Source organism: Taurulus bubalis (assembly GCF_910589615.1).
Source record: "Taurulus bubalis genome assembly, chromosome: 3".
Classification (NCBI taxonomy): domain Eukaryota; kingdom Metazoa; phylum Chordata; class Actinopteri; order Perciformes; family Cottidae; genus Taurulus; species Taurulus bubalis.
Window position 1 is genome coordinate 7,029,663 of NC_136591.1, and position 143,399 is coordinate 7,173,061.

General features: G+C 43.5%; 8 protein-coding genes across 9 annotated transcripts; 2 read left to right on the forward strand and 6 right to left on the reverse strand.

Moving 5' to 3' along the window:
- Positions 1-8,109: 8,109 nt before the first annotated feature.
- On the reverse strand, positions 8,110-45,521 carry LOC306734605 (insulin receptor substrate 1-B; the record flags this gene model as incomplete). The annotated part of the gene is made up of 4 exons (XM_079215966.1): positions 8,110-8,340; positions 31,123-34,309; positions 35,167-35,468; positions 45,170-45,521. 4 exons carry the CDS (start codon positions 45,519-45,521, stop codon positions 8,333-8,335), a joined length of 3,849 nt encoding a protein of 1,282 aa, XP_079072092.1. The 3' UTR covers positions 8,110-8,332.
- A 2,252-nt stretch (positions 45,522-47,773) lies between these two features.
- agfg2 (ArfGAP with FG repeats 2) lies at positions 47,774-58,730 on the reverse strand. 2 transcript variants are annotated; one of them, XM_079214675.1, is made up of 14 exons: positions 58,518-58,730; positions 57,493-57,586; positions 56,133-56,248; positions 54,981-55,125; positions 54,488-54,608; positions 54,287-54,391; positions 53,987-54,019; positions 52,349-52,600; positions 51,241-51,313; positions 51,044-51,087; positions 50,765-50,851; positions 49,874-49,993; positions 48,844-48,914; positions 47,774-48,714 (listed from the first exon to the last, which is right to left on the reverse strand). In XM_079214675.1, the coding sequence occupies exons 1-14, from the start codon at positions 58,682-58,684 to the stop codon at positions 48,667-48,669; spliced, it is 1,476 nt and encodes a 491-aa protein (XP_079070801.1). In that variant the 5' UTR covers positions 58,685-58,730; the 3' UTR covers positions 47,774-48,666. The 2 variants fall into 2 exon arrangements, with proteins under 2 accessions (XP_079070801.1, XP_079070802.1); XM_079214676.1 differs by lacking the exon at positions 53,987-54,019.
- A 3,943-nt stretch (positions 58,731-62,673) lies between these two features.
- On the forward strand, positions 62,674-79,734 carry acap1 (ArfGAP with coiled-coil, ankyrin repeat and PH domains 1). Its single transcript, XM_079214814.1, has 23 exons — positions 62,674-62,810; positions 65,041-65,098; positions 67,207-67,326; positions 67,552-67,605; positions 67,743-67,801; positions 68,305-68,488; positions 69,014-69,058; positions 69,156-69,251; positions 71,161-71,235; positions 71,366-71,478; positions 71,724-71,775; positions 71,896-71,996; positions 72,139-72,250; positions 72,485-72,696; positions 72,776-72,845; positions 72,995-73,089; positions 74,841-75,034; positions 75,293-75,337; positions 75,449-75,624; positions 75,857-75,966; positions 77,387-77,497; positions 77,594-77,655; positions 79,098-79,734. The coding sequence occupies exons 1-23, from the start codon at positions 62,758-62,760 to the stop codon at positions 79,193-79,195; spliced, it is 2,295 nt and encodes a 764-aa protein (XP_079070940.1). The 5' UTR covers positions 62,674-62,757; the 3' UTR covers positions 79,196-79,734.
- Positions 79,735-79,977: 243 nt separating this feature from the next.
- Positions 79,978-86,288, reverse strand: slc16a13 (solute carrier family 16 member 13). The gene is made up of 6 exons (XM_079215394.1): positions 86,205-86,288; positions 84,076-84,318; positions 83,231-83,374; positions 82,791-83,047; positions 81,969-82,500; positions 79,978-81,252 (listed from the first exon to the last, which is right to left on the reverse strand). The coding sequence occupies exons 2-6, from the start codon at positions 84,299-84,301 to the stop codon at positions 80,993-80,995; spliced, it is 1,419 nt and encodes a 472-aa protein (XP_079071520.1). The 5' UTR covers positions 84,302-84,318; positions 86,205-86,288; the 3' UTR covers positions 79,978-80,992.
- A 3,823-nt stretch (positions 86,289-90,111) lies between these two features.
- On the reverse strand, positions 90,112-94,693 carry bcl6b (BCL6B transcription repressor). Its single transcript, XM_079214747.1, has 12 exons — positions 94,578-94,693; positions 94,173-94,247; positions 93,844-94,061; positions 93,247-93,495; positions 92,976-93,110; positions 92,618-92,807; positions 92,288-92,496; positions 91,971-92,077; positions 91,731-91,865; positions 91,516-91,646; positions 91,162-91,299; positions 90,112-91,064 (listed from the first exon to the last, which is right to left on the reverse strand). Exons 3-12 carry the CDS (start codon positions 94,053-94,055, stop codon positions 90,924-90,926), a joined length of 1,647 nt encoding a protein of 548 aa, XP_079070873.1. The 5' UTR covers positions 94,056-94,061; positions 94,173-94,247; positions 94,578-94,693; the 3' UTR covers positions 90,112-90,923.
- A 5,801-nt stretch (positions 94,694-100,494) lies between these two features.
- trip6 (thyroid hormone receptor interactor 6) lies at positions 100,495-106,081 on the forward strand (the record flags this gene model as incomplete). The annotated part of the gene is made up of 10 exons (XM_079215481.1): positions 100,495-100,720; positions 101,239-101,342; positions 101,450-101,563; positions 101,664-101,830; positions 101,975-102,413; positions 102,796-102,892; positions 102,985-103,154; positions 103,265-103,443; positions 103,535-103,655; positions 104,101-106,081. 10 exons carry the CDS (start codon positions 100,495-100,497, stop codon positions 104,230-104,232), a joined length of 1,749 nt encoding a protein of 582 aa, XP_079071607.1. The 3' UTR covers positions 104,233-106,081.
- Positions 106,082-106,565: 484 nt separating this feature from the next.
- On the reverse strand, positions 106,566-106,961 carry sst5 (somatostatin 5; the record flags this gene model as incomplete). Its single annotated transcript, XM_079216097.1, has 2 exons — positions 106,566-106,760; positions 106,839-106,961. The coding sequence occupies 2 exons, from the start codon at positions 106,959-106,961 to the stop codon at positions 106,566-106,568; spliced, it is 318 nt and encodes a 105-aa protein (XP_079072223.1).
- Positions 106,962-123,287: 16,326 nt separating this feature from the next.
- Positions 123,288-134,774, reverse strand: arhgef15b (Rho guanine nucleotide exchange factor 15b; the record flags this gene model as incomplete). Its single annotated transcript, XM_079216215.1, has 15 exons — positions 123,288-125,761; positions 126,223-126,327; positions 126,412-126,497; positions 126,600-126,767; positions 127,233-127,387; positions 127,487-127,579; positions 127,926-128,000; positions 128,783-128,912; positions 129,095-129,247; positions 129,478-129,638; positions 130,110-130,396; positions 130,577-130,644; positions 131,177-131,225; positions 131,332-132,312; positions 134,345-134,774. 15 exons carry the CDS (start codon positions 134,772-134,774, stop codon positions 125,592-125,594), a joined length of 3,111 nt encoding a protein of 1,036 aa, XP_079072341.1. The 3' UTR covers positions 123,288-125,591.
- Positions 134,775-143,399: the final 8,625 nt, after the last annotated feature.

Below are 143,399 nucleotides of genomic sequence, written 5' to 3' on the forward strand. Positions count from 1 at the left end.
TCTTTTACTTGGAGACTTACCGATGGCTGTGACACAAGAAGCAACATCCAGGATCTGCTTGGCGACAAAGAAGATGAGGAGGAGGAGGAAGGACCACAGGACCAGCACCACCTCAATACCAGTTCTACGCTTGAACTCAATCTGCAGCTCAAAGGGGCCCCAAAGAGAGGGTGGGAGGGTTCGAGGGACCTGTCAGTCAAAGTTAAACACATTGTACATTGGATTAACACCTCCCCCACCCCGCTTACCAATACCCGTGGAAAGTGGACCATCCACTTTCCCATAGGGCTGAGAGGTATTAAAGTGATATGATGTTATTTGAGAATGAAAGGAGGACCACAGGACCAGGTAAAAAGGATGGAGGACCACAGGACCAGGTGGAGAGCGGCGTCATCCCGTCATCCCGTCATCCCAGGAAGACCCAGACCCAGCAGACCACTGAGGACGTTGTTTGTCTCTCTCTCTCTCTCTCTCACACACACACACACACACACACACACACACACACACACACACACACACACACACACACACACACACACACACACACAGGAAGCAACTGTTTGCATCTGCTCACAAATCCAGGAGACAGACTCTCCAGGCTGAACAATACTTAATTATTCTAAAAGCTTTAAAGTATTTTACTTGTCACATAGAATACAGTATGTTCATGTAAACTGTGTACAGTATTTATAATGTTTATCTCCTGAGGTTTAATGCAATAAATGTACAGCAAACTTTCAAAAAAATATTTTTATTATTAAAAACTACTGGGTCAGCGAACACAGCGTTATGATCTTCATATTGGGTTATAAATACAAAATGTAATAGTTGATACTTTTTATACAGCATTGATCCATAATAATCATCATTTTGACTCAAATATTTCTGCTGCTTTTAACCAAAAAGTGTTGTTAGTTTTTACGCCAGTGCTCTCTTTGCTCATCTTTGCCGTTCTTCATAACGGGCTGAAAAAATTAAACAAGATAAAAAATTATCTTGTTGAACTTTTCTAGTTTTCTGTTTTGGCAAAATAAGTTCAAGTTTCAAATTTAAAAAGACAATTCCAACTTAAAGGAGAAAAAGGTCAAAGGGTCAGTGGTACTTCATGGGCAGAGGGTCAAATGAAGCCTTTGATAAACAAATGATCTTACCAGGAAGACAGGAGTCATGGTTTGTTCCGCGGGACACAGTCTCAGAGTTGCCAATCAAAAACCCTCTGAGTTTACAGGAAGTCATGTTCAATTAATAACCTGGGCTGGAATTTCATATAATGCATTGTGTTAGTGCACAACCAGAGACAGCAAATATGTTTATAAAGCACTATTTGTATTTATCTTATTAAAGTTGATGAATCATTAGAAGAGATATCTATTCTCTTGTTCTTGGCAAGAAATAGAATAAAGTACAAATGTATTCAGGGATTCGTTTGGTGCAATATTTCAATACGTTATTTAAAATAATGTATGCAAAATATATTTGCACTGTTAAAAACTAGTATAAAAATGTATAGAAACTGCTGGTTACATTTATTTTGTTAAGTATGATGAAAATATGTTAGAAAAGTAAAAATAAAAAAGTTAATATTACAAAATATTGTCCTTTCTTGTCAGACCCTCCTGTGAGATGACAATACCAGCAGTGGCCCCAAGCCCAGTTGAGTTTGAGACCCCTGCAGCCAGGGCAGATGTAAGATGTGCCACTAGATGGCGGTACTCATCCATTTTATTGACCACACGTGGCATCAAGTACCTGGTGGAGTTCTCATGCTGCATGTCCTTTTAGCTGTACTTAGAAGCAAAACGACTTTGAAGAGGATCAGATAAATTGCAGAATTACTGTTATGGATTTTGTCTTTCTAAGCTTAAAAAAAGCTTACAATTAAGAACAAAATTGATATTTTTGCTTCTACCTTTATCAATCAGCTGACCAAGCCTTCAGTTTAAAGGGCATTGGGTCCGCACTTGGCTCACGTCACAGATCCTAACAGGTCCATTCACGACACTTGACCCTTCACCTTTTCCCCAATCAGCCAGCACCGCCTCAATACCAGTTCTACGCTTGAACTCAATCTACAGCTCAAAGGGGCCCCAAACAGAGGGTGGGAGGGTGGGAGGGTTCGAGGGACCTGTCAGTCAAAGTTAAATACATTGTACATTGGATTAACACCCCCCCCCCCCCCCCCCCCCCCGCCCCCCCACCCTCCCTACCAATACCCGTGGAAAGCGGGACCATCCACTTTCTCATAGGGCTGAGAGGTATTAAGGTGATATGATGTTATGTTGTCAAGGCGTTGGCCTGCCGGCTCCTTCAAAGTTCCCCTCTTTCTGTGCAGCCGAGTGTTTCTGGTTCACACACTCCCTATCGTTCAGAGTGTGTGTCCTGGCCTACAATATTCCCTGTGTGTGTGTGTGTGTGTATTTATCACAGACCGTGTGTGTGTGTGTGTGTGTGTGTGTGTGTGTGTGTGTGTGTGTGTGTGTGTGTGTGTGTGTGTGTGTGTCTATGTCCCCGTCCCCCCCTTCCTACTGTGAGGGGAATTCTGTACCATGTGTCTGTGGTTTTCAGGGAGCTTTTCAAGAAAAAAAAAGAAAAAAAACAGTACAGAGGCCTCACAGTCCCCCCCACCACCACTCCTCCACAACACCGCCCTCACCTCCTCCTCCCCTTCTCATTTTCCCTCACTCCATGTGGCACTTTTTTGTAGTTTAAACCTCCCTTTTTTTCTCAGACAAGCTCCGGAGTGACAGAGCTAATTTTGCATGCAGCCTGTAATGGAGACACATCCATAATCATGGCAAACATTCTCTTATGAGGCGAGAGAGAGCGGGAGGGTGAGCGTCGGTTGCTGGGGGGCTGAGGGGAGAGAAAGGAAGGGGAGGGAGGGAAAGACAGAGAAAGGCTTTTTGTTTGGCTAAGTACACTATGTGAAAGAGGGGGCGGTGAGGAAAGAGAGCTGGAAATACATTAGAAAAATGGTTGCATGCGCTTTGGTATTTGTGGCTCAAATTACCTCACATGCCATGCAGCGGATGGACCCAACCACCAGATCTTCTTGGTGACTGTGTGTGTGTAAACTAACTTTATTGAGTCTGCAGTGATTAACTTTGCTCTAAAACCCATAAGAACGGACTGCAGAGGGGGAAAGAAGAGGGAAAGTTTGGAGGATTAGCAGAGGCAGTTTGCAGAACACTGACTATAATCCAGGGCTTCTTTGGCTCAGTCAACATACAGTCGGTTTACCTAAGATAAAACACGATTACTGAGGCTGTTTATTATGGCAACGTGAAGGGGAAAACGGAAGAAAAAACCCAAAATATGGCCCTTCACACACCTCAAATTCTGTAGAAACACTTTCTGTATCTTCACTCACGTCCAACCTGTGCTATATATTTGAAAAACTGTTTGACTGATGGGAAGGAAGCAATTTAGGAGCATGGAATATCGCCGGCATTAACATTCCCACATCTGCTATGGGAGCTAAAGCTATTTCCGTGTCTCACATCCAGCGAGTTTCCTGTGGCCTGCGCCGTGGAGGAAGTCATAAAGACAGGAAGACTTCCTGTATTGTTGCCAACATGGAGCAGTACGGATTGTTCATGCTTCGTAAGGCCGGGGACCAAAGGTGTAAACGCCGTAAAAAAAAGAAAGCACTCTCAGCCCCATCAAAGAGGCCAAGTCCTCCTTTTATACCAGTTGTTTTCACAGTTGTTTTACTGGGCTCAGCAGACGCGTAAAGGATCCCCCCCCATAAAATAAAATAAACCGTGATGACAAACACAAGTGGTATCTGTGTGCTCGATACAATCTCAGATCGTTGCATGTTTTCACATCACTGCATCTCATGCCGTGCACCGTACCTTCATTTAAATTGTCTTTAAATTGTACCAATTTAACTCTGTGCTATTCTTTTCAGGTTGTGGGTATCACAGGTCGAGGGGAGCGTTCAAATAAAGGAGGTGTGACGCTGTATATGAGCCCGTACAAGTATTCCTGTGTCTAGCCTGCGGTATACAAACAAGTCAGGCTATAGAGTCCATGTCTGTTGCTGTGTGCCAATGGCTGCACGTAGATACAGTATCACACACACTCACAACGAGGAGATGAAACGCCCGCCCGCTCAGACACAACCGGCCCACCTGTTGGCCTCCATCCAGCACACCTCACTGCGACTGAACTCTGTGTCCTCTCCCTTTGGCCCACAGCCAGTATCCACACCCCCCTCCTCCTCCTCCTCCTGCTCCTCCTCCTCCTCCTCGCTCTCTTTCACTCCATCTTCTTGACCGGAGATGGTGCCACCGCGGCCGAGGCAGGCATTGTCGCGGCCCGTCGCCACGACAACCAGATGGCAGCTGCGCCCATTCGCCCGGTCCTCCATTCTCCATTCAGAGCGGGGATGTGAATTGAGGTTATTTGACTTCTCACGTCGACCCAAAGTTGCTCCACTGCATCCCAAGGAAAAGAGTGGACGTGAGCGGCTCGTTCATTCAGAAAAAAAAACATTTTCTTGAGAAAAACCTGGGGGTTAAAAGTCAGACACTGAATCAGCAGCACTGCTTGTGCAAGTACATTGAGGGAAAAGGGAAATGTCTCTTTTAAAGGGCTCGGAAACCCCCCCGGGACTCACTGTGTTTAGGATGTGAGTGTAAAGAGTGTAGGTTTCAGTAACCCTTCTGGTGAGTGTGTGTGGGGGCTGCTTCTTCTCTCATACAGGTGCTTCCAAGCTAACCTTAATTTCTCTCAACAAGGTAAGTGAGAGGATCTGCAGGTGCAGGCCTGATCTCTGTTTGGGTGTGTGTTCTCATTTATATTAATTCCTACGGTGCCTCTGTCTGGGTTGAGTTACTTGGCCATCTGTGGACGAGGACGATACAAGATTGCATACATGTTAACAAGGAGAGAAAGAAGCACAGATTTGCCATGCTTAAAAACACTGATTTAATTAAACCAAGCGCTGAGTGAGAGCGCCGGTGTCAAATAAAGACACGAGAGGGAGCTCACCCAGCAAACGCCACATTGGGCAAATTACCAGTAAGACGAGTGATTAACTCCGCTGGCAACCCGCCAACTTGGACTGCAAAAGATCTTATCAATGGGAGTGGTGAATGTGACTAACGCAACTAAAGAGGCTGTGTGGATAACAATCAGGCTGTTTTATTTTCCACATTACAGTGTGACATCTGCCGCGGTCCAAAGCCTCTTCCAGCGCCTGTGTGTTGAGTCAAAGACGGCGAGTGCATGAGCCCGCAAGTGCAGATGTTCACACTTGCCTCAGGCCGTAAATTGTAGCGTCTTCCGCCCCGCTTAGTCAGTAGCACTGTTGTTTTTCTGTCTTGTTTTTCTGTCTTTTTTTCTGCCACTTTCTAACAATCATCCCTGTTACATCACTCAAAAAGGATGCCAGTCACAGAAACAAAAGAAACCACAAGTCGTTTTGTTGTTTGATTTTTCTTTTTTTTTTCTAAAGCAACAGAAGTTAAACTGTCTACATCAATGGCAAATCTCACAATATTCCCACACAGTATCATCCCTCTGGAGATAAAACAATTTAGAACAGCAGCAGCACTTTCCTGCACATTTTATGAACATCTCGCTAACCAATGCGATGAATGAAATCATACAGCCACTTAAACTATTGAGCGCTCCCATAGGAACTTTACGCCGTGATATGTGGCTGTGACCATCAAGGACTTCACCGCTGGCAGTCAAAGGAAACATCTCCAGACTGCAGGTAGTTTGACAAAATAAAAATAAAAACCTTCATTCAAAAGTTCATGAGATGCTCAGAGCTCAAAGTGGGCTCTAAATGGCAGGATGATAATGTCCACTTGTCAGGACTGAAAGCCTGTTTTTCGCACTCCCTCCCTAAACTAAAGTACCCTCGAGCATTTGGCGGAAAACTGCTGAGTTTCAATATGAGAACATCTCCAAAAGACATTAGAAATATATCAAGATGTGTTTTGCCTGCATGAAAGTCTGGGATTTATGTGTTGAATCTGATTTGAAGTCCAATTGTTTTTTTCCTCCCACTTCTACATTAGTAACCACTATTAGAGCCAATTCCAACCCCAGATCCCAATCTGCTCATAATGCAGCTGCATTGTTATGCTCTAGGCCCCCAGAGTCATGTGACCAGAGTGAGTGAGTTCATGAACTTCCCGAGAGAGGCAGACAAACACTCGGGTACAAGTTGGAGCTACGTAGATGCACATATATTCGTTTTTTTTGGGGGGCGGGGGTGCTTTTTCTTTCTCTTCATGGATTTAATTTTCATCCTCTGGTCAAAGTTGGAGGCAAATTCAAGGTTAAAGCGTGCGCAAGTCCACACAATGACCGTTATCTCCAAGTGTCACATAAGCAGACCGCGAGGCCGGATATGTCACAGTCCTCCCCCTCGCTGCAGAAAACAACACAGGGGAACACAAAAAGTTACACATTTTTTAAACAAAACAAAGCAATACGTCCAGTCTTGAGAGCTGAAGGTTGCTTCTTGAGGTGCTGTTGGAGCTTTTTCTTTTTGTTGTTGTTGTGTTTTGGCACTGATGGCCTTGCGACAATTAAGTCCTCCATTACCGGCAAAGAGAAACAGTCCAAATCTCCTCTGATTAGAGCCATGGCTTTCAGTCAAGTCATCTGACAGATCATTGTCTCACACCGAACAAACATAAACAAGTAATGTCATGAGAACTGTACAGCCAAAAGAGACAAAAATAGACACAAAAATAGACTTAATAATATATTCTGCTAGGACAGCCCTATTAGTACTAGCTGCTAAGAAGGGGTAGAGAGACAGACAGATAAAAGGGACAGACAGGCACTTAAGTGCTGATGCATAGCGGAGATTAAAGTAAGAGCCAAGCAAAAGACAGAAAGGAGGGAAGGAGATAGAAACGGAGTCTTAAAGAAGGATTTAAGGTCTTTTTAAGGTCTTTCACTTTCAACTCGACCAGTTTAAAAATGTAAAAGTGTATACTCTGAAACAGTTTGGTACCTTAATGTACAAAATAACTGAGAAAAAATGTGTTATTTCGTACGGACAGAATTGAAAATGAAAAGACCCCTTTTCCTCTGCTAAAAGCTGTGTGCTGACCGCTACAAAGCTAGCATTAGTATGGCTATTGATAGGGTCTCCGCTGTTTGTACCTAAAGTTATTTCGCATCCTGAGACAAAGTGGATTAAATGAGACACAAGTGTCTGGAGCTAATAGCACTAATTGGATACCGTGGCTTTGTATCAGGGGTCTCAACCTGAGCTGTGGTCAGCAGGATGCTGGCAAGATGCGTATATGTTAATTTGACCTCGCTGGCTTAAGCTAACTAGCAAGCTACTATATCCCCTGCTGCGAGTGCCTTTTGTGTTTAATACTTTAGGTGTATGGCTTTGTTTAAAAAGGTAACAGAGAGATAAAAAGACAGAAGAAGAGCAGCACAGGTCACAACGAGCCGAATGCTAACACAGGCTATGCTAATATTTCTCACAGTAGACGGGAAGGCCAGCAGATTGGCTCGTACCATTATCATTATTAATGTTAGCCAAAATGCTGCATTCATGTCGTATCAGTATTGTATCGTATTGTGTTTTCCAGTTTCCGACTTCACCCAAGTCGTACTTATGAATGTTAAACCCATTGACACAGAGGTACATTTTACAGATATAGTGTTATATTGACCATGCACAGTAGTTTTAGCCCTCGCAGGACCAACTCTTCAACTGGTGCTCGCAAGTTGTAAACACCAGAATCAAACCATATGGCATGAACGCAGCAAAAGCTCACACCAACGCTACCCCTCCTTTTATCTTTATCTTCTGCTGCATTATTTTGTAACTACATCAAATCAAGCACAACCCCTCCCCCCCGCCCCCAAAAAAACCTCAAAGCTTCAGTTAGTCGCGGCTAAATTGAAGTTTTTTGTAAAATGGCTACAATCTGAAAACGAGGCACTTTTTGAGCAGATATATAATTTTATTAATTTTCTTATTGATAAACTAAATATCCACCTTAATTATTAGAATTTTTCTTAAAAAAAAAAAAAAAAAAAGAAAACCCACCAATCTCCATTTTTTTGTACCTTCTCTGATTGACTTTCACTCAAGGAATGAGAGCAGCAAATAGCTTTTTTCAAGAATGTCATTTGGCACAAATGTCTCTGTTGGTTTCCACAACCAACAAGATAAAAGCAAAGAAAAAGTTGTCCATCAGTCAAAATGCTTCAGGGGCGTGTCCGGTCCAACTGCTCCCTCAACGTGATTGGTCGTCACAGAAGGAACAGGCAAAGCTTTGAAGCTCTCTTAGTGGCACCAGATTGTTTCCCAAAGGACGACGCACTGACATCAGCACTCTGAAGAAAAAAAGAAAAGAAAATTGTTTGGTTAGAAGCAGAATAAACAATAACCCAGATATGAAGAAGAAATACATATTATGACATGTACAGTACATACAGTGTCTCTTGCTTATCAAGGTAATTCTAATATTGAATGTGAGTTATCAGTGTCCGCATATCATCCTAGGAACACAGTGACCCTAAAACGAACAACGGGAATAAACAATGAATCCAAACAAGCTGGAAAAAGACTCTCAGATTTACAAAGGAAGAAAGCAATCAAAGGGAACAGCGGGGAAGGAGAAAGTGAGGACACCGATTGCTGCAGGCGTTAGCGAGGGGAAACAGACCCAGAAATTTCAGATCCTCACATCACATCGGACATGTGAGCACACAGGTGTGCATTGCCGGGAAAAATGTCATTATTGTGTGCCTCCAGCAAATAAGAGTCTTTCCTTGTTTGCACAGTTGAATAGGATTAGCGGGAATGCAGACTTAATGATAATTCTGCTCCAGAGTAGAGAGAGCAGACGAATCACATGGCGGCGGGCAGCCATCTGCTTCTTTTTTTTAACGGCGTGATTTGGGTGAGGTCCCCGGCGAAAGTAGATAATTGTGAGAGAAACCTGGTGAAATCTAATTGGTGGCCCTGTGAGACACGACCAGCTGATTATAGGGGTCAACGTGCTTTAAATGCTTTAGCAATTTGAGCCAGCCCTAAAAGCCCCCATCAACTGTGCTATTTTGGGGAAAACAAAGTTTCCAATAGTCAGTGAATCGCTGTGAAATCTTTGGTCTTCAATTCAAAATAATGGCGCTAGATTGCATTCTGATCATATGACATAATATTTCCAGACACAACAGGCGCGTGGGAACCCACACCACACTTGCATGTCAAGAGTTTTTTGTTTTGCCACATGATGTTTAACAACTAGGACGTTAAGTGATATCAATTAATAGCCTCTGTTCGCGTCTTCCACAAACGACTATAAACATGGCAAAGCACAAGACTGATGACGATGTTGGTGGTGACACCTCCATCTCAATCACCTATGACGGAGGACAAGCTAGGATTGGACCCATGTGCAGGGGGCCATGAGTCACACCGAGGATTAACGATTCGGTGTTTCTACGACCTGACCGACCAATCAGAATACAGAATTAAATTATGCAAAATAAACTGGCTGACACACATTTTGTTAGACCTATTTTTGTGACATGCAATAAACCTGCAAGATGGGTGGCCATTGATAATGTTTAGGATAGGATAGCATACGTACTTTATTCATCCCCAAGGGGAAATTTGGTTGTGGCAGCAGCAATCAGAGTTACATAAGACATTCAAGAAAATTAAATAATAAAAGTACAAATAAATATATTATATACAGTGAAAGCAGTGCTAGGGTTATTGATGTTGATGAGGATCTGGCCAGAGGTGATTTATTATACACACACGCTTTATGTTACATTTACGTAATTAATGTTGTTTTTCTGGTTGGGGCATGGTTAATAACGATTATTGCACAGAGTGTAATTGCTTTGTCATGACTGTTAAGTCATATCTTGTACATTACAATAATTAAAAAAAGCAAAATAGTAGAGTTCATCTAGAGTTTGCAGGATCATGACTCTGGCTATAAAGATTAGTCGGTGCCCTTTAAAATGGGTTACACTCTGTCAGATGTGATGATGACTCACACCAAAGGCACTCAGGCCGCCTGCAGCCAAAATAACCAATGCACGAGAGCTAGTAAAGAGAACAGGTTGAGAGAGTTCCCTGTGTCTCCTGCCCCAAAATTTCCCAGCAGCGCTTGACTCTCTAATTGCATGAGGGTACTCTATATTTATGCCCCTCCCTCTCTCTCTCTCTCCAGTTGGTCCTCTTCCTGGTGCAGTGAGCTATATTTAGCCCCCCTCGGCACAGACGGTGCCCGCCAGCCGGCCAAGCCATGACGGCCCAAACCAGAGCGGAGCGGAGCAGCTCCCTCGTTCCGTCGACAAGCGGCTTCGAAAACAGCAACACAAACAATCAAGCCAGCCAACCAGAGGGACCAGAGGAGACAGCCTGGACACGCACTCATGCAGTGCCATGGACACACACACATGAAACAACGCACACAAAAGGACACAAGAGCAAGAGACTATAATTATGCGGATGACATTCACTTAATGATGACCTTTCACCAAACCCAGACATGGGAAATTATACAGGGAAACAACTCTCCCATGCCTCATCCTAATGCACATGCGCCCTCTTATATGAAACTACAAATGTTTCCACTTTAATCAAATATTGCCTTCTTATTTTCCCTGCTTCCCCTTCTTCGAGTCTGACCCTCCCGTGGTGGTTTGTCTGTCGATCTCGTTCATTTCCTTGCATCGTTTCTCCATCTGCGGGCCGATCGATGTAATAATGACCGCGGCGAGGATCGTGTATGTGTGCTTCTCTTTCCCTTCTCTCTGCCAGACTGTTTAAATCAAGAGTTTAGACAGGGCTATCTGCCTCCGCAGTCTGCGTCTAGCCAATAACTGTTCTCTAGCCGCCTGTGACTGTGTGTGACTGTGTGTGTGTGTGTGTGTGTGTAATTAGGAGAGTCTAGGTCTATGTGATGTCTCAATCGAGTACAGTCTAAAATTGAAAGCCACTCTGTTCTCTGGTCGTAAATCGAGTGTCAGTCTGTCATTTTCATGCCGCCCCGGCTCCCACAAGACACGGAGCTGGTCTTCGCGATATGATGTGAGTCACTGAGTCCACTGGTCCCTCAGTTCGTTTGAGTTAAATCATTTTTTATTTTAAAAGAGACAGACACTACATGTATTAGATTCATCAGTTACAGTAAATGGAAACAGAAGCTGCAGAGAGAACAAAAACAGTAGTATACTCAATCAACCGGCATGGTTTTACTTGGCCTCACATAGGAAGAGATGAATGATTGGAAATCCCCACTGTGTTTATCACTACATCTCCTCTTTTTGCTACTGCTTAGACACATCAATCCATGAGAGCCGCCGTCTAACCTGCGGAGACGTCTTTGTGCAAGATACTAGGGGTGGGAATCACTAGAGGTCCCACGATTCGATTTTATCACGATACTTGGGTCCCGATTCGATACTATCACGATACTGTGATTTATTGAGTATTGGGTTTTATTCCCTTTTTTCCACCGCAAATTGTCCCCAAAGGAAAACGTTGTCAACATTTTGTATCTAAGAAGATACCGTTTTCAGTCTGTTCACCTCACTTTTATTGTAGCAAAATGTGATTGTCAAGCAGACAAACTGACTAACATGTCATAGATGTTGTTAAAATATCGCGATACTATGCTGAATCGATTTTTCCCTCCACCCCTACAAGATACCAAATTCCTCCCGGCGCCGAGGCTGCAGCTCTGATTATTATGTCATCTGAGCTGTCACTCAGATGACAGACTTTTTTGGGGGAGAAGAGTGCAAGTGTTCACATTTTCTCCTTTTGATTGTCAAGGATGCTGATTCAGAGAGAAAACATTCAACCAGTTTGATGGACTTCCACTGATGCCATGGAAGATCTGAAGACAGCTGATGAAAGCAAAACATATTCAGGAGAACATAGCAACTTAGTGGGCCATCTCACATTAAGAATGCATGTTTTGTCGTTTCAATAATCAGTGGCAAATTTGCAAAGAATTCCTTGTAGGCTGCGTTTCCACTGTCTCTACACACCAATGCCGAGTCAACCTATAATTAAGTGGATCTGTGACAGAAACGTTAACATTTTCTACACTCGCTGGCCCTCGCCTGACATGGATCAGACGCGTCTTTCCAGGGAAACAGGAAGCCCTTATTTTGTTTTCGCAGAAACACCAGCAGCAGTTTGTTTGGAATACAATTGTACGCATTAACAGAAAATCAAAAGGGAAAAGAGCTTCGCGGTGCTGCCCACCGTGCTGGACTGACAAGTGATTTCTGGGAAGCGGAAGGGACATTAGCAACGACGAAGCATTCACATGTTGTGCCCAGTAGCTCCCATTCATTTTGATACATTTATGTTTTAATTTGTTGTCTTTTCGTCTTTATTACTGGAGCACTTACGGCATATGACTGAATACGCTCAACAACATTGGAGAAAGCAGCGTGGGGATTGGATTCATTTGGAGGGGACCTTTAGATGATAACTGACCGACCACTTAGCCAGATGCGCCGGACTAAACGCCACTGAAAGCAGAGTCGAGAGGGAGGAGAGCTGAGATGGAAGCTTAACCAACCCGGATCTATTCCACCACCCAGTCTGGCTAATGTACAGTTGCAGAAAAAAAAAAATAGACAAGCATTTTGTCTATTGTGTCAAATTTGTAATCTTAAGATGTCGGCCATATTGCATAGATAATTGTTTTAATGATTCCTCCTGATGCAAGTTTTAAAAAAAATGCACAGGACTGCACTGCTGATTTTTGTTTAGTTGTTCGGTGTGTTTTTACTTGCGTCGCGAGCGGACTACAGATGCATTCGTTGTGCAACCCGTGTTGCATAATGACAATGCATTATTCTTGAATCTTTGAACATGCTCGCTTTGATAATGTTATCCTTTACGGAAAATTACAGCGACAACAACAATCCCTTAATACCACCAATGAATTGTCCGACGGGAAGCTTTTCATTGTTTCAAATGCCCCCATTATGAGAACCGTGAACGCAGCACATTTTCCCTTTATGCCGAGCGGTTCCATACATTACACTAAGCAGTTGGCAGCGGAGACCCGGCTGTGTGTGAGCTTAATGCACATTCACACACACACACACTCTATCCCGCCTTCAACGCTGCTGCTGTCAATCACACTCGCTGCAGCCACAACCGCTCCACAACAACCTGTTTTCCAGGTGTGTGCCCCGCACGTGCGAGTGTGTAAATTCATTTAGACATACAACGGTGTGTGGTTGCAAGTTTAGATAGAAGAGACCATGACAAGGTGTTATGATATCTTAAGACCAAGGTGGAAAAAGTCAGGGAGATAGACGAACGCAAAAGCAATTTTTGCACGACATATTCCAACGCTTTAACTCATTAAATGTTGTAATTTCTGTCTGTGGTTTATCTGATTTTTTTTGCATGATTGTATAATTATACCGAATGAGGAAAAAAAAAGGCAAGGGGCTTTCAGGCTAGTTTCATTATGCAGCGACACAGTGGGAGAGACTGAGTGGGTGTGTTATGGCACACAGAGGAGCTGGAATGTGTGGGGACAGGAAGAGACAGACAGAGGCAGCGCAGCAGTGCTGAGTGGGGGAAAAAGGGGGGGAAAGAGCACATATGTGGGAGAACCACGTTCACTGCCCACGTGCAGCCGCACGTCCCAGTATTTTTAGATCATCCTCGGACGAAGTTCTTAACATGCAGTTTGCATTCTTAATCCTAGCGAAGCATGTCAGGCTTTACATACCTGACCATGACAGCCAGAAGACTTTTGTGATTTTAAGAACAAACAAAAGCTGCTGCAGAGTTTGCTGAACACTACATTGGCCCCTGTGTGTGTGTGTGTGTGTGTGTGTGTGTGTGTGTGTGTGTGTGTGTGTGTGTGTTTTGTCTCCAGGTACTACACTATTTATTAGGGCTGAAATGATTAGTCACTGTCATGAAAATGTATTTCCAACTATTTTGATATGTGATTGATTGTTGATGTCAAATACACCAAATATTCAGGTTTATTGAATTGTCACACACACACACACATCTGTATGAAAATGAATTTAGCACAACGTGGAAATTGTGTCACCTGCATTCAGGTTTATGAAACAAAAGTCAGTTGCCTCTTTGCTGCATATTAACCTAAATATACCTCAGATAGGAGAGCAATTGGGTTGAAAGTGCCAGTAAAAACATTAAATGCCCATTACAGTTCTGCAAACGACTCAAAAGCGAGTGTCTTAAGCAAAATATTTCTAATGACGGTCCAAAAGTCAAACAAGCACCTCGAGGTTGAAAAGATAAATTGACACGGGTGCAAACTATTTTAAAAAAAGAACATTGCAATTGTGTAAAAGTTGAGCCTCGTTTGAGAAGAGAATTCCTTCAGTGGTTGTAAATATAGCGTATCAAACGTGGGCGACCTTGTGCCACAGAAACTGGCTACTGTACTGAAATCTGACATGGGACGTCCTGTCCCCGGACAGGACACACGGAGCTAACGCCAAGAGGGCGGAAGGGTTTTGGGGAATGTTATCTCATTCAATCTCTGTCTCTGTCACATGCACCACATTTTCAGTGTTTGCCGATTCAGGCCACTGATTTCTCTTTTCGCCTCCGTGTGTCGTGTCGCTCCACCAGTTCTGCCACTTTCTCCCAATGTGGAAGGCTCTCCAGTAAACACACACACACACGTAGGCGGCGTCTCGAGTGAAGTGATACACAGTATAGAGTAATAGCATAAGCAGGTGGGCTCCTCAGTTCTGAGTAAGGCTTTTTCCAGAGTGTCAGTTCGCTCCGGCTCTCTGACGGACAAACAGACTGAAACAAGAAGCTGTTGCACCATCTTTAGGAAAGCCAGTTGAGCGACAGAGCTGCTGTTGAGACATTTTGTTTCTCGTCTTGCTTCACCAGGTGCATAATTCAAATAACAGTCAGTGGAACAATTCTTTTGTTTCTTATCGGACTTTTTTGAAAGTTGAAAATTGTAAAACTTTTAGTTCAAGCGAGACAAAACGGCGAAGAAGCCTTCAGTTAAGAGGCACATGGTTTCAATCCTGGAAATTCCTCACAAATCAAATGTCAACGCCTTCAAATACACCCTCGTTAAAGTAACACGGTTTCCTCATGTTTAAGATGGATAGATATCTTTATCTTCGTGTCATGTGCGTAACGTGCCCAACCCTCATGGGTTTATGAGACACCAAAAACACAGCTGCAGTGGACACACGTTTCAATAAGTTTCATTCATTTACAAAATTACAGGTTACTTCACCGCTCGATCTTAAACGAAACAGTCTGCCTTCTCTCCCAGGCCGGGCAAATAAAATCTGCTTCAAAAAAAGGTTCCTTTCCTTAAGCAAAACAACTTTTTCATAATCATCCAGTCAAAAGAAATCAGATTCTGTCCTCCTCTAAAGTAAAATTAAACCTCCTGGTCTCTGGAGTTAATGGCAATGTTCCTGAGCATAACTGCAAATAGAGATCTTTGTATTCTGTTTAAATTATACTTAACATAAAGTTCTGCACTATAGTCAGAAAGCCACATTTCTAAGATGTATATATTTTTAAAATCAACCTCTGGATACCATTTACAGGCAACATGTTTTCTGAAGCAGAGATACATTGTATTTACGTTATACTGTAATTAACTCTCTATATAGCATTCACTGTTTACTGTTCACTCTCCTACAGCAAATCATATCCAACAGAAACCCATTGATATCCAATGCAATATTATATTATACTACTTATAACTAATAGTCAGTTATTAATAACTATGAGCTTGAAACAATCATTCAATATGATCACATCATTTGTAAAATGATCACAAAATGATATCTCATTTATTTATTTTATTCGTAATGTAATGCTAAACATAAATGTTACCATTTGATATATCGTATGAGAGTTAGCTTGAAGCTAATTTCCCCTTCATATTTTTACCATCTGCTTCCACCTAACAACATCATATACCACTATGTTTAATAATGCATTTTTTATGGTCCTGTTGTCGTTTCAGAGTTATTATTAATTAAAAACTCCACAAACTCTAAACAAAAGTAGATTACAGTCACATCTGCTTCATGCGTATATCGGCTCAGTCGTCTCAGAGTCTTTCACAAGATCAATTAAAAGCTTCCTCCTTCGGATAAGACATGACGGTAAATAATACATATGGTCGTCACTTACCTACTAAATCAAATTCGCCCTGTTTTGCAGCATCAGAGGGTACAAAGAGCGACCGACAAACCTCTGGATCATTAAAACGAAGAGGGGTCGACGGTGGGGAATCTAGTTTGCATTTGGAAATCTTTTCCCGTGTGTTTACAAACTGATGCCAATCTGTGTCTCACAGTGCCTCTGTGTGCGTGCATGTCCTCGTGCCAGCTTCTGGCCTCTGCTCCAGTCTGATGATACATTGTGTAATTATTAATAGAGACACCTCTGCCCCTTCATACCGCAACCGCAAACACACACAGAATCAGAATCTTCCATATTAGTTTTAAGTCGCTATATTATGGGCAGTAATTGTGACTATGTGTGTTTTAACACTATATCTATCCGACTACGATGAGTGTAGGTGTGGATGGGTGTCTGTGTGTGTGCATAAGTCAATGTGTGGCTGACTGGTTCGACTGCCAGACTAGGCCAACATGCACCGCAAATATTTATCTACGGACCTTCTGGAGGCTCCCCTAGCGAAGCTTCTCTCTCTCACTTCATCTCCACAGGAAAAAACATTTAACAAGAGTCCTCTCCTTCTTAGTCTTTATCGCCATCCTGTTTTTAGCCTCCTCGCCATGCTCGATCCCTTTTCTTCATCTACTAGATTTAGTTTGAAGTTTGCCCGAAAGTGTTTATTACAGGACCTTTCAGACCCGTGATGAATCTTTTGTCCTTTTTTCTCCCTTCTTTACTCTAAAATGATGATTTGCAAAATGTTCCACTGCGTTAGTGCATGTGATTTGTAGCAAATGTGCTCCTTTAAGATCGGCTCTGTATATGTGGCTGGTTTTCTAACAGAATGAAGACGGCTGGGAACAAGAAAATAACATCAGATAAAAAAAAAGAGCAGTTAAAGTGACGTGGATGGAGTGTCAGATAGCACAATAACAGGACAAAAGCAAAACAGGCGCATGAACGCACACAAGTATTTTTTCACTGTTTCCATCCAAGTAAGAACCCACGTAGATACGACGTCCCCGCGGCACATAAATGAGCAGCATGATGACGCAGGGCCGATCTGTGTGTGTGTGTGTGTGTGTGTGTGTGTGTGTGTTTTTGGACAGGAGGTGATGATTCATATTCATATTCTGTTGGACTCCAAAAAGCCCTCATCATCATCAGCTCAAAGAGGAATACGCCGTCCCAGAACGACCAACACGTGCTGATGTCACACACACACACACACACACACACCTATTCCCACACAACTGGGGAACATGTGCAAGCAAAAACTCATGTTTCTTTCAGCTGCTCAGGATCACAACTGGTCATGAATACAAACAATTTCATTAACAACAAATGAAATTCAGCGGGGAGCTGAGGAGTAAACACAGAGGACGCATGCACAGACGCCACCCCTCCCCGAACCGCATGTTATTTTTGACTTGTTTGTTCTCGACCGTGTACGACTAATAAGCAGGCAGGAGAGTTGGGCGCATTTCATTTCCTCTCTCCGCTGATTCGGGGCTTTTAATGCTCTGGTTGGGCGCTGTGACGCCTGCAGCGCAGAAGAACATCGTGTTAACGGCTGTGGAGAGGTGCAGTCAGTGTGGGGGCTGTAATTGCAGATTCCAGAGATGCTGTCTATCAGACAACTGAAACAGAACACACAGTTTCCGTGAAGCATAACAAATAAATTGGCCTTACTAATGATAATAATACAACCAGAGACAAGGGGTTAGTTCACAAGTTGCTGCCATTGGTATTTATTCTCATCCGCCACAGAATCAGTCGCACTTCCGGAACATTTTAATCGCAGCTGCCGGCACTCAGCACGAGCAGTTTAACTGGAACTAGCTGTAAACGGTGTGTGTGGGTCTCTAATAAAAAGTCTTTTAAGTGTTTAGAGGGTGCTGTTTTAGGCCTTACCAAAACACAAAAGAAAATGTAAGGAGTGCATTCTACCACATATTTGTCTATTTTAACATTAGCTATAAACGCTAGCATGCCTTTGCTAACTAACTGCAGTGACCTAGCTTTACTTCCAGAGACAGGGGCGTGTCATAAGAGAACTACAATATTGTGTTCGGTTAAAGGTTCAATTAGAAAAATACTTGTTTAACACTGGAACGTCCACCCTGCTAATATTTTGAGTATCAATAGCTGAAAACAACGTTTTCAATGAAGTGAAAAGGATTTAGCGTTAGCATCTGCTAACATTAGCGACTGCCGTCACGTTTCACCGTCAACTGCCGGAAATGAGAATCCTGCTTTTGTTCACTTTTGTGTAAAATTAATAAGCAAACCACCAATTATCCTGTCAAGTATTGAATACTTTAATACTTATTCAGTCTCTACCAACGCAAACACAAATGAACTATTGACTAAATGTGCTACTGGCAAAACAAGGTACAAACGTGTCTCCTAATGCAATGAATCAATTAACTCCCAAAAAAAACATTTCCAGTGAGAAAACCCATGTGCTTGTGTGTAACCCACTCCCCACAATGTAGTCAATTCAATAAGGAAAGCCCTGCTAAGCACAGGAAGCTGTTAGTTCTGCCACTGAGGCCCGGAGAAGGGTGCTGACGCCGAGGTGACGTCGAGGTGAGGCAGCGCTCTAAAGGTTAACGACCGTTCTCAGGCCAATAATGGCAGCAGCGAGCAAACATCGCAGCTCCTTCATCCGATCTGCACTGATGAGTACCATAAGGCGGGTCGAGGAGCTGTTTGTTCTTTCTCTCAATCGCCACATAGACGATGTCCATGATCTTGACTGTGGAAGGTGTCCTGAGCTGGGGCTGCATGCTGAGTTTGCATGTAGACGGCCAGAGGACGTGTGCGTGAGGGGAACAGTCGGGGGTTCATCTGAAATCTCTCTGTCCACGTGTCTGGATTGGAAAATGTTCTGTAGTGAAATGAAATTCTTGACTCTTTGTCAATTTGGCTTTCTGATCACGCTGAACAGAGCTGCAGAGAACGTGGACCCTGGTCGATGTGTCAGGATTAGGTAACTGAAATGTGGGCTGTGTGTGTGTTTAGGCTACAGTCTCCCTCCAGGCAGTCAGAGTTGAGCAATCCATATGTTAAACGATGTCCTCATGATCCGCAGTATTTAAGTAGAAACACCCAATTTATAAACTCAACTTCTACTTTGCACAAAGTCCTCAGAGTCCCATGCTGCAAGATCTGTTGGCTAACGCTACGAAAAAGGTTCAGTTTGCATTTTTACTTCTTACTTCACACTTGAATAAATAAAGGAACTGCATGTTGACACCAGATTATTGCCATCATAAACTCAAAACCTTTGACTCTTTGAACTTCAACCAATATGACTGATAATTATGAACATCTGCAAGCAAACTAAGCGGTTTCAAAATCTGGTCCGATTGGTCAGCATTCTTGTTGGTTATAATACCATTTTACTTCTTCTTTTCCACACATTTTAAATCGGCTAAAGAGTTGATTTTGTGAGCCGCGACCTACAACTGTCATTAGCAAATGTAATCCCCTGCAGCAAATAAATAAATCGGGTTGGTGTTCTGTCTGCAAGCTTTACGAGTTACACTCGAGGAGAATGTGAAGCAGTAAACATGTAAAAGTAGAAATAGTACATATCAGAAGTGCATACTACAGTATTTTGTAGGGAAGGTACCGGTAGTTTAGTGTTTGGGGGTTCCAGCGCTGGGCTGTAGGGTAATTGGGCGGAAGCCATGAATAATATACTAATAATTCATCAAAATAACACCAGTAATACTCACACAAACAAAATTAAGTAAAAGCAGCAGATGACAATATTTGGAGTGTCGGCCCAAACTGACACTTTGGAGTTTGACTTGGTACAGCCCTGCTATTTTGTGACCTTTCTTTATTTCATTGCAAAGTGCCAGCCTCGTCCCAAAAAGCGGGGGTTCATTAAACAACAGTCGTCTGGTCCAAAATGGCTAACGGGCACAATTCAAACAACCGAATAAGAGCAGGGCTTTGCAGGCAAAAGCCCCTGTGGGAAAGAAAGAGATTTCATGGCCGCTCCTCTGAGAATAACTTGACCTCTCTGCAGGAGTCTTAACTGTATTCTCACACAGTTGCCCCCGTCAGCACCTCGGCTGACCCCGGGATCAACTATGACCTCCAGTCATCGCCTGAACCTCCTCCACCTGAACCATCTGGCCTCCGCACAGCTCAAGATGCAGCGCGCACTAACAGTTACTGAAACCACACGCAGTCACACAAACAAACAAGAGAAAGGACAAGCGCGCACACACACACACACACACTCACTCACACACAGCCTCCATGTGAGAAGTGGCTCGTTAGTAGACGGTAATCAGCTTAGGGCTCACCTACGCCCACCGGCGCTAAGCTCTTTACAGACAAACCCAGTTAGAGAGGTAGCAGCTGAGCGATGCCATGGCCCCGAATCCAATGAAACACACACAGTCAGACGCACACAGATTATGGTGGAGACGTGGGGAGAAACACTTTGGCGGTGTCAAGACAATCACCTGAGACAGCACAGAAGAGGGGGGGAAAGAACAAAGTGAATGTATAGGGCCGACAGACGGAGAAGAAAAAGAGGCCGGGAAACAAACAGGGAGCCAGAAGAACGGCAAGCAAAAAGAGAAACTTGGATGTTTTCCAGGGAGAGAGTGTGTGAGGAAGGAGGAGGAGGGGGAAAAAACGGACAAATAAGAAGGAGTGTGTGCGAAAAACTCCCTCCTCCTCTGTGGCCTCAGTAACCCCAGTAGGTTGGTGGGTGGCTGCTCAGTTCTTTTAGGCAGCGCCCGACGCTCTCCAAACCCAGCATACATCCCATACCACAGCGCACAATCAGCGCTCTGTAGCCAGGATCACACTCGCACAGGGAGCTGGCACGCTGCCAAGCTAACACACACATATACCCACACACACACACACACTCAGAGGCATGCACATTCCAACACACTCACACTCACAGAGAAGAATACGTACAGTAAAGTGAGTTCATGTCGATGTAACCCGTCGGTCCAGACTGAAACATCCGAACAACTGCTGAATGGATTGCCAGGAGATTTGGCAGCGATATCCATGGCAACCAGAGGATGAATCCTACCGACTTTGATGATCAACTCACGTCGCCCCCTTTGCGACAACATGAGATTCAGTTTTGTGATTTTGAGTGAATCCCTTTAGAGAAAATGTTGGATGAACGCCAATGAAATGTGGGAACCTACATATTCCGCTTCAGGAATGTACGGGTGGTTTCGATGCGCGGGACTATTTCAGACATGAGAGTGGAATCAATCGTTTCGTGTCTCGACAAGAAATTAATTGAGTCTGTTTTCCAAAAATGTCAAACTATTCCTTTGGGAGCTACTTCAAAAATGCACCGACACATTAACAAATTGTCAAAGCAATACATCCATCACTCAAACTCTGATAAGTACACAGAGTGTTAATTATACAATGCAGAAATGAGAGCTGCGTCCCGGCTTCAGAAGGTGAACCTGGATGTTGGAGACACAGATTTAAAAAAACATGGCAGTCATCTCTAAATGCAGTCGTCCCCTGTATGTTATCTAAGACTTTCATTCATTCATTCATTCATTCATTCATTCATTCAGGCAGAAAACCTCTTGTACACAAAAACCCGGCTCACATGACCAGCTGAAAGCTCCTTAATTTGTGGAACGTGATTATGAGAGGAAAAGAAAAGGTCTGGTGTGAAAGTAGAGAGGAGCGAACAAAAAGTCTGCAGAGAGAGAGAGAGAGAGAAAAGACAGGAAGAGGAGGAGAAGAAAGAGAAGTTTGGAGAGCGGAGGAGAGAGAGACATGGCGGGGCAGAGGGGCTTTGTTCAAAACAGAAAGAGCAAAACAGTGTTGACAAAAGGGACAGGAGGGGTGTGTGTGTGTGTGTGTGTCTGTCTGTGGCCATGGTAGGCCAGAGCCAGGTCGGTGAAGGTAACTTTGGACATTAGTTAAGGGGCTTTTGGCTGATCCCTGCTTCCTGAAAGATGATTGGCTTGGATGATCTGTCTCAGCTTTTCTTATTTAGAGCAGCACAGCTTCGAGACTGTTGTGTGTGTGTGTGTGTGTGTGTGTGTTCATGTACATTAATCACTTTGTAATGTAACTAAAGAGAGCAGACTTGAAATGCAAGCGTGCACAGGTAATCAAACGCTTTTCTGTCACATCTAATGACAAGTCCAATGGCTGCAGTCTTCAAGGCGCGCACACACACACACACACACACATTCAGCCCGACGGCGCCTCATTGCCTGACCAAGCTGCCAATACAGTTCATTCTCCTGACGCTGTGTGAGTGTGGTTGTGTGTTTGCCAAATGCATATAAATAAGGCACTAGTCAGTCAAAACATGACTAGAGTACTGAGTCATTAGCCGCAGCTTTACTACTTAATTACCATTCGCTCAGCCGGGGGCGGCTCACCAGGAACGCGCACGCACACGCGCGCACGCACACACACACACACTTGAGAAGCCCTTGAGCAAGGTGCTTAAACCCTTACTAGGCTGATGGGTAAGTGAGTGATTTATTGGTGAAAAAGAGCCCTTAATCTGTGAATAAATTAACCAAAGATCATACAAAACTACTCCAATTAAGATTTTGTATTCATTTTATAAAGTAGACGAAAGAAAATCTACGGCTGACAGGAATTTGAAAAAGAAGACAAGAATTCGGGTACATTTTGTCACGTGCTGGTCAATCTTCTTATGATTTGTTAGTCTGACATATTAGTCATATATATAGTCAGATATTTCTGAGGGGATGTTTCCCCCAAAAGCAGCTCAAATGTCTTCACAGTAACATGTTATTCCTGTTCGCCTGTAGAAAATGCCCCAAAATACATAACATCGTTGTAATAAATCTCAGTCTCAGACAGACAGTATTATACTGGAGGAGGTACACTATATATGATATATATATATATATATATATATATATATATATATATATATATATATATATATATATATATATATATATATATTATACTGTGTAATATTATATAGTTCTATTTTTTAAGTTTTATATTAGTCTAATTTTTCCTTGTCACAACTTAAGTATATTTCTATTGTTTGTGCTTTGTGATAGTTATTTACCTTCCAGGGAAATATGCTGTTGCATTTGCTGCTCATGCTAATTTAGTTTTTTTAATCTGTATAACAAATACAAAAAGTAAAGTGTAAAGTATGCACTTTAGGCAAAAGTCTAATATTCAAATATAAGTGAACCTAATCAATAATGTGTGTTTTTGTGTACATTTAGCCATGATGTGTTGTTTGAGCAGAAATGTCAAACATCTGCCTGTTTTTTTCAGATTGTATTTTTGGGTTTAGGACAAAAAAAAGCAATCTGAAGACATTGCCTTCACAGACCAAACAACAAGTCGGAGCAACCGATAACATAATCAGCAGATTAACCCCTTAAACCTTTAAAACGTATATTGTTATCAGTCTTAAAACTCCATTATGGGCCGGGCTCAAAGAGCAGTGGTTATCTTTATCCTTGTGGTGGCTTTCTTCGAAGTAACTCCAGTTCCTTGTTTTTCAGTCAGATGACGCCTCACCGTCAAATACCTTGTTGTGTCCGTCTGTGTTTAAGTTTTAGTTTGAACACAGCAAGTGATAAAACATTGATGGAGCAGGTAAGTGTGTATGTGGATGTAAGTGATACTGTGGAGTGGAGCATGTGTCTGTTACATTACCGGAAACAAGATCTGATCCCCATTGGCCGTGTGGAATTACTGGAAAACACACACACACACACACACTAACCTATTTAATATATCAAACACCTCCGCGTTTAACTAAGCTTTTATTCAGGCTTTTTTTTATACCTTAATTCAAAAGAATCATTACCGACACCCTTATCTTCTCCACTTTACCTCAAATGTAGCTCACCTGGCTTCGCTCTCCCCAATGACTCATCACTTTGCTCCATAAACAGCAGTGAAAAGCATTCTCCTCCATTATCTGTGCTTTCCGGCATGTCCAGCTTCAAAGTTTGAGTGTCAACAAGGCTTCATGAAAAGGCCCTTTGATGCGTGTAATGAGGCAAATAGTTACAGTATGTCGGTAAATATATGCAGGAGGGATGATAAATATTACGCAATCTGAAAAGAGAGAAAGATTTCATTCAAATATGGAAGACAGTGAGATATAGACGGTTTAGTTCAACTATAGATGGTGTAGGAAGGTTCAACAAGTGCACAAGACTACATGAACACACACACACACACACACACACACACACACACACACACACACACACACACACACCTCTATTCATTGTGCAGAACAAAACCACCAATTTCCTGTTCCCCCTTAGTCAATGAAAGATGATGTCTGTGGCAGAGTGGACCTCAGGCAATATCTGCAACAAAACACACACACACACACACACACACACACACACACACACACACACACACACACACACAGACAAGTCCCAACGTCCCTCCCCTATGAAGGAACAAGTCAGTTACTACTTTTCCTTTAAATGACAGCATTGACTCCACTGTTACTGTTGAGTTCTTGAGTTTGGATTTCCCCGAACAGACAAGTCTACCGCAGTGAAAGATAGTAATACTAAATATAACACTGGTCCGTCTTAAAATATGCAGCTTCTGTCAGTAAACTGATATTCCCCCGAAGACACACCCGATCGATTTTGTGTTATAGGCTGCGGTTGTGTCGTCCATCACTGAGAGAAGTGAATGTAAACTGATTTTTGTGCCGACCGCATGAATCAACGCAACCTTTTCATTCACTTCAATGATGCGCTGATACAGAGGACTCTGGGGAAATCAAGTTCGGGCAAAAGCATGCAAGTGCACATTTCAGGTAGATGACTTTATAGCGGCCGTAGATCCGGTCTTCATCTGAGGAATGAATGCCATTGTAACAAAGTGCCTCACTGTAACATAAACCGCCGTGCGCCTCCGAATTCATTAACATAGTACTCAAACCAGTCCTCCTCGGACTTAATTCACTGTTTCACTGGCACCTGAAGTAATATTGCCACACCAATGTAGCCGCTTGCACTGCAAGATCAGCAGCAGTCGTGGGAAGCGGGCGCATGATTTCAGAGGAGATGCTTCTGTGCACTTTATAGGCTTTCACTAAAATCAATCTGTTCCATAAAAATGTTACCTAAACAAAACAGAAACATTTGGACCTGTTTACAGCACCTTTTATATATTAAGCACGTTGTTTTGCCGCAGCAAAACTCTCCAGCGGATCTCCATGATGGCGCCAGCAAAGAGATTTGTGGTGCCGTTAGCGGCTCTGCATGCAGCTGAGAGCAGAATGAAGAGTGGAACCAGGACTTTGACAGCTCCTAGGCTGTCCCGTTAGCGGCGTGTGCGACGGCTCGATCAACCGTCACAAATCTGTGTGGATATGTGTGTGTGTATGTCAGCGTTCAACTCCGATTACTCCTCCAGTCCTCAGTTTCGCCTAATTGCACAGAGGCGAGGGCCGGTAATGAGTCGATGCTGCCGCCGCCGCCGCGCACGCAGATGACCTCATCACGCGGCCTGTGCTTGAAGTGAGAGGGAAAAAACGTCTCAGCTTGCGTGCCCTATAATAAAATTGTGTGTGTGTGTGTGTGTGTGGTGACAGACACACAACCTTCAACACTCCCGAAAAACCCAAACAGAGAGTTGTTGCTATGTGCGGCGGGAGTTCCGTGACTCCCTGAACAGACCACCCAAACAAAGCAGACCGGACTTTAGAGAACTAAACGTCCTTGACTTTAACAGAAACAAACTAGCCTTAAAAAGAAAAAAAGAAAAAAAGAGGCCGTCCTCCATTTTGTGATATTTTCCAAATCTAAATGTGAGGGGAAAATATTAAACAAGCACAGAAATATGGCTTTTGTTTACTCAAAAGGAGGAGCTGGATCCAGACTTCTCTGCTGTCCTGGAGTAAACTCGCAGGTTGTCCTGCAGCTTGCCCTGTGGAGAGTTGTGTAACGCTATAATTATGCTAATGATGCGGAGAAATTTGAGCTAATTTCCATCGTCAAATGGATTATATAATCATAAGGAAATGGGGTGTACCTCTCATCTTGTCCTGTTTTTCATATCCATACAGTTGAAGTCTGGGAGGCGAATAACTGGTTAAAATATGATATTATGAATTTGCTTTTATCTCGCCTTAACTAAATGCATTGCTGTTGGTCTCCCTTAATCTCAAAGCGGTCACACTGGATGCTAAATTGGAGAAAATGCCGGATGGTTTCGTCCTCCCAAATTTCCCTCCTGCTGCTCCACATCTGTGTGCATTTACACTCTGCATGAATATAAGCAGAGCTGTGCGTCGCTCAGTCTGATTCCTGCACAAACCAGGTTAAAACAGCACATTCACACACATTCACACACTCTGCCCTGAGCCTCACCCTGTTGGGGGTCATGTCCCATCCACGTGGTTGTGTTTTACATAACACTACGAGTGTTGTTAGTCTAACCTAGCGTTGCCCTGGATTACACACCCAACAATAAAAATCTGTCACCTGCATAAAGAAAACGGTGTGTGTGTTTTGTTACAACATGTACTCAGTCTACATATAGTCAGTTTAATGATTACATTATCAAATACAAATCATTTCTATTGGGTATAATTAATTCACAATTCAGGTTCATTGCTGAGATGTTGTAATGTTTGTCAGATTGAAACTTATTTGGAGGTAGAAAATAAAAGGTGAAGTCTATCTTTTGGCATAAACTTTTAACTACTATGGGCAGCACATCATTATTGAAGAATCCAGCACACTCAAATTCAGTTTTAACACAAATTCAGTGGTTTAGAGAGACACCTTGGCCTCTTTACAACTGGTCGGATCATCTGACGGCTTCTTTTCCTGTTGATAATTACTTTAGTTGAGTACTTTGGTGAGTACAATGTTAAATGATACCAAGGCCCAGTTGTAATAAGCCTGAATTATCCTTTACATTTTTCAATCTTTATAATTCTATTTCCAACATTCACAGAGAAGCGCTCCCTCAGACAGACAGACGGGGCGAATGGGAGTGAATTACACGCCACTTTTAATGCCTATGGCGGACAGGACTTGGTTGCTAAAAGGACTTGGCTGTGTGTGTGAGTTCCACATTGCTCCACTGAATGACTTTAAGTATGTTTACCTCTTCCTGGCACACATGACCTCTCTGTAGCAACCAGCTGCCAAGCAGGCCAATAAAACTACATGTTGCTGGCAGGTTCAACGTCAGTATAGATTCATCTCGGTGTTGGAAAAGTTCAATTTCAGTTGTCATTTTGGTATTATTGGGAGTTCTTGTATTTTGTATACATATATTTTGAAAGAGCTTTGGAATTGTAGTATTATCAATTTATATATATTACACTATTTTTTTAATCACTATACAAAAGTTACTTCATCTTTTTTTCAAAGGATTAGCAAAAAAACAAAACATTTCATCCGGTTACTTTATCTCTAAAACGGTTTCTTAAACGGACAAATGATTCATATCTAAATATAAACCACTGTGCGTATATAGAATATACACCGTAAGAGAAGATTTGATTTACATCGCCTCACTAATTGACAATTTATTCCTCAGAATGTTTGACATTTTTCCTAAAAGACATTGCATTGAACTCCAAAAAGAATCTATGAAAAATCTATTCATAAACGTTCATCCGTATAGCATCATTACAAGTGATGAAAACTAAGAAAACGCTTATGTACACTCTAGATACTGTAGAGCCATTTGGTCAGTTATGCATGACTTTGTCCAATTAGCAAACTGTAAACAAATGTCAACATTCCCACTTCTGTGAACAACAACAATGTTTCCAAATGGATCGAGGCTAAATTTGACACAATGAATATTCATGAGTCTCCCCATTAGAAGCTCATTCCTCGATGTAGTGTGTCCCAGGGAAGGAATTTTAAAAAGAGCTACAGGTTATTTTGAGTCTGGCACACACATCCTCCTCCAGATGGTAAAGACATAGAGTTCAGGGACAGCTGGAAGCGTGGATAATAAACTTTTCTCACATGATTTCTCTGGAGGAGTTTGTGGGAGTGGTGGCTGATTTAATCTAATTAACATTTTGTCCCGAAAAATCCTTTCCACTTCATAAACTAATGTTTCCCCTCCGTTCTGCTGAAGGTCACGACGACCCACATTATGTGGGAAACACTTACACGCACTCAAAGATCTACACCGCTAAGTGAAATGCCCACATCACAGTCCCTCGCGCTTTGGCTGGGCGTCATAAAAAGCAGTCACATCAACACAGACGCTTGTATTTTCTTCCCAAAGGCTCGACATGTTTGCCGCAGGGCAAGGAAGCACACGCACGTCACATTTGTTGCATTCATTTTGATTTCCTAAAAGATGCTACTTAGAGTGAAATAGATCACCCTGCGCTTCCTCATTATTGAAATCATGTGAGGATATTTTTACACATTACATAACCGGTGTCAAATAGGAGTGTTTTTGGCACATGTCTCACTACTGATGTTCAAATTTAGCCTTCGGCCCTTTGTGCCAAAAGTATGCAGACCTGAGACACACACGCAGTCTTTTTCTATTCAAGCTGGTTCCTGTTGGGGAAAAAGATCCTTGTTATTATAGCAGATCAGAACTCTTTCTTTTTTAAAGCACACAGGATGCATGCAGACAAGATAATTAATTGTTTCTAAACTGTATTTAGTTTGTAGTAACGGATAGATTGTTTTGCTTTTTGTTTTTGTCTGTGTCTTTCTCTGGTCGCTGTCTGCTCTTCAGCAAAAGGAAAATGTCTCAGTGCGACACTAAAATCTATTTTTAAGTGTCTCTGCAAGCGTTTAAAGGACGGAGGGAAACACAATGTGAAAAGGAAGGAGGACGAAAGGCGTTATGGTGAAAAAAAATTTAACAACAGTGTGTGTAGTGAACAGAAGGGAGGGAAGGAATTTAAAAAATCTGTCAGAGTGGATGTCGGATGAGGACGCAGATTGTAGTACAATGACTAAGTGCCAGGGTAGTTAAAAAACAAAAAGGCAGTAATAAAGAGCAAAGTAGGTTAAGAAAGGAATCACGAAAGCAAGATGGAAAGACCACAAATTCTGTCCGACTGGGGAAAACTCTTTCAGGAGAGTCCACTAGTCTTGGGGCTGAGGCCTGCCAGCCCACCGCGGCAAAAACACCCGAACAAAAGGATCATTTATTGGAGGAGGAAAGAGGGGGAGGCGGAATGGAGGGATGAAAGGAGGGGAGGGGAGGGGGGGTCACTGTACAGAGGCATTTGAGAGCTGTGTGAGTGAAACACTGGCCCCATCTCAACATTCACAGCCAATGTGCAACATTGTCCCCCACGCTACCCCGCTGACACACTCAGCAGCCAGAGCCCATATGGTCCCACAGTGGTAGTCTGCTCACATATATATTTAAAGTACACCCAACAATACCGTCTGCGTCCACCAACATGGCCTCCCATTCCCAATAAAAATCAAAACGGGTATGGATGCAGACTGATGGTTAATTTCCTTGTGTGGAATGTAAAAAAAACAACCGTGGAGCTCAGCCGTGCTGCACTCACCACAAGATCCCCCCGATGAATTTTTGCTAATGCCTCAAATTCTTTATTAAATCCAACTCTGGAGCCGGGCTATGAAATGTTAACCACAGAACCCCATGAGGTTTAAGTCTGACACAACCGTCGGTACAAATCAAGTGGAAGCTAGCAGGGCTACATAAACAACAAGGCTTGGCAGGATGCATTCATCACAAGAGCCCCACTGTGGAAAGCTAAGTGAGACTACTGAGTGTTTTACTGATGCATATAAATCCACATCTCCATTTAAATGCCTCTCTATCTGCAGGCGTCTATTTCTTAACGGGCCAATTTAGTGCAGACAGTGGCTCAAAGAGAATGTTTTTCTATGAGGAAACGTCTCACAGTGACCTAGTTGAGGCATTGTTTAGCTGTGGTGGAACCCCACCGCTAGAGAACTACCCCACACAGTAGGATTTTTTTTTTAAATACAATGAAAATTCATCATCTGGCCTTATTGACCTCCATTCCTGACAAAAAAGTAGATTTCTGTGGATGCTTTCTAATAAGAGAACACAGAAAAGGAAAGCCCCGTAGGTGGTCACACTGAACAATCACAGCCGTCTGCTTGGATTAAGCGATGTTCAAATGATAGAAAGCTATTTTCTTATAGTCACGTCTAGAAACCTGGCTATCCCTCTTCAACTTGCATACTATTCTTCATGACATCATCATAATGTCAGAGATTTAGGGTTCTGGGAACTAAAAATAACATGAAATCTGAATTGTGAATCATGGAACAATCAGTTTTCTCCTCCATTGGTTTCCTATACTCATGTCACAATGGAGGTTATCGGGTCAACTAAAACTGGGCCAGAGTTCAACTTTATTCAACTTGAAGGAGAATGCTACAATGGTATGCCAAAATGGTTTCCTTTGATTCGAGTGCGCTGCTCTTCTCCTTGGAAAGTAATGTCTCTCATGGAGCAGAAGGATTCTGCCGCTTGTCAAACGTCTATAACGAACGTCCCCTGAATCTGCCCCCAAACATCAGAAGGAAGCCTTGAGGGGATCAATAGTAATTTCAAGAAAATCGATATTCATTGTTATTCCAATAAATTGTCTGGCCTTTAGCACCTTAGATAATCACATAAGGTAAAAAGTATGCATATGCCTTTCGAAGAAATCTACTTATGACTCATCAGAGCAGACGATCTATATCTCATATTGTGGATCACGCAGACAGTCATACAAATCAAATTTGTGTCTACATGGCGCCAGGTGAAGTTTGATAACAAGCATAGGTGGAAAGATAATAATTTAGTGTGCCTCACTAGATTATCTTGCACGCATATTCTTCTTTTCTATCTGAATGATGTCACAGAGCGCAAGTGAGAAAAGAAAGGAGAGAGAGACCTGATGTTAAACAAATGTGTTTCAAAAGAATAATGGCAACTCGTACCTGTTCCCTCCTTGTTTCCATTCTGATGCGTCCGCAGTTCCTCTGATTTGTAGAAGTCGATGCTGGCGTAAGTGTTGAGTGTTGAGCTGCTGCTGCCGACTGCTGCGCCCACTCCCACGACCCCAGACCCTCCACCCAGTACAGAGAAGAGGCGAGAGGGGGCCTGGCTACCTGAGGGTCCATCCAGGCCCAAATGGGGGCCCTCTTTGTTGGCCAAGTCCAAGTCTATGTAGTTAAGGCCTTGCTCTGTGGACGAAGTCTGAGAGTTTGTGGGAAGGGACTGCTGTCCAGAGAGGGCGAACTGAGTGGGGTTGTCCGTCACAGCACCGTTCCCCCACAGCATGCTTTCGAAGCCCAGCCGGCGGGCCACAGCTTGGGGGTGTTCTGGAAAGAGGGAGGCAGTGGAGGAAGAGGAAGTAGAGGTAGCGGTAGGGAGGGAAGGCGAGGCAAGGAAGGTTTCTGAGCAGTGCCGTCTGCGTCCTTGGGGGTCGGGCCGGATAACTTTAGCCCCGTGGTCTGGGTTGGGTCCGGCTTTGGCTAGGGGGAAATCTAAACCCCGTGATAGCCCTGGAACAGAGGGATCAGTCCGGGTGGGGGAAAGGGCTTTGGGGGAGACACTGGATGATGACATAGGGACGGTGTTGCAATTCAAGCTGAAGACCATATCTGTGTAGTCGCCACAGGATGACGGGGATAAAGACTCAGACACCGATGGGACACTTTCTCTGCTTTTCCTAAGTGGGGCTTCAAGCACTTCGGCCCCCTCTTCACGAGGGCTAGCAGTACCCGCATCGCAGGATTTGGGCGCATGAGCAAGAGTTGGTGGCGTTGGAGGGGTGTGGAAGGAGGGGAAAATGAGAGGAGTAAGGGAGAGGGGTGAGGGGGACGGAGAAGGACCCAAGTCCATGTTGACATACTCAGAGGCAGCTGGAGGGGTGATGGGGGCAGAGGGGCTACGGGAAAGGGGGATGAAGTTCCCTAAGCAAGAAGTTGGCCTGTGTTGATGATGCTTGCTGCTTGAGCCATGAGGCAGTGATAAGCCATGCCTGAGACCCCGGCCGCGCCCTCCTCCAACCCCAGTCTGGCTGCTCTTCTCCCCCTTAAACTCAATGCTTACATACTCCCCAGGGCTCTTAGGTTCTGGGGGCAGGGGGTTCTCACGGACCCTAGGAAGGGTGTTAGCCTTGGATACATCAACAAACAGGCTCACTGGTCTGTTCCTACTATGGCTACCCTGCTTGGACAATCCACCAGAGCCCCGTCTCTGCTGGAGCTTACTCCCATCTTTGGACTGAGTTCCCCCAGCCATGGTGCTCGCTGCCTGGGCAGCTCGTTCCTCGCTGTCCCCGAGGCTCTCGCTGCTGGCTGAGCTGGAGGAATACGAGGATGAGGAGAGTGACAGGTGGCGTCCAACCGCTGAATTGCCTGCTGCTGTTGGCTCCTGACGCCCTCCCACAGTCCTACCTCCACCCATTCCCCGAGTAAAACTCCCATTGGACCTTCTGCCTCGTCCGGGCCCATCGTCAAAGTGTCCGGGAGAGGGGTTGTGTTTGTATGAGCGGGGAAGAGAATAGTACGAATAGACCATCTTGGGGGCTTGCTGTTGAGAACTGGTCTCCAAATGACTGTTGTGTTCAGGTGGTGGGGGGCTGCCATTTACAGAACGTGCACTGATTGGAGACATGTTCATATAGTCACTGCCTGCCCTGCTGTCTGCACTACCACTGCCGACCCAAGCTCCTCCAGAGAGGAGACCCCCACGCTGGTCAGGGGAGCAGCTGCTATTGGGCGACATTATCATATAGCCATCAGAAGCTGGTGGAGGCCGGATCTGCTGTGGCGGGGACACGCTGTTGTTAGGGGTCATGGCCATGTAGTCGTCAGCAGGTTTGGAATCAGAGTCTGGGACAGATACAGCCACCGACTGGGACAGGGATACCGGAGGCTGACTGACACCAGGCAGCATGGACATGTACCCATTGTCCACACTTATGTCTACATTAACAATTGCTTCTCCACCAACTTCACTTTTGAACTCACCCGCCACATCCAAGTACCCTCCTCCTCCCCCTGCTGACCCAACACCCATGACCGATTCCCTCTGTGGGGTAGAGGAGGTGGACGCAAAGGACTCGCGGCTGGTGCTCCTGGACATGACGGCATAATCGGCCGAATCTTCATCTGCGGGCTCCTCAGCTCTGCGCTGACGTGGGACCAGCCTCTCCAGGGCCATCGGAGGTAATGAAGCCCGCTTGCTCAGCAGCCTACGTTCAGCTTCACATTCACGACTGGAGGAGCGGCGCAGAACTCTTCTGGCCTGTGGCTGGGAGCCACAGGCTGGTGTTACTGGTGCTGGCAGGGAACTGGATGTCAAGCCCCCCTGGTTGCCATTGCTCCCACCACCACTACGTTGGCCCATCAGGATATAGTTGGCTCCCTCGTCGCCAAGGGACTGGCTGCCAGCACTACTAACAGAGCTTCCGGGTAAGCTCGGGGAGGGGAGGACAGCGTGATCCCCGGGACTCGAACCATACTCGTCTGAGGAGCCATAGTCACTGGGTGAGCCCGAGACAGAGGCGCGATGGGAGGGGACACGACTGTAGGCACCAGACCCTGGACCAGCACCTGCAGATGTCGCGACTCCAAACTCAGAGCCATGCCCTGAGCTAGAGGAGAGGCTTGGGGCTGGGGAGGGCGTTGGCGTGGAGACGGAACGCATCAACCCAAGAGGAGCTTTAGCAGCTGTGGTGGCAGCTGAACGGACAGATTTTGACCTGAGGATCGGGGTGGTAGAGCACGAGCCATTGGTGGAAGGGCTGGAGCAAGTCCCTTGGAGCGGTGTGGTCCCTCCTAGCCCATCCTCACCTTTCCCCCCATCACTTGCAGTGCGAGACCTCGGGAAGCTATGCCGTGGGGTGGGAGAAGCATTGGCACTGCTGACCCCTGCTCCACCGTTAGCTCCTCCTGGGGGCTCCGTTCGGGGCCGGCGGGTGAAGCCCACCTGGCTGGGAGGAGGGTTTGGGTGATGGCGGCGGGAGGGAACACTGATAGGGTTAGAAGCAGTAGCACCTCCTCCAGGACCGGAGTTGGACTGAGACTTGCTGCGTTGGCGGAACTCTTCGCTCAGTGCCTTCATGGCCTCCAGTAAGGTTTCATGCATGTTCTGGGCCACCACAGAGTCATCCACCTAATCCAGGACACAAAAAAAACTCTCAAACAGTGATTTCAAACCATAATTATTACAAATCAAACCCACTGAGAGAATTTTAACTGAATATTCGTTAAAACATGTATTTGATTTATTCTCATCAAAAATCATGTTTGAATTTCAATTAAATTTGTATTTAAGGCTTATTAGCTCAAAACTGGAGGCCCTCTCTTTTTCTTTCTTTTGAATGCCTTCTGAGATTCATTTCACTACCGTTTAGTGTTGTAAAGTAGGTTTAAGATTGTGTTTTAAGATCTGAAGACTTCAAGTTTAGGTATGAAAACAATACCAGGGATGGAAACAGTTAACCACCAAGAAAAGGGGTTGTTCATGTAAGACGTTCAGCAGTGAGCTTTGGTGTGTGTGACACAGCTGGACACACACACACAGCTGTGTCACACAAATACCCGAGCGAAACATTAAAATTTCAGCACCTCTAATTAGATAGGGCTTCGAAATTCGGCACTTTAGATCACTGAAACTGGACTAGAAGGAAAGCACCTGTTGTATTTCAAGCGATTTTGCATTTTTTCTTTAAAGTTAACCGGTTAGTTACAGGGTATTCGGTGTTGGGCTATTGAAAGCCAAATTAATGGAAAATTACATCCCTAAACAGCACAAAAGCATAATGTATCCACCGCTTATAATTTCCACCTTAAATTACAGTCAAGCAACAACCCTTATGGATTGAACCATAAGGAGGGGTTACATAGGCTTTAACCATAATGCTGTGTAACTTTATAGTTTTTCTGACTGTTGATTATAGGCTCTTTACGTATAGATGGGATTGGCGGGTGCAACTCTCAACATTATGGGACTGCAGATTATAGGCTCACCTGCATCCAGAACTCGCCCGGGCCTGTCACGGCAGAGCGCCCCACCTCCACAAAGAAGAAGTTTTCTGAATGGCCGCAGCGTCGGACGTTCATCAGCTGCAGCACTACGGCAGCAGCATCAGAGTTGAGCTTGACAAAGTTGACTGTCTTGTCAGTCAGGCAAAGGCGATAGACGCCCACCAAGTTCTTGGCTTGACCCAGTCCTTTAGGCCACACCTTCACCTGCCACACCTCTTTGAACGCAGGCCCAGGATTGGGTATTCCATAGTCCCCCCCTTCCTCGGCGTCTGTGAGGCTCTTACCTACAGGGACAGACCAGAAGCAGAAGGAGATTAAAAAGGTTGTTGAAGTAGAAAAGAGGAGGATATGACTGGATAGGAAAAAACAGAGAGGTGATTAAAGTGTGGTGAGGAGGATTTAGGAAGAGCACTGGTTACAACAAAGCACTGACATGACCTTCAAGCACCTGTGAACCAAGGGAACACCAGGTGAAACCACCACTATTTACCTGTTAGTAGAGGGCAAGGTGCCTCTATTATGTAAACTATGCTGAAATTGAGCTTTTCACAGATTTTTAAACCAGATCTGAGAGTTCAAACGGAGCATGCAGGAGCATGTGAGACTTGCTCAATGCACCTGCAAGCTTCATACCTGGGGGCTCATTTGTCAACCACACACAGAAATCCTGACACTCACACAAGCATACGTACCAGTTTGGAACTGTGAAACCATTGACAACTGAAGCCCCGCATAAGAATGATGACTTTGAAAGAAAAGCAACCGTTGTGGAAAAAAATGCAAGCGAACCAACTTGGAAAATGCTTAACAAGTGAATCTTCTCCAAAACCAAAGCAAACAATGCCAATAGATGGTCAGAAACCGAAGAGCAAAGCACTTAATAAGCTCTAAGAGCCCTTTTCTGGAGCTGCTCTACTGACAATAAACTGGCTTTGTAAACTAATAACATCTAGTGTCTTTTAGCGAGAGTACAGCCAGTCCATTCACCCTTTGTGTTTCTTTATTCAAACAGTAGAGAATTACTGAGGCAAACAAAGACAGGAGTGAAAGTTCTTGGAGAGATTTGATCCTGGGCTGGTTTGGGCACACAAAGGCCCGGGACTTACTTAATACAACATTTAGCGGGATGTTTGGTGTTTTAAGTCACCATATTGTTCACAGATCTGAAGCAGGAACCGAGAAAATGACCTTAATTCTACCATGCTGTGCCACTCATTGTCGACAGCCACTGACACTGAATATTCAACAGATTTACCTCTAAGCTCCTTAACTTGCAGGCACAAGGGACCTCATATCTGTTGACTAAAAAGCCCAGGATTATAGAAATACCATGATGTGACTCATGTTTTAGGGTGGATTCTTCTTCCTTTTCAGGGAACCACCCTTAAGTGTTCCTAAACCATGGATCCTTTCCTCACATGCACCATATTTAATGAGTTATCTCTGTCACACTGCCAGGTTGCTTATGTCTGAGCATGCTAACTACAACAACAAAAAAATCAACACTGAAGAAACAAACCTCCACAGGGACGCTACCTGTTGTGGGAACAAGATGTTCTTTGTACGATAATGAGCACCTACCTTATTAAGACTATCACATCTAGAGTGTTGAAGATCTTTTTGACAAGTCACTTAGTGGCACATCATAGTTCCACAACGTTTGTGTGGTATTCTACTTTAAGCAATGATTTTGGCCCAATCCAGCTAATCACAGTGCACCCTGAACACAGAATTACAAATATATGATTGTATGTCTGCATGCATGCGCTTGTTCTCCCTTTCCCATGACTCTCTGCTGCAAAATCTACAATGACAACCACATGTAGACAAGAAGCCTCAGCATGCACAGTGGACGCCATATTAGCCGAGTTTCCGTTACAACAAACATTTCCCCAAAGATCCTCTTCCCAAAACATTTGGACTTTAGACTGAAAAAGAGGGGGGCGGGTCTGACATGTCTTCTTCCAGTTTGTTTTCCCAAAATTGGAGGATCGCGCGTAACTTGAAAGAGACTTAGAATAGATGTTTTGTTGAAAGCCGTGGAGTCTGTGGCTTAGTGTGTGTGTGTGTGTGTGTGTGGTGTGGTGTGTGGTGTGTGTGTGGTGTGTGTGTGTGTGTGTGTGTGTGTGTGTGTGTGTGTGTGTGTGTGTGTGTGTGTGTGTGTGTGTGTGTGTGTGTGTGTGTGTGTAGCACTCCCCCCCCTGTATTAGATGACTCACTCAAGGCCTTGGATGGCTGTTTCATGCACTGCTTCTCTCTGTGTGCAAGAAGCCCTGTGAGCCTCCTCGATTTAGATTTACAACAGGAAAGGATGGTTTGGGGATTTTTTTCAGTTGGGACAGAGGGAATTAGGGACTGCAGGAAATTGCAAAGTTGGAGAAATGGCCTTTTACAAAATATATAAATATAGGTATATATATATAAAATACAATATTTAAGGAGGACATTTTTATTCGTAGGATTGCTTGTAACACAAAATTCAATGATCAAACTTGCGATCTCGTCGCTTCTTGAGACTGCAGTGCAGCATGTACCTCGAGGAGCATCGTTCCCTTCTCAAGAGCCGAATAACGTGTCTTTTAGGAGATCACAAGTGTGTTGTTTGTTTTGAGTACAGTGCAGCCTTAAACCTCAGCTGTGCCCTCAACAGCACTCCCACACACAAACACCCTTGATCTCAGGGCCACTCAGGCTGCTCGCACTTATCAACGACTCTCAAACGCACTGAAAACCCTTAAGAGGCTTTCCCAGACCCCTACAGGGATGCAGACTGATTTTCCCCTATCGAACATCATAGCCCGCCCTTCAGGGTTACATAAAGCTAGGCTTGATCCTAGACAGAGCCGTATGAATTATAGATGGCCCGTGGCTGTCTTCCGAGGGGCTTGCACGACAGGGTTGAGCTCAGCAGACAGGGTTGTTGGGAACGTTGTACCTTTTTCTTACCCCCGCCACTTTGCATGAAGACGTTATCAGCCGGTCAGCTTCTGGCGCCCCTATACGACATAATGAGCCCTCAGAGAAACACGAGCACATGATGACCCGTAGCAGGAGATGAGTCTTAAAAGCTAAAAGGTGGATGCCTGTGAAATCAAAACACACCTGGGGAGGTAATAACGCTTTGACTGTTGAATAAGGGATATGCCTGCGGAAAAAACATTCAGCCAACCTTGATGCAACCTTGATTTCGGGGCAAAGGGTTCATACAAGGTAACGGCAACTTGTTTCAAAGCTTCAGTGCCGCGCTTCCCTTTTTAGCAACCTGAAAACAACTTACACTGGCTTATTCACGCACCAGCTGTTTACTTCACTTTCGCCGCGACCACACATGAAACTTTCAGTCGTACGGGCGGCTCGAGAGCGGCAACCTACGCGGCCAACACTGCCGTCTATTCATGACATGTATTTGCTATGCTCGAGCGGCCTCCCCTGATACCATAGACCGTATATAAAGAGGCCATAATCTACCCTCAGTTTCTCAAACTGTTTTTATTTTATTTTATTTGAGTCATTGGCTTTTAGGCGGCTCTGTGTCTCCCTTACTTTCTAATGGGCTGTTGAAGTGTGAGTGTGTGTGTGTGTGTTTAGGAGGGTATAGGGTTGTGATATTTACCCCCCGGGGGGCGGCCAGATGCCTGCTGGGATGTCAACAGCTCCTCCCCTGAGTGGCTGATTATTGTTAGGGTTATCAAACTAATCCCAAGGAAGTAGGTCTTCTATAGTAGATTGTATCAGCTCACCCGCAGCAAGAACAGGATGAGGGGTATTCTTATTGAAGCAAAGCACCACTGGGTGGGATTCGAGTTGATTTAAGATTGCGTTTTGAAATCTAAAAGGTTCACGTTGGGAAAAAAAAAGAAAGCAAGTGAATTTTAAAGCAAGATTCATAATAAAATCCGTCTTCTTAGTTAGCTAATGCAGCCTATAAATCAGGGAAAACGACTCTGGCACTGAACCGGCTGGCTCTCACTGGGTTCTGTTTCAAGTTTCTGATCTCATTGCCCTAGCACGCTGTGCTGCGCCACAACACCGCAAAACGTTGCACAAAACTTCTGAGGGCTAGACCCCATTTTCTAAGCCCGATCTCAGCCACGGTGCCCCCGCTACCACCCCCGCTGCCATACCAGGCTACCAGATAGGAGACAGCTGTGGACTTTTTGTCCTAGCGTGTATCTCAGAGAGGAAGAGAGAGTGAGCTACTTGGCAGTGAAACCAGTCGGTCTAATCTCTCGCTCCCATGCGTGCCTCTTTTCCTCTTTTTCAACTCCTCCACTTCCCATCTCTTCATCTGTCTCTACCATCTGTAATCCCTCTATCTGGGCCCACACTCGGGGACACAATGCCTCCGCAACACCAGCATCTGCCTGAGGTCCATTTCACATGTGGTTTGTGTTAGCCAGAGGAGCACGAGCGCACACACACACACACACACACACACACAGACACACACACACACACACACACACACACACACACACACAAAAAGACACATGTAAGCGCAGGAAATTATTGGTGACGCATTCAGTTTGCTGTCCCTTGACAAGACGTAAAACAATTCCATGAAAATGATCTGAAGCTCTCTGAAAATTAGCTCAGAAGTTGTCACCAAACTGGCAGCCATCTTGGACGTCGCTGGTGAGCCGGGCTCAGAGTTAGTTGACATAATGTCCCAGAGTCCCACAGAGTGGACAATACTATGCGTAATGTTACGGTCCAGCATCATTTTAGGGTGTTTTTCTTCTTCCAACAAAGTCATATTTGGCTTTGAAAACCTGTCTCCAGGATAAGTTTCATTTTGCGCAAATCTTCCAAAGCGGATAAATCAAATTTTGGAATTAAATCATCAGGAATTTGTTCTGGTCTTCTGGGAAAGCGGCCTCTCCAAGTTTCTTTTTAGCTAAATCTTTTCATATGTAAGTTCATATAGAAATCGCAGAGAATTAAATTAAGGTTTAAATGTATAAAATCCCTTAGGGAATTTAACGTCTACATAGTCTCAAGTATATTAAACTTAAAGTGTATAGATACTTACCTATTCAATGGACACATATGTAAACACATGGCCATGGAGCCATACACCCTTAGTCACTTAAGAATAACTAGGGCCATTGTAATGCAAAACCAGTTCCACTTATAAGAAAGCATGCTGTAGAAAGGGCTTCATAAAATGTATTTGTATAAGAGTTAAATAGATAATCTATAAGCACAGTATGGGAGGGTGCGTCCAAAGGAAATAGGAAATTATTTAATACCCATTCATTCCTTTGTGCTAAGATGTACAGAACACGCGTTTTAAACCACGTTCACCTCATTTTACTTGACAACTCCTGGGTTCAATTCCCAAAACATAAAGTTCCTTCCTTTTACATTTTGTATTAGTATGTTTGTACTTTTGTCATTTTTCAAGAATGATAAAATAAATAAAAACGTTGACATTTACTGCAAAGACGGTGACGGACGGGATCCATCCTTAGCCCGGAACCTGGTGTTACAGTACATCCAGTCAATGCAGCATCTTGTGCTGCATCTCCCAGAGGAGCAGCACAGCAGCTAATGAGGAAGGTTTTCACTCACGTCTCAATAATGCATTCACTGTAAGGCGGACGCATCCCAACTCATGAACCTCCTGACCTCCTATAACCGTGGTAAGTGGCCTGCTTCCACCAACAGCAATCAATACGACTCTATATAAGGTTACTATGCATTTAAAGCACCGCGGCTCCATCCTGCTCAACATATGGTCGCTCATTGACGAAATGGATCTCGCTTTGCTTTGCCGTCGATCAAACCAGAGCACCTAATTGACGAGCGTGAGCAGCAGCGCTCGAGGCCATTTTCAGAGCGGTTCACCGATACCTCTGATGCGCCGCATCTCCGAAAAGCCACAGCGGCATGCCGAAGCCTGGCTGGCCATCTCTGTCGCGTTAAATCAAATTACTGGGTGTTAACGTGTGCTAACTATTTATGCAGAGGAAATAAGTTGTGGCAGCTCTTGAGCCCGGAGCTAGGACAAAATCTGCAGAAAATAAAAAAAGACTACTGATCATTTCCTAACCTATAGTTTGTATGTCCCAATTGGTGCAATTTGCCGAGTTTGGATATTGGCTGTAGCTCACACTGAGACTCATCTGTATGGTATTTTTGTTTTGCGGTGCTTAAAAGTGTCACAAACTACATACTGATAATCCACCGACCGAACTGAAAACACATCCACAGTGAAGGGAAAACTGCTCACGTTGAGGTTAGTGGATTAGCATGAAGAGGAACCATATCATTATCAGCTTTGAACATGGAAAACGAAATTCCACAGAGCTTTACTGTACTGCAGTGAAGTCAACAAACTGAGAAGAAAGACGTGATGCGGCAAAAGACTCGCTTCATTATATGTTATTATATTATTATATATTTATTATATATTATTATTATTAAGTACTCCGTCTCAAACCGGAGATCAACGGTTGGAGTTTGCTCAAAAAAGTGCTGCTTGAATTGAGATGTTTTTTGAAAGTTTGATTTGATGTTTTTCAGTGAACAGCATAAAAAAATGAAATCTTGTTGGGGTTCAATTGAGTAAAGCTGCAACTAATGTGTATCTGCATTATTGTTTAATCTATTTGATTATTTTTGACAATTGTAGAGTCTCCAAAATGTCAGGGAAAAAAAAGTAAACAAAAGCAAAACACTTTAGAAGCTGCAGGGATGACGTGTTTTTGTAGTCCAACCCCAGAAGTTAGCATTGCATTGGTTTCCTCGATGAAATAACATTGTATTTCCCACATTGGATTTTGGATTATTGCAGAAAATAAGACTTTGAGACAAAGTGCAGTGTCTTCTGAACAGGCTGGGAAACCCCACAGATGATAAATTTACAATCAGATAAAAACCTATAAAAACAGACTTTTTTTTTTTTTTTTTTTTAAATCAGTAAATACTCAAATAATAACCCCAACAAATTTAAAAAGTTTTCAAAATCGTTGTAGATTAACTTCCTCCCAATTAATTAATAAAGTTCAGTACTAAATCAGATGCAATCCTGTCAGACTTCATCTACTTCTTTTTTGGCCGTGCTTTTATTTTGCTGCTGTAATCCAAGCAGCTTTCCGGCACACGTGCGTGCGTACGTACGTGTGTGTGTGTGTGAGTGTGTGTGTGTGTGTGTGTTTTCTCTCTCGTTCAGTGCTGCTGGTGCCAAAGTTTGACTCCCGCCATATTGTTTTACTGAGGTCAAGAACGATTCTTGAGGTGGTGCCGGAGCTGCGGGACAGTGTTCCTGGCAAACGGCAACTGTGGGCCGCACCTCCGCCCGTTTTGTCGAGGTTAAGCCTTTACACACTCGACTGACTCCTAATAGTTGAGCAAATAGCTGCCCTCAAGCCTGATACTGTACTCGCTGCCCGAAAGGGTCTTACTGGACTCAGCTGAATAAATAACTGGGATCCTAATATCGCCCTGCACGGCAGCTGGCTCGTGTTTGTGTAATTACCGCCGGCTCGAGGGGAGGCTGTGCGATACTGGACGGTTCCCGGGCTGCTATAGTGAGTTTCCCAAGCCCGAGCTCGCTAAACGGCAGCATGGACGCGTACAGTATTTATTGTGCATGCACCGTGTGCATGCTCACAAATCCTGCAAGCTGTGGAGCCTCTCGCTGTGCAGACTCACAGCAACCCCATTATTCCAAGCTTCAAAACATTGCTTTGATTCCAGCTCCAGCTGTGGAAGGAGGGGGGGGTGCTGAGAACCTCCCTCCTGACGGCTTTCTACGAACTGCTACGCAGGTATCAGATCGTGGGGAGCGGTCCTCTGGAAACGATGCAGGACAGACGGTGCAGCATCTCTTGGCTCCCTGCCCTTCAAGCTTCGCCCTGCTCTCAATCCACGGGCTGTGAATTCTTCTGTCTCCCCAACTGGGGCGAGGGAGGGACAGACACTTGACTGTACTGACGACACTGGAGAGTGTGTGTGTGTGTGTGTGTGTGTGTGTGTGTGTGTGTGTGTGTGGACGAGGCCTGGGAGATGGCATGACGGGGGTGAGGAGGTTCAGTTCACATACAGACACTGACGACTTGAAACTGTGCATGATCTGCACATACCAGAGGAGGGTTGTTACAGGGAGGAATCCTAACGGTGTTCGGCCTGTGTGTGTGTGTGTGTGTGTGTTAAGCTATTTTCACACATACAGGTTTAGTCAGCAATTGGCCGTGACCCCGTGTGTGTGTGTGTGTGTGTGGGGCCTCGTGTTTTTGCATGGGCAGAAGCTGTGTGTGTGTGTGTGTGTGTGTGTGTGAACTGCAGCGCATACCACAAGAAAATGCCTGCCAACGTGCTGGTTTACACAGCAGCTCAACCGCAGCCCTTTGTCACTGTCAGGGACGGTGATTTACACGAGAAACCCAACACTTGAAGCAACAAAAGCGGGAGACGAGTAGCATCACACCGGCCCTGTAATTTTCAAAGACAGCTAATGACGACTCGCCGGCATTATATGATCCTCGGGCCTGCCTGCTGCCCATTTCTGTACATCTGACCTTTCACACCCTAAACACTTAGCGGCCGTGGATTTGACCGCCGGCACTTTTGGAGACGGTTTTCCTTTTGGTAGAAAAGGGTCGGCGTGTCAGTTTCTCACGGTCCTTTAGGCTCCAACATCTGTCCAACTCACTCATGCCCGTCTCGCGGGAACTCGTCAAATACTTGGGAGAAGTGGGCCGCACACCCACAGACATACAGACCCAGTTATGTAAAAGGAGACAAGAGGGTGTTGACAGCGATTCCAAAATCCGCAGCTTCTTGGAGCTCCTAATTCAGCCACCTTGAAACAACTTGCTCTCACGTGGTTTGAAATGAAAGATAAGATGATCAAATACGTCAGAAAATATATTTCATTTTCCTCCTCTCTCTCCTCAGCTGCTTTATGTAACAGAAGCCAGAGGTCAAGTGCACCTTGAACCTGTATCTTTACTTTTGCCCAGATTACATCACAAGTCCCTTGTGGTCGGTCTGTCGCAACGAAGGCTGAACAGGTGATTTGAAGTCGCCCTGCTCACCAGCTCTGCTCCCAACAGCTGTGTTGACACAAGTGGCTGATAGACAGTGTTGGAGAACAAGCTTCATGGGTGTTTTTATGGGGGGGGTGAGGCCATTTGCAGCATTAGATAAATCCACTGCAGGAGAAGCTTGATGGGACAGCCTAAGCTGCTTAGCTATTTCTAGTCAAACCAGGAAATATGAATATTTAATGAATGAATGAGCCTCTCAGGTGCAAATGTGCTTCTCCCTCAATACTTTTTGGGACATTTTGCCCTCCTCTTGTAGGACCAATGCCCGATGTAATATTGCAGTGTCAGCAGAAAAGCAAGAGTAAACAAGAGGACAAGTGGGGGGGTGTTTGAGTTGGGAAAGAGAGGCAAAGCTTGCACACAGCCGAGGCCCACGCAGAGAAACCCTCCAAAAAAGTCTGGAGGACAAACTGGGAGTAAATATCTAGCCTGACACCAGTGTGATAAGAACTGGCGGGGAGGATAAGCGGCTTAAAGGCGCATGTTTACAAACACACACTCCTCTCGGAGGCCATTCGTAAAGAACGGCGACCTGTTTTTAAAAAGTGAAAAGCACCACCCAGCTTCAAATCATAAAGAACACACTCACTCACACACACACACACACACACACACGGCAATGGGAGTGTAGCCGCCACAGAAACAAACTATGTAAACTTGGCTTGGCAGGCTGTAATGGTTTCTTTAAACAACCCCAGCACGTTGTCCAACACACCGGAATGAGACAAGTCCCGATCTGCAGTGCGCCTCTCTGCAGGCTTTGCCACGTTTCTACTCACACGCGGAGGAGCCAGTGTTGAGCGCGTGCATGCGTGTATTTGAGTGTGTGTGTGTGTGTGTGTGTGTGTGTGTGTACGCACTTGCATATATGCATATACGAGGAGCGTGCACCAGCGTGCGCGTTGGGGCTCTTTAGTTCCCCGACTTACTTTTGCACTGCAGCTCCACCATGGCCTGGTACCACTCGTCCTGGTCCGCCTCGTTCTCCGCGGCGATGGCGAAACTCTCGGCCCGCGTGTACAGCACGATCATGTGCTTGTTCTTGGAGTCGGCCCGCTTGTTGATGTTGAAGCACGTCTCCAGCGCCAACGCTTTCTTCGGGACGGGGGCCTTGCCGCGGAATTTCTTCTCGCTCTCGTAGTACTCCAGGCGGGCCGGGCCGCGCTCCGAGGCGGCGCGCAGCACGAAGTAGCGCCGGTGCATGGACTTCTGCTTGCGGAGGTATCCGCTCTTCCGCACGTCCTCGCAGCTCTGGACGAGGTCGCCCGCTTGGCTCTCCATCACAACCGACATCTCCTTTTATTCCACACCCCACACACACGCACACAAACACTGACAAAAACTCTTGTTTGTATTTCTGCAAGTTTACAGAGACAAGTCAAACATGCTCCGGCTGCGCTCCCCTCCCTCTCTCCCACATCAACGCAGGCATGTGAGAGGGGAGGCGGGGGTCGGGGGTCGCTGCTGCCGCTGAGTCCGGGCGGTTGAACCTGAACCGTGGGTTTGTTGACGGCTGCAGCTGTCGTGAGTTTCGCTCCTCTTTGGGTTTGTTTCTCTGTCCGACGGGCCGGCGCGAGCTCTCCACACGGGCGCACGCATGCGGCGGAGGTCCCTTTACGCTCCACTACTACTACTACTACTGAGCGCCGTCTGAGCGGTTTAATCCCATTTACTGCACATCACACCCGCACGGAGCCCATCCTGCTGCAGTCTGTCTCTCTCTCTGTCTCACTCTCCGTCTGTCCCCCCACCCCTGCGCTGCTCGGCTCCGGTACTCCGGTCTCGTTGCTGTGGAGTGGAGAGCAGCGCAGCAGCTACCGTGGAGCGGGACTGTCACTCACCGCTGTACTAGTACTCTGGAGCAGTGGTGCGTTCACGGACCGAGCCCGGGCTCCGACACAAGAGAACCCCCCACACTCCCGTGCATTTCGGCGCTCGCTGCCGATTTGCAGAGTACTTTATTAATGCAAATGAGAGACTATAACAGGATAATTAAACATTACTATAAATTGAGCTAAAATTAAAGGAATAATAAAACAGTGGAACTGTTGTTGAAACTATACCACAGAGAGGGAGATGTTGGATAATGATAACAATAAACAAAACAAATTACACGTAATGAGCATTACTAAATAATGACTGGATGGAAAGATTACAGATATTGAATGAATAGAGATGAATGTAAAACGATGTAGTGAATGTGATGGCATGAGGTTGTGCTTCTAAAGAGGAAGAGTCAGCTTTCATGATTTTTTTTTTAGGACCTGCTAAATTTACACAACTAAAATAAGAACACTCAACTCACATTAGACTACTGGAGAGAAAAAAAATCCAACACTGTTGTCTCCGAGAAGCTTTAATTACACAAAGCAGACTATACAGTAGCTGTAAGTTTAATTATTTTGACAAAGATTACACTAAATAGTTTGTGTGTTATTTTTTCACAAATGTAAATTTTCAAAAGACATAAATATGCCCTAATATATTTTAAGATAATGTCATTTATGTAAAGTAGCTTTCTAATTTCGATTTCAGATTTGATCTATTTCATTGTTTGTTTGTTTCTTGTGCTGCTATTGCATCTTGGGAGTTTAACTCAAAGTCACTCAAATAACTCTCGAAATTTCCCACAGCCCTTGAAGGTAGCAATACTTCCAATGTGTGGAGTAAGATTTCATATTGGCTCTGCCATGAGTCCATCCTGTTCTATTTATCGTTTAAAAAAAATAAAACCTCTGTCCTGCATTTACACGTTTTATATATCAACTCAACTTTTAAACCCTACAGATTTGGAAACATGTTCATGCGACCTCATTCTGCATTTAATATAGCACATATTTGAAATCTAGGTTAGTAGTGAAACCATTCCATTCTGTGGAAATGCAGTCGTGTTTATGTTATTGTTTACTAAATGCTACACGAACAGTGCATCAAGCTGCTGTAATTTGATAAACAAGGCATTTGTAGACGCCATATTTTTTTTTGCCACTCAGACTGTCTGAGTACAATGATTTTGATCTGGGTTTTTGTTTTTTTCGACTGTCTGGCTCAGCAGTGAAACCTCCATTTCTCACTGAATACCATCGAATAACAAACGTATATAATATTAATAACAGGAATGTTTAATCGGAATTGTATATGTCAATACATCTTTTAAAATGCCTTATTAATACTCATCCTGCAGCTATAAAGGGTTTCTATCTTTGTACTGCACGCTTATGCAGTATGTATGTTGTTATGCAATATGCATCCAAAAGTAACCTTGTGCACGAGGTCAGGGGAAAGCGGAGCTCAGGCGCCTTCTGCTGTTTAAAGAAGTAATTACAGCCTTTAAAAAATATATTTTAAAAGAATCCTCTATTAGGGTCAAGAAATAAGAATATTTTCTAATTTCATGATTGTATTTTTTTGGGAGAAATTATAGATGAACCAAAAAAACAACAACATCTGGAGCCAAACTTACTTAAGAAGCAACAAACTGATTTTATGAACATGAATACTTGTCATTACAAAGACACATTAATCTCTCTGATCTTTTTGGCAAAATAGGGGAAAATGAACTTTGCCTCCATGTCAACCGAAAAAAGAAAAAAAAGAATGAGCGAGAAACATTTTGGTCCGGAACATGAAGCCATGAAGTTTTTTTTAGTTTTTTTTTTAAACACATTAAAGTTATTTTGAAATTGCTTTTTACATTCAGTAGTATCTCCTTTTAGCCCTCTAAGCGCATGCAGCCATAGGAAGTGGAAAACATAAAAGATTACCCTTCAAAAAGGGACTTTAAAAATAAAATAAATATATAAAAACAGAGACGAATGCAAACTTGTTCCACACGCCCGACGCTAATTCACATGCAATCAGTTAAGGCTGTTCATGACCATCTGTGGAAACTCGTGATGCGGCTCCTCCTTTGGACGACTGAGAGACTTGGACATTTGTTTGTTTGTTTGTTTCACCAGTTTGGTTGCACTTTTAAGCAGGAGATGAAAGCAAAGTAGCAGCAGCAACATGTATGTGTGTGTGTGTTTCTGCAAAAAAAATATGTAAAATAATTGTTTACTAGTGACTCCCACAGAGCCCTGAGGTTGGCGTCTACCGGCACACAAACAACTTTTGACATAATGTCACGTGGTACAAACACGGCAGGCGACCGATCTCTCACACACACACACACACACACACACACAACACACACATGAATTTCATAATTACATTCACACGTTTTTTTTGTTGTTCTGCGTCCACAAACACGTAAACACAGACAGAGGGGAGGGGGTGGAGGACGTCAACCCTCCATCAGAGGGGGACAATACTCCAGAGGCATTGAAATGGCAGCGACTCCTCAAGTTCACTTCTCCCTCGGGTTCCCAGAGGGAGAGAAATGGACGGGTGAAGTAAGGAGAAGGAGGGTGGGAGGAAGGGGGGGTCAGATGAAAGGGTTTCGCGACGTTCCTCGATTGGGGTAAACGTTCCCCTGAAAGACAAGAGAGGACTTTACTACACTTCCTGGGAAAGAGAGCTTTGCAAAAAATACAAATAAGCCCCCTCTCCCTCCCCTCCCCCCCACGCAAAGTGCACTTGGCGCCACTTGTTTTGAACTCACCGTGAACGGGTTCACCGACATCGGCCGCGGGACTTTGGGCTCAGAGTCGGGCGCAGGGAAGGAGGCGAACCCTGGACACACACATGGAAGGAGACGGACACTGAGATACACGCTGAGAGTGTGAATTGGTATTCCTGAGCGGTCGCTGGTGGCCACTGTTGAAATAATGAAACTGTGTGTGTGTGCGTATGTGTGTAGGTTCTTTCATTATTATATGTGTATTATACGTGCATATTATATGTAAAATATATGACTGTCATTTAGCCCAGCATACAGCAGCAGATTGTATTCTATTCTATTTATGGCTCAGTGGGATGTTTTTTGTTATTTTTATGATTATTACATTTTTTCTTTTTGGGGGCGGTGGACAATGATTTCTAGCATTCAAACAATCAAATACACTTCACTGAACCGATTACAATTTTCAATTAAAGTAATTAGTTTATATCTAAACAGGGTGAGAACTGTAATAAATTAAACTTTTAGTCTCCCTTACATATTGCATTATTATCACATTTCATTTGTTTAATACTATTTTCATGTGCTTTTAAATGTTAGCGTTTAGCTCATAGTTGTGCCAAAGTACAGCCTCACAGAGCCGCTGGCAGGACGGTAGAGAGTAGACTGTTCACAACTTGGTGCTTAAACGCAACGTTTAGCACAAACTGTAGGAGAGATGCTTTCTTTACTTGTGCAGACAGACTCATGTTTCAACACCTCTGTGTCTTCAACTGTTTAATTTATAAATATTTAGCGTACTCTAAGCTAAAGAGAGCAGGATTAAAGGCTTTGTTTCCCGTGTGATTTAGGTGAGTGTACTTTAATTCACTAGGACTATAATTGATATATAAATCCGAAACCTCAACACATTTCTGTTCCCCATTAATGAGAAAAAAATGGTACATTAACACAATGTTCTCGTCAAATAAGAAGACAGTGTTAAAACAATTGACATGTACTGCTATTTCTAACCACCTCTGCGCACACATTATTAGACTGATGAATAAAATAACTATTCAAAAAGCTTTACCATTGGCTTCTTGGTTGCTGGTTGACTCATGATGAAATGCATTCTGGGTGCTGGGTGCGGGGAAGGAGGCAGACGGAGGAAACACGGCGGTGGGCGAGCTGACAAACGCACTGGAGTCACCTGGAGAAAAGATGCACCACACAGAGCGAGATGAGAGGCAGACACAGGATCCACGGGAAAAAAGCTTCACAGAGAAATGATTTCCATTTAACTTCTGCACTTAACATGAAACCCCAGAGGCGGCATAATTAGTATGCAAACTGAATACGCCAACAAATCATATTGTTATATTTTTATAAATAAATAAAAAGCTGCAAGAAGAGTTCTAGTACATAATAACGTGCAATAAATAATAATACGTTTGGATTTCTGCATATGTTACTGATTTATTGTTTGAGTGTTTTGAAAAATATATTTTATTGTATTCTATTCCATTGGATAGTTGCAACGATATATTGAATTTAAAATAACGTCAAACACACAAAAGCAGCAAATCTTCCCATGTGAAAAGCTGAAACCAGCCAATATTTAGCTAATTAGGAGACTGAAATAATAAATATATTCAAATTTTTGCCATTTAATTTTCTGACGATCGACTCACGAGTTAAAAAAAAAATAGTTTCAACTCTAAACTGAATATAAAACATTGTACTTTCCCTTTAATCTCCAGGTTGATAAAAAAGAAAAAGAAAAACCGTACAGACTTTCCACATACAGAATCTGGATTGCATCATTCTGCAAAGTAATCCCATAAACACAAAACCCACTGTATTCACCTTTGTCTTTTCTTTCTAAACAAATGTATAACATGGTGAGGGGTCGTGACCTTTCCCCATAAAAAAGAAAAGAAAGTTTGCAGCAGAGTCTGAAGGAAACCCGACCACGTCTCACCTCCTGACGCGCTGCTGAAGGGGTTACTCGGGGAGAGGGCGGCGGGCTGCTGGGGAGCAGCGCTGGAGCTGAATGGGTTGGGGAAATCTGAGACGGGGAGATAATTCACAGTGTGTGGGGTTAACAGAGCGCATTCCTGTCTATTCAAACCAACACTGCTCTAGGTCACACGGACGCATCCTAATTAGGAGTGTTGTTGGCTTTAAAGAAGAGGGAGCTGAATGAACACACAATGCCGGTCAGCAGGAGGGATCAATGCAGGTCGTGCTCGGTACCTACTTGCAAAGGTTTGGGAGCTGGACACCGTATCGACACCGGGGGAACTGAGGATGGAAAAGCAGAAGAAAAACACAGGATCAATCAGGATTATGACCTTTAAAAGGAGCTCACACCAGGGGATCTAAACAAAAAAACTATACTGTCACGTTAAACAGAAGCGGATTTGATTTAGCGGTTTTTTGTTTTTTTTCCTCTACCTGGCAGGAGTAGAGCCGGACGAGGGCCTGCTGCCGAAGATGGCGTTGTACTGCGGCGGACCACCAGGTGGAGCTGCGAACAAGCGTTTCACACAGACCATAACTCGAGTGAGATCAAGCGCTATTATCTTGATAATGTGAGGAAAGATGGCAACAAAAAAAAAAAGAGTCAAAACGGTTGATGCTCAGCGTGGAAGAACGAAAGCGTTGCAACTCTACTGAAGAGAAGAGCGTCTTTGTGTTCTGCTTCATATGAATCAAAGGCAGAAAATCAATAACCTCCTCACTCTGTGATCAAGGGAAACAACAAAGCTTCTTGTGGGAAGCTCAAAGGCTCCTCGCATGAATCCTATGCATTAAAACCTGTCTTGGTTGTTAGACCAATACAGCTGATTGAAAATGCAGTTTAAACGATCTGGAGCAAACACAATGAGCTTAGTTCAGCTGCTTAAAGCCTTGGCATTTGGTGTAAGGATGTTATGCAACCTTGTTAAGCTGGTGGTGACCATCTGCATCACACTCACACTGCAACTCTCCCTCTATCTGTTACCGAGTGGTGGAAGACGTACTCAGTCAAAGAGCCAGTACAACGATGTAAAACACTCCATTACAAGTACAAATTCCTCAAAATCTAAATTAAAGTAAAAGTTATTAACAGCAGAATGTACTTACACATATTTGTCACACAGACAAATGGGCCTTAAACACCACAATGCTCCCAAAAAAAATGTATTATTGTTTTGGGACTTTTTTTCTAGTCTTTCCTTTTTTGTGAAATATTGGAAATAGCTTTCACTTTTTGGGGCTTCAAACAGTTATTCAAATGAAACCATCTCTAAAGTTTTGAGCAGAACTACTAAAAGCTCAAGGACATGTGGAACATAGGCTGGGAGACGCTGTTTATTCTCTAACAATGTGTTATATTTCATGTGTTTCCATATCTTACATTGTAAAGGTGCCTATGCCTGACAAATAGAAGTAGAGTGGCACTCTACTGGAGTAGAAGTATAAAGTTTATTCTGCCTTTACGAGCTTAATTCCAACAAATCAACACAAAGATGTAGCAAAAACCACAATCTATCTTCTCACAAACTCAAATGTGTCCTACCCGTGACCGTCGATGGTTCACAGAAGCAGCTGTCCAGATGTGACACCGCGGCGTATCTGTCCCGGTGGTTGGAGCCTCCGACCGGCGGGTTCGTCTGTCCGACGCTTCCAGTCTGCTGCTGGGACAGCGAGTGGGGCAGAGGCTGATGATGATGATGATGATGAGGATGGTTCAGACCTCCGAAGTCCACGCTGAGAGACTTGGGGAAGGCCCTAAACGGCCCCGTGGTCCCCGAGGCCGATACCGTACGACCTGAGAGCGGAAGTGAGCCGAGCTTCAGTTGCAAAGACAGAAGGAGCGCTGTTGCAATTCACAACATGCAGCGTTGAAACCTGAAGGGCCTCAAAAGTTATTTACAGGAAAGTATAAATACATCTAGAGCCAAAATATTTAATCTCAGGTAAAATAATCCGACTATTTCAAGTGATTTTAGATGGAATTTTAATCACCTCAGTATTTAAAACAACATGGATGAAAAGCCCTTAAAGTGCCATAAAGTTCCACGTCGACTGTGCAAACGCCACCTGCTCAGGAAGATCATGTGATCCGATCGAAAGCTACTAAATGGCTGCTAAATGAACCTTGAGGTGAGATTGCGAATTAAGAAATACCATTTGTTATGTCATGCTTAATGCTAAATGCTTTAATCGGATTATACGTTAGCACACGTTGTTATATACCAATGTAGAAACAAAGTTAAAAAAATGATTTATGGACAAAAAATAAATGAGAAGAGATTCATAAAACAACGTTCTCATGCCATTTTAAAATGTCCATGCTACGAGGCTTTTCGAATGCAGGGTTAGCATGTAGCGTGTTGTCACGGTTGAGCATCAACAAGATAATAGAAAAGGCACAGCAACAAGTTCTCAGATAGTTTTCAAAGCACCGACCACAAAAATACAATTGTTAGATGGCAACAAAGGCAGGAAATTAAGGTTCGTAGGTAGCAAGCTTTCCACAGACATGAGCCACAAAGCATGCTAGTATCAGCCAGAATTGTACACATAAAAACTGTTTAGCTTCTTTCTAAATCTGGCTCGTCTGCGACAGAAACCAGACCAGACTTGACTTGATGAAGATTATCTGAAGATATAAAGCGCGCTGAAGTCGGCTGCATGTTTTCGGGATGTGGTCACACTCCAGATAGGACCTATCTCTGCAGGCATACCTGAACTTCCTGGAATACTTTGGGGATGTTAATGCGTCCCGTGGGATTACAGCTGTGTCCCACATAGTCTTCAAGTGCTTCAGCGTGGTGCGAAATATCAGCGGCCCTCTGCAGACGGGGGCGGCAGCAGCAGCAGCAGCTACGGCCTAAAAATAGCTTTAAACTCTGTGTGTGTGTGTCTGTGTGTGTCTCTTTGACCCTCGACCCTCCCAGTCTTCAGGTCTGGCTTTGAAGTGGGGAAACCAAAACTATTGAGCCCTGATTGCAGCACGTGACTCTGGTCGGCCACGAATCGGGCGGCAAATTGCCCACAGAGTGCCGCGTCTCCTCTCCAACTGCCACCAACACGAAGCGCCGGCACGAGCCACAGACCGGCCATTTAGCACGAGCGACACACTCAGGAAGAGCCTATTGATCTCAGCCATTCAGCACACATTCAAAATGCATCGGTTGGCGCCGCGTCTTACCTAAAGTGAAGTGGTTTTTGAAAGAGCTACTGGCTACGAGGTGGGTGGAGGAGAGATAAGAGAGACAGAACAAAAGAGAGAGTGATGAGTTCAGGGAGGAGAGGAGAAAAGGGCGTCCATCCCCCTGCTGTCAAGGTGCAACAGCAGGAGGAATAATGGGGAGAATAGTGCTTTGTAGGGACTATTTTCAGTGGCGGATTAATAGAAACCCGATGCAATCCCTCTCCTGTAGTTTCCCCCCCTTTGTACTATAGTGAATATTACAGTTTGCATGTGTGATGCTGTCAGTGGAGGACACACCTGAGGGCCGCGGGAGGGCGGGGAAGGACGGGACGTGGCTCTGAGCTCCCAACGCCGACGACAGCGAGCCGGGCCGCTGTCTTTCTATCCCGCACAGGGTGGGATCTACGTCGGAGAAAAGGACAAATAGGATAAAGGGATCGATCGCGTTCGGTTCCGTAAAATATATATCCGCTCCTCTGATGAAGATCAACCTCCGACCTTTCAGAGCGGGGTCTCTGAAGCTTTGGGAGCGCAGCGGCCGAGCGGTGAACACGTCCGCCCGCATGTCGGCGGGCGAGATGGCGGGAGCTCGATCCCATGGCGGCAGCTGGGACTGAGACTGGTTGGGCGAGAGATGAGAGGACAGAGAAAGAAGCAGATGGGGGGTGGAGAGAGAGAGAGAGAGAGAGAGAAAAAGAAGAAGAAAAAAAAAACACAAAGGCAGAAGAAGTGAGTCTCTTTCATGCATTCTCAATAATTCATAAGCAGCGGCTTTGATGCGGAGGCTACCTGGCGTCTGGCTGTCCGGCCTATCCGTCTCTGTCTCTCTGGTGGAAGCACATTTAGGTTGTTTCCTCACCTCCTACTCTCTCTTTTTTTTAAAAAACGTTTTCTTTCACTTCCTCTTTTTCTACTTCCCGCACCCACAATCTCTCCCCTTCGTCTTCATTACTCTCTCAACCCCCGTTGCACGCACAATCAGGACACATACCGGTGGCCTCGTGGACCTGGCGTTGGGGGGCAGGTTATGGGATGGCACCTGGCTGGTTAAGGGACCATGGGAAGGGGGCACTGCCTGGACCCCCGGGCTCCAAGGACCTTCGATGTCCCTCCGGTTCTTACTTTTGGAAAAGTGCCTGAAAGAGACCGGTTATTTGGGACCGCTCTGTGCGACTAGCTGGACGTTTAGTCAGTTATCCGCCGATCAAAGACTGTGATTAGGAATAATTGTAAGACTTGAAGCTAAACCCAAAACAATTCCTGTTCTTTTATCCTCAGCATGAAAGCAGCTCTTATCCGTGAGCTAATTTTTCTGAGTGGGCGTCTCCACTTCATTCAGTTAAATGTCTAAATTTGGAACAAACATTAGCAGTTGTTGTTCGGATCTAATATGCCCTGGCATGCCCTTTCCCTTTGAGAGCTGAAACAACGGCAACAACAATTCAATCCGTCACAATTTTTTGACAATTGGAAAAAATGAATTGCTTTCAGGAGCCTACCGTGCTCTGTGAAGCTGCACTCAGGCACAACGGTCTAATAAGCTAAATACACATTTCAGCATGCTAACATTCATATAACAATGATAAACTTGACTGCTACAATGTAGCTTTAGCAGCCTAACGTGAGCTTTTTACTAAAAGTGTTATTTATGTGTGACGATTACGGTGAATGAAACGTGCAAGAATCAACAACATGTGTTTGCCACAGAGCTTGTCTTCCGCAATAATCCAAAATCTAATGGAAACACCCCATTTTGTGGAGGAAACCAGTGTGATGCTCACTTCCTGTTGGCCTATAAAAAACACATCATGCCTGCAGCAATCTATTCCTTATCCAAAGATTTGGACAAATTAAAAAAAGCTACATAACATTCTTACAATGATAATGTAAGAATGACATTTGCTAATTAGCACTGGTCACAGCTGAGGCTGATGGGAATGTCATTAGTTCACTAACAGGATTCATCCTCTGGGGACAACGAATGTCTGCAGCAAATTTCTTAGGAATTCATCCGATGTTTACGGGGATTATTCTCCATTTCCTGATATTTTACACACCAAATTATTCATAGATAATCAAAATAAACCTTTGCTAGTGCCTGCTGACATTAGCATGTCATGCTACAAACACGATCAATTCTCACCACTTCTTCTTCTCGTATTTGTCCTGCAGGAACTCCTTGAACTTCTGAGAGTCCTTCATGTCGGAGCAGCCGTCTGTCTTTGGGTCAAACACGCACAGCCAAGTCCTCCTCCCGACCTGCACACACACACACACATACACACACACACACGTTCGGCACAAGAAACAATGCATATCATCTGTGTCTGTGAGAATCTCTCACAGACACATTTTCTCATCGGCGAGAGTGGAGAGTCAAGAGTGTTGCAACAATGACGAATCAAAACTGGGCGATCCCTCTCCAGAGTATGATGTGGAGAAAAACCTCTGCCTCTCCTCACATTATACTTAACACACACACACTCTCTCTCTCTCTTACACACAACACACACACTTTTCTAGCCAACGGTCTGCACTCATCTTGATAAGCCAGAAACCCTTCACCGTTTGTGTGATAAAAGCTCAGCAGTGATGCGGCCCACACCGGTTGTTCCCGAAAGAGGGAAATAAAAAAGTTTTACAGTGTAAAAAAATAAACAGGTGACATTAACATGAACTACATTTTGATATTAATGTCGTCGATCACGTCAAAGTGGAAGAAATAACCGACTAACATCAACAATGTCATGTTAAAAACGTGTTAAATTCATTTTATTTTCTTATTATTTCTTATTATAACAGTTGACTATTATATTGCCGATACAGTGTACTAAAACAAATTGTTAATACATTTGCTGAAGAGGTCAAACTGTTACTCTTTTGCTAATTGAGTCATCGTTTAGGTCATATTTTTCTTGGCACATTATTTTCTGTTTTATGTGAGAGTAATTTGGGGTTTTAGACTGTTCTAATCTGGTGATAATATTTTGATTGCATTGATGTAAACACATAATAAATAACTAAATCTTATCACTAAAATGATTTTTTTTAACATTTAAATGATACATTTTACAGTTGATGAAGGGGTGCCCTGGTTTAGAAAAGTTTGTCTGACACGCACACACATGCGCACACACACACACACACACACACACACACACACACACACACACACACACAGAGGAAATAGATCGTGGTTTGGGTGGGACCAGAGAGTGCCGGTCCTTTTGTTTCTTGGCAGGAGCATTCTTCCCAAAAAGAAAAACAGCCCGACCACAAAGACGGGTCCATGAGGGACGTTTCATATTCCAGAGCCTCAGATCGAGAGTTTGAAACCCGAACTTGAACCAAAAAACAGGAACCGGTGAGCCAAAGCATTGGATTAATGGCCTCAGATGACTTTACAAGTGTGAATAGCAAAAAGAAAAATACATTAAAATGCGTTACCGTCTATACGTGCATCAATCTCGGCCTGAAGCCCCAGATTTATGAATATTACTCACCTCGTTGCCATGGTTTTGGAGGAATTCCACTTCCTGTTGGGAGAAGGTTGTCATGGAGATGGACTTGACTCTATGGGGAGGGTTGAGGCCTCTTCTGCGAGAAGATGGAGAGAAGGAATTAAGGGGGTCAAACTAAGGAGGTGTGTAGTGATTCCTCGCCTCCGAGAGGAGACAAGGGCACAGGGCAGGTGGCTGAGGAAACACGGGTCACGTGACTGTGAATTTAACTTAACGGGGAGAACCAGTGTGAAGGAGGTGCCTTGTGACAGAGACATGTGGCTTCAGCAACCAACACATGATCTCCATGCCCGGGACGCAAAGTGTGACAACTGCTGTGCATGTGCAGGATTGCGCAATTACGCGCATTGAAGTGCTGAAACCGTCTCCCTATGAGTGTGTGTGTGTATGAGTGTGTGGGACTACTAGGCCGAACATGCAGAACAAAATGTGACAGCACACACATACATACACACCCACCCACACTGGAAAGGAGCCTAGAGAGAGAGAGAGAGAGAGGGGGGGGGAGAGAGAGAGAGAGAGAGAGAGAGAGAGAGAGAGAGAGAGAGGAGGGGTGGTAATGTCAAACCTGCACCATGTCGAAATGAAACGTAACTCAGAGCTGGAAAATGACCAGCGGTCTGTCGTTTAAGAAGCTGTTGGAAGACACGCATGAGAGAGAGAGAGAGAGAGAGAGAGAGAGAGAGAGAGAGAGAGAGAGAGAGAGACAGAGAGAGAGAGAGAGAGAGAGAGAGACTGCGTAAATTAATTCGAGCACCTCGGCTGTTGCACCACACCAACACTCCCTGATAAACGCTGTAAAATAGCAAAGAACAGACTGTTAATCTGGCTCGGGGTGCTGCATGGTGCATTCTCCGGCCTGGTACTTTCCTTTTTTATTATGTGTAATTGTACACACACACACACTCTCTCTCAGTATCTTGTTTGCCCTCTCACTGATGCTTGACGTAAATGAACCCCGGGAGGAGGCGCGGCTGGGGATTTTTGATTAAAAAAAAATTACTCACAGCATTCCGGAGCACGACGTGCAGACGAAGCTGCCCGCCGTGATGTCGGTGTAAGTCACCCCGGGCTGGCTGCACTCGAAGCAGTGTTTGTTTACTCCGGACTGGGCCAGCTCGCGGACCTTGCGGGCGCAGATCTCCTGGTTGTCCCGGTGCTTTCGGTTCGACATTGTATTCCTCCGGTGCACCGGCGGGCAGGCTCGGTGTGACGCCTGGTAACCCTCCGCTTCACGCCCGCATTACGGAGACGCTTGTTAATGCGGCTTCACCCGTTCAACGCAAGGCAGCACGGAGAGGAGAGGAGAGGGAGGCGCGGCAAGTCCGACACGATCAGCCGCGCACGCACCGGAAACACTGCGGGTATCTTTCAGAATAAAGGCACAAAAAAAAAAGAAGGATACAGGTGAAGCTTTAGGTAACGGTCAATTTGACTTTTATGGTTGCCTGTGTCTTTAAAAAACACAAAGATGTTCCAATACAAACACTGGTTATCTCATCAAACTGATAGTATTTCCCAGTATCTCTGTGTGTTCTGGGAATCAGCTGTTTGTCACATAACTTTGACATAACAACACTGAGAAAGAAATGACAAATGTCACCGTTTTTGTAATATAATGAATGTCCTGAAGATTGAAAATTAATTATTAAGCTTGGAAACAAAAGTAACTCACGACAAAGCCCCCATAGAAGCTGTTTTTTGAGCTTTTGATTGTATAATTTCAACAGCAGATGGAGTTTGCAGTCGTCATTGGAGATCAAGCTCAAACTGTCTTGAACCTCATCTGTTTAGGAAGATCATGTAATAGAAAGCTTCTTGTAAATCTTATATTTATTCCTTTATATTTATTTGGTTGTTTATTTATTAAAAATAGACCTGCCTAAATTAATAGAATATACCTATGTATGACCAGAACGGGCTGCTTTATGTAATACCAATGCTGGATTATAAACAAGCCCCAGACCCTCGAGGGCCCTGAAGGCGTCGAGTTGTCTGTGTACTGTGTACTATCTGTGTAAGCGTATACTTTGTGGTCACCAAACCAAGTAGCTCATTTGTTTGGTATGATGCACCACTAAAACATAACAGTGCCTTAAAGTGGCTCCAGCGTGTTTACATTTGAAATCTGACATGAAGAAGTGACAGGAAATGAGAATAGAGCGATGGTGAATAACATGGAACAAAGGTCCTTGACCGGACATGAACCCAAGGTTGTTGGTCAGTGGTTTATGTTTAGTGCCTTAACCCATAACTCACCAGGATGTTCCCAAAATCTAGCGTTACTTTTTATTTTGTCAAGTGCGTTAGCACTCCTGTCGTGGGTATGAGTGATTAGCTAAGCCTGTATTGGGCTGTCAAACGTCACTTTTGGGAGGAAATGTGCCTTAGGCGATAAGACCTTTCTCCAGATATGCTTGCATCTTTCTCACCCAAGTTCCCAATGTTTCGATGCCAGCCATGCCTTTATTTTGAAAAATTGGTGAGACCTGAAACTCTGTGTGGTTTGACACTTGGACCGACGCGCAGGGAATCTCCTGTCAAAGACAAACAAGAAGCTGTCGAGCAGCCAAGTTTGACGTCGTCCGAGAACCGTGTTAATACTCTATTAGAGCCGGCTGTCTGTCTGGAGACTCTGATGCAGCTGAGCTCACCGTGTGCGCCATATACGCACACGCCCCCGTCTCTTTTTGGCGCAGCGCTGCGCTCCTGACGCTCCAGCGCGCTCTGGGCAGAGGACAGATTACTTTAGGGGGCTTATAAGGGCAGCCGGGAAAAGCAAAGACGCAGTGTAGCATGTTTGAAGACTATATCGGTACATTTTAAAGTTAATAAAAAGTTGATTAAGATTCCTCACGGTTTTTCCCATGAACAGTGTGTAGGCTACAGTTTGTTTCATTTATATAAACGTGTTTTCATGAGCCCCATTCCCACGAATCTTTGGTGAATGGCATTCTTTTAAATACAGGTTATTGCAGCTCTCTTTGTCCTCAGATAATACCCCGGACTATTTATTTTGATGAAGCAACATAGCAACACAACAGACCTCACTACGCCCTTCCCGTGACGTCTAAGATGTAATATCTGAGATTTCTTCTCACTGCAACTGTGGCAGACAGACAGAGACGAGTCCGATCAGGGCAGTGGTCCGTGAAGGCATCACGGTACTTTTATCCTCTGAGAGATAAACTAACATCATCTGCAACATGAACCAAAGTGAAGGGAAAAAAAATATTTGTTATGTTTTCAGATGACCTGCAATGACTGTTAATGACCAGAAGGGGGGGTGGGGTACATACTAAGATATACAGACAGACAGACAGACAGACAGACAGACTGCTGAGTGAAGTGTAATTACAGTGGCTCAAATGGATTGTCTGTCATATATATATATATATATATATATATATATATATATATATATATATATATATATATATATATATATCCTAACACTATCATATATCTATACAGACAGACAGATATATAGACAGATACACAGACAGACAGACAGATAGATAGATAGGTCTGTCTGTCTGTATAGATATATGCTAGTGTCAGGATACATATATATATATATATATATATATATATATATATATATATATATATATATATATATATATATATATATATATATTTATGACAGACAATCCAGTTGAGCCACTGTAATTACACTTCACTCAGCAGTCAACCACAGGCTTGAGGGTGTCTGACTACCAGTCTGTGGTGATGATGACAAAGTGTGGATTGCATATTTAATGTTACCCAACACGTAGTAGTGGGTTGTTTTGTCTCTTTGTGGGACCTGGGAATAATGGAAGCCTCTTTCTGCCAGAATAAAATGAACAAATACTCACGGTCAAATTCAATTATTGATACCAAGTCAAAGCATCTGAGTTTGTCTTAGTATCTTATTGTATGATTTAGTAAGTCATAGCTTGGTCTAGATTCTCACATTTTGACTGGTAAATCCTAATTGATTGACTTTGTAATTAATCATGTAATGTCAAATACAATATTTAAAAATGGCTACATAGGCCTACTCATCATTTCAAAAGTTTAACTCACTATCTCATATTGTCATTTCAACTGATCAACTTAGCATCTCATATCTTTGACTTACCACTCGTATTGTCATCATGTTTTCTGGCAATTTTCCTTCCTGTCTTGGCAGCAATGAGCTTCCACAGTGAGTGGCTTCGTTAGCAGAGGGTGGCCCACAGCAGCAGCCTTTCTCACACACCTCAGCCAATAAAAAAGAAGAAGAAGAAAAAAAAGTTGCCAGACAAGAATACACACCCATGTCTCTCTTCATGAGAAGCACACAGTTCACTGAAACAAAAACAAAAAGTTGAATACACAAACAGCAGAAACCAAATAAGAGAGGGGGGGGAGGGGGGGGGGGGGGGGGGATATTCCACATGGCCAACTGTACAGCATGATATCACACATGTGATTGCATGTAACTAAACTCCTTTAAAAAAATATATATTAATCACCAAGTAGAGTCAGTCTATAATTTATATTAGAGACGTTTTAGTCTAACCTCTCATTTCAGAAGTTTTCCTTCTTCAAAACCACAATTTGCCATGAGTAATAAACCCGGAAATAGAGAGATGGGGGTTGGACCGCTTGTGTGTGTGAGTGAGAGAGAGAGAGAGAGAGAGAGAGAGAGAGAGAGAGAGAGAGAGAGAGAGAGAGAGAGAGAGAGAGAGAGAGAAAGACAGAAAAGAGAGAGAGAGAGAGAGAGAGAGAGAGAGAGAAAGAGAGACACCAGTCGGCTCTCTTGGGAAAACACATCCAATCAAGCGGCTGCCCTCTGATTTAATCTTATTCATTTGGGTAATATCGGTCCGTATCGATCAGTCAGGATACTTTTTTTTTTTTTTCCCTTGGAAACTTTCTGCAGCATCCGACACGACGACGCGCTCGACTTTTTTCTTTTTTTTTAACCGGATGAAATGGTAACAACGCGGCTGACATCTCCCTGCGTTCATTCATAAGTGGTGACAAGTCGTCTCGTGGCTCGGAAGGAGATCAGGCTCGCGGTGTCCCTCTAAGAGAGAAGCGCTGAAACAGGAGCGAGCTGCGCGAGGAATACAAATGACGCTCGTGACAGAAGAATGAGTCAAGCTGCCCGGTGCGGAGCCTCCAACCTGAAGATTTAGTGTCGTCTGATCGGCTCCAGCTTCGAAGAAATACAGTAAAGTGTTATTAGTGTGATCTGCGACCATAAGCGGAGGGATGACCGTCAAGCTGGACTTTGAGGAGTGTTTGAAAGACTCTCCGCGCTTCAGGTAAGAAGTTCACCTGTGCTTTATTCACTGCTTAATGATGTAGGGAATAAAAAGGGAGATTTAACTCTTGAGTCCCAGCAGCAGAAGTTAGTTAATGTGCCTTCTGGAGTTTAAAATGAGGCTAAAAAAAGTATGACAGGTTCTAAAAAGCAATGTTTACTTTAAGTATATTCCTTATGGAAGGTTGTATTGCAAAAGCCCCAATGTCAGTGGCCTTTCAGCCTTCTAAAATATGCATTTAAGTCAATTTGAACTGCTGATGCTCACAGTCAGCAGTCCCTCTGCGTCTGAGCCATGCATGTCATTGCAAGTGTTTGAGGGGTCAATAAGAGGAACGAGTCTACATGCAGGCCTGCAGGGCTGAACACAGCGAGCGCTCTGAGGGGAGAAGTTGCTGCTCCGGGTCAATGACACGCAGGAAGCTGACATTGGCCCTATTGTCACTCAACATATTTATTTAGAAACATGTCAATCAAGTTATATTGATAGATGCATTCTCACTGAATTGAGCAACTTTAAGCCTCCTTAAAAGCCTCTAAAGTCCCTGACTTTGCTATCAGTGTGTAAGCTCTATTGCGGCCTCCTATCTTTCAACACAGAGTCAGCATCTGGTGTAACTAAAAAGGAAGTGTTGCTAAATTGGTATTGCAAGCAGCTCAAGAGCGCGTTGGGCCGAAGTTTGGGTGTGTCCTGATCTTTTGTTGGCATCCCGCCTGAGTCACAGCGGCTGGTGTCGTCTCTTGCAGCTGATTTGGCATATTTCAACCACGAGTCTCGGGCCTCTCTTTGCCAGTACTGAGTTTATGAGGCTTCGCACAGTGGTGGAAAGTTTGAGTAGTGGAAGCTGCAGCGGTGAGGTCTCGTGTCAGGCTGAGCGCAGGGGAAAGAACAAGGGTGGGGGGTGGAAAGGGAAGGAAAGTTATCTCCCTTTAAAAACACATTCAATCAAAACCGATAAGCCGAGAATGCGAAAGAAGACCGAGGAGGATGAAAAGATACAAAAGCTTGTAACTGACAGCTCGGGGCAGGCACTCAAATGTGCTGCCTCCTGTTGCTAGGTAGTGGTGAGGTGGGAGGGCAACAGGAAGTGAGGCGAGATGTGCTGAGGTGATCAACAGGGGAGGCAGGAAGTGTGCTTTCTGTGGGGAGAACGACGGCGGAAACTCTGCCTCATTTTGCTTTCTTACTCTCTGACTGACTGAGGGAAACTAATGAAAAAGGATGTGCCCTTCTTGTTTATCTTCCCTCCATCTTCTCCTTTCTTTCCCTCTCTTCACGCTGACCTCAGACTTTGATTCAAACATCCCCGCACTAACAAACAGAAACACAAACAGTTACTGTGTGTCCAGGCCCTCCTCTTCTCTTTCCACTCAGTCTCCCCCCTCTCGGTCTGTCTCTCTGTATCTCTGTACTGTTGGTGGAAGGCAGCGGAAACCACATGCTTGAGCTGTTGGTTTGAGACGAGACGAGAGGCAGCAAGAGATACCGACCGTTGCGTCAAAAGCCGTCAATCTAGCCGTGCAGAGGACGTCTAGAGGCGCTTCTGTGCGTGAGAGAATCAGAGTCAAATATTGTGTTATTTTGATGAAGAAATTATTGAGTTAAAGTTGAGGTACAAGCATATCTTTGAACCCTGGAAAATATGATTATGCGTCAGAATTATAAAAGCAAAAGGGTGAATTTATGACCTGTCCATTCAAAAACCTTTCTTGTCCTTTCATAGTTTAGAATGAATACTAAGAAAGTTGCAATACTTTCTTTTTTTAAATCATTGATTGGTTTGTTTTTTCAATGTATTGATTGAGCGATGTCATTTTTCTATTCAGCAGGGACGCTGCACAACGCTGTAAATGCATCAGTTAGCTGCTCATCTGTATCCCCTGACAGATGTTACATATATTGTTATGTATTATTATGGGACACATTTAAACATGCAGCATAGAAGCACAGTATGCAAGCAAAAAAGGTTATCGTGATGTAAGAGTTTAAATTTGAGAAGTTTGAAACCTGTGAACAATTGTGTCAATTACTCTTCTGTCTATTGACTAATCAATTATTTAACTAATCACTTAAACTACCTTCAAATTGGCTTAATTATTGTAAAATACCATGAAATGTGAGGGGAATATTGGCACACTGAGGTTCATGGGTTACTGTGAGTAAATGTATTGTGACCTTTGACCCCCAAGCTATTGTGTGTGACATTGTGTACTTTGTGTGTCTGTTTCAGAGCTGAAATCGAACTGGTCCAAACCGATGTGAGTGAACTCGAGACGCGACTAGAAAAGGTGAGATTCATGCACCTACTCCTACACACACTTTCATGATATCATAGTGAGTCAATGCTCTACTTTCAAGAATGTTCCCTCCAACGCACACACAAACACACAAACACACAAACACACACAGGTTTTAGTCGCTGTATACACATGCTTTTCATGTGAAGAGGGAGTGAAGTGAGAGGTGGGCAGTGGTAGTTGAGGTATTTTTCACCTGACTGTAAGCAGGAAGTGGCTGCAGGTGCTGCTTCCCCATCGTATTGTCCTACAACGGAGAGAACTACAGTTTGTTCTGCTTTGATTCGATAATGTATATTCCCCATTCCATGTTTGCATGCATACGACACAGTTTCAGATCTATTCATCTGATAGAGAGGTCATATGCTGTGTTTCTGTTCCTTCGTAGTAATAATAATAACAAGTAAAAGTAACATGGAAATGCACTAGTCCTAGTTTAGATAAAGCCCTTGGTTCATTTGACTTTCCCTGCAAGGCATCATAAAAGTGAGTGATCTATGCGTGGCAGCAGGGAGATGCATTGATTTAGATAAAAACCCTGACTGGGTTCAAACCCCTTTAGGCTGCTTTTATTTGCCTCGTGTGTCCTTGAGCAGAAGAAAGCAAAACGGCTGCTCTTTAGCTGACCTCTGACAAAGAATGAAAGACAAATGTCCCTGCTTGTATAAGTGTTGGACTTTTTTATTTTTTATTGTGAGTTTAGATAAATAAAGATATCCTGTTTGTCTGAACATTTGTAAAGTTATTCAAAGTATTAAATATCAAAAGGGAAAAACAATACTCACCATATAGCTGATATGTTCTATATGTAACTTACGTAGTACAACTATAAAGTAGCAGTGTCTCAACTACCTTCCTGCTTTGACGAATCAAAATGTCTTCTATTTAAAAAAAGAAAGAAAAAAGAGCTATTGGCCCACAGTTGCTTTTAAGATAAATCATTATCAGTGTAAATGTTGGATAAGCTCGTATGTTGAAGGTTCTGGGAATAACAAGGCCATCAACCGTTTCTAAAACTCCAGCAGCAGCACAAGAACAAAAGAGTCATAAAGTCAACGTCACCCAGAAATGTGCAGCTATGCTGACATTAGACACCAGGAGCTACTAGTCACACCAGAGCAGTCGAGGCAGAAGCTGTCAAACCTCTGTGTAAAGTTTATTCCTCTTTTAAAAGTACAGTCCCGAGAAGAGGTCCAACGTTTGTAATCGGGCACATTAAGTTGAAACACTTCTGTGAAACATGGCGGAAACATTTCCGAGGCTGCAGTTCAATGTGTATTAAACCTGTATTTTACTTCACGTAGAATACATTTTTCCGTGTTATATTGTTCCATAGCTATTATTTCAGCTCCTAATTTTTGGCTTTATTGTCCACAATGTTACTGCTGGCTAAGTTACACTCTCAATCTTCTCTTCAGGGCCGTTCACTGTAACGTTATGCTGCAACTAGCTAGCTAGCTTTGTTTGCAACTAGCTAAACTAGCGGAGCATTTAGCAGCTTAAGGGGCAGATATTTCCCTGAGGAGTTAGTAAAGACCAGAACAGAGTAAAAAGAAGAGTGGCCATTGGATTTAGGGTGGCCAGAAACCTGTTGCTCCATGTGCAAATGCTAGCTAAGAACAACCTGAAACATATGGATATAGTACTACTCTTTAAAAAGTGTTATATTGTATGTAACGTTACAGTTGCTGTCATTTTTTTATATCTGTACTGTAAAATCTGTGAAATATCTTGCCTGACCACATGTCTTTTTGTTAGGTAACATATTGGAAATGTATTGTTATCAGATATATCAAATATAAAGCCCAGTATTCAAAAGAAGAAGAAAAAAATCCAGCTTTAAAATCCAGTCATGATTTGTCTCAAATGCAGTTTAGTGAACTACAGAAGCTGGAGGTTATATTCAGCATGCACAGCAATTACGCTCTACTGGAATAACGTCCAACTCTGACTGTTTCATTGCTTTAATGTGTGGACTCCTGCTATCTCGTTATGTTTAATTATTCCCCCTGAGTGTGCCCGTCGTTAGTCACCTCTCAAGTCTTGTTTAAGTATTCAGGGTGAATCTGACTGTGGCGCTGTATTTTTGTGTCATACAGCTAGTGAAACAATGCCAGGCCATGCTGGAGGCGGGCAGAGTCTATTGCCAGACCAGCAAGAGCTTTGTGAATGGCCTCCGGGATCTGGGACACCACTGCTCTGGGGACACGACGATGGAGGTGAAAGAAGTCACTTTTCCACTCAGATTATGTCACATTTATCCAAAGAAAGTGGTGTTTCTTTTTACTAAGTACACCTGGAAGCTACTACTTCAATCTGATTAATTAAACTGTCAAATTCAGGATATCTTATGCACTTTAACGACGAAACGGAGATGATCGTTATGGAAAAGAAACACTGCTATTAAGATTTGATGAGTCTGATCTAAAACGTCTGTCCTGCAGGAGTGTTTGGACAAATTTTCCAAAAAGCTGTCTATCATCTTGGAGGCTCAGGGGGTGAGTCTGTCTGTCTGTCTGCAGCCGCAGTATGTGGTGAAACAAGGCTGCAGCACGCCCTTGGCCGCATTTGATATTTAGCAGTGATCTGGGCTCATTGTGAAAGATTTTGTCTCTGTCTCCTTTTCCCTTTTTAGGAAGTGATTGAGACCACACAGAAGTCTGTCAAGACGAAGCTGCAGAACTTTGTCAAAGAGTCAGTGAGCTGCTTTTTCATTTAATCTTTTAGATGCACACACTTCTTCAGGCTGAGTCACCTCTCCTGCAAATCTTTTAGATGCACACACTTCTTCAGGCTGAGTCACCCCTCCTGCAAATCAGGCAACATTTGTTGGCACACACATAAATAATATTAAAGGATTATGACCCTTCGTTAGACTTCCCCTCGTACTCTGTCTTGCAGTCTTGCTCTTATTAGTGAAAATGATACGGTGGATTAGATTAGAGAGGAAGTCTCATAGCATGTGACAATAGTAATTAGCTAGACTTTTAGGCAATGATACATTTTTAATGTGGTTTAACCCTCTGAGCTTCCAGTTCCCTCCATTAAACTCTGTCATGCACATCTCCAAATTGTGTGTTGGTGTATATAATAGCCAACTTCTCCATAGTTTCTTCAATGTTGGCAATGTATTCATCAAATAAAGGTGAAATACTTGCATAATCGTCCTCTTTTTTTATTCCTTCCCTGTCTCACAGAGATGTGCGTCGTTTCAAGGACGTGCGCAAGGAGTTTGAGCGCGGCAGCGAATGCCTGGAGGGGGCGCTGGTGAGGAACGCCCAGGCCCCGCGGGGGAAGCAACACGAAGTGGAGGAGGCGAGCAATGCGTTGCTCAACGCTCGCAGGACCTTTCGGTCTGAGGCCCTGGATTACGTCCTGGAGGTGAGAAAGAACACTGGGCGACGTAAAGCGACCTCCTTTTTCACTTTGTGTTGGGCCACAGGGATATAAGACGCTTTGGAATCACTGTTGCACTTTATCTTACCAGGAACTACATTTTTATTTAGCTGTACTGTATGTATTTGATATTAGTCTTAACTTTAAAGGACAGGATCACAGTCGTGTTATTGTTGTAATCATTTGTACATATTTTTGGGTGAATTCATTCCCAGCTTTCATAAAAACAGGCGTACAATACATCTGTGAGGAATCAAATGTTCCACTCTGCAAAAAGAAGTTTAAAGGGGAAAACCAGTCACATAATCGGAGCACTCTGGTACCAAAAACAGCCTGACAAGACACACAACAGCACGTCTAATTATAGTTGGCTTTTTCTGTTGTGAATGATAACAGGTTTGCCATGGGGCTTTCCTCCGGCCCTGTGGCTGTGACTCCCAGAACTTCAACTGGCCAGTGAGCTTTTGGTTATGCAAACACATCTCAAACCACTGCTTTCATTTGTTTCAGATTAACGTCATTGAGGCGAAGAAGAAGACAGACATTCTGATGGCAGTGAGTTCTTGTTGACTTATTTTAAATGCATGTTGTTGCTTTTGTAAAAATGTATGTATGCAAGTGGTCTGACATACACTCTCATGCTTCCTGTCAGCTATTGTCGCTGATGGAGGCCCAGGCACAGCTCTTCCAACATGGCCACCAGTCTCTCTCAGAACTGGATGAGTATCGACGGAAGTTGAATGAAGAGGTAATTGCTAGTTAAAGCCTGACTGATCATTTTCTACCGGTGTATCTTGGAGCAATCATGTGAGCCAACAACATCTTGTTTGATGACAGGACCCGACTCTGTATGAATCTTAACTAAATGATAAACAGCTTGGCGGGAAAAGGAGACGGCACATATTTCCCAAAATAAATCGGTGGGTGATATTTGCACAGCCTCGCCACAAGGTGCCTGTAGAAGCTGCGCTCGCTCTTTTGACCTTATTAGACAATATTCCTTGAGTCCTGTGGAGGTTTGACTACTGGAGAGCAATGTTTTAAGGAGCAGGTCTCCGTATTGTTTGTTTCATCCGCTCGGCAGCATACACGGATGAATGTGACATAATTCAAGTTTCTGAGCTTGGAGGAAGAAAAAGCAAAGTTTCTTTTACGTGCGTGACCTTTCTCTTTGCCCTTTTTATTGAGAAATGTTGGCCTCCTCTGGCTTTCATGGATCCTTTTCCCAGCAGACATGTTTTGCCTTATCATAATAGGGAAGGCACGGGTGGAATGGATTACATAGATGATGGCTCGGTTCCATTAAATGTCCCAGTAAGCTATTCCAGTGAACCAGTGAACCAGCCTGCACAATCCCACGGCCTCCCGGACATAGAATGCAGCGATGGAGGGAAATTACACACATGCTTTTCCTACTAGAACATGTCAAAATGTCTGCCGTGAAAAAGGTCTATTGTAAAAATGAAACAATCTGAGAGTGTGCCAGTTAAAGAGAAGGTGACCACAAACTAATATAAACATTGAAAATACTTTTTTATGAGGCATAAGCACTAAGCATAACACCCAACATTTAGTTTGGGTTAGTTGCATCAGATGAGTTCTTGGCATCTTTCTAAGGGCGGCAGGGTGAGCAACAACAGGAAATCGTGTGTGTGTGTGTGTGTGTGTGTGTGTGTGTGTCAGTCAGTTCCTGTCCTTTTTGGAGAAAAAGGACCGCAAACAACCTTGAACATCAGCAGGATTATTGTGTTTTTGCTAAATTAAAAGGATTTAAAACAGGAAACGAATTTGTCGGTGTTTAATGTCCGACTCTCGCTCTTCGCTTCCTGTTTAAAATGAATGAAATGTATTACGTTCTGCAGTGCAACATACTGTTGCAACATACTGTTGCACGCAGTGAGCATTCAGTTGCTTTGTCGTTACAATGCAGTAGGACATCCTGGTACCTTTGACATGCAGTACTGTGTATTGGGACAGACCGATTCACAAGAGAAACTACCAGTGGTGCTCTTCAGTTTGACACCGGATGTAGGAAAAGGTTCAACACTTCCTAATTCCTTTTTCCTGAAGAGCAAAGACGGCAGGAGTGATAACCCACTCTGAACTTTCTGTTTATGTTAGAGAGGAAAGGGAAAGGAAACCGGGAAAGCATTCAGTTCAGTGAATAGACAGAAAAGGCAATAACTATAATAGGCACTAATATAAATACATAGAGATACTTATGTACATAAATCAGAATCCATGCAACTTTTTACAGCTTTTCAGAACACTTGTCGACGCTATTATTTTCATTTAATTTCTGAAGCTTTTACCCATTTCTACATAAAACACATTTGAAACATTAACCTCACCAAATGCCTTAAAATTCACATTTTCTATTTATCATTTAGGATTTCGAAGTATTATAATTAATTGGTTAATGTGTTATGATGATTGAACTGAGTTTTAAGCGCCATTGTTGGTAAACAGCCTGCTGCTGTGTCATTGATCCCTTAACCTGTTCCACTTTGCTGAGTAAAACTGCAAATCAATAAATGTATCAGAGAGTTTAATATATTACACATAAGAGATCTGTCATGAGTGGAGTAATGCACATCATTTAATAATCAATATGTGTGTCTGGAGAATGACCTCTCAGTCTATTCCTGTCTCAATAGCACACTCAGTTTGTCCTAAACTCGGCCCGGGAGAAGAGGGACATGGAGCAAAGACACGCTGCGATCAAGAAAAAGGTAATGCATTCATGAAAATGTACAATTAGATGCAACATTTTTTTTTTAAACCACAATTAAAATACAGTAATAGGCCTTTAACACTAATTTAATTTCCGCTAAGTTACTTGTTTTTCCTCAATATTTCCAGGACGTATCCTATGATGACTCAATCATGGATTTCAACGCTGACGCAGCTAATGGGATTGCCATGGAGGGATACCTGTACAAGAGAGCCAGCAACGCCTTCAAGACCTGGAGCAGGTACAAGTTCACCCATGAGCTCTGTCTCATGCAGAATGGCTGCATTGTCTTTGTGCTTCTCTCCCTCCACACTAAAAGCACTCAAATGTCCACTGTTGGAAAGTAGTGTGTGTGTGTGTGTGTGTGTGTGTGTGTGTGTGTGTGTGTGTGTGTGTGTGTGTGTGTGTGTGTGTGTCTACTACTTCACTCTTCTTACTAAAAACTTAATCCTCAACTCTATGACCATTTTTGTATTCTCCCTCCAGGCGTTGGTTTTCAATTCAGAAAAGTCAGCTGGTGTATCAGAAGAAATTCAAGGTATATTGTGGATAAATGTCACTATTTTTAAAATCGTCTCTAAAACGACTTGAATAGCCAAATAAAGAACACAAATGTGCATGTAACACGCATGGTCTGACCGGCATGCGTGTCTCTCAGGACCAGCCGACAGCTGTGGTGGAGGACCTGCGTCTCTGCACAGTGAAGCCCAGCGCTGAAAACGAGAGACGATTCTGCTTTGAAGTGGTTTCCCCGTCAAAGTGAGTATGCGTGGGAGAACATGTTTGTGCGCTCACGCATACGTGTATTTAAGCGACGGTGTTGAATTTAATCAGCGTTAAGTGTGGCGATTTAAGAGCGTCAATTTCTCGCGCCTGTGTGTGTTTGTGTGCGTGTGTGTAGGTGCTGTTTGTTGCAGGCCGACTCTGAGAGGCAGCAGCAGGCGTGGATCAGTGCCGTCCAAAGCAGCATCGCCTCAGCCTTTCAGGAGCACAGAGAGGACTCACACAGCCCAGTGAGAAAATACACACACACACACACACGCATCATCTTACATACCTGCATTCTTACATCAGTGGGAGTTTAATCCGAGCCGATACAGAGGAAGTTGTGTACGTTTGTTCGTCTTCTCATTCCTGTGTGTGTGTGTGTGTGTGTGTGTGTGTGTGTGTGTATGTGTGTGTGTGTGTGTGTGTGTGTGTGTGTGTGTGTGTGTGTGTGTGTGTGTGTGTGTGTGTGTGTTTATCAGAGACAGCGCTGCAGCTCGGTGTCTCTGAACAGTTTGGGAGGAGGGGGAGGGGGAGGAGGAGGGGATCAGGATAACAAGGGCCGCAAGGCCTTGGAGGAGGTCCAGGCGATCCCAGGGAACAAGCAGTGCTGCGACTGTGGAGAGCCTGGTCCTGATTGGGCCTCTATCAACCTGGGCATCACGCTTTGTATCGTCTGCTCGGGAATACACAGGTACATTCTCACACACACACACTCACACACACTTACTTGGCTTGAAACCTTAGCTTTAATTATTTCCTCCACTTACCAGGAGCCTGGGAGTCCATTTTTCCAAAGTGCGATCCCTCACTCTCGACTCCTGGGAGCCAGAGCTCGTTAAGGTAATATAACGTTTTTACTGCAGCAGCTATTGTATTTTCTGTGTTAACAAGAAGTCCTCACAGGTAGATGATCATGACATAAATAATGTAATAGTTTACTTTAACAACTAGCATTGCATTATATTCCAGTATTTCTTTTCCTCCTTTAGCTGATGTGTGAATTAGGAAACACCGTCATCAACAGGATCTACGAGGCCCGCATCGATGAGATCACCATCAAGAAGCCCCACCCCTCCAGTCCCAGGTACAAACTAACCAACACAGTGTACCCTTCATAGTACTACGATGTCTTATCTGGCTCTCGAGGACAATGACCCAGGTGATGTCATCCGGGGTATCTAGGCTTTGGCTTTTGGGTTCACATTTTCATCAGTAAGTTTATTTTAGAAACTAGGGCATGGAGTTAGAACTATGTGCAATTTAAAAGGAAAAGAGGGTCTCACAAAAAGATGCTGTTAGTTGCCATATGGGAAACGTAGGACCCATTCTTGTTGCAACGTGTCTCTGACAAGGCTCCTAATGCTGTGGAAGTCCAATAATAAATCGTTGGAGTCCCCTTAAGAGACTTGGTTTTCCTTGAGATGGATTTCCCCCCAAAAAAAAACTCAAATGAGGGTGTGTCTCAAAGTATAGTGATATTATGTCAGTATGCTAATTGAATGGATGTCAATCAAACACTGCTTGTGTTCGTGGTGATCTGTGTCACATCATCTATCGCAACTTCCTCATACGAGACATCTTGGTTTATTGAAATATTGACAGCAGGTCGTCATGCTGGAAATGAAATGTTTGTTGTATGCGTGTCTGTGGAGGAGGGATATATGAGTCTTGATGAAGAAAAAACAATCTACTAAAAAGGAATTAAATAATTATTTCATAGTTGTGAAAGCAAAAGACACGATTAATAATATGGAATCCAATTCATAGATATTTATGTATGTTTACACATGTTTTCCCTTTTTTTGGTGTGTTATTCAACTGCTTTGTGTTTCATGTGCCTCTTTGCTAATAATTAATATTTGGTCGTCCATAATTTGTACACACCTGTACAACCTTTCTTTATTTCCTAATGATAACGAGTTCCCGGCCTCATTCATCAAGCTGTTGATCCAGCGTGACTCAGAAATCAGCAGAAATAAAAAGAAAACCCTCTTCACCTCCTCCTGCTGTCATATTCATGTCATTACATAAAGGTTTAATTCTGCATATTTGTACATGGACGATGAATACTAACTTGGCCGTGAATCGACTCTCCACATTTCTGAAAAGTTTATGTGTGTTGAGAAAACCAGTGGTTTCGGTGTCTGAACTTTAAAAATGTCCCATCTGCAAAGATATTTGTGGGTCTACAGATTAATATATCAGCGGCCTACAACTCTCTTTCGACCTATTTTTTGACTTCCTGTTCTCCTCTCTGTTGTGTCGCAGCAGACAGGAAGTCCCACAGGTACACGATGCACATGATTAACGTTGTGACTAAAGTGTTCTCCGGAAGCCTGCTGTTAGGCTGCATGCTTTCTGCAGCATGAGCTTTCACTTTTGTCCTGTTTGGCCTTATGTTATTAGATTTCTTGATATTTTTTTATTTATTTCCTTTTGAAATATTGCTTCTTTTTTTTTGACTTATTGACAACTCACATTCCTTTATAACACAGCTAATAAACGTGGATTTCATTGTTTTTAAGTCGTATTCATCTTGCATTGTGCTGTAATTAAATAGTAAAGAAAGGAGACACTAAATAGAGCTCTTTTTAACAGAATTATTAATTAATTAAAAGACACTGAGCGCCTCGGGGATATGTGTGAAGCATTCTTGTCTCACAGCTGCACAAGCAAGTTGTGGAGTCAAACTGGGAACAAGTAAAACCAGAAACATACTGACAAATACAACCCTGCATGTCTGCTTTGTTTGTTTTACTGAGTGAGAGAAGAACTATGAGTTCCCTCCCATCTCGTTCTCTCCTTCCTCTCTAATCTCTCGCTTCTGTCCCTCAGAGGAGACAAGGAGTCGTGGATCCGATCAAAGTACGTCGAAAAGAAGTTCATCCAAAAGCTGCCCGAGACTGGCAGGAACCCGCTGCTGAGGCGAGCCAGCGGCCGGAGGAACCGAAGCGACACACAGGACCGGACCGCGCAGCGGCCGCCGCTCAAACCCAAACCGAACCGAGCCACTCTGGCTCGGGGCACAGGTGAGCGCCGAGAGGCCGGAGTCGGGACTGATGGAGGGAAACCAGTCTAATAATCTAGCTGGTTGCTTGCTTGTCTAGTATTTCATCACTCTTCATACTTCTGCTGATGTCAACAAAACAGAAACACACACACAATCCCTAAAGTTGGTGATCCAGCAAAAGTTGATAATCCTAAGGGCCTAGTCAGCTGTATTATGTGTGCGCTGTTGCAGTCAGCAGGATAAACCAGTAATCGTGTGTCTCTCTCTCTTTCCTCAGGGCTGAGCCCCAGTGACCTTGTCCAAAAGAACAATACACACAAAGGTGAGATCACCATTGCACGCTGATGCGGACGTCTGGCCTGAGCTTGTGCAATGTGTTTAACATATAGCTCTTTTTTAAACTTAAATACGTTAACCCCCGTGCTCTCCTCAGATGCGGACGAGGAGGAAGAGGATCTGAGCGGACTTCACCCCGGGGCGTTGTTGTACCGCTCGGCAGCCCTGCAGAACTTCCCCGTCATGGCCGACGCTTTGGCCCACGGAGCCAGCGTCAACTGGGTCAACGCGGCCGAGGAGTCCAGCACGCCGCTGATACAGGCGGTCTCCGCGGTGAGGAGAGCGTTAAACTTGATTTGAGGATTTTGACCTCTTGACCTCTCCTTTGGGCAACTGTCTTTACTTGCGTCCAGCACTTTGTGGCCTTGAGGGCCCACTGGTGTTTTACCGGTTTGGACAGCTTGACGGGGTGATAGTAGGAGGAGGTTCAGAGCAGATCATGTAGGTTGTGTGTAAGCTGAAAATAGACGAATGGCAGCTCATGCGCTTCCTATTTTCTGTCTAGAATGCGCTAGCAGCCTGCGAGTTCCTGCTGCAGAACAGTGCTAACGTCAACCAGATGGACAGTAACGGGAGAGGACCGCTTCACCACGCCACCATCCTGGGTCACACCGGGTAGGACACACACACACACACACACACACACACACACACACACACACACACACACATTTCAGTGCCCCCACATTGACCAAACAAAGGTGACACAATGTGACAAAACTGGATGTTTTGGTCAAGTAAACGGTACAACTCACAGGCCGTTTCTTATTATTATTTACAAACATAAATACTCTATAAGATAAAACAAACAACCATGTATCAGCAAGTAAGTAACAATAAAATAAAACAGTAATAGACACTGACACAGAGAAAGAAACACAAGGGAAAGAAAATCTATCAGAGCCTTTCCGGCACAGCGCCCGGCACCATTAACTAAGCTAAGTGGATTCGCCAAATAACATTCCTGTGTTGCATAAAGTGGAAAATCTTTGCACAAAGGAAGTGATAAATTACAATATAAAAGGATCTTCTGACGCAAATTCACTTCAGATTTTTACAGTTTTGTCAGACAGTTTTTTATGTTTGCAGTTGTCGTTATTTATTTGTATTGATGTCAGATGTTTGATTTTAAAGCACTGCAAAGTTGCCCCTTGTAGCTTTACAGCAAGTGATCTTTGCCAAGTGAAGCGGGTTGTTTAGACCAAAGGGAACAAAATGCAGATAACATGGAGATCATATTTCACGATTTGTAGTTTATCAGAAAGTCTCCCTAATCTCATCTGGCCTGGGACAGATTACACTCTTGCATGGAGCACAGGTTTGGAGCATGATTTGACATCATTAAAGAATAAGATTTACTATCTTTGATCAAATAGTTACAAGAACTAAAAGGGCCTAAAAGGTACCTAATTCAGGAACAAAACTAGGAATTAAAAGTCCACTTCTTGCACTCACTCTGCATTTCCTCTTCCGGAAGAACCGCAAAGATTTGGAAAATTTGTCAAAAGATGAATTAATTAATTAAGGAGTTTATAGAGTTGAAACTGTCATATGCATCTTTTCTTTCCTGCACTGTTCAGTTTTGAGGTTTTTTTTGCATTTAGTCTTTCAGACTAGAGGAAAGAATGCATAAAAAATACACATTTAGATTTCCCAAATATTTAAACATGAAATATCAGAAAACTTGTGAAAAAAATATGAATTGTCTTTATTGAATTAATCGACTGGAAAAGTTGCGTGGCTATATATATTATTTCATAGAAAATACTTTGTTTGTATTATTCTAATAATACAAACTGTAGAAGGATGTCTTGCCTGAAATTGGTGTGCTGTTTGGTGTGCTTGTATGATATTTAATACTTAAAATGTGTACCCTATTCGCCTGTTAACGTTGTGAAGGTCTGATGTTTGACTTGGTGAATTAAAAGGGTCCAAAAAAGACACACAAAGAAAAGCAGGGGGTGAGATTTAGTTTCTTAGACTTGACCTATGTGATGCACACACACTCTCACACACTTTCTCTCTGCTTTCCCAGGCTGGTTTGTCTCTTCTTGAAGCGAGGAGCCGACTACAACGCCAAAGACAAGAACCAGAAAGACCCCATTACTATCGCCGTGGACACCGCCAACGCTGACATCGTCACTTTGTGAGTATTTATGGCAAGAAAAAAAAACGTCACATGTGACGACGTAAACCAGTTAACGGCAGCAGCTTCTCTAACTGATCCTTTCTTTTTTTTCAGGCTGCGTATCGCCAAAATGAACAAGGAGATGCGGGAGATGGACGGAGCGTTTGGCCAATCAGGTCAATCGGGGGGGCAGGGGTCTGGGGATGTTTTAGTTGGGTCAGGAGGAGGAGGGCGGGCCCACACCAGGAAGAGCCTCCTGGCTCTCAAGAACCACATAAGTGGCTGGGCTCTGGGGGGGCACAACGATTAGTGGGGGTCGAAATCAGCCCGGGACAAGAGACAGGCAGCGAGACTGGAATGAGCCTGTTTTTGGTTGTGAGCTAAAAGGAAAAACATGTTACATCCCTATCATTCGAGCAAACAGGCATCATCACAAAAAGAAAAGAAAAGTTGCCTTATTTCCTGTGAACCAAGTAAAAGCCAGAACACAGCACGACAGTATAAAGGCCGAGTCTCGAGGTCACAAGTGAGAACCGATTGGATACATCAGCAAAGACAGGAAAATGTCATGTGAAACGAGTTCACATTGCACTTTGAATTACTAACGCACATCCTCCTGCACTTTGAAACCCACACAATCTCTGAATACCGCGTCAATACAGAGTGCTGCATGTGGGCGTTTCCAATGTTGTATAATGAGGTCTATGTATATAACAGACTTGCTTTTTTTATATTGTATATTTGGGATATTTTTTTATACACAGTATGTACAGTGTTCTGGCTTCAGATAGTTTTGATTGTGTTTATGTGAACTGGCCGTGTTGTTTTTTTCTGTCCAGTTATGTAAGCTAAATTCAACGTCTGGTTTGGTCCTCAAGGACGGTTTTATCCTGCTATTCTGTGAATAGTTTGAACTCTGTTTATATATTACGTGCTTACATTTATCCGAATTTCAAGAGCTTTGTGATGCAGCTCTTGAGCTTTTAAGGTTAACACTGGGTTTTGTTTGCATTTTATCATTTGGCTCCTTTTCAAGCTGCAAAGTCCATTCTTTCATGATTGCCCTTAAGTGGCTATCAAGTGGCTATTTTTTTTTTAAGTTCTTGTGTAAGCTGTTTTCAATCACGGTTTCACTCATGAAGGAATGGAACCGTGACGCTTTTGTCTGCTTGAATCAACTGCTGGTCAGTATTTGATGTGCTTTATCACTGTGTGTCTTTGTTGTGTGCACTCATGTGCCTTTTTGCCTTCTGCCCGCTGAGATGTCCAGCTGCTCTCAACTGCTTGTGCAGTGTGCCACCTACTGCAAACCGAGAGGTAAAGTGCATGTGCATGCACCGATATGTGTGCGTGTTTATTTGTTCAACTGCATGCCTCTCGCTTCTAGGGCTACAACTAAATGTGTTCAGGAAATAGTTCCAGCCATTAAAACTGAATGTGTGCTCTCCAGAATGATGCAGCTTTAGATGAGAGATGTGCCTCATGAGAAGAGCGCCAAGAATTTAAAGTCAGAAGAGATGGCATTAATTTAAGAATGTATTCTTAAACTTTGAAGCTTGTAATACTCCTATAAAATGTCAAGGCTCATGTCTTCTTCTCTGGTGTTTTTTTTCCCCAGGTGATGAAACCTACCACGACATCTTCAGAGACTTTTCACACATGGCCTCAAACAACCCAGAGAAGCTCAAGCGCCGCAGTGCAGACCCCAAAACCTAACCAGCCCATGCCTCTTCGTCATACAATGCCACATTTCTCCACTTGCATACTTTCAAAACGCGTAGATAGAAAGCGTGCTAGTATTCAACATGCAGGCGCACACATTTGCCCTGGCTACCTGCCACGTGTTGGGTCATAGCTCAGCTGGTGTTGACTTCAGAGGCGAACGCTCCAGACAGCGAATTCTTTGTGTGAACACGTCAGACCAGAACAATTGTGTCCAAGTGGGAACACTGGAGCAGCTTTATGAGACCAGCATGAGATGTCTATGTCTAGCAGAGGGTAACATCCCTTTGCCAAGATTTCTTAATTAAATGTGGCGAATCTGTTGAGGATTTTTATTTTAACTAAAAGGGCAGTGTTTTTTCTTCTTCTTCTAAATGGACATCATTGTTGCAAAGATTAAGTGAACTCTTCCATCAAATTGTAATGTATACAGATTTTTACATTTGGGATGTTTCCAGTGTTTGTCTGTTTTGTTCAACTGTGTGAGGTACTTGAGATTTGTATCATGATCAAATAAAATGCAATACAAAACATTTCAGTGTGTTTAAGTCTAGGTTCATGGTTTTAACAATAGCTCACAACATATGCAGTATGTTTGCTGTCCTGAGTACACATCCCCAGCGGAGGGCGGCATCATGTTGGAAGCAAAAAGTTACTATAAGACCTGCTTGATATGTTTAAGACAGACACAAACATGAAGACTCATTAAAACAAAAATAAATTGCATTTTAATCAAGGACAAGTACAAAATATCTAGTTGTTTAACACAGTGTCACGTTGCAGCCGGGGTGTTTAAGTGGCAATGTACTTATAAGTCACATTTTTCCAGCAGGTTAAAGTGACCCAGTTCTTAGTCCTGCAAAGCTGGTATCCAAGCCAAATATTTGACTTACAAACACAGTTTATGGTTTCTAAAGTAGAAAAACCTCATGCAAGGCAATGATTGTGTGATCTTGCTCCCGTCTGTGGCAACAAAACTTAACATAATACACCGATTGAAAGTAAAAGTCCTGAGTTTCTGGAAACATTGCTGGTTTCTGCAGCCCTTTTAGAGCTACTGATTTGCTCTAGGAGGGGTGCTGTTAATCATTAAGACTTTAATAACTCATAAAGATAGATGCACACATTACACTGGACTGTAAAGACCAACAATAACCTGTTATTTAGACATTTTGGAATGCACAACAATGAACACCATAAATGCTAAAGGACTCTTGACAAGTCCTGCTTCTTACCTGAGGGGCTTCTTTAGAAATAACACCGTCAAGTGTAGCCGTAGTATATACTCAGTTATTTGGAGATGTACATACAAATGCACAAACGGCAGGCGGGGCGGGAAACCAATAGACTGTCAATACTCATTAAAAGAATATAGATCTAATGAGGATAGTGAAGATTAATCATGGATGTGCTCATTTTAAATATAAGTGTCAAGTATGCAGAAACTTGATTGCCTGTGTAATGATAAAAACAAAAACGTACTTCCTATCTTGTGTGCCTTTCTACCCGGCATGTAAAGCAAACATTACAAATAAAGCGGTTCCTTTTAGGCAGACGTTGCCGTCCTAAACATACTGAGGTTAGGATGTGGAGCAGGGTGAGTGACCCCTTTATGATGTCAGAGTTTTTACAGTAAGCTCCTTTCTTCTTTGGATCTGAATCTCTGAGGTATATAGCAAACACGTAGCAATTCAGCAACATGTGGAGCAGCATATTAACCGATGACGCCTTCAGGTCGGCGCCATCCGTGTGCTGGCTGGACGGAAGAGTGTCAGCAAGGCTGTTGAATCCTTAACTTACACATTCTTGGGGCTTACTGGACACTTCATTAACTCCTCTGCAACTGGTGGCAGTAGGCGAACTATGCATCTGTTCCAACTCGGGACGTAAACCCTTATCTTTGTTATCAAGTGACCGTCTCTGAGGAGGCGGCGGCTCTTTGCAGGAGAAGTAGTGAGGCAGCGTGGTCATGGTCAAAGTACCGAGAACGAGGAAAGTGCCCGCGACCACGAAGGAAGCCGTGTAGTTGCCCGTGACGTCCTTGAGCAACCCTGGAGACAAGACACAAAAAAGGGCATAAAGATGTTGCGTGAGAAATATGAGAAATAACAAAACGGATTGAGAAAATCAAAAGAACAAAAATCTTGCGTTTAATCGTTCAACAAAGAAACTGTCTCGTTCTGAGTTACTAGGATACTCATTTGGTTCCACCAGGAAAGTTTTTAAAGGGTCAGTAATTTATTTTAAAAAAACAGATCCGTTTCTGAGTTCTGAGCAGACTTTTCTTTCTCTCGTCAAGACGGGAGAGTATAACTGATATGCTCATGAAGCAAATACATCAGTTGGTTGTGAAAACATTTAACTCTCTCGGGCAATTTAAAAAGACCTGTTTGTCTCGATAAACCACAGAATCAGTATTATTTGAACAACTTTCTGCTGAAGAAAGGTTCCTCCTTTTTTTTAACGCTCCAAGCTCCACAAATTACATTCCATCCATCCCCATTGTGTTTGGATGAAGACAAGTCTCAAACCTATTATCAAATCATCTGTCTGATTATCTACATATCATATCATTCATAGAAAAGATGGCGTGAGAAAACTGGCTGATTAAAGCTATTCAATTAATGATTGCCTATTTTTTCGCTTCAGTGTGTTAACTTGCGTTCATGGACTGATTTAAGTCCCTTAAAATAACATGAAACAAGGTGCCGTGACCTACATCGGGAGATGCACAGACGGATGGACTGCTCCTTGGACGTGTGCGTACCTGACAGAGGGGTCCCCAGAAGTCCGGCGCTGCTCTCGATGAGCTGCAGCAGCCCGAGGGCCCCCATCATGCGCTCCACACCCACGATCAGCGGCACCACCGCGAAGACCAGAGAGGTCAACGCCCCGGAGCAGAAGCCGTAGAGGAGGCTGATCGCCATCAGTGCAGCGTAGGAACCGGACAAGGAGCTCACGGGCAGCAACATGATGAACAGCCCCGCCAGAGTTGTCCACAAGGTCAGCAAATGAATCAGCCGAAAGTGACCCAGGTCCGAGAACCAGCCTGACACTACGCGGCCCAAAATGTCCGTAGCACCGGCAGCTGACATGACAAAGGCAGCTTGGTACTCCGAGAAGCCGGCTTGGCGGCTGTGGGCCACCAGGTGGAAATAAGGCACAAAGTAGCCGACGTTAAGAAGAGTGACGGCCAACGTGTAGGTGACGTACGGCCTGTCGACGAGCAGCGACAGCTCCAGGTAGGAGGAGACTCGCCGCAGCGTGGCAGCACATGACGACCTGCTCTCTGAATCCACCTGGGTGAGGAGGAAGAGAAGGAAATGCTGAGCTTTATCTTCACATATGACATCCAACACCCTTGTGTTTTTGTGATTTAAAAATCACCAAACAGCTTCAGCCAGCCTTAAGACGGTGAGCTGGAGTAAGAAACGCTCCTCAAACTCACCTGAACGCTCACTAATTTACCTTCTATATAAACGGTATGTATTAAAGTAAAGCTTCCCTTCATTAGGAACAGTATATTACAACGTATGATGCCGTGTATCTATAATCCGGTACAACAGACGACAGAAGTATCTTGTCCTACCTTCGCTGGGGCTTTACAGCGCCGCCGTGGGCGGATGAGAGCTCCGCAGGCCACGATGTTGAGGCTGAGGCCCCCCAGAATGAGGAGGGCCCCTCGCCAGGCGTACATCTCCACCAGCAGCTGGAAGAGCGGGTTGAAAGCGAAGGATGAGAGGCCGATGCTCGAGAAGCCCACTCCCAGCACCAGGCTGCGGCGGCGGGTGAAGTTAGCCATGACTGTAGCCACCATGGGAGTGAAGACCAGACCCCAGCCCAAACCTGGAGGAGAGGGGAGGACTCCCTTTGATCACCTGGAGTTAACAGTTAACGATGCAACCAAAAGATATCCTGCTTTACAAAGCATTTAAAAAAGGGAAACGAGGCATGGTTTTTGAACCAGTTGTCCCAGAGGAAGCAAGAACTAAACCAGTTATCTTGGATGTTTGTGCAAGGCTTCGTTACCAGAAATAACACCCATGGTGAGGTAGAGGTGGACCAGGCTGGTGGCCTGCGAGGCGAGTATGAAGCCGAGTCCAGCAAGACAGCCCCCTGTCATCACCACCACCCGGGTGTCATATGCATTACACAGTGCTGTGCCCAGCGGACCTGCAACACACACATACACACATCTCCATTGGTCACACCCATTTAGCTTCAAGCCAAATAACTACAGACAACTAACCAAATACAAGTGCATGCATTCGCAAAGAAAAATGGCTGAATTTGAAAACAAAATATTACGGTCATCTTCATTCTGAACTCATAATGTACAAATTTCCACTTTATTTTCCTCTCAAGTACTTTCAGGTTGTTGAAATCATCTTATTCTACACAGTGTTATAGTCTTCTGCGTCAGCTTGTTCCAGCACTTTGATGCTTTGTGATGTTTCAATGAAATAAATATGTATAGGCGACTCATGTGCCATCGCTAAACATTTCCCCCGAACTTACATATTTGGCATCGTTGGACACTTTGGAGGTCCCACTACAAGTTCTGTAGATTTGAATAATGTTTGCTGTGGCATGAATTTGTAACGAGTGACCCACTGGGACTCGTCGGATAGTTAATGAGTTGCAGCGCCTTTTTCACAAAGCATCTGCAAAAGGCTCACACGTTGAAAATCCCTCTATAAATTGTCTGCATCGCTTTTGTTCCACCTCTTCCTGTGTGAGAAGGTTAGCTGATTAATCAGGTATCGATCTCCTTATCAGTTCTCCTGTCAGTTTCATGTTTATGGTGAACACAATTCATAGTTTGAGCCATTATTACAAGCGGCACAGTCACACTTGAACACAGAGGCACTCACTGAAGAACTGCTGCGCTGCCAGGCCCGTGGACGAGATCCAGGAGATGGCCTGAGCGCTCTCCTCAAAGTACTGGACGAACTCCACAAAGAAGACGCCCAAGCTGCGCATCAGGCCGAACACGAGGCTCGTGCTGACGAACAGGGCGCCGACCAGCACCCATCCCCAGCCTCCGCCCGGGTCCTCGTCGTCGCTCCGTACCTCTGCTTTGGGCTTTGCGTTGGTCATGTCTTGGAGAGATGGATCTGTAAAAGCAGAGTGAGGAAGGCAGATTAGAAGAGAAAGGAAGCAACGTGTCATGAACGAGCCTCAGACAATGCAAATGATTGTCTTCACCATTGCAGAACAGGTCTCAGATCCTCTCTGTGGTTGTCAATAGCCATAATGATTAACTTTCCCCCGAGCCAATAGATTCCCTGGTTGTGCCATATAAGTGTTACTAGGCTGGTTAACAAGTTGGCCTTTGTTTGAGAACCACATTTAGGTGAGAGGTGAGCTCTGGATAGGCGATGAAGAAATAGTGGCATGTCCAATGGTGAAATCAACTTTCACAATTAAAGCAGTCGTGAGGTGACTCAGCAGATTAAAAAGTTGGGAGTCAACTTGTTAGGTCACCAATTTATTCTAGGCTGTGGTTTTAACCCCTGATACGAAGGAAACTTATATTAATATGATAAAAACAGGATACAATTAAGTACCTATTCATATGCAGATAACTGCTCATCAAACAAGGCTCATCAAATAGGTGAATTACTGGCAGAGACGCAAATAAATGCTTCTGTAGGAGGATCCGCAAACAGTACTGAAGATTCTTTCTTCTTTTTTTTAAGTCATCTGATATTGCTTCCTGAAAACTGTGACCGGTCAGCTCACTAATGTAGAAAAAAACCCTGTCATGTGCTCTCAGCAGGCACATACTGTGCTGGTCCTGCAGCTGCTTTCTGTTAACTGCACTGCAAAAAATGACGATAACGCTTCACTTTTTGTTTCTGCGTGTAAAACAAAAAACATGTGTGCTGTTTGAGCCAAAGCAACACACAGTGATCTGATCCTCTCCGAACATAAAGCCATTCACTTAGCTGCTGCTGGAATTACAGGAATTTACACCGAGCACTCTCTCAAACACACATGCACTAATGTAGAGTTACCAAGGAGTACAATTCAAACTTCAGCAAATACAACAATTGCTTAAAACTTAAGACACATTTTGGTTTGAAGACTGGGTATCTCTATTGTGTATTTCTATTTGCATCAAAAAGTTAACGAGATGTCTGTGTTTACTTTTCAAAGTTTACGTTGAAAGATAAATGAGGGACAGATGCAGGAAGTTCACAAACACCAGATTTCAGTGAAGCAAACGCTGCATGTCAGTCTAAGGTTTCACACTCGGATCATGTGACATTTAAGTTTGATTTAGTCAAATGTATATTTTCTACAGGAAAACAACCAGTTGAACTGCTGCCAGCAGCTCTGGGTTGAAGGTGGTAACATTACATATTATAGTTCCAATACTATTAACTAAGAGTTATTTCTATTTAAATAAAGGAAAAAACTACTACATCAGTTTAAACAAGTATAAAACAACAGCTGTGCTTCTCTGTTCTGTGCTCTGTGTTTTCAATACAGCATTTACTCATCTGTTGAATAAACTCACCCTCATGCACAACAAAAAACAACCAGGTTAGTTCCAATCCACATTAAAATGTTTGATTAATTACTTTGCCATAAAGCAAAGTTACAAACATATATTGCAGGACCCTAAAATATGGACACAGCAGCAAAGCACGTGGTCGTCCTGACTTTCCTCCACACAGCTGCAGCCTTACGTAAACTGTCAGCTCCACGAGCAGGTACATCGGCGGGAACGCGCACTGGAAACAGTGCACGCGGCCCCTCCAATCATAACTTCACGTAAACGACGTGGGCTTTACGCGCGCATGCGCACTGGTCCACACACACATAACGCTCATTAAAGACGGTTTTAAACTGCTCCTCGCCTGTCGCGAGCGAGCGGGATCTTTGCTGCAGCCGGTTTTACGACGACCCTTACCTCGAGACATTAACCGGAAATAACGTTAATATACAAATGATGTTCACCGATTCCCACGTGAATAAAAGCTCCGGTACTCACCCTCGGTCCGTCAGGTGTCCCTGGAGCAGCACATGGTCCACTGGATGCGGGTTCACTGGTGGACGGCGGCGTTATCTGCTCAGTTCAACTGTCACTACACATAGCAAAACAACGGGGAGTAAAGGTGCGCGTGCGCAGTCCCGACGGGGGCGCGCATAGTTTATGTCATAAAGGATAATAACTCAGGCTTGTGTAAAGCCAGTAATTAGTCATTTTTATTTAAAAGGCCTATGCCTTGTACATTTCTCCTCCAACATTGAAAACAAACTCTGTGTGTCGTGATGGATGAAAGCCTTTAAAGTCTTTTTATGTGTCAACAAGTTCACTTTCATTTTAGTGCAACCCGTTTAGCCCCTGTGGTGCGGCTCCCTGAGGCTTTGACAAAAACAAAACAAAAAGATATCTTCTTTTTTTTTGCCCAGTGGACAATCTTCCAAACTTATCTTGGAGTTTGAGGTGATACTGTGACGTTCAAATCAGTGAATAAAAAGTATAAAATAAATACACAATTCTACACACTATTTGTGTATGTAGTCACTTAGCAGGTGACGTCAGTGAGCCCCTGAGGGTTTAGGGCGGAGTTTGGGATTTGGCCAATGTTTTAATTTGTTTTTAACTCAAAGTGCGTCACATCCTATCTTTCCCTGCAGGTGGCTACTCATGATATGCAGAGCCCCGCCCTCGGTAAACTGTCAATGGATAATTAAATAAAAAGAAAAGTCACGGAGAAGAATACATAGTTTAATTCTGCGTGGACGTATTCATTTGTTGTCACTGCCAACGATGCTGGTTTACCTGTATGATTGATATGTGGCGAGAAATGGGCAAACAACAAAAGATTTGATGTTCAAAGACACTTCCAGAACAAGCACACAGCTTTTTCTGAAATGTATCAAGCTGCAGATGAGCGAAGAAGAGCGATTTCTCAGTAGATCATTCTACACACTTTTCTTTCTCAAATACATATTTAAACAAAACATTGAACTTGTTGCAAATAATTTATTTTGTCCAGTCAACACATAGGCTAGCCTGTTGATTCTAAAGTTGTAAGTTGATCTCGCCATTACATTATGATTTAGTTAGGTATTTCTTAACCATCTTAAAGTATTCTAAGTAAATATATTATATTCAAACAAATATATTGTCAGGCCAGCCTGGGCCTGCTGCCACCGGACCCGACCCTGGAATAAGCGGATGAAAATGGATGGATGGATGAATATTGTATCCGGCTTCTTCCTTTTTTGCTCAGATACATTCATTAAATATAGTTTTATTCAAAAGACAACTCCAAAAATGTCCTTTTGGAAAAAGTGCAGTTTGTGCTAACAGTTATTCTGCTAATAACTGCTAAATAATCACCACCTCTGTGTACTCAGCTCCTTGATTGTGTGTTGTTGGCAGTAAAAGAGATTGATTACATTCTGCAGTCCACTCCGGCACAATGTTGGCTGAGGAATCGACTGCAAAGCCACAGTTGACAAAGTTAAGTTTGCACTAAAAGATTAACTTAAAAAGCATTTTATTTTTTTGACTGAAACTATCCCATATTCTTAAACGAATAGAATAATTATTTTCTTTGTACAGTTTGTTGCTAACTTGAGGAAACACATGACTGGATGATGAAACGCCAGCAAAACCTGGAAGAGAAAGGATCCCTCTTTTCTTCAAAAAATAAAATGAGTGCACAGTTTTGAGAGGCAGTAGAACATTCATCAAGAAAAACCTCAGCATTAACAAACACTAGATCCACTGTTGAAAGCATAAGGATAAGGATGCTTATTGTCATCGTAAAAAGATACAATAAAATGTAGTTGGCGACTCGCTGAGTTCAGTTCAGCAGCAACAAAGTAACTGATTTAAAACAAGACATTCAATAAATGTATTAAAAAAAGATCAAACACAGGCATGAATTTCTTTTAAGTGACAAGAGGGCTTTGTTAAAGTGTTGTTTTATTGCTTATTTATTTGAAAATTGTATTATATTAAAACAACACCATACAATTACTCTACTTTAATTTCTCTCGGTTCAATCATTGCTTGTTTGTTATATCATCTCAGCATTTAACAAAACGCAGCATTGGGAATTAAGCTCTCAATTATTTTAATGATATGTTTACAGATCAGAGTGCATATTTTACAAATGTCATACAAAAAGCAGCTTCTAGCATAAAACACCACCACATGTCTGACACTAGAGGGAGGCAGCCACTAGTCTGAACATAACGATATCTCTCTCTGTGTTGGCCCAGAGGTCAATATTATATTTTCACCTCCACTAAATGTATCTGACGCCTGTATAGATAGATGTATAGTTGCAGGTTTATCAATCCAACATCTGGCTTTATCTTTATTCACAACAAGCTGAGGATACTTCAGTACTTTTGCTTAAGTTAACATTTGAATGCAGGACTTTCACTTGGAATGGAATTTTTTCACAGTGAGGCATATACTTAGGTTCACTTAGGTGAGCAATCTGAGCACTTCTTTTTGCAAGATGTATGGATTTATTTGTGTGATATATTGTGTAGAAGTGGCCTAGTGGCCACTTTATTAGGTACACCTGTACAGTCTAATGCAATTCACTACAACTGTTATGCTATAAAGTCCCCTTTTGATATACACTGTCAGAGAGGAGTCCTTTAAATATATGCAGAGTACATATCTATCTATCTATCTATCTATCTATCTATCTATCTATCTATCTATCTATCTATCTATCTATCTATCTATCTATCTATGTATTAGATTGCATTTCATTGCATTTTATTCAGAGGTGTTTCTAATATTCTGTCCCCCTCATGTATGTACATGGGAAGGATAAACACGTAAACCCCTTCTCAGCATAATGTAGTCCAGTGCAACACCACCCATGACCTCAGTAAAGAACTTGTATATGAATTTACACAATGCACTGAAGACACTAAAGCATGATATGAAATCAGATGACACGCCTTGTGTCACCATCTAGATATGATTCCCTCATTACTTTTTGTCTATACGTACATGGTGCATGCTCCTCAATTTGTTTTAATTAAATTGCCACAAACCTGTGGCAGATTATTATTTCACAATAGTGGAATAATAATAATAATATTCAATAGCAGATTTTATTTCCTCTTTTCTAATAGACGTTGTGACTTCAGTGAACTGATTTGTTGGGGGGGATCCCCTGACAGGGGGTAACTGGGGGGGAAACTATGGAAAAACTATGTCACAGGTTTCATCTTTTTCGGTGGTGTTGAGGGGTGAAGGTTGGAAAGTCCCCTCAGACTTCCAACGTTTGTCTGCTGAGCACGGACAATAAGCCCAGCGAGCCACAACTCATCAGGGAGCAGGAAGCGGGGATGACAGAGGGTGGGAGAGTTCAGCAGGAGTCTGCAGCCCTCCCTCTTTCCCTCCTCCTCTCCTCCCCTCCTCCCTCCTCACCTTCAGGAAGCACCAGCGAGCTCACACACGTGTTGTCGGCTGGTAGTGTGTGAGTACTCGCTATTAGGAGCCTGGAGGAAACAGGTGCCCTCGGCTTCATTGTTTCCACAAAAGCAACCGAAAGAGAAAAACAAAACCAAAATCAGAAAAAATGGCGGGACAGATTTGACTGAACAGAAGATGTGATTCATGGGTAGAAAGAGTGTGTTAATGAGAGGAAGGAAGCTCAGGGAGGAGAAAGCCGAAGGAGGGAAGTGTGGCAGAGAGGCGCAGGGCTGTGAAAAGAGCTGAGAAATATGTGGAGTCTGGTCAGTACTTTGTGAGCATTTTCATATGAGCAATGTCCATCTTTTTTTCAATTCCAGAGACATTTTATAGAGTTTATACATCATGCACAGTATTGCATATGTCAGATATTAAATGAGACTCTGAACACCGAAGCTCCAATTCATATAAAATGATTTAATTTAGATTGTACAAAACCACCTTTGTCCAGCAAATGAACTCATACACATACAACTGTAATATTATTATTACTTATCCAATTGTCATCTTACAGTCATCTTAATTTACATTTGTTCATGGCAGAAAACAATATATCATTTAACTTCTATACTGACTACAATCAGTGCGACGAAGTCCTTTGCCTGCTTGGACTATAAAAGCAGACGTTACTGCATACTTTGCTTGTTTTCCTTAAAGAACATGCAGGCCCCAGGCCTCAAGGTGAAGAAAAATGTTAAATATACATTTAAGAAGAATATTTCCTGCCTTAAAACAAATGTTTTTCAATTTCAATACTTTCATAAAACTGGCACATTCCCAACATCTCCTTCTTAAAACCTGCTTTCTCTTTCGTCCAAACTATTCACTTACTCATACTTCTTCAAAATTCAGTGTACTCATCCCAAAATATTTGACCTCTCAAAATATTTGACCTCTCTTTCCATATCTTCTTCCTTTCTTTTCATCCCTTCTCAAACCTTCAAAATCACTTTTTTACCACCATTTCCATCTCAGAAAAGCCACCGCGGATTTCCATTGAGCCTTATTGATTCATGATTAGCTCATCCATTAACATGTACATGTCTCTTTCTCATAATTGAATCATTTCTAATATATTATGTCATGTCCAAGCTGGCCACCTAACCAGTCTGTTAATAGTTATAAATTACGACCTCCTATACAAAAAAAAACAGGTTCTCATAATTTAAAACAATCCACCAAATTTCCCATTTTCTGACAGTGTGATTCAGATATTATTCAGATAAATGGGTCAAAGGTCAGACGCCTTCAGCAGGCCTGCAGAATGGTCTGGTAGGGCTCGGTCAGGACCTTGTAGCGGATCTTGGTGTTGGTGACGGCTCCGTGTTTTTGGCGCAGGTGAAGACGCAGCTGACTCTTGTGGCGGAAGTGCAGGTCACACTTCTCACACTGAAAAGCAAGAGGCCAACAGATGAAGCAGCTGTGTGTTTGTTTCCTGTGAAATACATGCCGTTGGTCAAACAGTCGGCGCGTGTCTCTGACTCACAGTGTACGGCTTCTCTCCGGTGTGAATGCGCAGGTGGCTCTTCAGGGTCTGCAGGTGGCGGAAGCGGGTGCCGCAGGTGTGGCAGGGGTACGGTTTCTCCCCCGTATGGATCAGAACGTGGGCCCGCAGATGGGCGACCTAACACCAGACAACACCAAACAAACAGGTTGAGAATATTGTACTCGTGACTGACTCCATAAACTACCTACTTTATTCCACCTGACAGGCAACTACAAGACCTTTTACGAGAAAAAGAGGAAACTCTGCACTTCCTCCCCCCTCAAGCGCTCACACACACACACACACACACACACACACACACACACACACACACACACAGGAGTTAACCCTCACCTGAACAAATCGAGCGCCGCAGGTGTCACAGCGGTAAGGCTTCTCCCCTGAGTGGATGCGGGAGTGAGTCTTCAGGTTGGCCGGTCGGTTGAACTGGGCGCCGCACACATTGCAGCGGTACGGCTTGTCACCTGTCGGGTCAAAGGTCGGCGTCAGGCATTGGTTTGAAAGAAGGAAAGAGAATGGGAAAGATACATTGTTTTCCAAAGCCTCACCTGAGCAGGCGGTCTTGGTTCCTTGAATGTTGCCAGAGTAACAGTAGGGCACATAGCCGTTCTCACGCTTGATTGCATGTTGGGCAGCTTCTGGATCAGTGGGGTGCAGGTTTGGGTAAATGGTGCAGGGGGAGACTGAGGAGGCAGACACAATATATTCAGGAAAATGTTGGAAAATATTGAAGGCATAATACGTTTAAGGGTCAAATCTCTGCGTTATGAAAGAGGTGTGGCTTTTACCTGTTCCCTGCTTGTGAGTGTGAGGCACTGTTGGGTGATCCACAGAGGTGGGCGGCCCGAGGGGAGGGGCTCGGCCAGAACCCTCGTAGCAGGAGGCCTGCCCCTGTCTGGGGAAGAAAGGTTCAGTATTTTATTAATGTTTAATTTTTTCTCCTCTCTCATCTCATCATTTTAATTCTTTCAGACGAAAAAAGAGCAAACCTTTGCACAAAAAACTAAGCAACCTGATTATCGTATCTTATCTTATCTTAAGATGACTTAAATATCTCTGAATGCAAGTGAAGAGGTTTTTTTGTTCTGTAATTCTTCCAGTTTACCTATCAATCTGACCAGGCACTTCTCCAGACCACGCCTCTGTTGCTTTGGGTGTCGATCCCATCCTGTCGGCGACGGGTGATGTGTGACTTTGCGCCTCCTCCATCTCCTCTTCCTTCACCGCGGTGGTTGCACAGAGAGGGTTGAGGACGATGTACTTGTATTTCTTCCAATTGCATGCCTTTGGGTCCGGCGTGGCTTTAATATCACTCTGGAGAAACAAGGAAGGTTGAGTTAATTACTTCAATTTGAATTTAAAACACACCTTCACTGTGGTGACATAGACCACCACTCTCTTAGGACTCATTGCTAAGAATCTTCTTTAAACTCACCATGAGGTTTTTGTTGCAGGTGTTGGATTCTGCTGGAGAGTTTGGTTGGCAGCTGGAGCGGGCGGGGCTGTCTGGAGATGGAGTCGGGGGCCCGATGAGGGGCAACTGTGGCTCTTTCAGCCCTTTTGACCCAGGCTGGCTGGTCGGGAAAGCCCCCGGCTTGAGAGCGCCCCCGACATCCGCAGGGACCCTGCAGGAGAAACAACAAGGAAGTGCTGTAATGAGCTAAACCTGTCAACAGACGGAGGCACACGAACCACAGCAGCAGCATCTGTCAACAAAAACCCGATAAAAAAGCACTTTTACTGCCACCTTCAGCTCATTGAATCGTTTTCAGTTACACACATAATCCGCCTACCTTGTTGCCACTGCTGTTGGGAGTAATCTCTGGGGCCCTGGATTGGGCAGGTCCCCTCCTCTGGGGGCCACAGAGGCTACAGACACCCTGGAGTCCAGCTCCAGCTGAGGATGTCTTGCACTCATTTTCTCCCTGCTGAAAACAGACATTGTCAACCACTCAAGTGAAAAAAAAACATGTAAAATTACACATCAAAACTCTTTTTAATTCAAAGTATTCATGATTTAATCTGTCCTGGCCTGACAACAGATGTTCCCTGCCAGTCCCTCACCAGTGCAGCTGCATGAAATCCCGGCAGGTATCGGCCACGTGGTCCATCTGCAGGTAGGATGCGACGGTGAGCACCCCGGGGACGGTGCTCGGCGTCAGCGGGAGGCGAGAGGTGTACATGAAGTCGAGCAGCAGGGAGACGCTGGACGGGTCCAAGGTGTTTGGGAGGGACACGGTCATCAGCTGCTCCCCACCGCCACCACGCCCCTGAAGCAAGACACGGCGGGAGTACAGCGAGTAGAAGAACCCACTGAGAGGAGACAGGGGAAGACAGAAATATTGAATGTAAGATATGCATTTCTTCTGAGTTTTTACTTGGATCACCTGCAGGGTTTTAATTAAGGGAGAAATGGAGAAAGGGATAGGAAGAAGAAGACAGTGGGTGTCCTAAGTGGAAAGCAGGAAAAAGTGAAAGGGATGTTTAACAGGACAACAGTTATGAGTCAACCATAATAAAAGAGAAAAGAACAGATAGAGGATTGCATCTATAAAATGAAACCAAAGTAATATATATAACACAAATATACACCAATTAGAAGACCCTGAAGACCCCTGCAGAGGGACTATTTTGTGTAGATGCATGGTCCTTTGCACCAACCTGCAGGCCACGAGCACAGCACAGTGCGCTCGTAGATGTACGTTGCCGACAACCAGGGTGGTGTCAGTCAGGATGTTGCGGTGCCGGAGTTCGTTCAGGTTCAGCAGCACGTCGTTGGAGTGGCGCGTGAACTCCTTCACGTATCCCTCCGCCGGGGCGGAAGACCTCATCTCCTGCACGCCCTCGACCCTGAATCCTTCCATCATGCTCATCTGTAACTGTAGAGGAGAGGTGAGAAAATGAAGCAACCGACCAATGCACATCCTGAATGGGAATTTTGAATATTCTAAATATTTTAGACGTTATTAGAATGCACAATAATGACATACCTATGTGTGGTTGATGAAATAAATAGACTGGAGTGTCCCAGACACTTCTAGGTGAGACCAGCTCCCTACTCGTACCTGCAGCAGGAAGGAAAGAATAAACGTCCATTCTTTAGAATGAATACTTAAGCTTTACCATTCACATTATTACATCAAGTAGACAAAGAAGTCATGGAGACATGAAAATGTTGTGAAAATCTAAAATGCATCCCACATCAAAGAAAAGTTACTGAAAACAATTTAAATCAAAGGGTATGGACATCCTCATCTGACAGACTAGAACATTAACATTTAAGGAATAATCAAGAAAGAAAGAAAAACACAAACATCTTCAGATAAAAACAACCAAGCAGTAAAAGCGAGCCCATTCAAAATATTCAAATACTGAGAAATGATTTTCCAACTCACCCCGACCAGCAGGGACGAGAACTAACGTGCACCGCGCTGACGTCAAACCCCGGCTCAGTGCTGAGTCTACAATCAAAGACCTGGAGCAGGGACTCACCCTCCGTCTCCTCTGGCTCTGAACGGCACTGTAAGGGGAGGCAGAAGGGAGGGAACTCTTTATAATGTCGTGCAGGAAGCCCCCATACAACCAGGGCTGCTTGTTTCCTCTTTCCTCAATGGCCCCACGCGTCCACTGGAAGCAGCGCAGGAAAGGCCCGGGCCCAGGCCCCCGGCTCCAAGTATTTTTAGTGGCCTATTAGTTTTTCTAAACCCCCATAGCTCTGAGCAAAGTAATGGCAGGAAAGCGTAGTGTGTTTTTGTGCCCCGTTGAACAAATAAATATGAGCACCCTTGGGGGGAGGTGGTACGTGTCTGGCTATCCAGGGGTTAGCCATCAGTCTTCCCCCACCAACGCTTTCCTCCACATCACCGCTCTCCAGGGCAGAGGAAGCTGGAAGACCAACGTATTGTTGGATAAACAAGCTGTGCCCTCATCACTGAGATTATATCTCATCAAGGGGCTTTTAAAAAAAGATATTCATTCAAGTGTTTTGTCACAAGAGTCCTCAAGAATGTCTCAATGTGTCAGGGTAGTTTTTAAACATTGGAAGTAAAGATAATCTGTGTCATTGCTGAGTTGACCAGGGCATTAGCAAGTGCTCCACAACAGTGTCCGGAAGCTTCTGGCCTGCTGCCTGAGAGCAGAGGCGTCGTGTTATGAGGACCAAGAGGAAGGAAGTGAGACCAAAGTGATCGTTCTAGATGGGAGATACCTTCTCCTGGTGGTGAAAAACAACCTTTACTCCGCCCCGACTGGGAGAAATGCAGCCGACAGATGTGCAGGAACTGCCCAACACACACACACACACACACACACACACACACACACACACACACACACACACACACACTCTGAATGCATCCTGCAAAGCTGCTCAGAGACATGGATGAAAACGCCTGCGCAGGACATCCGTCAATAATAAAGCGAGCAGGAGACAAGGTAGTAGGAATGGAGGGATGGAGGAGGGTAATGCAGGGAGGGGACAGGGGCTCCGAGGTCATGAATAACTAAAAAAACAAGTGGAAAGTCACCTCATCCTAAGCGCAGCCGTGTGTTCACAGGGCAGTTCATTGAGCCGCCGCTATTGTGAACTATGAACTGAATTTCCTTCACATCAAAGTATTTTACACGAGGAGACGTTGAAGGAGGAGGAGAGGTTGACTGAGTCAAAGATAAGTGCAGCCAACACAAACAGCGAGGATTGCAGGATGAAGTGAACCTTTGATTAATAAAGATTTTTTTTATTTTTACGTATAAGATTGAGTATGCAGCTATAGAACCAAAAACAAATATGGAATTGTGTAATTAATGTTGAGCTGCTGTTCTTTTCTACGATGTGTAACAAGTGAATACAGTGTGTAGTTGATAGGAAAAAGAAGTGTGTGCTATTTTAGAGCAAAGAGACACTTCAATGGGGTGTACAATACTTAAAAGATACTAGTTTGGGTATTGGGTGCAACTTGTGAAAAAGTTTTATGAAAAGCAAACGTGTCAAATGTGAAATAATCCGACAACGTGACCATGTTCGGATGCAAATCCACTGAAAAATATGACTCGGAAGTCAAGTTTACTCAGGGTGTACAGCTTGTGCGCGTGTCCTTGTGCTTTTATTTGTTTGGTTGGAGGTGCGATCAGTTGTGTGCTTGGCAAAAGCAAAAAAAAAAGAAGGAAAACAACGATTAAGAAAACAGAGAGGGAGATGTAGGTCTCGGCTACTTCCAGGCATTGTGAGAGGAACGGATGAGGGGGGCGGTTGAGGAAAAGTGAGAACATTACTAAACAGGTTCACCAATAGGCGGAAGCCATTGGGTCCATCCCGTTGGCAAGGCTTGGCAACGCTCACAGGGACTTCCTGCATGTTAACCCGTCTGTCAGTGGCCGTCAGCCACCCTGCTCTTGATCAAATGCAGAGATACGACTCACCATCAGAGTAATGAATTTTCTGCAACTCTTAAATGACGAACAAAGACATCAGTGAGATTTCAAGAGGAAATAAAACATATTTCAACCATTTTTTTACTGCTGTCACTCCTCGTCAAACAAAACAAAGGCAGGGATTCCCCGTCTTTTGTGGTTTCCTGGTTGCCTGGACAGAACCGTATTGTGTTATATAATGTATAGCTGCAGCCATGCTTTGGCTTCAAATCCCTCAGTTGGTGCCAAAGATGTTGATGGCTCCTGCAACAATAACAGATCTGCTTAAACTGCCTCTTCCTGTGATTGCAGAGCGCTGTGGACATATAAGGGCAAACAAGCACAGACTGCTGGAAGGAGGAGCAGGAGGAGGAAGCGGGGATATCCCAGGGAGCGGCCTCGGGCGTTTGTCCACGTATTGGCAGAGATAGACATGGAAAAAATAAATAATAAAGTTATGAAACCCTTTCTTTGAAGAAGTGCCTTGGGGAAAGCAGTGGGCCTCCAACATGGTGCTGGGTGGAGTGAGAGGAAGACGAAGAAGAAGAGGAGGGGTGGGGGAGGAGGAGGAGGAGAGGGACAGTTGACCCAAATCTCATGAATCACAAAATAATAAAGCAGGCTCCTTTGACCTCCATACTCACTGCTGCTCGCAGGGTGGTAAACAACATTCACATTAACACCAAACTGTGTGCGTATCCCTCAAAACCCAGAATAAAATAACATTATTCAAACGACAAACATAAATCAAAGTTTGACAGCAGTTAGCTAATGCTAAATAAAGTGTATTCCAAAATGTGAAATAGATACTGTCAAGAATATGAATCCATCAAATGTTCGTGAACATGCATGTATTTATAATTTCTGTAATCCCTATCCAATGTTTTTGTATCTTTTTATTTTGTTCTAACTTTTCACCATGTATCTTAGCCAGAAACATTCCCCTTTGAGATTCTTATTATTATTCACTAGTATTCACAATTACACTATTGGTGCACCCATAAACTTACAAAGCCTATCCCATGTTATTTTGTGGTTGATTTTTTTTCTCTGGTCTTTTTTTTTGTTTTTATACCCTGGTCTTGAAGAAACAATATTTTACTTCAGCTGTATTTAGCTTTCTTTAGTCTTATTTAATTATTTGAATAATATTTTCTATTTACTTTAAAAGTCTGAGTTTGCTATTTCTTCAACATAAATTTCATCCCCCAAAAAAACTTTAAAATGTCCTTTCATGTATAATTAAAACGTGAATTTTTATAGTATGGTCGAGTTTTATTTATACTTTTATTTTCATAAATGTATGTGACAGACCCCCCACCTCTCTCCACACACACACACACGCACACACACACACACACACACAACGACATCAGTTACGTCACACATCGGGAATGCAGTGAGGAGCTGCAGCCGCTGCCGAAGGCCTCAGGATCCGTCACAAAGTAGGTTAACGACGCTAAACCTGAAAGAAAGCCGACTCGGGGTAACTTTCGCTGACCCTCGGATGTTTGCAGACGCGCGGGTCGTATTTGGAGGCTCGTTTCGGGCGGTAGGTGTCGGTTGTTTCATTGTTTCCTCTTTGGTTGTTGAAGTTAGCCTCGGGAGGAAAGGCACGAGCTCTCTGCTCGAGTTCAAAACAGGAGAGCAAACAAGTAAACAACCCTGTTATTAAAGTTAATTGTTGTTAATTATGCTTCATTGCGGGTTGTTGTATTACTTAAGTGGTGCGTTTTGGACACGTAGGTGACGCATAAAGGACATATTTGGACGAGCAGCCGAGCAGTTAGTCTCTCTAACGTGATTCATTCGCACCAGACGTCACGTCACCGTTAGAAACGAGACAATATATCCTCTGTGTGTGATGTTTTACCTTTTTAATATGGTTCTCGTTTCTGTAGATGAGACTGAAGGGAAGAGGAGAGTAAAGCTACTGTGAAAGGTAAGGGATGCTAGTAGGCTGTTAGTGTTGGTGAGACATACTGTTTACGGGTATAGTTTGTGTCTAAGCTCCTTTATATATATTTATTTAGGCGTGAATCACGTTATTTACCAGTTATTTTGTTTAATGTAACAAGCACACGTCGCTACATTAAGATACATTGTGTCAAATATGCGAAGCTAACCAGAGCATCTTGCCTTCAAAATAAAAGAGTCGAAAGGTGTCAGAGAATAACTATAACTGTGTACAACTTGGAGACATGAGTACATGTGGATACCGTGGTTTAAAATTGTAATTTCTTTCTTTCTACTGCGCTGGTTTATTTTTTCAATCATGTGTGTGTGTTTGTTGCCGAAACACTCACGGTATGCCCTTTTATTTTGAATTTATTTTATTAAACACCGGATGTCGTCTTTGTTTATTCCCGCGCGCTTGATTCTTGTCACTGTCATCAATTTTGACATTTCACGAGCTGCTGTGGACTCCTTCGCGTCCAGCCGAGACAATAGGTTGACAAATGCACAAACGTTGTGTTTTTTTTTTAATGACATTTTCAATAAAAACCTCACTATTGCCGTGAAAACACAGACATGCAACCGTTGACATTCATTTCCTGGCCCAGCCATCCTCGGATTTGACTGTGTGCTCATCCGGATTCATGAGGCTTGAATCAAGTCGATTGTGGAAGTGTTGGTCACTCTTTCCTCCACGTGGTCTCTGTGCAACGACAGGCAAGTTCATGCTGATCCTGCATGCTTTTTTTAATTGCAACTATAACAACCCCACGGAGAGAAATCATAAAAGTGGAAGGAAAAAAAAACCCAAAAGGCTTAAATATCCTGTTCAACATCATCTTCTCATCCATCATTATAATCCTCTTACCAACAAGGATTTATGACGGCCACACCACCCTCATTCAGTCTGAGTGGGCTAGATTCTCCACTCTTTGTTTTGGCCTGCGTCCATTGGAGCATTGGCAAGCACACAGTGGCTCCCCAAAAAGGATGTAACAGCTTTATTTTGTGCGATGAGATATTGACAATTCAACTATATATTTATTGTTAATCCTTAACTCTATAAAATGCTAAATGTCGGATGTCCACCAGAGCACAAAGAGATGTCTTGACATGTCTTTTCTTAGTCTGAACCCCAGCAGTATTCAATATATATATATATATATATATATATATATATATATATATATATATATATATATATATATATAATGGTTATTCATTATCAAGCACATATACCTCGTTTAGTGCTTCCACTCCTTAAGGATCTCACTTTTCTTGTTGGGTAATTTTTGACACTTTCTATACGTCCCTGTCGTGTATTTTGATGTTTTTCCTCAACCATCAGTGTCTTCACGACGGCCCTGAGGTGCAAGTCAGCTCTTTTGTCGGCTCAGCTGTGATGCTCAGCGTTGTTATTAATCCCAAGGAGAATACATAACATATTGTTACGAACCAGGTGCTCACAGAACACACATCATTACATAACGTTTCCTGTCCCGTTTTTTTTTGTCTCCGCTTCATTTGGAAATCCATGATACCAGTGTGTAAACACCCGAGGACAATAACCATTGTGGCGGACAACCGGCGAGGGCTCGGCGTGGATTTGCACCTGTTTGTGTGTCTGTGTACGAGTTTGTGTGCTCGAGAGCTCACGAAGCAAAACAACGCACACGTTTCAGAGGCAACGTGCCTGCTGGAAATCCCCGAGCCGATCAGAATGTCCGCTCACTTCCTGCGCCTCAACGCAACGTCTATTGTTCTATCCGTGTGTAAACAAAGGGTGAAACATCCCTTGGTTTCCATTGGTTACCTATGATATAAACAGATGCAGCGGAATTATGGGTAGATGATGTAAATCACGGGCACTCGCTCAACTGGCAAAGTCAAAATGAGGACACACGAGGGCAACATTTTCCTTTCTCCCTTTGAGCGCAGAAGCCTGCCATGTCCGGTCCCACCTGGCTGCCACCGAGGACGCTGGAGAGCCCCGAGCGAGCCGCCCCGCCTCAGATGTCTCACTCTGCTGGGTCAGCAATCTACAGAGCCCCCAACAAGAAGGGGACGTCCGACTTCCGGCCCAAATATGGCCCCTATGACCAGAACGGAGGTGGTGGTGGTGGAGGTGGAGGAGGTGGGATGGCCAACAGGTACATGGCTACTGGACCCACAGGTAAGAAGACCACTAGCCCCTTCATTCCTCCATCTTTAAATACACATTTCACATTACACTTACATTTCACTTGTTTAAAGTACCGTTATCTGTTTGTCTCTGCACTTTATTTTAATTGTATATTCTATTGTCAATTTAATTGTAAATTTAAACATGCTCCCATTTCTTCTCTGTTTATTGTTTAATGTTATGGACCGCCCGCCATGACAAATTCCTTTTATGTGAAAACATACATCGCAATAAATGGCTGTGATTCTAACATACTTACATCACTGATCAGATTAAAATAAATCAAGGATAGAATCAGTTTGTAGCTTTTACTCCACGTCCAGTTTGGATACGGTTCCTTACAATTATGTGTATTTTCATTAGTGTTTCATTCAGGTTTTTATTTCCAAGCCCTCAATAAAATGTATAGATGATATGTATGAAACACCTGCCCTCTGAAATCGTCTCTTTTTAAAGAATTTAGTCATTGTTTGGGGTGGTGATCTGTTATTGATTTCTGTTCCTTAAAGGTGGGCCCATTCATCACTCGTCTAGCGATCACTACTACTCCCCTCCCCATGGTCCCAAAGAAGACCGCAACTGGAGCCCTCACATGGACAGTTACGAGCTGATGGTGGGTTTTTGATGTAGCTTGGCTGACGATACCAAAACCAACATTTTAAGTCGAGCACTGTTGTTGCAGATCGTCCTTATCGTCAGGCGTGTTCTTTATGTTGTTAGCACCGCGGTCCGGAAAAGCCAGCGAGCTATCACTCTAAAATCGACGCTGATATTGACTCCCTCACCAGTATGCTCGCTGATCTGGACAGCCACCCGCAGGACTCCAGCGCGCAAGTAGGACAAATGGAAACATTATTTGAGAAATTTTCCCTGCACATTTGCCTCATATTTTCATAATCAAAATTAATTCTCTACATTTCCTGACTCCCCACAGCTGTACGACAATGTGCCTTACAACAAGTACCTCTCGGGGGATCACTACAAGCCTGCGCACCAGAGTGCGGGTCCTCCTCAGGGTCGGCCATCCATGGGATACCCCCCTCATCCCCAGAGCCAATACCACCCAGCTCCCCGCTACCCCAGCGAGCACAAGGCCCCTCAGTACCCCAGCGAGCACAAGGCCCCTCAGTACCCCAGCGAGCACAAGGCCCCTCAGTACCCCAGCGAGCACAAGGCCCCTCAGTACCCCAGCGAGCACCAGGCCCCTCAGTACCCCAGCGAGCACCAGGCCCCTCAGTACCCCAGCGAGCACCAGGCCCCTCAGTACTCCACCTCCCACCAGCCGGACTACTACTCCTCCTCTTCAACCCCTAAGCCCTACCCTCAGCCCGTCCCGGCCTCCTACACCACTTCCTCAACTCCTAGCGGGCCCAGGTTCACTGTCCAGGTCAAGACGGCTCAGCCGGTCACCTACTCTCAGACGGGGCGGCAGGCCGAACAGGCCTACACGCCGCCCCCTCCTCGCCAGCACGTGTCACGGCCGCCTCCCCAGACGAGTCCGCAGGGCTGGTACCCGCCACACCCCGGCTCGCAAGCTCAGGAGATGCACTCTGAGGTGGTGTACAAGGGGAGCAGCGCGGGACCCGGAGGAAGAGTTCTCCAGGTCCCACAGTCCAAGAGGGGGATGGAAAACCACCAAACCGGGCCAGGGGCTGCGCAGAGTCCTGTTTATCAGGCCGGCAAGGTAGAGACACGTATACACATGACAAGCCTGTTTGAAGATTACATGTGAGCATTCATTTTACTGGCCCAAAAAAAATACACACAAATATACTATTGGATAGTAGGGCCAGTATGATGAATGCATTTTAAATAAATAAATATATATATATATATATATATATATATATATATATATATATATATATATATATATATATATATATATATATATATATATATATAAAAATTAAATAAATTATTTAATACATGATGAAAGGCTAAGTTAACCAAATTATAAATCAGACCAAACGTTGCGTGTACAACTACTATCATGAATGTTCAATAGCCTTTATGTTATGAAAGGGATGGTTTCTGATCTTTGTTTGTGTCCTCTTTTCTTGCAGCAGGGGATAGCAACAACCAGGCCGGAGGAAGAGTTGGATCGGCTTACCAAGAAGTTGGTATACGATATGAACCACCCCCCCGTCGAGGACTATTTTGGTACAGTCCCTCCTCATTACATTAATGCCTTCTGACGCACTAACACCTGCCTTCTGGCGTTCAAAATAAACACACTTTATATGGACCTCCAGGCCGCTGCGCCCGGTGTGGGGACAACGTGGTCGGTGACGGCAGCGGCTGCATCGCCATGGAGCAGGTGTTCCACGTGGAGTGTTTCACATGCATCACCTGCCACGCCCGTCTCCGGGGGCAGCCCTTCTACGCCCTCGACAAGAAGAGTTACTGTGAGAGTTGTTACATTGTAAGCGAAGCTTTACTTCTGTTTCTCGGTAGTCTATATGCTGGTTTATTGTACTTTCTCTTCCCTGTTCTGATCCACATGCCCGTTTCTGCTTCTTCTTTTTTTATCAGAGTACATTAGAGCGCTGTTCAAAGTGCTCCAAGCCCATCCTGGACCGCATCCTGCGGGCCATGGGGAAGGCCTACCACCCTCGCTGTTTCACGTGTGTGGTTTGCAACTGCTGCTTGGACGGGGTGCCCTTCACCGTCGACGCGACCTCCCAGATACACTGCATCGATGACTTTCATAGGTACAGAAACATTCAAGCGCCACGATGGTGTTCCTGATTTGTGAGAAGAGAAGTGACCACTGTAAATGTCGATGCTTGTTCTCCCGGACAGGAAGTACGCTCCTCGCTGTTCAGTTTGCGGTGAGCCCATCATGCCCGAACAAGGCCAGGAGGAGACCGTGAGGATCGTAGCTCTGGACCGCAGCTTCCACGTCAACTGTTACATCTGTGAGGTGGGTCAACGTGCATATAAGACTATATGACGCGACATTGCAGAAACATCACGACTGGTTGATTTAGAACTTCTTGTTTGAGGGTTTATATGCAAGTCTTTTGGTTGAAGAATATAGGACATTCAATTTGAAACGCCAATGTGCTATAGTTTTATATTGTATACCACTGGAGTTCCATTTATTCATAAAAGGCCAAATCACATCTTCATTAATGCACTTTGAACTTTACACATCTGAATTAGAGTTTCTGTAGCTTTATTAAACAATGTAGGTACTTTAAGTTATGAAGCCTTTGATTTATGCAAAAAAGTAGGATTAACTAACCATATTCTCTCCAGTAAAAGCAGTGGTTGAGAGAGCCCCGCTTTGCTGGATTCATTACAGTGTTACGTGCAGTATACGAGTCCACACGAGAGTGTTTATTGAAAGTGTCTGTGTGCAACAGGAATGTGGTCTCCTGCTGTCCTCTGAAGGGGAGGGTCGAGGCTGTTACCCACTGGACGGCCACATCTTGTGCAAGAGCTGCAGCGCTTGCCGCATCCAGGACCTCTCAGCCAAAATCTCCACTGACTGCTAACAGCACTCGCAAACACGTTATCGATGGTTGCAGACAGGATGTGCTCCTGCTTTGACCTGTGAGGTGCTTTTTTTCCCTTCTTTGTTGCTCTGGCGACATAAACTTTGCTCTAGCTCCCTCTGTTGGTTTCCAGCCGTAATTTCATTTGCAGAGGAAGATTTTTTTTTCTGAGATGGAGCAAGAACCTTTCATTCTGATGTCCTACTACATTTACTTATTATTATTTTGTATTTTTGGTACACAGCTGCCCCATTTTTCTGGTTTAGTTCAGTATTAGTATGACAGTGGCCTGACCTGCCGGCAGCTTGGGCTCCACATTTATCGGTACTGCTCAACTGTTGGCGTGCACATTATTATCGCTGTCAAAGTCAATGAAAGTATGGAAGGATATCGCAGATTAAGGCCCGAAAAAAGAGGGGAAGCGGCTTAAATGATAATTAGACGTGTCTAAACTATCTGAACAATGGGACCCGTACATTTGTAAAACACTAAAGTTTCAGAACTGCCTCAAAACAAGCGTCTTAAAAGCACATAATGCAACAACTGTGACTGTACATAACAGGCTGGTTTGGTTGGACAATGAATCTGCCCCCGACTGTTTTGGAAAGCATGTAGCCTTTAGAGCGCTGGATCTTTGCAGAGACGTAGCCTCATAGCAGGAGAAATGTAGAAGAAAAGGAATGTGTAGTTAACCTTACAAACTAGGGGTTTGTTTTTTTTACTTCAGCTTTTATGGAATGGAAGTACAATATTAGCTCAAACAAATCTCTCATTCATCACAGCATCATGTTTAGATGTTTATTTGGAGTTCATAACAGGATTGTTGCCATTTTTCTTTTTTCTTTTTAATCATCCACAATAACACTTTTGAATGTCTACGAAACACAATCTTTTGTTTAACACGTGTTGGTCGATACTTGACTGTTACATTGAAGACGATGGTGCAATGAAGTCAAATGCTTTCTTCTGTCTTAGGAAAACAGGGTGTTGTCACTTTGAAGTTTGAGCCTCATGTGAAGAGTTCGAAACTAAAGTTATGCTCATTTGAAATCATTTTAGGCGAATAGATTTGCTTCACAAAATACTTTTACATAATAGTTATTCTTTATATTTGACAAAATAATAGTGGACTTTAATGTGATGTGTTTTTTTACCCAAAAAACAATGGTGGTGGTTTTGGAATGCAACTCTTTGATGTTTTTGTTCGTCCTTGCACTCACGTGGGCCGAGAGACTTTGGAGCTTCAGTATTTGTTATGATTGTGTTGAACCTCTGTCTTTCCGTCCTGATTTTGTATTTGTTGAACTTTAAAGGGCTAGAAATTTGAAAGCCTTAATCTCAAGGATGTCATTAAGTTTCATAATCATTTTTTTTAAACTGGGTTTGTCTGTGAATTCATTTTTTTTCATCATGCTAAAACGGTTCCGTTGCAATTTTTCGTCTCTTAATTTATTTCGTTAATCTGCGTTTGATCAGCAAGGTTATCATTTCATTCATGCTCAGAAGTGTCATTTCTTTTCTTTTTTATATCCCAGCCCATGCCAACTCTTGTGTCCTACTCCTTTTTAAATCACATAATTTTGTTTTCTTTACACTCCATCATGTATCCTCCTCACTGTGTGTTCACTTTGAAATGCTGTGAATTGGAGCTTGTAGATCAAAGCCTTCGGCGCTGCAGCAGACCTCTGTCCACCGGTGACGTCATACGGAGAAGAAGGGCCATTTTGTACCCAATGAACCGGTCGTTGAAGTAGAAATGGCGGTTACGGTAACAGGAGAGCACGTTGAACACATGGGTGGATTTTCTCCTAATACAGGTTGTAGTAACATAATTATTAAAATGTCATCAAGTCAATCCTTTTGTTTGTCACTTTTTATACAAATGCAGTTTAAAACATAAACAGGGCACTCCATGGATTTTTACACTTGAGTTCAATTTTCTATTAATGTCTTCACATTACCAGGTGGGTCTGACAAAATATGCAATTATGTTGCATGATGGGAAATGTAGAATCCAAGAAGTCAAAATATCTCAGGGGCCTTCTAGCTTCAATTCTAATTATTCTTGTTAAATATCTCGTATAAGTCTACTAACTTTGTGAAATGCAATACAAAATCACTCAAATACCCCTTCAGACAAAAACATTTAAACGTCCCCTTTTAAATAAGAAACATATTTTAGACACTGTACTTCCCTGTCACTAAAAACACTTTACTATTATTACAAAACACCTGTATGTTTGGCATCTTACAATAAATGATCCAGTTACAACAAAGTGAGCACACGTGGATGAATCTATCCTTTAAAAGTACTTTTTTCTTTTCTGTGTGTATTAACACGAGGTGAAGGTTTTCCAGAAGAAGTTGCGACAGCCTGCCTTCCGCTCCCTTTGGCTGACGGGGAGATGTCGCCGCATCATCATCACCTCCTCCCCGACTCCCTCCCCCTCCAGCTCGGGGAGCATCTCTCCTCCTCTCGCTGCCGTCAGCTCAGACACAAACTTCAGCAAGAGCAAGTAAGCAAGATCCTAAAGGAGGAAAGAAAGGGAACTGAATGCCATATCTCACCTCCTGATTGACACATTCGCAATATCAAACCCACTCACCTTGTCGTTTGCGAGGTCTGCTCTCAGTGTCAGCATGTCTCTCCGCGGGGCGCCGCTGACCTGCACCAGCAGCACAGAGGAAAGCAAGGCCACGAGCAGCACCTGCACCTGAGAGCCGAGCATCTCCGCCTCAAACGGCAAACAGAGGAGTTTGTATGTTCTCCTTTTCAAACGCCGGCAAAAAGTCCAAACTTCAGAACGTGGGACGGTGGAAGAGCTGAACGCTATCGCTGCTCGAGGAGGACGTGTCGAGCTGATAAATAAGCCTCTTCGTCTTCAAATCCTCCTCATCCTCAAGCCAACAAAAGGATGTGATTGGTGGAGGAGAATAGCAGCGAAGGAACGAGGAGGTGTGTGGTGAACAGACGTGTCATTGGACAGGAGAAAGGTCATCAGTGGCCAAACTGCTCCTGTGACGCCTCCAGCAAAACCTCCAGGATCTGACGTTGGTGCCTTACTAACTTTACATTTGAAGCATTGCATTTCAAACTTTAAACGAGCGACGTTCCGTCAGAGACGATTACTACGCCGGCTCCGTGGAAGGCCCTGAACTCGACGTGAGGCCTCGCCTGCTGTGCAGTGTTGTTAATGACACAATGTGACTCAAATGTTAATGAAGATGCTCACCGGTTCACGCCGTCACTTTGAGTCAGAGGAGAATAAACACAGAGAACATCGAAATGTCAAACTGCAAACCGATGTAACAACTGTTTATATTTTTAAATGTTCACACATTTAAAAAAAGAGGGTCTCACATGATGTAATATGCTTCTTTTCCCTTGAAGAACATGAGCATCAACTGACGATGACCATAGTCTAATTATCGCAGCTCCTTCTTTAAATACATGGTGACCTTTTCTTTCACCGCGGGGCTGTCACTGATTACTCAGCCTTTTAATCGTGACATCGCTTGACTTGAAGTAACATTTTCGGATGTCGTGACTGCAGGCGTCCAGGAGAGGGGTCCAACCGTGTGAAGAGTGAGATCATCACGCCTCCAACGCCTCCACGCCTGCGGCTACACGATAAAGGAATTAGTGACAACGTGCCAGCAGTTTGTCAGGGTTAATTAAACACCTTTGTGGTTCACAAGGAGCACTTCCGCCTGCTGGTTTGCACCCATAATTAATTAATCTCACTATTTTATTCTGGGCCTACATTTCAAGCTGGTGAGTCAAACATTTCAACAGGCACGATTCCCCGCGGAGATTAATTACATCACATCAACGACTTTGCAATACACACTTTTATATAAATTAAAAGGGAAAGATCGAACGGTGGAACCAAGAGACAAAGTGAGATCTAGACGACTCTTTGCTTCTTTCTGATCTCCGTTTGTCTTGTGATTTGTGCAAAATTCATAGGATTTTCACTCATGAAATGACTCACACCCAACTGAGCAACAACTGAGTAATTGTTATCAGTGCTGCTCAGTAAAGAAGAAGTCCTCATAGATGGATGCCCAGTTAATTTGTTTGTGTGTTTGTGAAATTGGAAAATGAGACGCTCTGATGAGACATACATTTTATCTGCTTTTCTGGATCAATGAGGATTAATAGTATTTCACACTGAGCCTGCAGAGGAGACCAACCTCACTGGGCTGTGGTTGTGCTGATTATAACTACTATACTGTTGGGTAGTTTTATTTACAGCAATGTATTATATTCTAGTTTAAGAAGTAAGAGACACTTTTTTTGGGGAGAGAAAGTTCAATATTTGCCTGTGAGATGTAGTCGAGTAGAGGAATAAAGCTGCGTAAAATGGTAATACTACAATAAAGGCCTAATGAATTTGTAGCCTGCTTGAGTTATAATCCACTACTTCAAGGTTAAAGCAGGTTTAGTTTTCCCCTTCATACTGCCTTTTAATTGTTTTATACATACTTTTAGATTATTATTTGTATTATTTCAAATAGGCCTACAGTAGTCAGATATATTTTTTTGTCGGGTTTAGTAAAAAAATAAACGTATTTGTGTGGTTAAGGAAACCGTGTATTTCCTGTAATTGAAACTAACATTACACCAAACCAATAATAACACATTCAACACATGTTACCGTAACGTAAAAACATTAACGGTATAGTTCGTGGATACATATGAAAAGTAGCATAATCCTAACACTACATTTATAATTTGGACTACCTGCCAACTGCAACAAGCCCACAGGTGTATTTCCATCAGTGACGCGGTTTGTCCACTGGGTGTCGCTGTTGGACTGCATTTTAAAATCAAAGCCTCGCTTCATTCAACACGAAATGCCTCATGAAATATCTGTGCGAGTTCCCGCTAATTAACCCCGAGGTAAATGACAAGCTGTGCTCATGAAGATGAAGACCAAAAGAAGCTCATCAGCTTCTTGTTTAACACGCGAGTCAGTCAAAATGGCGACTCTTCCAAAAGGTAAACCGTCCTGACAGACAGCTCAACCTGCAGCTAGTCCTAAACGATGACGACACGTCTCCATATGCTGTGTGGGTGAGTTTCAAAAGTTAAAAAAAAAGATAATTGTTTAATTGCAGCCTCGTGCAAAGACTCGCGAGGTGTTTACGTGACGTAACTTGTTTCAGCGTGGTGCTGCTGCTCGCCTCCGCCGCTCCAGAGCCGACAGGTGAGAGCAGCTCAGGTGAGGGAGCCACCGTGATGTCATTACACCTAACGGGGGACTACGGGAAAATAACTGGTTATTACTTCAGCCGTGAAGTATATATTATACAATGGTTTTCTTTCAATTTAATATATTATATTACCTGCCCATGTACAGACTTGTCTGGGGAAATATGTGTTGTATCACAGCTTGAGAGCTCCAAGATATGGAGGTCTGCAAATCAGTGTGGAATAAGGTAGAAAATCCGGTTTGCTACAGTACTCTATACTAGAGAGTGATATGGCTGACATTAGTACAGCTTTACCACAGTAATATTACTTTCATGATATCAAATATGGCTTTATAATAGAGCAAATTGTTCAAAATGTACAAAATGTCCTAAATGTTAAATTTCTTGCCTTATTGCATGTGTGTGTTTGTAATGGAGAAGGTCAAAGGTATACGCTGAACCATCTGAATGATCTAATCTCACATGAGTGCATTTTCAAATTCAAAGAGTCCCTTAGAATATATATTTTTGGAATTTGTTTTGAATTTATTCAATTCTTAATATTTTCAGGAACGTTTCAGACCAAATGTCTCGAGCGTCACTTCTGGCTTTCTATCAAGTCCAGCGTCCTGGGCCAGAAGATCCATTTTCACTTTGAAGGCATGTTTCTTTATCCTCTTTGGTAAAATGTGACCCAGAGAAGTCATCAGTAGATCCAAGAAGGACCTGTTGATGACCTTTTTTTTTTTTTTACTGTTAACCACCAGACCAGCACGGCCTCCACTCCTTGTCCGACCGGGAGGCCACACTCTGTGGCTACACCGTCTCAATCAACCACGCTGGAGACCTGCTGTTCCGGGCCTCCTTCCTGGCCTGTCACGTCCGCAGCGAGGTAGAGTTGTCTCTGTTTCTTTGTGTTTTTGATACGTCAGAGGATTGCATTCCTTCCGTGTCGCCCTTCTGCAGGGAGGCTCGGACTATCACCTGCGTCTGTGGGTCGTGAGCCTGCAGGCGGATGAGGAGCTGGCGGCGTTTCCCCTCCAGCTCAACTGCTCCCTCCGGGGCCGATGGAGCACCAGAGAGATCGTCTGTGAGGAAAACTACATGGAGGTGCGTGGTTATGTCATCACATCCAAGGAAAAGATTTATATTTACAGAGTGTGTGTGTGTGTGTGTGTGTGTGTGTGTATACAAAGTTCATGTGAACATGAGCTCGGGCCGAGGGTATATCAAGCCTGGTTTGTTCCTCTATACACTGTAAAAAAATGAATAGTTGGACCAATTGGTAACACACAAATTAATTACGTTTTTTCCAAATTAAGTTAAGTTAGATTAACACAATTGCTGTAAGTCACAATTTGATTGCGTTTAAATCAATGGTTTGCATTACTCTAACTTAAAATAAAGTCAAGTCAACTTTAAAGTTTCCAGTTTTTCCAACTCAATTATTTGCTTGACCCAAAAGTAAAATACTGCTCCTTTACAACCTAATAGTATAGTTTCAGGAAAGGTCATGTTTATAGTAACCTTAGTGTGAAATTGTAGTTTGTCCAATCCAGTTAAAATACATGTCCTCACATTCCAATTTTAAATTGGATGAAAGAAAAATTAGAGACTCAAATCTGATGTCTTTTTTTTTTTTTTTAGGTGTCCATTCAGCTGCCTCTCCTGCCCACTACGTCCCACAACGAGAAGGTTCGTAAATGGCATCTATCAAAAGAGACAAAGAGTTGCTTCCTGTATGCAGGAACGTGTGTATGTTTTATGATGTTTGCCTCTACGGCTTCACAAACATGTTGATGAGACGCCTCTTCTTCCTCGCTGAGCAGGGAGCTGATGAGGCCGACGTGACGGTGATGTTCCAAAGAGATGATCGGCCGCCGGAGGAAGCGCCGGTCTTGTCCCTGATGGCGGCTGCTGCTCTGGGCTACCACGTCTCCCTGCGCGGCTCTCACCTCGCCCTCCGCTGTCCCTACTCCTCCCCTCTCTCATACTTTGTCAAAGTAAGATAATCCTTTTATCAGTCTCGCAGTGGGGACATTTGCAAAAATATTTACATCCTTCCAAATCCTTCCTTTTAGTGTCAGTGCTTTGTTTTATATTTGTCTGTGTGTGTGTTTTTTTCCCAGGAGAGGGGAGTGGATTTAGAGATCGTCAGAGCAACCATTCTGTACCGACTCCAGCCCAACTTCCTGGCTGTTGACGCCACCATTTCCTGTGCTCTGAGTTAGTATTTGCATGATCAGTATTGCATTATTTGACAACTGTAAAATACCAGAGTGAAATGTCTCCTCTGTCCCACCCGTCTATAGACGAGGCGACGGCAGATGGGTCTGACCTGCTGTGGACCGTCCCTTATGTCCTGTCGGCGTTAGTCCAAGGCCGGGTCAGGGACCGAGGCTTGAGCATCGGAGTGAACGGACAAACTCCGAGTGAGGCTGAAAATAGAAAGAGGGGATACAAGATTGGCCTGCAGGAGGGAAGAGTGGAGGTCAGGATTCCTGCAGGAGCCCACGGTGGACGCATTACGGTAAAATCTGATCTGGGGAAGTGAGGGATAATTAAATTATTTAAAGGATGAGAAAGAAAAATGTGATTTCATACAATAAGAATTATGTATTTTCGATGACAGTTCTCAAATCTTTGCTCATTTTTTGACTTGTAGAAATATAAATCAATTACACATCCTCAAAAATGTCTGGAACATGTTCTAAGTGACTCTGAGAAGCTGAAAACATTCCTATTTTTAAAACCTCAACTAAAAATATTCAGTCATGCTACGTTTTATAATCCTTGAGGTTTTACTATTTGTATTTTTATTCTATTATTTTGTATATGTATTTTACTATATTTTGTTGTTCTCAACATTGTACCGTTGATTGTTATGAATTATTTTACTTTATTTGTCTTTGGTGTCGCCAGTCGCTCGCAAAGCACTTTGAAATGCGTTTGATTTTGTTCGAGCGGTGCGGTATGAATAAAGTTTTGTTTGATTGACTGCTGTGATTCTTCCAGAGTGGGCTTGTGAGGGGACAGTACAGCCAGTCCATGTCAGCGGATCTGCTCTTCATGAGTCAGTGGGAGGACGAGCGCTGGCCTCTCACACAGCATCGCTCCTTCAGGCGCCTGAAGACTGCTCTCCTCCCACGACCCCCAGTCCTCACCAACAGTAAAGCCACGTTAACTTCTTTTTGCATATTTAGTTGATAAAAACAATATGAAATACAGATTGTTCATCAGGGCTGGGTGATAATTCAGTATCCTATAAGGCAAGATGGCTAAATGCATTGAAATCAAATGATTGGATAGCAAGCTGCACTTTTCCCTTTTGTTACTGTGCCATAATAATGCGATCCAACATTGTAAATTTAATGATTTTTAAGCAAAAATATCATAAGGGATGACAAAACAATTGATATTTAAAGTTTTATTTTCCATGTTTGAAGAATTTTGTCTGATTTTTTTTTTTTTTTTTTTTTAAATAACAGCTTCCATTGCACTGGAAGTCATTGTCATTACTTTAAATTTGATTTTGCTAAATTAAGGATAGCTTTAGTTCAAATGTGTTGAATACACTGCAGTGATTGATCTCTCTCTCCCTCCACAGACACATTGTCATCTGAGGGATTGTTCTCCGTCACTTTCGGCCTCTTTGCACCTGATGTTTCCCTCCAGAAGGTGATGGTAGATGGTGTTGGTGACCTTTTGACCTGGACCCACAGTGACACAGACGACCTCACTGTGTCCAGGTTCTCCTACCTCAACGGGAGTCACTTCTACCAGCTTAGTTTCCTGTTGTCGCACCCAAAAATAATCCCACAGGTGAGATTAACCAACACTGACCCTTTGCTATTATGTGTGGAACTTCAAAACTATCTGAAAAATCCTGCTGTGTAATCCCAGTATATAGGTGGTGGCTATAAGAAGTACAGTCTCTCTTTTACCTTTATTCTCAACATCTCACCCAGTGGAGAGGTGTTTCACCATCGAGCCACAATGGAGCCGAGCATTGAATACGCAAGTGAGTGCTTGATTCGTCACCACTGATTTCAGACCAGCTGGTGCAGTTTAAACAATATTCTGTTGATTCCCTATCCACCCTGGTGCAGCTCCAGATTCCCCCAAACTGCAGGGGAAGTGCACAAAGAGCAGCCTGCTGGTGCTGCTGCACCACGGGGCCCACGATGAGCTGCAGTGGGAGCTCTTCCTCGGGGCTCGCAAACTGGACTGGGACCTGGTGGAGCTGGGCGGGTTCCTGGTGGAGGCAGAGGTGGACTACCTGACCGTGGAGATCCCTCTCTTCAGCGCTGGGATGAACTATGTGGTGATCAGTCATAGTTTCTCAGCCGATGTAACATTTACACGATGATTCAGTTTGTTGCTTTAAGTTTTCATTATCTTTGGGAGGACTTTATAGTAACTCCGATACTTGTGTTTTTAACTTGATTAAGGATTTCAAACACACACACACACACCGTTTCCTAAAAACATCGTAATGCAAAGAGACGATTTTAATACATCATGGATACAAAAAATATAAGAATAATAATCTTGATTACAGTGTCATTCACTTTACAAGAATCCTGCTGTCACTCCATTATATTGCTGCTGTAAAAAATTTAAATTGGCTCCTTTTCTTTCCCCGTGCAGGATCTGACATTGCAGGGTCTGGTCGCTGGAGTGGAAGTCTCTGTTGTGGATGCAGAGTCTCTGACAGTGAAGGACACTCTTGTCCATGAATGCACCTTTGCTGTTGTAGAACTACTGGGTACAAACCACAAGCGCAAACTGAAACATACACATTTTAGTTTTTAATAAACTTGACACTCACAGTGTTTCTCTGACAGTTTGTTTGCCAGAAGGGAGGATGGTGGCAGTAGTGGACACCACCCACACCATCCCGCCCACTAACCCCAACCGGACCACCCTATTGGACCCCAGCTGTGTTCCCTTGGAGACGGACAGTGCCAGAGCCCTGTTCAACTTCAGCCTGGACTCCTGCGGGACGACTGTAACTGTGAGATACCTTTTTAATTAATAGAGATCCACATTTTGAATATGACTCTGCCGTGTTTTCTGATCTCCTCATATTTCCTCAGACTGAGGGAGATGTCCTTGTTTATGAGAACCAGATCAGTTACCCTCAAGATTTTCTGCCTTTGGATGAACCTCTCATACACAGAGATTCTCCATACAGGTGAGAAACGTACATACTGAACTCCGTGTGCCTTTAAATGATGGTGCTGATGTAAGTCTTGTCTGTTTTAGGCTGACAATTCAGTGCCGCTACCCAGCAAACCAGAGTAGTACTCTCTCTATCCACCACCCATTGAAGTCCGCTCTGGACCTTTCGTCCGTACCAGTCAAACGCACACGCAGGGAAGCTGCAAACACAGGTGTGTGTCTGTAAAACTATGACTTTAGTGAACCTGCAACTCATATTTCATATTAAATATGCAAATGTGTGATTTGTTCTCCAATCAGACCAAAGAAAATGGAGAGTGAATTTGGAGGGACAGCAGAACCTAAATCTAGGTAGTGAAACTTTATTAAAACTGTAATTAAATCATTAAAACTGTGCTTAATGTTCTCCACAAATGTATTGAAGCTTAAATGCAGAGTCGTATAATTTACTGTCATTAAAGTTGGTGTAATGAACACAACGTTTAACCTCTTGTCTTTTATCTGGAGTTTCAGTGTGAACCACATGGACGCTTGTCTCCATCCTGCTGCTACTGACGCTCTGCTCATGCCTTTCTTCATACATGACCTGTGAATTAAATAAATGAACACTGTTTTATTTCACAGTTTTATTGGGTCTTTGTTGTAAGTTATTTCATGTATTTTCTCTGTTTATTCTGCCTACATCAAGTACCTACTACCAAAACATGAACTATTGTTTTTTAAAAGAGTTTACTTAAATACCAAGGCCACAGATAATGTGTTAAAGAAGCAGAAAACTTAAACTCATTAGGTGTAATAGACCTTTTTGATGGCACGAAATTGTCCCGAATTAATAACATGTATTACATCTGCAGTAACTTTTGGCATTCTAGTAAAATCCACTGATTGGACATGAGCTTGATTTGAGATACACATGTGGGCCACCGGAAGGCCTCTGATTGGTTGGTGACTAACCAGACTTATAAAAGCAGGAGACAAGCAGCCACATGGTGCCAGTTTGGCCATGATGTGCACCAAGCGGTTAACTATAGCTTGTGTTGGTTCGTAGCTAGGCTAGCGTTAGAAACGGCCAATGCATCAGTGGCTATGACTTGCCTTGAGTAAGTAAGCAGCTTTCATGGGGAATTTACATTTCTGCAATATATGTTTTGGTTTTAGCATGACCTTGATCCCATTTGTGTGGGCAACTGCAAAAATGTGATTATATTCCCAATGGTAAAATGGTCTTAAGCCTATCAAACATTTTGACATTTCTTCATATGGAGTGTCGTGATTGTTACTTCATGATAGCCGTTCTCACCTTCACTGGGAACGAGCCTCACTTTGAAGCTATTAAGTCCTGCGTTAGGTACAGCGGGCGTGGGCTCTAGTTGAGTGCTCGCAACATTGGCTTTTAAAACTCATATTTTCAGTCTGTTCTGACCTGTTTAAATTTGGCTATTTTAGATTAATTAAACCTGGTCAGGTCAGTCTTATGAATTAACTCAAGAATTTGTGTTGAAGAGCCAATGCAGCTCAAGAGTGAGCACTAAACTACACCTGCTGTACCTCATGAAGCTATGCAGGATGTAACGGCCTCAAAGAGAAGCTTGTTCCCAGTAAAGGGAACTGCTATCATGAAGTAATGATCACGACATGAAGAGCTCCTGCATGAAGAAAGTGGTTTGCAATTATTGTTGTCTTATAGCCATTCAAAATCTTACCATTGGGAATATAACCACATACAATGAATTGTGCAGTTGCTCACTCATACACACAGGAGCAAGGTCTTGCCAAGACAAAAGCATACCTTGTAAAAATAGTCAACCAGCAGCTTGTGAATGACGCTTGAAAGTCCATACTACGAGGCAAAAGCCATAGCCACTGATGTGATGGCAGAGTCTAAAGCTAGCCTAACTGCTAACCAAGCTAACGTGAACCACTTGCTTAATGTATATCCTGGCCAAAATGGCGCCATCTGGCTGGCACCAGCTTTTTTATAAGTCAGTTTATTCACCAACCAGAAGCCTTCAGGTGTTACAACCACACGTGTATCTCGTTAGCGATCAAGCTCACGTCCAATCAGTTGAGGTTAGAGTGGCCTTTCGGCCTCGTGGGTGAGGAAACTTATAAAAGTTGACGCAAAAGACACTTTGGCCTCAAAGCAAGTGGTTCACTTTAGCGTATGTTGGTTGGCAGGTGTAGTTTGCTATAGTAGCTAGCTTTAGACACTGCCAACACATCAGTGGCTATGGCCTTTTGGCTCTGCCTTGGGTAAGTATATCATTTTGTGGCAGCAAACAGTCTATGAAGCTATATTTTTGCAAGCAGCAGACGCATGCTTTTGTCTTGCAGTGTTTCCTTTCTCCTCTCTGTGTGGTCAACTGCACAATGTTCTGGCATTCCCAAAGGTAACTCAAATATTTGTCTCATGGATCTACAATAATTAAGTCTCCGTATTTTGACCTTCCCTTGATTGTGCACAAAGGAGCGCTTCATATGGAGTGTCGTGACCGTTACTTCATGATAGCCGTTGATCTCTCCTTCACTGGGAAGGAAACTCGCTTTGAGGCTGTTGGTAAGTCCTGCATAGCTTCATCATGGTGGGCCATCCCTATCGACAATGGGGTAACATGTGCTGTGAGGGGAAATTTGTGTTTTAGGAATTTACATCCAACCTTAATCAACATGAATGGTGCACCTTCAATTAAGCGTTTAAGCAATTCAACAATTTGTGGTCTCGCTTCAAATTCCAGTGTTGATTTTTAACAAATTAATCGCTGAGCTATTATATGGTTTACTATACTTTAACAAGAACATATTTAGACATAATATTAAGCTTCCTTCCTCATGTAATATTTGTCTTCCAGATGGGACGGGTGTGTACGCCATCACCAAGCAGTATGCAGCTCAGTGTGGCTACAGTGTCAGTCTCCTCCCTCTCCAGGGCCGCTTCGAGCTCCGAGCCTCTTACTTCAGCTGCCACACTGACAACAAGGTGCGTACAGATCGCATGTTAAACATTTGTGTATGTTTACTGTACAAACTAGGTGTTTTCTACTCTGATCTTTTAGGATGATTCGGTCTTCACATTTAACTTCAACTTGATTGCAACACGTGACGGAAAGGAGGACTCCTATACTCTGAACAGGACCTGTTCTCCCTCGCTCCCCTGGTCGCCCAGAGAAATTACCTGTGAGGAAAACTACATGGAGGTAAGCTTGTTTACTTGTCTTATTTTTTATTTTTTAATCTGATGGGAAAGTTTCAGATGCTTACAAATTACGATTTCTTCCCAGATCTCTCTGAGGAGTGAAATCACCTGTTCCCCTCGGACAATAGAGGACGACTGGAAGTCTCTCAAAACTGTATGTTTTAAAATGCTGAATGGATTTCCCATTCTGTGCAGTCTAGTTTTTAAGACTTTAAATCCCCTCCCAGGCACATGGCTCCACCACCTCAGACTGGCAGGTGATGTTTCAGAGAAACCAGGAGCAGTTGCCGCCCATGAACCTCTCTGAAGCGCGCAAGCAGGGCTACGCGTTTGCGTTGACCAATGGAAGGCTGGTGTTTCGTACTCCGTATGGACAACTGGACTCATTCAGCTCTGAGGTAAACACTGATGCATACATCTGTCTTGTGACGTTGAGTCCAAAGCTGGTATTGATTTTTGAGTCTCTCTCCAGGTGGAAGGTGTTCCAGTAGAGGCAGTCCATGCAACTCTGTTCTCCAGACAAAGCTGGGTTGTCATCATGGTCGACCTCGTGGCCGCTTGCTCCATGCGTCAGTATCGCAACCTTTTGTGCTTCTTCTCCCCTTGATAGAAAAGTAAAGCTATAATACAAGTGTGATGTCCACAGATGAAGGATCCTATGATTATGGCGGCTACATGATGTGGGAAACTCCTGAGGCGCCGTACCGGAGTCTTTACGGCACAACACTCAACATTGGCTTCAATGGTGAACTTGTGGAGCAGTCAGTTGCAGAGGAGAGAGGCTTTATTGTGGAGAACAACAAAACAACAGTCCAGATAAGCTTCCCCTATAATGCTGAAGGAGGATACAGGAAGGTCAGAATAACTTATGAGTGGATAGTTGTAATGGGCTAAATGTATAGTAATCATCAGATGCCTTCATGGTCTACACAGAAAATGTCTAGCTTTCTAAATATAATTATATAGCTCACTGTAAAATAATATTGAATATGAAACTCTATAAAAAAAAACATTAACTTAATACCAGGCGCATCAGAATGTTTGGTAATGTTTTACTTATTCTGTGTATTCTGCATGAGTCTGTTTCAGAGCTTTGTGACTGGCGATCTCTATGAGTTTTATGTATTTCATCTCTACTTGGAGCAAATCCTAATGGATGAGGATCACGTCGAAACCAGACAACGATTTCAAAGGACTCTGTCCACGCCCCTGCTGCCGCGCCCCATTTTCACTGCGAACCAAACGGTTCTTGACGAACGCACATTCACGGTCTACCTCGGGGATGTTCCTAAAGACGTTCAGTTGGCTGCTGTTTATTTGAATGGACAAGAATTCCCAGTTCCCTTTACAAACGCAATCAGCCACACGATCTCTGAAGTTGTTCACCCCAACAACACTCTCGGCTACACTCTGAAGGTTCCCTTTGACGACCCGGTTGTCGTGCAGAAGGTAAGAGCTCTTTTGAAAGTAAGGCGCCTTTTTAAAGTCTTTCAACGGTCGTCTGAGCTCAGACATAATTGTTTTTTCTTCTAGTTCTCTAAAGATGCAGTTCTTCAGTATAGGCTCGACATAAACTTCACACTGACAGTTTTGCCTGAGAATGAGTCTTTTTACCAACTGGCTCGTATTGTGGCATTCACAGATGTTTGTAAGTCCATTCAATCTAATTGTTAGGTCTTCATTACTGTTTGCATTAGCAGTGAGCAGCCCGTTCTGTGTTTGACAGCTCTTCCAGTGTTTGATGCGGTCTGTTCTGAGTCTGGCATCAGCTTCAAACTGGACCACTGGCATCTTGACCTCTGGGAGATCAGTATCGGCTCAGACCTGCTGACACCAGAGCTGGCGGTCCAGCACGGCTACATCATGACCAAAGATAGCCAGAGTCTGCTGCTCGAGGTGCCGCTCTTCTCTCATGGCTACGAGTACAAGGTGAGACTTATTGGAAGCATCGACTTGTGTCCTTCAGTTGATTTGAACATGGAGACGAATGACGAAGCTGCATGTTTTTTTTATTTTTATAGGACGTTACATTGAAGGGCTTCTTTGGCACCTTCAAGATCCTCATGCGGCCTCATGAGTCATCGGCGGTCCACAGCTCAACTGTCAAGACTTGTCCGTTCTCTACTACTGAACTGATTAGTAAGGGCATCCTGTTGCTTACGTTGAGCTAGTGGGTTCTCTGTGTAGTTAAAGTTCCCTAATTCCTCTTTCTCTAGTGTGTTCAACTGATGGGAGGATGACTGTGGTGACTGACTTCTCTCTGGCCATCCCAAGTGGAGGAGTTCCTGGTCCAAGGTTCAACCTGGTCGACAAAGACTGTGAACCCAAAGAGACGGACGGCGCCAGGGTTCTGTTCTCTTTTCCACTCTACAGCTGTGGCGCCATCATCAAGGTACTGCTGCTGCAGATTTAACACTATCATTGCCATTAAACCAATCTTCTGATGACTAATCTAAATGTCATATTGTATCAATATTTGCATTGTTTGCCTTGTTTTCTTTTAGCTCAACAAGGAAAATGTGACTTATCAAAATGAGATTTTCTATAGCAGGACGACGTACCTCGGTGAGGTAGTGTCTGATGATGCTACTGAAGGGTATGTATCACAATAGTGTTACAATTATACATGTTTAAATGCTGTATAGCACAATAAGAGGGACATTCATTATTTTCTTTCTTACAGGGTGATAATGCAGTGTACATATCCTCTGGCTGGTCTTCATCGCCTCTTCTCAGTGTTTAGGTTTGAGTCTGACGCGGCTGGTGTCGGCAGCATCATCCACACTACACGGCCCACAGCAGGTACAGAAGTTCACTTGTCTGGGACATGATCCGTTATAACAGGTAATCGTATTGGATTTGAGGTATTTCTCATCTTTCTGAGCTGTAGGTCTGCAGAGTCCCACCATCAGGCCCACTGCAGCACCTATATCCAAACCTGCTAGTCGACCCCTCCCGTACATGCCGGCCATCCACCCCACTGCTCGCTACATCAAAGTTTATAAAGTTCGAAATTTTGCCAGTGTTCTGACAAAAGGTGAGTACTTTTAACATTTAAAACCTGTATTTACGAGCTATGGTCTCACTTTGTTAAACTTCTCTTCACAGGAGCACAAGGATTCTCAAAAACTAAAGTAAATTATTCCCTAATTTGAAGGAAGGGTCATTTTTTTAAATGGAGAATTTGGAATTTAATAAAGCTGTTTTCTTAAGAGTTGTCTATAAAACGTGTCCAACTTCTACTACAGACATGCATTTAGACACAGGAAGTTGAACACTAATAAGAAAAATGACAAACTGAGTTGTAAGGGGTATTGATTTGGGTGAACGACTAAAGCTGGTTAGTGAGGTAGACCCGTTACTGAACACATGAATTAAAGTAGCCCAATACATGTATTCCCGTATTGTCTTTTTATGCATCTTTACAACTCTATGAACATGTTATGTTCCCTTAATTGAGTAGTATTACCCTTCATACAGGTGCTTTAAAGCATCGGAATACTACTTCCCCCACGGTACGTGAACACCTAATCAATAATGGGACCATGTCCTTGACTCGCCCAGGAAATGAGTACAAACTTAACTTCTTAGCATGACATTAAAGAACACTTAAATGGGCTTTTATGTTATGTTTTATTCGGGAGGGAGGAATTCATAAATTGAGGACATATCTGGCCGTATAGCTTCAATGGTTTGGACTGGCATTTGGCAACGGAATTATTATTTTTTTTTCTCATAAATTAACATAAAGCTGACTTTTGTGTATGTATACTTTAGTGCAGTGGTGCTCAACCTTTTTTCAGTGATGTACCCTCTGTGAAATATTTTTCCAGACTAGTACCCCCCTGACCAGTGCAAAGCAATTTTGGTTGAACAAAAGATGTAATGCGCTGTGCCATCAGTGTCTGGTTTTTAATATAGAATATATACAATTCAGTTTGAACTTATATTTTATTGAATGTTTATTAAATAACTTTTTTTTTTTTTTTTTAAATGGATGCTCATTTAAATCATATATTTTTAAATCACACGTACCACTGTTTTAGTGTAAGATGAAAGTCAGTCAAAAGAACGGGGTCTCCAACGTCCACCAGCAGGGGGCGCTAGCAGTCACGCCACCGACTGTTTGTTTGTTACTTTTCTTTTGACACAACACGTGAGTTTAGCCAACTAGCTGGACGACACTTGTCCACTCTCTTCGAGCTACAACACTTGCGCAGAAAGGTCAACCATGAACAACGAAGGACGCAAAGTGAGTTTTCCATCACGCAACTTTCAACTAGCCACGCAAGAGAGGACGTTGTAACCACGTCCCCATGTTTCTCCTCAGAGGTCACGGCAGCCCACGCTGCCGCCTCTCTCCAGCCGGACCCTGCGCCACCCCTCCTTCATGCCCATGTTCATTTCTGCAGGCTTTGCACAACATCTCCCCGACTGTCGCAACCAAACGGGTGAGTCCGTTTCTTTACGCACGGTGGTTGAAAACAAACCGTTGTCCAGCTGTTGACGCTGACGACTTGTTTCCCCTCCAGTGCTCCCAGTCATCCCAGCAGACTTCTTCTACATTGACCCCACCATGCGCTGTGGGCAGCGGGTCCCCAACATAGTGACTGAGCTGGGGGTAAGTCTGAGCTGGTCGCCATGAGCCCCATTCCTATGGCCAATGGCCATGGGGCTAAGTCAACATGGACACACTATCATAAACTCGAATGCCTTAGAGATTTTAGGTTGTTTACAGACGCATTATCTATTTATTTATTTTCTTCCCAGACAAAATGTAATAACGTTTTGGAAATGCTGCAGTTAAATCTGGGCCTCTGTCAAGTCCACATTAAGTCATTTTAAAGACTGTTTCCAGTTTTAATTAATCAACATCAATAGCTCTTGTACCGCTTTTGTTACTTACTGTACATGTTTATGTTTAAACTTTAGATACACTACACATTGCATTTTTGCACTTTCTCTATTGTTTAAATTTAATTTCCTAAATTAATACTCTCTGCTGTTTAGTTGTACATATTGAGTTTAGCTGTATATTTCATCTTTGTTATTTTTGTGTCTGTATACTGCTACTACGACAAACAAATGTCCCCTTGGGGACGAAGTGTGTGTGTGTGTGTATGTATGTATATTTTTAACTAAAGTATATCCAAAGACAATCGAGGCTGGAATGTATAAGCACTTCTTTGCAAAGAAATTGGAAAAACTAGTGTATATTAGAATCTGTGTATTTGTACACATTTGTAATCAAACATGATATAAAATGCGGAGGCGTGTGAGAACGTATTGAGCACAGGATGAGGGGGTTTATCCTGTCCTCCGCTCTTTGGGTGACGGTAGAGGGTACTGTTTATAGAGGGGCTCAGACAGAAGAGGACATTTAATAAGTTTGGCTCAGTCGTGTCAGACTAGAGTTAAGAGCCTGACCAGGGGGCTCCAAGGAAATTGAGACCACAGGCAAAGGAGGAGGCAGTTTGTTTTGACAGTGAAGCTGTTCATTTCAGGAAATACGATCCTTATACTGCATTTTGTGAATGCACCAGAAATTCACAATATACTTTGAGAAAAGGAAAGCACATAAAACCGACAGGATGGCAAGAAGCCACAATAAATGCTATTAAAAAAACAAATGTATTCCTGTAAAAGTAGCTGTTGCATTCTAGAGTTGTTCCAGCATTTCATGTTTGTAATATAGGAGCTTAAGACATTAACATTCACATTTGCTGAATGCAGCTTTAAGTCTTCTTGTCATTAAACTTCATTCTTGTCTGTTTTTTCATTAAAACTCTTTCTGCTCATCTCCCTGTCAGGTTTTAGATTGCTTCCAGCTAAACACTCCGACGCCGGTCATGTCCGCCTTCCCAGCGCCACCAACCCGTCCAGACCCATTCAGATCAGAACCACACCCCACCAGGGATCTGGGTCGCCTCACCTTGCCAGTAAATACTCTCCACCTTCCGGTGCAACCAAGACAGGTTGTCCTCCAGCTTACCCAGGAGGAGGACCAGGCCATTACTAATCTCCTGAAACTGCACTACCAAGAAGAGCCGTTGCATTGGGGCTCAGCTGAGGGAGTATTCAAGCCCTTCTGTAACGATGTGCCGTACATGAAGGAGGCCAGTTTGCAAAGTCAGTTGCAGCAGGGAAGGTGTTGGTCAGATACAGAGCTCGAGGCAGCGGACACCCTCTTGAATGGCTTCAGCCTGATGGAGAAGGACAACATCTGTGGCCAAAACTCCTATGAATCAGCAGCAACGCCTCCTGCTCCTCAGCTGTACGAGCATCCCGAGGATTCATCAACAAACGCTGAAACCCAACACCGATCTGAGCACAGTTTTCCTGCATTAATAACTGCTGATTGTGCCCAAAACGACATTAGCTACATCGACTTTAGTTGTGCCAGGGAATACGGAGAACCAGGCTGGGGGGATTTGGGGTTTGTGGAGGTAGGGAATGTTGACGATGTTCATCTGCCTGTCTGTGAGTCTTCGCTGTCCTCAGACTCAACGACGAACAGAGGATCAAGCGCCTCTGGAGATCATCCTTCAGAGTTGAAGAATTCGGAGGGAGAAGCTGTGCGTGTACTCCTGAGCCTCGGAGACACAGCGTTGGCTATCGTGCAGTAATTGTCTTAAACCTGTGGGTCTTCGTGTCCCTGTAAGGGGCTTTGCTACCTCCTTCTCATTATGGAAACCACGAGTTGAGGGTTCTTTGCACTGGTAGCTCATAAGGTTTTGACTTTGATAGACACCAAAACCCCTTAATTTTCTAAAATGAGAATTTATTTCTCCCTTTTCGTATTGCACACATTTGTGTGTCTGTGTTCAATAAAAATAATCAAGCCTCTATCTAAAAGACACATATTTTTAATAAAATCACAACTACTGATTTTGAAGGAGAGAATACCTCTCGCTCATTATTTACAACATATTGTACATGTACAGCATATCTATCCACAAATAATACCCATGTCTTTACTGACAACAAGCTGCAGGGGGCGCTACAGTATTAATCCATAATGGCTACTGACACGAGCTAACAAGGTAGTGGACAGCACAGAGACTGAAACATCATAATGGCAGAGCAGCACAGCCCATATTTATGCATGTTCAAAGCTCTTGTGATCCAGAGAGAAGTCCTGGTTTGAGGTTGTTCAAAGGCACTTCCTGATTACGTTTGTTTTTTAAAAAGGGGTTCCTTTGGTGAGAGAAATTACTTTACCGTTGAGTTTCACAAAGAATGTGTGTTTTTTTTCTTTTTTTTTATATACAAGATTCTTAAACGTGTTTATCCTGTCTCACACATTGAACATGTGCGAGCAGGTGACTGCGCTGACACACGAGGCATTAACGGGAACACCCAACCCCGTTCTTCGCAGCAGGTCTGATATTTAAACGTTCTGAACAGAGCTATTGCGAGAATGGTTGGCATTTCAAACCTGCCGTGTCAGAGCCGGTGACGAAGGGCTTACATGCTCATAAGTAGAGGTAAACGCCACTCCAGCTGTCAGAGCCAGACGTCTGTTACTGAATGCATGGATGCACATTCCCATCGTCTCTCTCGGTAGTAAATTATCAACCTCGAGCTCCCAGCGTCATAAATAAGGTGATTATTACTGTTATGTCACATGATCGTCACTCTTCTCCTTCTCAGCTTTCATTTCCTCGTTGTAAACAGACACTTCAACTAATAATCTTTATACAAAGTTCACCTTTGGAGAGTTCGTGTCCGTACAGCGTCCTATTAAAGTATTTTTAATGTAAACATCCTTGATCCATGGATCCTACTGCAGGGTGTTGGCCTTGCTGCTGGCGACCAGGGTCGCGGCCTGCATGACTCTGTAGCGCTCTCGGAGGTTTCGCCGCCTCACGTGCTCGTTGGTGATCTCGATGACGTTCGCTGCGGGGAACCAGCCCTTCTGGCCGTCGGACAGGCGGATGCCTTCATAACAGGCTGAGAGAAAAGGAGAAGTGGGAGGAGAGGAGGGGTCGGGAGGAGAACAAACCAGGGAAGATTGGAGGTTTCTGTATCGTTCATGCAAGGAAGTCAAAAACAAATCAATGAACTGCTACGGTGAGAAGGTTGAGGAATGAGGCAGTCATGAGGATCAGGGTGCATAAACAAGCAGAGTCAAAGGAAGGTGCATGTTAATGATGTGATTTATGTCATGTCGGCACATTTAAACCCTTTCTTGGTCTGTTTAAATCCACAGAACGCTGATAATGACAAATAGGGATGAGTTTTATCCCTTTTGGGCACTTTCAGCTGCAGAGCTGTGCTCTGTAAATGAGGAAATGCTTACAACAATGTATTTGATCATCTCTTCTAATCTTTTTTTTAACGTGTTAACGGCTCTGTGGAAGTCTGATAAGTCAATAAACTCTTCGGCCCGGGTTTCCCCTCCTCGTTCTTACCCTCATTGGTTTTGCGGATGATGTTGACGATCTCAGTGGGCTCCAGGGCGAGCTCGTCCGCCTGCTGGGCAACGTACTGCTCCACGCACTGCACCTGAGGACAATCTGACACGCGCAAGAAACTATGGCCGTGAAACACACACAAACATGTACCGTAGTTTCAATGTGTGTGCAGATGCCTGTCCTCACCCCAGTCCTCATAAATCACTTCTTCTTCATCTCTGTCTGGGTTGGTCGGGTTGGGGAAAGCCGCCATCCACCTGTGCATGTCTGACCTTTTCACAGAAACATAGCTTAGAAGTAAGAACACATCCTCAGACAATCCTGGAGACAGTTGGGTCAGTTTGTGCGTTTGTCCGTCACACAGAGCTACTCACTGGGAGGGAGCTTTGAGCAGCCGCTCCATCATGCGTCCCTGGTGGTTTTCCAGCAGGGTGAGGTTGAAGCAGTGCTCTAGGGCGCCGCCGCTGCCGCCGCCTTCATCTGTTGACTGCACCTGTACCAGAGAGCGGTGGGCGTGGTCGAGAACCACAAAGCGCTCCGAGCTGTTAAAGAAACAGAAGGACTTAAAAAGGAGAAACCGTGTGCAGTGACAAATACTGAAGCCTGTGTTTTAGTGCATTTTGTTTAATATGCACATCGTATGCAATTATTTTGTAATCGCATCTGCCGTCTATGTGGCAATGACGGTATATTTGAAATCTACTTATCTGTTCCTCTCAGTTCCCTTCAAATACTACTTCCTGCCCACTAGGGTACTGCATCTACCCACTAAACAGGAAGTACACCTGAATCTGATGGGAAGGCCATTTGTGTTGCAGGTAACTGAAAAATGTGGCCTTGTGGCGATAGAGGAAAAGTCAGAGGATCACACACATTATGATTCATCCTCTCTGCACATTGGATGTCTGTACATCAATCAAATAGTTGTTGAGGTATTTATCGAACTCATTGCCATCCCTAGCGTTTGTTTCTTGTTGATGTTTAAAACCGACCAGTTGTGCCCTCACCCTTTCTTGGAAGCGATGATGAGCAGATCATTGAAGAGGAAGAGGTAGACGGGGATGAACTTTGACCTCATGTTGAAGATAGTGCCTCCTTTGGACATTTCCTGCAGCTCCCCTTTCTTCTCCAAGTGTCGTGTCTGGGAGATGATCGGGACGGCCTGGAGGAGACGCAAGCACAAGTAGGTCCATAATGATATTTTTTCAGAAATACTGACAACGTTTTAATCGTGCACATGTTTCTTGAGTGTGTGTTTTACCTTGAGCTTGTCAAACTCCAGTGTTTGAGAGACATGGTATAGCTCCTCCATCTGGCGCATCTTTCCCACCTGTGTGTTACACTCCTCAATGATCTGTGGGGTGATGGAAAAAAGAGACGGGATCATAAAATAACACCAGATTTATTTTCTTTCCACACATACAAACCTTGCTTTCCCTTCTGCTCACATTATATAGAACTGATTGGGAGTATCGGGTTCACTCCTTTGACAAATGTCTCCCTGTCTGAGCACACGATCCCGCACTGCCTTTGTCCTTAGAGGCGCGTATGATTCACAGCCACTGCGCAGCTCTTTCAATAGGAGATCCTTCACTCAGACAATGGCTGACATCAAATATCCAGAGGCATGCGAAGCACTCTGGGGTCTAATTATATGGATTTGTAGGCAGAAGAGAGGGTGAAGAGTGAGGGGCGTTTACCTTGGACACCGAAGTCAAAGCCTTGGAGGCCGTCTGCTCCTCTTTCGTCTTCTCCTTTGTTCTCCTCAAGATGTTCTGAAACGACAAACAACAACTCTGTTTCTGCAACGGACAAACGGCATCAACAGGATGCATTTTCCCCCCATCCAAATGTAAACTAAGTCCTTAGGTTGAAACAGGGTTTGCCCGTGTGTTTGCTCATAGGTCAAGGCAGTGGCGACTGAACGGAGAAGATTACGCTGGCATGAGAACAGTCCACGAAGCAACACACCGTGATGGACTCAGACTATTACCTTTCAGTGGCAGGTAGGAGAAGAGAAGGGTCAGTTATACAGAATGAACTGGCATTCTGTAAAGGCCATTGAGGAAATAATTTAAAGGTTACGAAGGCTGACTGCATTGTAGGTACATACCAGTGACACGACCGTGACAATAACCTCCTGAGCTTTTTCCTCACGGGGAAAGAAAACTCAGCTGCAAACTCACTCCAAACCATGAAAATATTTCCCAATCGGATTATTTATTAAGTTCTATATTACAAACTGAAATATAAAAAGAGACAGCTGCTGTATATGTTCTTCACTATTAACCCTTTAAGCCCACACCCTAACCCTAATAACTCTAACCCTAATAACTCTAACCCTATTTATTGTTTGAGTTGTGTTTAGAGGTTGTACATCGGGATTATATATTATTGTAGCCCTTATTTTTATGTTTAATTTGATACCTAACATGTATTTCTTTTGGGGGCGGGAGGGATTTATACCATAATTTTTTCTTAATTTTCCTGATATAAAAGGGTCCCCCGATTGGGGTTAAAAACAGCATGTAACGAGTGCTCCTGTGACGTCGCTCACCTCAAGGAGCATTTTGATGCGTGTTATTCGCTGGAAGGGCAGCAGCAAGAAGGACATGAATGGCAGCCGCTGGCATTGAGGCGACTCTTGGAGACGAGTGATGACCGTAGCAAACTGTGCGTTGTTCTTCCTGCAGACAAACATGAATACACATTTAAAAAAAGGTATGCAATGCAGCTCCGATGTTCATGTTCGTGTGAAATACAGCAACAGAGGGAGAAAAGTGACAAAGGAGAATAAAACGCTGTCGAACAACATTAACAATCAACAAAATGAGTGTGGGGAAAACAACTATTTGTGAGAATTCCTTACAAGAGCAAGGTGTAGGTCTTTTCCTGGTAGATCTGGTTGCGGACGTAGTCGATGTAGGCCGGGAAGTTGTGCTGGGCGTGGTAGTGGAGAATGTCACAGATGTCATGGAAGACCAGGTCCTTGAATATTCGTTCCTCCAGGTCCTTCAAGAATCTGTCAGACAACAAAGGTTTCACTAAACCTAAAGGTTTTTTCCCCGAACGTAAAGAACAACCAGGACAAAGCTTAAATTGACCAGGAAATGACTCATTACATCTTTGTTTTTCCTTCCTGTCTCTTGGCATCGTTATCCCAAGTGACCTTATGATAGTTCAAGTCATCAATCACCTTCCTCTTTCCCCTTTCCTTCATCTCCCTTCATCCTTCCTTCCGCCATGTCTCACCTCTCGCTGACCTCTCGGACCCTCAGGATGTTGGAGAAGAGGGTTTTCTTGTCTCTGATGATCATCGTCTCCTCCAGTTCCCGGCTGCTCAGGAAGTGGTCGGTCAGAACTCGCAGCGATCGAAGGTACGAGGTCTCGGATGTCAAAACCTCAAACATACTCTTCAAGGGACAAAAAAACCCACAAATATTAACTTCAGCCGTAAATGTGATACGTAGGTTTCCTGTCGAAAATATTTGCAAGGTTCTCCACCCTGTGATGCAAAATGTGAGTTTAGATGTAAATGATGTAAATGTTTCTAAAAAAAAGTATCGCCATTAAACTCAATGTTATGCATCACTTATCTTTTACTTCCTGTACTTAACAGGATATTTTGTCCCTTCCTGATGTTGGAAAGTTGACTGTAAAAGCTTTCATGAACTGGCTATGCAGTGAATCAATATTGTATTACAGCGCCGAGTGATACAGTGAGGCGGAGTGGATCTAAATTTATATTTTAAAAAACACCACATTATTATTTTACGATGTGATTTAAAGCGTAATGCTGCATCCCCCATTTCTCTTCTCCTCGCATCATTGATCTCCCCTCAGCACATTAGCCTCTCCCTCCTCTCCTCACATCAGTCCCTCACCTCCTGGTACTTGCACTGCTCGGAGGTGAGCTGCTCCAGCACCCCTGCCTCCCGCACAGCCGGGAGGTCCTGCCACAGGGTGCTCTGGTTCGCCGGGGGCACGGGGCTGCCCCTCGGCGTACCAGTCCCAGTTCCAGTCCCAGTGCCAGTCCCAGTACCAGTCCCGGAGCGACGAGCGGTCCAGTCCATGGCGTAGTCCACACTGGTTTTACTGATGTTGCGACATACTGTCTGGCGTCGGATCTCCTTGGTGATGACCGTTGCGCGGTACGTCTGGTACAGAGGCTCTGGGGGGGAAACAGCATCGCAAGGGTTCTTAGTAAATCCCAGTATACAAGTAACAAGTGATAATGGTGACAGCTAGCAGGCATGCTGACATTGTGTCCTGTTGCAGGCATTACTGGGACTTTTTCAGTGGACTCATCTCTGTCCTTTTATGTTTTGTTTGTTACAGGTGTCCGCCTTACCATCCTGCAGCCGCGACTCCCAGCTGAACGAAGACACCCTCCTGAGGGAGTTGCTCCTGACTGGACGCCTAAAGCAGGAGGTATGGAAAGAGGACAGGATCAACAAGGGTGACAGGAAACAGAATTATCCAAGCAAAAGAGTGAATGGTACATGTGATGATTACTCCATACACACAAAACACTAATGTTGACTGTTGACATTTTATATCTTTCTTATTGTTAACAAAAATGTGTTTCTGCGTCTCTGAATAATATCTCTCTGCTGCTCTCAGCTCCAGCTGAAGAATTACATATTTTAAAAAGGCTGAATAGTGTCCTTAAACTGCTGGCTGCTGTTCTGAAACTAGACTAAACAGTACTTTTGTTAGGGACTATTTTTAGCTGCGGATGAATACATATTAGATGTGCTCGTCAGTTTTTACAACAGCAGACGTATGATTGATTGAAAGTAAACTACAGTGCAGAAATATACAGTGCAACAGTGTGGCTCATTGGTTTTTAGTAGTTTTCAATGTAACAATTTTCTTGTCAAATACAAGAACACAAAGCCTTGTCCTTTTAAAAATGGAAGTAAGAGGTCAAGTGAGGCTGATAACTCACGGTTCTTCAGACGAGTACTCTCCTTCATTCCCTCCATTCTCCTCTCCTTCTGAGGAGACAAGGCAAATGGAGTCATCGCTTTTGATCACACAGACAATGTACAACATGTTTGCTCATCTCAGGCCAAAGACAATAATGTTTGTTCAGGCACAAACCTTTTTTCTGTGTGAGCGATTGCATCGAGGCACTACTGAGCCTCCTGGGATCCATCTTTGGGGGTGGAGGTGGGGGTCTGTGGGGGCTGGGTGGTGTGGGAGCGATGGCCATCTGGGGGCTCAGTCCGCTGGCTGTGGAGCCGCTGGGGGACGAGGGCCGCAAGTTGCGCCACTCCTCGGCCGTGGGCTGCGGCAGGGGAATGCCCCTGCGGCTGTCATGACTCACGGGCATCCTCGGCGGGACGGCGGGCGGCACGTCGTCTGGGCTCGAGATGGACTCCGTGTCCGTCTGAAACTCGGACGTTGGGTCCGAGGTGCTGTAGGACAGTTGAGACCGGTGAGGTGGTTTGCGTACCTTGATGAGAGGAATATCCAGCTCCTTACACAAAGATGTGGACTTTTTCGGAGCGTGGTTGACCGCTGGGAGTGTGGCCTCGTAAATATTTTCCTCTTCGGTTTGAGTGGACAAGTAGTGGATTTGCGGCGACTGAGCCCGTTTCGGGGGAACCGGGGGAGACTGAGAGCGAGTGACGGCGAGAGAGGAGAGGACGGAGCGAGGCCCCGGATCCGAAAGTCTCCTGTGACCGTCGGCGATCAAAACATCCAGGCACTGGTGGAACTTTGTCTTTTCGTGTTTCAGCATTTCACTCTCACTAATCACAGACATCCTGTCCACCTCATCCCCTGCGTCCCTGGCCTCCTCCCCACCTGTCACCACCTCCACCTCCACCTCCTCCTCCCAATACTCTGCATCCTCCCCCCTGTGCTCTTCCACGTCAGTCTCGTCTTCCACTCCCTCCTCCGCCCCGCTGTCGTCCATGTCCACGGGCACCCATATTAGTTTCATGCCGGGCCACTGCAGGTGGCACACACAGCTGCAGCCCGGCTCGCAGCTCGGACTGAGGGGCGTGTGAGGCCTGTGCTCCGCCTCCGCTTCACCTCCTCCAATCAGCGGAGTCTCCACCTCTTTTCCATCAGGTGCTGCATTGAAAAGAAGCAACAAAGATTAGCTTTTGGTTTGTTCTTGCAGGAGACATACCTAGTCTATTTATTACTGTTATTTAACACTTAAAAAAAAAATGCATCTAATACCTTTCTTGTACATTACCTTTTGTACATATACCATATGTAGTGTTTTTCATATATATGTATGTATAGTGTTTTCATATTTTATATATTTTTCTCTTTCTTATTATAGTGTGTTTTTAATTTCCAAACTGACTCAGAAAACCCTGCACAAAAAAATTCCAATGTGTCTGGACTGTTGGTCTAGGCGCAAATGGCAAAATAAAAACCTTGAACCTTGAACCTTGAACATAGAGCTACTTTTTCCTCAAACACTAAGCTAATAAGGTGTGACTGAGCTGTTTCCTGTCCACTTCTGTCCTACAGCTGTATCCCCAGATGGGGCGGCACACTTTCGTAGAGAGCTTTTTCTTTTCAGCTTCACATTGGCACGCGCTTGACTGTCGAGTCAGCAGTTCATCAATATGCAAATACAGCAAGTCTGCAAGTGGGGTCTTCAAATATTCATGGGAATCTTGGAGCGTTGCATTTGGCAAAAAAAATCCAATATTGACAAAAGGAAATGGAACAGGGAGAGGAAAGAGAGAGATGAGAGAGGAAGAAGGTTAAATGGGTCACATGGAAGGAAAAGAAGATGAAGTAAAAAAAAAAAAAAAAAGCCCAACTCAATATCCAACATTTCCATATTAGCCAATACAGACGTCTTATGAATATAGGAACATGAAGAGGATTGCATTATTTTTAATAAAACGCCACGATTTTAGTTTGTTGCTAACAGTTGCATTAAGCTTAATTGCTCAAATATCAGCAGTTGGGCTGAAACGATCAATTAATCGATACGGCAATTGAATTAATTGACAACTATTTTGACCATGGAATAAATCGTGAAGATTATTTTCCAGGGACAAATTTCAAAACATTCTCCGAACCCAACCTCTCAATTATTTTCCACTTTCTAAACAATTGATCAGAAAAATAACTGAACTGTTAAATCGTGACAGAAAATAATCGTTCGTTGCGACCATAATCTCCAGTAAAAAATATATATTGGCTTTTGAAATGTGGTATGTGGATGTATCGCCACAGAATCAAACTTCTTTAGAGGCTCCTTGTTGCTGACGGGAAACCAAAACAACGAAGTGAAAGCACAGAACGGTTCGCTGTGGAGGGAATCTCAGCCAATACAAAGTCTTTGGCTTCCTTGTTGAATCAGGACAAAGCTGAACATGTCACATCAAGGGACGCTCCTCTGTCAGCGAGCTGTAACTGAACATCTCCTGCACACACACGCGCACACACACACGCACACACAAAAACATGATCAGCTGACTGAGAGAACCTGTTTATGGCTGTTGGGTCATATTTTTGGAGAGGAACCACACCTGACTGTTTGAGAGTTCACATTCAGAACAATTATCCCGTCTGGATTTGACTTTCAATTAAATTAAAAACACACTTGCACGCAAATATAAGTTCATGCACATACACACTTCTTGCTGTCAACTAACAAGTGTCCAATCATGTACAATTATGTGTTTTTTTCCAGTTTTATTCATAAGATCGACCTCAAAAACTGCACTCAGTACACTGTTTGTGAAACTTCCGCTACATTGCAGGTTGTGTGAGACGGTGAGCGGAGTGAGTGAAACACAGTTCATTGTGTCCGCAGAGTAATAAGTGACTTCAAATGTTTCCACCTCTGACTGGTAAAGGTTATCTCCTGGAAAAAGGATTTTCAATAAATCACATGACACAGCTTCCTGATGTTCGTCATATGAAGTTGGAGGCGTGCCAACAGTTTGTGTCACTCCTGCTCTTATTGGTGATCCTATAATAAATACTTAAACTTCACTTTTGACTTCATTATTATCCCAAAGTAAACTAAACCAAGTACAGGTGACAACAACAATCTCCCGTCAGAAACATATAAATAAAAAAGAATAAAAAAGTGTGAAATAGCCAAAGCCAGAAGTAAAATCCACTATACCTGATCGACCTCCTTCCACACTGACGCCGTCCTCCTCTTCCTCTCCCCCCTTCTTCCCTTTCCCCCTCCGTGCGACGCGGCTCTTCTTCACAGGCAGCGGCGGCGCCTTATCTCTCCCGATCTGAAGCTGCAGACTGGCGCGACGCGGCTTGGGCTTGACCGTCGGCGGCCTTTTGAACTGTTTAAGTGACTTTACTTCTGCAGTACCATTTGTGGGTCGTTCCTCCACTTCAACTGAATTATTTTTGCTGAACTTGTTTACAATGCTCTTGACCTTCCCTCCAGAAAGGCTCGCACTGCTGCCTCTGTCTGCCGACGGAGGGGAGCTGGTTTGGGGTGACGGCTTGGGAGGGATCTCCGGTCTCGGTTTGGCCTCCGGTTTGAGGGGCAGAGGCGACGCCGGCCGCTGGGATGCTTCCTGGACCGACATGGTAGCTTGAGTCTTCTCTCGCGATGTGTTTAACTCCCAGCCCTGACCGACTAGAGGTCAGGCTTTAAGGGTCAATGTGAGCATGTCATCATCACCTGATGAGTAGAGAGAAAGGAAAAGAACGTTTAGGAACAGTTTGACATTATAGAATGTAATGTCTAAAAGCACATTTTCTGGCATTTTCATTTAGACAGTAGGACGGTGACTTAGTGAGCCTTACACCTCTCGGTTACTGGTTCTTAACCGCTTCGACTCGCGACGCCTTAAAAAAGGCCAAACTCACGATAATTATAGTCACATTTTGTAGCTGAAATGAACATTTACACAATCAAATAAACACCAACTCAATTCAGTGTTTTGCATTACAGTAAAATCTCAGGATCAGATTTTGCAGCTCCCCCACTAAGGCCTTCAGAGGAAAATGAACTTTGCCCCGTAAGAAGCCCACTCCTTACAGGAGATTATCAGGCTATAACATAGCTGACAAGTCTGTTTACAAGGTGACGCAGTGAAGGAAAGCTGCGACTACAAATGATGGATTTTTCAATCATAAAGTTGCCTAGAAATCTCTGTACAACTTCTTACAGCTCGGCCCTCTGTGGGAATAAAAGGGCACGGCGAAGCAACTAATATAAATGCCAATTATTCTTTGGTTTGCTGTTAATTCATGTGTCATACCTGCGTAGCAAGCCGACTTTATGAACAGCGTTATATGATTCATCATGACACAATGTTGTATTTCAATTAATAGTTAACCACTGTTTCAATACAGGGGACGGAGTGCCGACCGCAAGCCGAGGACAAGAGAATGGATGGGTGGATGTTTCATTACAAATGTGTATTTATAATCACCCTTTACAAGGTTGAATAGCCTCAAGCTCCTCGTAATCTTTTACCTTTAAACTACATAGTTTTTTACACTCCTTAATATTCCTTGTGCAACAACATTGTTTGAAGTCTTCACATAAAAGGCCATTTTACAAATAGGAAGTGTGTGCTTCCATCCCTTAAACGCAGACAACTCCACACTAGGAATTCAATGAGCATTCGACAAAACTGGTCAAAAGAAATTACAAATACACACTGATGCAATCCTTTAAAATTCACAGATAGAAATTTCCTTAATCAAAGCAGCACTCTTGTCATTTAAATGAAGCCGTCAAACGAGACACTTCTTTCATAGAAGTTCCTATAAAAGGAAACGTGATGACCATTAAGAGAAATGTCACTTTCCATTCTGAGCGACCAAATGGCCATGCTGCAGATTCTTCTCAGTGTGTGTGTGTGTGTGTGTGTGTGTGTGTGCGTGCGTGCAACAGCAGATGCAACACCAAACCAAAAGAGGGTTAGTCATGTTGTGAGTCATCCAGAAAACCGAGGCGAGGTAGAGAAGACGACATTACTCCATTCAGTTTGCTCCAGGCTGAAATATCTCAACAAATATTTGCTGGTTTTTAGAACAAATGCTGAAACAATGAAAGGAATGACACCAAAACATATGTTGTTGATTGACAGTCACTGGTTTCAGCTTCTCAAATATGAGAGTGGTCAGCTTTTCTCAGCTTTATATTGCAGACAATTTTATACCTTAAAAACGGGACATTTGAACACGTTATCTTTGAGTCTGGAAAGACAGTGATGGACATTCTTTAAACCTGTCTCTCAGGTCACCCAATCGTTATACAAGAGCAATACCCAATCAGTTGAGTACCTCATTACTGGGACATTCACAAAGTGTTCCCTTGCTTTGTGAAAAATTAGAGCCTGCTCCTTCTCTACTAAGTGCCGTGACCGGACCAGACAACATTTTTTTTAAATTAATGGAGACTAGTGTGCAGCAGGTATAAACAAAAGCATCTTCACAGTCAGCGATCTGGGTTTCATCACAGCTCACTAAAGTCAATAACACACAACCAGTTGCTGTGTGTTGTTGAGAAAGTGCACCAGCTAGTCAGACCAGTTTGGAAGGGCTTTGCTGCACAGCCAGTGAGCTTATAATAAAAAGACAGATGAGGTTTCATGTTTCAGTCTGACTGGAAAATGTTTCTGGTCAGACAAACAGCATCGGATCGTTAGAAAATGACATAGCATGAATCATAAGAATGTTAACTGACAGGCGGTTCCCTTTCCTAACCACGCAGCATCAATCTCAGTTCATTTTCGGACACTCCTTTTCTTACTTTTTTGTTTTGTTTTTGCAGGAAACAGTACCTATGTGGGTGTGTGGGTAATGACGGTCTTTCCAGGTTTCAGTTTTGTCCCTCCGGGTTATTATCATTGTCTACAGGGTGACATATAAACCTCAGATCGGAGGGTGTGTACGCTCACAAAGCACTCTTCTGCAGCGGGGGTAACGTGTTCTGAGTGTGTGTTAATGCACTTATAGACCAAGTGAGAGACGAGACTTGAGGTTACAATTCCCCCCTGACATTCTTTCAATCAGCCCCCCACCAGACTTCACTTCTCTTTTGTCTCCTTTTGCTCTATTGACCTGGTTCGTTCAATAGCTCCTCCAGTCTCCTGGACGCTCCACGCTCTCAGGCGGGGTCAGTGGGACAGTCATTCATTCCAGGAAGTGTATTTGTCCTGCTAACTCCAATACATACCAGATATGGTACGATCCCTTAAATCAGAGCAGAGTACAATCCTTAAGTGCTTGGACGCCCATTGACACAATTCTCTCTCTCTCTCTATCTCTCTCTCTCTCTCTCTCTCTCTCTCTCTCTCTCTCTCTGTACAGTATGCCATCTGCTCTGGACACTAATGGGTCAGTGAATGGGTAGGAGGTCTTTGAGAGAGCTACCATTACAATTGATGTGGTGTGTGTGAGCTCCACGTTGGACAGGAAGAAGGGACGGAAAAGGTGTGTGGAGAAGGAAAACACACACACACACACACACACACACACACACACACACACACACACACACACACACAGGGTGGGAATCCAGGAAAGACGCATATACACATATAGAGTTGGTGTGGTGACACAAGTGGCAGATAGGCTACAAGAAAATCTTATATATGTAAATGAAGATATAATGTTTAGGTCTTATATGATTGTTAAAAGTGCACATCTGAAGCTGCCATCGGCGGTATAGCAATCATTATTATAACACGAATCTCCATAAAGACGAATTTAAGTTTTATGGGACCCTTCATAACATGTTCAACATCAAAGTTAGCCTATCACGTTGTTATGTGTGTCCCTAATGGCGCAGCCCTTGTACACTGTAACCTGCATTAACAAAATAGGAAAATATTCAAAGGTACTGAACTACTTCAAGATATTCTACAGTACCACAAGGGTTGAAATAATTCATATTTCAGCGTGACAGCGTCCCTGTAATCGCGTAAACCCTGAACAAGTGTCACCGCTGCTTCCTTCAGGGCACAGGTGCTTCCAGACTCCACCAAACCGCACGCGCTGAAGGACCCAGAATGAACCAAAGCCACATAAAACATGAAGGAAACCTCACCGGTGTCACTCGGGCGCGTCTGGCTCTTGCACTCAGTCATCCGGCTCTATGTTGGCACTCCAACATGGTGAGCTTTGGCGAGGAAAAAAACGCGTTTAGCTCGAAATCGGTCCAAGGCGCAGCTACGTTACAACTCTTCCCGCAGAGAGAGAGAAGAGGAGAAATATATACTGTTAATAAAAATGATCCGCGGCTGCCGTTCTTATTGTTTCTCTGTTTGTGTGAGCGCCCATCATCCCACTGTTGTTGTCTCCTTTGTTACCAGCAGCATGTATGAGAGGAGAGGACGGGAGGCAGGAGAGCAGCGACCCCCCCGAGGGCTCCACAGACAACACACGCGTGATGACGCGCAGAGGTTCCTGCGAGGGATTTCAAAATAAAATATGAATTCAATCACAGTCAGAATCGGAACTGTTTTGTTTATTGCTAATGTACGTTACACGTACAAGGAATTTGACTTGGTGAAAGGTGCATGACAGTAAATAAAAGAAGAAGAAAAAACACAGTGCAATAACATGAGACATAATTTAAATGTGAAATATATTCAAATTTACAATTTAAATATGGTAAACAAACAAACAAAAAAGTGTGTACAAGATACAAGACTCTGTACAATGAAAATATTACTTTGCTAGGTCCTCCTTCCACACAGAATTACAATAACTTAAAACTGAAGGTATTTTTTTTTAATAAAATCAAAAAAGGAGGTAAATGCTAATAGTATAAGAAACAATATAAAATAAGGCACAGACATGTGAGACAGTATTGCACAATCAGTTTCACTGAGTATGACAAGTGCATTTTAATAGAAAACAAAGATGTGCAAGAGTGAGTTACAGTGACACATTTTCCTGGGGATGTAAGTGCAGAGTCAGTGGACTGCAGGAAGAAACAGTTTCTGTGACGTGAGGTTTTGGTCCTGATGGAAGGGACTCAAACACATTGTGTGCAGGGTGACAGGGTGACTAAGTTATATATAACTAGGGTATATAGGCACATGCTGAGAATGAAGGGGAAGGGGAAAAAATAAGTGGATAATATTACAGTACTACAGTGTTGCTCACTACATTTGTAAATTCAAATCATTTGAATTCATTATTACCCACATTTATTCACACATAGCAATATAATTGTGAATTGTATTCTATATTTTCCATGAGATTCACAATTAACTGGAATCCTTACAATTGAAAACATAAAACTGTATACAATTTGTGCAGCATGCCAAAAATATCCTTACTGTTGGTAAATTAACTCTTTGGTCCATCAGCCACAGCCACAGCCACTTCCTAATCTATCTAATCTAATCAATTTATTTCACTAGCCAATTCCTTGACAGTGTGACATTCCAAGTGAAACATTCTAAAAACTAGATCTACAATATTCCAGCAATATGCTATTTTATTTCACAAGATACATATTTTAATTTAAAGAAAATACTCTTATTTTGAAGGCCCAAATGTGCCAATTCTTTCACTTCTTGGGTATTTATCATAGACTCCACTTTTCTTTAATCTTCCATTCTACTAACGTCCCAGAAGCTGAATAAAACCTCTAAATATTTGTTTATTTTAAGTTTGGTATTGCAAAAGTATCTTATAATGTTTGCTACTGACAGTAAAGTCTTTGCTGGTATCAGTTTAACAGTCGAAGACGTGCTGTTTCAAATTGAGATACAGTCACTCATTAAATAACAATAGTAATCATTACCTTTTTTAAAAGACCAACGCAGTTACATAAAGTTATGCTGTGGTGACCACAGCCTGTAAATGAATATCACGTGACAGCATAGAGCAACTCTTCATGGTAGAGTACGGGCTGTAACCAAGTCCCTCCCATAACCTCTGTATTTTACATTTGTATCCTACTTCCACCTAGCGCCTTAGATCGGAACCGACAGTACAGTCCATTAATGGAGATACTGGAGTCATAATATTTTAATGGTTCTGCAAATCAATACATTATTGACGCCCATTTCTGCGAGGAAAAATAAATAAAAAATACATGAAAAGTAAGATATGGTACTTCAAATGTATCTTATAATTCGGGATCACGATTAAAAAAAAACCAGCTGACTATTTAACTTCAATTGCCTTAAACATTGTATTTATTTACTATATAACATTTCTGATTTAGTAATCCAAACTTTGTACCAAAGTTCTCATTAGTGTTGACTTGCCATCCTATTTCTGACAATCTTGTCATAAAACTACTGTACTTAATGTACTTACTATTTTTTACTTAGTGACTTTTGACTCATTATCTCATATTTAAGAATCTCAGAAATTCGACTTAGACAGTAAACATGTTTAATTACAATCTCATAATATTAATATTAATCAAAATGTGTAATTTCTATGTCATCATTTTCACTTACCTCTTTTTTTGTTTTACCTAAACACTTTTAGGTAACTGAGGGAAAATAGTGTCTTCCACATTCATATTTTTTGTTATTTCCTACCTATTTAGAGTTGAAAAAACATCTTACAATTTAGACTTTTAGAAAATTATTTTAATTTTGAATTTTACAGCATGTCCACTGTAGCGGACGACAGGACAATTTCCGTGTGAAAAGACAGCCAAATATAAAAGATAAAAAAACTAACAAATTATGGCTATAGAGTGATATTAAACCAATAATACATTCAACTTGATTATAAAACAACATATTTCTTCATCTTTTAATGATTGCTGCTCAATCTTCAAATACTTTGTTGTCAATGTATGAAAAAGTACTGAATTGGACTCTGCACGGGTTGTAGAGTCATTTTGACAGGCAGGAGGCCCAGGTAGCACAGGTGTGAATCTATTATGATGGGAAATAACACCATTACATGAAAGCTAATAACAGGAATAATAATTAAACCTAACACAAATCTATTTGGATTAAATGCAGTCAGGACATAGTGCATCATTGGGATAAAACATCAGCCTACATGCTACTCCTGGCCTACAGAGGACGACGTCGTTCCTGCTCATCCCTGTCCGTCTCTGAGTTTGTCTGCTCATCTGAGCTTCCTGTATCTTCTTCCTCTTCTTCTTCTTCACCATGCTCAAACTCATCCTCATCTCTCTCATCATCTGAAAGCTCCAAATCGGATTCTCCCTCAATTATCCGGTACAGCATCCTTTATGCTTGAGTTCTGTCTCCGACAACAATGTTGAGTCATTAAATGCATTAATTTTTTCCTGGTCCACTATAATTGACATTCATAAAAGGACTATTATTGAAATAAACAAATAACGTAAATGCTTCAGAACTAAATATATCATTCCTGACATGTTAATAAACAAGAAAATATATGAATATCATAGTAAAAAAGACAATAAGTCAGCAATACCTTTGACTTTCCATAAAATGTGCTGGCTGATCTTGTGTCAAAAGAAAGAGGAAGTTGTCATGGTCCCACCCCTACCCATGTGGTATCAATGGAAAGCCCAGGATGTCCTCTTTAGAGTTGATAGGGTAACTCAAATGAGTAAAAGGAGAGATGCAAAACCACCCACAGAGGACACAAATGAATGGGCTGGATCTCAGGAGGATATCTCTAGGCTGCATATAACTTCATGTTAAAAATACAAGTGTATAGTGTATGCATCCTGTGGAGCCATGTGTGGAGCACACAGGCCATTATGAATGAGAAGTAGACCCGGTCAGTTTGATGAACTTCAGACGTTGCAAGGGGTTAACTATTTGAAACATTCTTTCACTTATCGATTGCCCTTACGAAGACAACATTTCACTCTTTCACATCTGAGAATAATAGAAGAGTGGGCAGAGGGAAACTAAAATCAAGCGGGTCTACTTAAGTTAGATGCTCCTGTGCGCAAAGATACTGCGGCATTTTCCTTTATACTCGGTGAGTCGCAGTGCATGCTGGTATCACTCCGCCGGCAGAGGAAATGCTTCTAGACCAATCACATCTGTGTTTACACCATCACCTGTCAAACACACATCCTCTGCTATAATTTCTCTCTGAAAGGTAGGAATTCTGTATTTATTTAATGCTCGCCGTGTCTCTAAATGTGAACACACCGCGGGACGGACTCGGGGTCTGTTAATGCCAGCGAGGAAGCCGGTTCACCTCCAGCGAGAAGCGGCTGGGGTTAGCAAGGTTAGCGCCCCCGGAGCCGGAGAGCTGGTTATCTGTCCGCCTGGCTTGTTTTTTTAGCCGATTATCAGAAAGTCCTCGCGCTTAATCATCTGAGGAGACGAGAGCTAGCTTTGCTAACTCGACTCTCTTGACGTCTGAAAACCTTCCGCGTTAGTTCCCCCCTTCACGTTTGCAGAAGGTTAACGTCGCCGTCGAGCTAACGGGACCGAGACGCGCAGCGCATCCTCGAGCGAGAGATGAACCGCGGCAGTGTGCGCGAGCGACAGACGCGTTCGGCGGAGCCGCTAGCTCGCGCGCTGGACCCGTTGGATTAATCCCAACCGTCAGACCTGGTGCTTCTTATTTGTCTGCGGAGATTCGGTGACAGCGGCATTTGTGTCGGTGAACGTTGAACTGTGTTGTTTGCAGCGAGTTGCTCTTTGTTCCCTTTTTTTTCAATTCTTGGTCTCACGTTAAAAATGTCTCACTTTCTTGCGCTTTCTTTTATTATTTGAACCGTCAACAAACAGTGGAAACGTTACTTTAATAAAAACAGATGTAAGAGAACCAATACAGTTTAAAGTGCTGCCTTCACAATTGGTTTTGAAAAATGTACCTTCAGAATTAGCAAAAATATACATTAAGAATTCAAATGATTCATTATGTGAGACAATGATCTCAGTCACATATTGTTATGGTTGCAGTAATTAATATTGCTGCATTAATGTGTAAGTAGCTTTTTACTATGCGTAGTAAGCTAATTCATGTGTGTGTTTTTTGGCTGCACAATTCCATCAAATGGATATTTTCCATATTTGTTGTGCAACATTTTAAACACATCTTTCCAACACTTAAACTGTAAAGCCAGTGTATGAAAAATCATGTTTTTCGTTTGTTTCCCAAGTGCACTACAGAGTCACATGTTGTTTTCTTTTACTCTCGAATATCCTGAGCCATTGATTTTTTGTTGTTGTAAAACTGTAAAGCAGGAGGTGAGCGGAGAGGTGGGAGGGGAAGAGAAAGTAGAAGAGTGAAACAGATCCAGAGTGTGA

Coding starts and splice junctions, on each gene's coding strand:
- slc16a13 (XM_079215394.1), bottom strand. CDS start 84,301: ATGACCAACGCAAAGCCCAAAGCAGAGGTACGGAGCGACGACGAGGAC. Junction 82,501..82,790: donor GCTGTAAAGCCCCAGCGAAG/GTAGGACAAGAT, acceptor CTCCTCACCCAG/GTGGATTCAGAGAGCAGGTC. Junction 81,253..81,968: donor TCTGGGGACCCCTCTGTCAG/GTACGCACACGT, acceptor TCTTGTCTCCAG/GGTTGCTCAAGGACGTCACG.
- bcl6b (XM_079214747.1), bottom strand. CDS start 94,055: ATGAGCATGATGGAAGGATTCAGGGTCGAGGGCGTGCAGGAGATGAGG. Junction 93,111..93,246: donor GATTTCATGCAGCTGCACTG/GTGAGGGACTGG, acceptor GTCTGTTTTCAG/CAGGGAGAAAATGAGTGCAA. Junction 92,497..92,617: donor CCTGCAACAAAAACCTCATG/GTGAGTTTAAAG, acceptor TTGTTTCTCCAG/AGTGATATTAAAGCCACGCC.
- agfg2 (XM_079214675.1), bottom strand. CDS start 58,684: ATGTCGAACCGAAAGCACCGGGACAACCAGGAGATCTGCGCCCGCAAG. Junction 49,994..50,764: donor CTTCAGCAGCGCGTCAGGAG/GTGAGACGTGGT, acceptor TCTTTTCTCCAG/GTGACTCCAGTGCGTTTGTC. Junction 48,915..49,873: donor CAGCAACCAAGAAGCCAATG/GTAAAGCTTTTT, acceptor GTGTGTGTCCAG/GGTTCGCCTCCTTCCCTGCG.
- acap1 (XM_079214814.1), top strand. CDS start 62,758: ATGACCGTCAAGCTGGACTTTGAGGAGTGTTTGAAAGACTCTCCGCGC. Junction 65,099..67,206: donor TCGAGACGCGACTAGAAAAG/GTGAGATTCATG, acceptor TGTGTCATACAG/CTAGTGAAACAATGCCAGGC. Junction 67,802..68,304: donor CTGCAGAACTTTGTCAAAGA/GTCAGTGAGCTG, acceptor CCTGTCTCACAG/AGATGTGCGTCGTTTCAAGG.